Raw genomic sequence first — 144,179 nt, forward strand, 5'->3', positions numbered from 1 at the left:
TCAGTCACTTGATCTGACACTTGTTTGTTCCACTGCCTCCAGGCTATTTTCCAGTTTCTGTACTGAGGCGAATAACCATGAGTGAAATCTGAGCCAAGATGTTCAAGTTTAGCCAAAAGGATGTTATTTTTGCAATGATAGTTCATTATTAATCAATCTTGTGGAACCCTGAACCTGACATGTACAATGATTATTCATTCTATTGCTGTTATTGCTTCAATTGACAGAAGGGAACAAATAGAGATTCATATGAATATCAAGCAAAAAGGATCCATGTCTTCAAAGCTCTGAAGTTCCTTTTTCTGACCCAAGAGAAACTCCAACATGAAAATGAAATGCAGAAGAATTTGTTGAAGTATAAAATCATGAAACAGAGAAAATTACAACAATACTTGCAGAAAAAATACTGTACCAAAAATAATACATAAATATAAGTTTTAAAATGAAAATATTGATCATTAATCTATCTTACAATAGGATAACACTTTTTTTTTCTCAGTAATGGCCTTAAAATGTAAGGTTACATAAAAATTAATTGTATTTAGGTAATGAGTATTATTAGGTGGTGAAAAATATTAGAATTCAATGCAGAAGCAAGGGCTGGCTATTTCTGTACCCTGTGTAATAACAAGTATAATTTTCATGTTTCTTTTCAACAATGTTGTTCTATATTGATACAAATAGAGCTTTAAAGAGGATTCTGTAGGCAATTTATGCAGGTGTTTGTAGCTGTTTTTGCAGGTGGAGAATTTACACAGAAATAAACAGCCTTTTAACACCTATAAGTACAATTGCCCAAGAGAGAAAAATGACAGAGAGGAGGAGGATGCCGTTCACATTATGACTATTACTGTAGAACTTGTTCTTTCTGTGTGTTCCATAACAGCCATCAGTTGGTGTGAAAGTGAATCTGTTCTTTACCACAATTCTTTTCCTCCAATTTGTGTCCAAGTTGGCTTGTTGGGATAAACTGGTGGGCTTCTGGCCCACATTTTCCCTGTGGAACCTAAAGAGAAAATAAAAGAGATTAATTTGTAAAAAACACCAAGCCAACCAACCAAACAAAAACATACAAAAAACCCTAAAAAGAAAGCCCCAAACCCCCAAAAACCCAAAACAAACAAACCAAAAAACCAAAACCAAACTAACAAAAATTTATGTGAAATTGCTTTAACGTTACAAAGGAAAAATCAAAACAGAAGAAGTTATTTTCAGGCCTGCCAGTTTGAACAGTTTTTCCCTACTTTGAAATTGCGGTGGTTCTATGAGCTTGAGTCACATTTGAGTTTTTTCTTGACCTTTTATAGAAAGAAGCAGGTGTGAGGGAATAGTCAGTTCCCTGTGTACATGTTATACTAATGAACACAAGCTTAGGAAGGCAGGGCAAGGTTGGGGAGATGTTATAAACACCAAGAAGTTATTTTCCATTCCCTGCCTCCCATCCAGAGGGTGATCAGGGCTTTTCAGAAAGCGCTTAGCTGATACTATCTATCCTATTGTGATTTTCAATTTACAGTGCAAGCGATTGACTGATGTTTCTTATTAATGGAGTAAATATGTAGTGAACATGTTTATCTGTGTGGTTTAGGCTGTGTTGAAATTGCATCAATTTACAGTGTTAACTGTTATGCAGCATAAATAGAGCCTGCATGGAAATTTGAATTGGGAACTAAATGAGCAGATGCAGAGATAATTCCAGGTGTCACTATTAATATTTCCATTTTTTTTAAAGCGTACTTCTCCAGTTTTAAATGCAAGTTTGGAGCTATGTATGGATAAACCAGGAATCCATTTTTACTCAGATATTGTTCACCCAGGTACCAATAAGCTGGTGTACCCACAGAGCACAACCAGGAGTGCCACGTTCTGACTTGCACAGAAGGCACTGCTGCCTGCCCTGCAGGAAACACCTGGTGTGTGCCCAGAGTTGTGTGTTACTGACACTGCAGATGAAGACACTACCAATGCACAAACAGATTCTCCTTCAGCCCTTTGTGACCTTACAACTCATGGCTTAAGGGCCCCTTCGTGCAGTTTCCCTTTGGGGCCATACCAGCTGAGAGGACACAAAGCTGGGATGGAAATCTGCCAGATGCCAAGAAATAGCCAAGATTTGGTAGAAGAATTATATTGTGTTTGAATGTTAGATTTTGTTTATATAGACAGAAAAGGAGTTTGGTATTAATGTCATCAAATGTGTACAGATATCCTTACCTATAAACAAATCTGAGTCCTCAGCTAGATTTTCCTTCCTCCCTAGATGAGGTGGGGATACAGGGCAAAGAAAGTGGTTGGAACATGTTGTTAAGGTGAAAGTCTGCAGGAAAGACAATTCCCTCCATTATTATAATCTTATTTATCTCTTTTAATCTTGGAGACAGCACAAAATATTTCCCAGGTACCCCTAACCTACCCAGCATAGCTGCACTTGCTGCATATTTCTCCTTAGCACACTGATTTTACAGGTCTACATCCTAAAATTTGTAGGGAATAGCTCCCTCCCCTGCAAAAGATAAGGCATTGCTGCAAGTCACAGAGAAGCAATTTTGTACTGATTCCTTAAGTGTTAAAGGGAAAATCAGCCCATTCATTTGGATTGCAGCGGTAAATTGCATTTGCTGATACATTTGTACAGTATTTACTATGTTTAGTGTGTAATTTGTGAACTGTACTCAGATCTCTAGGTTGTAAATTCATTTACAAATATAATAAGACTCTTTAATAAACACAATAGAAAAAGCTCATTAGGGAAATTTTTCCCTAGAAAAAACCAAACAGACTTCTTAAAGACTTTTCTTTCTGATTGGAGGGCTTATACAGTCTTTCAATGAAAAGAAGATAAAAGAAGCATCTGTTTCATAATCATCATTTAGACAGCATAATAGCGTCAGAATGCAAACACTACAAGAACTGCAGATGCTGGGTCAGTCCTCAAAAGTATTTGATACCCAAGGCTTTGAGAACAGTGTAAGATTAGCACACACAGAGAGCAATCTTTTCACCCAAAGCCCTCAAGCCACCACTTTCCCTGCAGGTTAAAGCTTTCCAGTTAATTTTAATGAATTGTAATATGTCAGGTGTTTGCAAGAAAATGTGTGAAGTACCATAACAGAATGTGCATCCTCCAGAAGAGGTATGGCATAAGAAGAAAATTAGTGGGTTTACCAAAGATGAAAAGTGATTTAGATAATATTTTCTGCTTGCATTTTCTTAACTGGTATTTAGGAATATCCATACTAATTGAGACCCCTGGGTGCAACAGTAATAGAAATAATAAATGTATTGTGAACATAGATCAAAGTCCCCTTCTTCCCTTGTCCTAGGATTAGAAGTATGAAATTATAAGAAATATTAGAATAGATTTTTTTTAAATAGAAATCATATTTGCAATCATAAACTTCTCTGTTTTTATCCAGTAAATCTGTAAAGGTTTTTCAATGGGCAGACCCAGCTGTGGTGGCACAAAAGCCTGCTCATCTCAGAATCAAAACCATCCCCTTCTGGTGCAGTGTGTGCAGAAGGAGAAAGACACTTGGATTTTAAAACTGGATGAAGAAGTTTATGTTTTACCTTGGTTAGAAATCAATATATTATAAGTTTTTCACATCCTATGTATTTTGCAGGCACACAGTTGTCGAACAAGCTATTAACCTTGCTCTATAGAACCTACTGAAGAGTCCAGAATATTTACTTCCACTAATATGTTTCTTCTGGTTCTGAAAGTATGATTATTAAGAAGCATGTCTTTATCTTTAGCAATAATCAATCAATTGGTAAAACCTATACATGTAAGTAAAGTTGTCAGAAGGAAACTGACTATTGTAAGGACAATAAAAAGATGGTGCTGCACTAACAGGTTGTGGTGGGTTTTATCCTGCCTGGACACCAGGTGCCCACTAAACTGCTCTATCACTCTCCTCTTCAGCAGGACAGAGGGAGAAAATCAGATGGAAAAAAATTGTGGTTAGAGGAAAAGGTAATTTACTAAAGAAAAAGTGAAGATTGCACATGTGTAAGCAAAAGGGAAACCAAAAGATTTTCTTCTCTACTTTCCATCAGCAGACAATGATTGGCCTCTTCCTGGGAAGAAAAGTTTTAGCATCCATAGTACTTACTCCAGAAGGCAAACATTGTAAATAACAAATGCCCTTCTTTCCTCCTCCTTTCTCTTAGCTTTTATATTTATCATAAGGTATGAAATATCCCTTCAGTCAGTTTGGGTCAGCAGCTCTGATATTTTCCCCTCTGAGGACCCTGCCCACCCCCAGCCTCCCAGTGGAGTGGTGCAATGTTGGGGGGAGAGCACGGATGCTGTGCCAGCACTGCTCAGCAGTAGCCAGGAGCTGGGGTGTTACTGACACCTTTCTAGGTCCCAGTATAAAGCACAGCACCATGGGGGCTCTGGGAGGGAAATTCCCTCCATCCCAGCCAGAGCCATTCACAGCTTACATGTCTATTCTCATTCCCATGAGCACTGGCTACCAGGCAGGGTACAGGGTACAGAGTACTTCAGACCTCCACCTGTCACTGCTGACATCTACCATTCTGTCTTTCCTTTGAAAAGATGGAATAGGAATTCAGATCACAGTCATTACCAAACTATTCCTGGAATATGAGAAATAAACCTGGCAGAATTAGCAACATGGGATTCTGGATGCACGGTCCTGTGTTTTCCTTTGTTCATCCAGCAAATATTTTAAAACCTGCAATTACATTTTGGTTGTTGTTGGCACTTTTTTGTTGGGTTTCACTTTGTACTGTGGAGTCTAATTTTTCAGACACAATAAAGGGAATAACTTTACTGAGACAGATTATGATGCCCTAGATTCTTTCAAATTACACCCTGGCCCACAGTTGAAATCAGTGTGCAAACATATAAATACATACATAGCTTGCAGTGCTGGTCTTTAAAAAGTAACCCATTAGCAAAGACAAAATATTGAGAATAGCTATTGGTATAAGAAGCCAGACCCATATTATAATACAAAGCAAGACTTTTAAAGTCAGATTGAAGAGATGGATATCCATTTCATTTAACTATAGAATTAATACACTATAGTCTGAAGAAAAAAAAGAGAGTGAAATCTCATAAAGATTATTATCTTTTTCATTATAAGACTCAATTTTAAAATAAATTGAAATATGCTGAGACTTGCAAGGAGCAGCTGTGGTCACTTAATTGGTTCGGTTTGGAGAGGAGAAGGCTGAGGGCGCCTAATCACAGTATACAGCTCCCTCAGAGGGGCAGAGCTGCAGGTCTCCTCTCTCTGGGGACCAGCAACAGGATGCGAGGAAATAAAAGGAAGAAGTTCAGATTTAGCGTTAGGAAAACGTCTCTCATCTGACAAAAGCTGAGGAAGAGCATAAGAAACAGCACTGATGAATAATGTCCTTTGATCTGGGTTAGTGGTTTAGGGGTATGCTGTGCCAGAGAGTTCATATTTCCAATTAGTTAGGAATAGCCTGGAAGTAGGAACTGCTAAGCAATTAACTGTGGGTGTAGAACCCATCAGGAATTAAGCACAGGGAAGCTTTTGGCAAAATCCCACTCCTTCAAAAATTGGAAGCAAAATGCACCTATGGATTTCAGCAGCATTGGCAATGTAGTGACTGCATCACTTACCAGTTCACCAGCCAGTTTGTCCTTGATCTGTTTGCTTTGTTCATCCCTGATGCACCCAGTGTGACTATCACCTCCTATTTCATGCTAGAAAGGCTGTGTAACCAGCAGCTTTTTCAATCCACAAGAGCAAATGTTGAGAGTTTCAACTGATGCCCTAAAATCACGGCACGGTTGATTAGTGACTCCCCAGTGAGGTGGCAGGGTCCCAGTGGGCAGCACCAACCTTGTCAGCAAAGCAATCTTCATTGCTTGTGGTCTTTGGGACTGAAAAGAGTTAAAGCCAGAAGGAAGGAGGTGAACTTTGGAATGATATCACCCCTTGTGCATTGCCAAATAAATAATTCCCTGTGGCACTAAGGACCCAGTGTAGGGAGTAAAAGGAATGGTGGGCTTGTGCCATGACTGCATTCAGCTAAAAGTTGGTGTGTTCTAGTTGCTTTGTTGATGGCAGCATCCAGAGAATTCCTAAATGTTTAAAGGAGAAATGAAGTATGTTATGGATTTTTCACAGTCTTTACACAGGGAAGAGTTATGTGCAACATTAAGCTTAAATTGATTTTCAGTGTTTGAGCACTGGCCTGGACAATGGATCTAATTAATATCTACAGTTATTTAAATAGCAGAATTGAATGCCTGGGTTGCAACAGCTCTCTTCTTGGTTTAGAATTATATTTTGTTAAGGAAATTCTTCTTGTGGTTCTGAGGTGAATTTAATTGGGAACTGTAAACATCAAATAAAACTTGCCTTTGCTATTTAAGCTGCGATAGTTTTGCCTGGGTACTCAGCTTAGAAACAAACAATAAAAACAGAAGCCAAGCCACAGAAAAACCCAACTGCTGAAAAGCACCTCTTGGGAACCATAAATCTGTATTTATAAAGAGCTTAAATTTGCCATGATCCTTTATCAATACATTTGCTCTTTTGAGGCCTTTTCCACCAGCTTTGTGCAAAGCAGGCAGAAAACTGGCCAGAGTGGTACCTGTGGATCATCAGAAAATTCAAATCCATTACAGTCTAAATCAGAACTCCTTTCTTTAGCTTATGATAAGGATAAAGAATCTTGTGTATTCTAAATAAGATATTTTGGGACAGAACAACTGCTAAAATGGGTCCTGGGACGGCTCTGGGTATCTACTTTTATGTTCACCTAAGAAAACAGTCCCACAGTAGCAGGGACATGTTAGATTTACTCAGAGAAGAAAGATATCTACCTCACACTGTTGCGATCCTTAGCTACTTGTTACATTTAAACAAAAAATATTGTGTGGCTATTACATGCTCATTTCCTTTCAGAGTGAGAAAACAAGACAGATTTCTAACTAATTGTGTATGACAGACTCCTCACCTAATCCTTCAGCTTCTGAATACCCTCAGCTCCCATCGAGGTCATGTGGAATACAGGAGTAACAGCACCTTGCAAGTGAACGAAGGAAAGGCTATTCAGGGGCTGCAAGTTCCACAGAATCAATGACAGAGCTCTGGTGCAGGGGTCACACCAGGGATATCACACATTTTCCTTACCTTTCCTTACCTCGGATTGCATCCTGGAGGAGTCATATTTAGGGTGTGGGGTATTTTTCTCTGCACAGACCATTATGGAATTTTAACAGCAGCCAAGTGTAATGTTAACCCCTGTGATCTCAATGATGTTCCTCTAATTTGCAATCTCTTAATTAAGGTCTGACATGGCTCAGCTATTATTTACACTTATAGTGGTTGGCCATCTGGGCTTCACTAATAAATAAGCACTTTAATGGCTGAACTACTTAATAACTCTTCACTGAATGAAGATGAAAATTAAGGAAATTCTTTTATTATGAAAATATGCTGTGCCATCTAATTGTTCAAAAGCAGATGTCACTCAAATTCAATTAAGCTGTTTAATGACCTGCATGCTTATTACTAACTTGATGGAAGGTTTGACACAGTTAAAGTAAATGCAAATGGCTGGTATGACTTTATCTTGTCATGTTTCTGCATTTCGCTACTTTCCCAAAATATCCATGTCAATCTGTTTATCCTTATAATACATGATAAATTTGCATTGTGTGGTCTGAAATAAGAGCTTATGAAAATTGTTAACAGACATATTTTTCTTATTCTCACTTCCAGATGTGTATTTTTCTCACAAAAAAATATCTCAAATTATTGAAATGTGAGGCAGTTGTGATTGTTGTTGGTTAGATAGCCAGCAAAGATCCCCAAGCAAGATCTTAGTTTAGTGATTTAGCCTCTTTTGTTAGTGACAGATTGGGAGAGATATTAAGGCTGCTTTTTCTCTATAAACAATGTCTTATAATATGCCAAGATTTACAGCACATTAATGAAATCCATATATGAGTTCATCCTTGTTTATTAAGAAACAGACATGCTATATTCACTGATTATTAAAATATTATTCAGCACTTTATATTTTATAATGTGCTTCCCTCTTCCTTGTAACTTTTTAAATCAGCTAATTATTGCTTAATCCTTATTGCTTAAAAAATTAAGTATGAATGATCTTTGTTACAAACTTAAATCCCTATTACAGACTTCCTGCCACGCAGCTTTCATGGCATTATGAGGAGGTTATATCAGAAATACGAAGTTGTGTGGATGAGGTGTAGCTCATCCTGGCTCTGTAGTGGTGGGATAGATGTAAAGAAGTTCTAGAGGTGCTTCCCACAGCCATGTGTACATGCCAGCTGCTGCTGTGCTGCAAAGCTTCTCCCCACAGAAGTCACTGCCCGAGTCCTTTCCTTGGCTTTGCTGTGGGCAGCAGGGTCAACTGCACCCAAAGCAAACAGGAAATGTTCAGTGCTGCATGGGACTGGGAGAAGAGCTAGAACAGCCTTTTAAACATCTGGTTTTTAGACTAGATCTGCTGCAAGTATCTATTTATTGTAAGCAAATTGAGTTTTTCAGATGTGTTGGTAATTCTGAAACATTGACTTAAGAGGAAATCCTGAAGTGAATTTTAATGTGGATGCTCTGGATGGACTGGAGCTTCCTGCAAAAGGAGTGGAAGAGAAGCCTGTCCTTCATATATAGATCTCAGTTCCAGGATGGGAAGCAGATGACCTGGGAGCCCTGGAGGCCCCAGAGCCATCCACATGGTCACAGCCCTGGAGCAAAAGACCCTGAAAAACAAGGCTCTTCAGCATCTGCTGCTGCTAGGCAGCTGGCAAGCCTCCAGCTCAACATAGTCTATGTTCCAGCAGAAGGCTTTGAACAGAATGCATTTCTGCAAAATGCTTGCATTTAGACTTTTTTCATTTTATAAAACAATTTTAAAAGTGCTTTTGCCACACCCCAGCCTAGATTTTGCTGTTTCAACAACCTGCCATAGAACTTATGCCCATTTCCTCTCTTCTTGTAGGAATATGGGGCTGCCTGCAAAGCACTGCTCTATCCTCTAATTCTTTAAATGTGTCCCTGTGTTTCAGAAAACAGCCAAAGGTACTCTTTGAGTAAGAGTTTTGCCATGTGCATTTTGAGGTCACTGCAACCTGTTGTGTGTTTTTAACTAGCTGTTAACATTTTGGATTGGAACTCACCCCATTTGTGCTTTTCCACCTACAGAAGTCCTTGATCTGTGTTAGGAAGTAGATGTGTTTATTTACGTATCAATGTACTAATAGCAATATTGGAAAGTAAGGACTTTATAGTTCAGACATGGCTAAAACTTGTGGCAGGGAAAAAGTTTAAAGTTATTTGGAAGAAAAGACAGAGTTTTTAAATTTTAACTTGGAAACATGAAAACATCTCCAACTTGACAAACAAGTGCCAGAGATTTGCTAGAAACTCTTCTGAATAGTTAAAAAATGCAACACAATAAAGAGCAACAAAACCAGTGATTTCAAAAATGTGTGTCATTCTCCTCATTTCTGTGGCTATGGCCATCACCTACAAGTAAATGTTCTTTCGGAAGGTGAATTGCAAGCATGTAAAATGTGCTATTCTCTTTTCCTCCAACTCCTGTGCTTTCTCTGTTCTGCATAGTTTAAACTTCTAGATGTTCAGCCAGTAAAATTTACTGAATTAAGCTAGGACACATGTCTTCCTTAGGAAAGTTCCTTTCCTTTCCTTGGTTAAGTTCTTCTCATAGGTGCTTGTCTGGGCGAAGTCTCACTTACGGGGACTCATGTGGGCGAAATCTTACTCTGTCTCCTTCAGAGTTAAATGTAACATGGGCCTTTTCCTGAGACAGGGCTAGCCACAGCTTATAAAAATTACTATCTCTGCACCAAGTGCTGTCATTATTCAGCAGAGGACTGAGTCTTTCACTTGGGGTATTTCATAGGAAAATGTAAACTTGTCCTGCCAGTGCTCAGAGCTGATAGAAGTCCATGTTGGAATGGTTAGCACAGTCCTAAGCTAGGTCTGATCCTTCATTTCCTGTGGCTCAGAGTAAGGGTGGTGTAGAGCTTGTGCACTTCTGTACAATGCTCTCTTTTTTTCAATCTGAGAAGAAGGGCTGATATTATCTAAGGATGTTGTATTAAAAATGTAGTCCAAAATTAACAGAGACAATTCTGAGACTTGAACAGATCTTCAGCTGTCCTCCAACAGAACAGCTTTTAAAAAATTAAGTACAAATACTTTATGATACACTACCCAAGGATTGCCCTGTCCACTTGGTCTTTTTATCTGTGGCTACATGTCACTAAATGCTCATCAGCAAATCCAGTTCAAAAAGTTATATTCGCCATTTCTGTCACTTATTGCCACTCCTTCTTAGCTCTGATAACCCAGCTTTTCATGTGACTCTTTTCACAGCTGCACTTGTGGAATAATGCAGACTAAGTGATCACTTTCTAACATTTCTTTTTAAGGATTTCATTTATTTTAGTCCAGGACATTTATAAATCCTTTGGAGAGCTGCTGTGCTCAAATGCAGAGGAGATGATAAACTTTTGGAGAGGGGATGTAGGAGAACACAGCTGGGTACAAATGTAAATCTGGAAGTGGATTTGCTGCCAGTACAACAGCAGCTTGTGTGGAGAGAGAGCTGCTTCCCTCTAACTCACTATAATTTAAAAATTGAAAATTCTCAGTTAAGCTCTTGAAGCATTTTTTGATGGTGAAATTCTCAAAATTCAGAAAGGATTTCCAGAACAGGACAGTCAGGAACAGCTGTCAGGCCTTCAATGACTTCTGGAAGCATGAAACAAGCCAATATATTTTGGTGAGGAATGAACCCAAGTTTTATTAAAGATAAAACCTCTTTCTCTGAATGTCCTCAGGCCAACACTGCCTAAATAAGAGTAGGTAAGGGAAAAAAAGTCAGGTTTTTCCATTCAGATGCCCTCCATTCATCTGTTTCATTTATGAGCTGCATCTCATCATAAGCACACTCACAACAGAGGCTGTCTCCACGTGCCTGTCTGGGAGAGACATGGCACACATGATTCCCAAGTTTGGCAGTGGTTCCTGCCTAGACTGGCTTAAAAATTATGTATTAGTCAGATATTTTCTGTCCATGGAGATAAAAAAGGAAATACTTCAGATGTACTTCTAATAAGATAATATGTTTGCTCAGGCTGAGCTTTGGATTTTGCATAAGTGGACACATGGCTAGCCAAATGAATGAGCCTGTGGCAAACCTTATGCAAAAACATAAATGTCATCATTTTCTTGGACAGCAGTCCAGGACTCAGGGAAGACTTACTGTGCTTGCATCTCTGTTTGTCTCTTCTCTAGAGCAAATTTTGGGTCATTATCCTCAATTTGTGTATATTTAAGTAGATTCCCCTTTAAAAGCATCCTGATGCTGCCAGAACAATAAGGGTAAACATGAAAAGCTTAAACATCCTCCAGATATATGCCAAAGAGATTAGAATCACAAAATTCTAATCTCAGAGGATGAGTAAAAGGCTCGGGCTACAGGGCCTGTCATGAAGATCTTATTTACAAGGAAAGCACTTATTTTCCAGTATCTGCAGATAATAATAGTCAGAATAAGAGAAATCTGTGAAGTATCTCTCAGTTCCTTTTTTTACACATTGATAAACAAATCAACATTTTCTTTCAATGAGCACATACATCTTTGCGCTGCAGTATTTCTATTACAATTAAAAGAAGAGATGTGATACTCATTTTTTCAATTTTTTGAAGCCCTTTCCATCTACTTGCATGTGTCTTAGTACTAGATGAATTAATAGATAACAGTGCCACTGCCTGAAGCACAGCTGGGTAGAAGTTGCAACAGATTGTCTAATTTCTAAGGAGTTGATTTAACCTTAAAAATATGGCTGTGGTTCTGCACTATACAAAACAGATGGGTTGTTTGTACAATTAGGCCTTAAGTGTTGAGTTTCCTCTTGATTAAAATGCTCAAGATCTCTATTACCAACTGTCAATTAAGAGGTGTGTGTCTAGCACAGGGAAGGATACAACCCTGAGTGTTATACAGTGTGTTTGTCACACAGCTGGAGACAGAAGGGCAGCTAGCACACTGCACATTTCTGCCCCATGGTATTCCTGCTCTTAATTTGGGAAATCAAACCCTTTATGGATCATAATCAAATTTATTTGTGTCTATCAAAATCCCATATCTCATCAAGGGCCTGACTCTGCTCCATCAGTGAACATGCCAGAATTTTTTGATTAAAAACTTTCCAAGCGATTTGTTATGTTTTCAATTCTCACACTCTTGTCTTTAAGACCAGGACATCTGAGGCAGCAATGGCCAGACATCAGTGTCTTAGTGCAAGCATCTGCTCCTGAGCCTGCAAAGTTGGAGGCTGTACTGGGCACAGATGCACAACTGTCCATGTGTGTTTCGAAACCGTTCAGACACAATTATTGTAAACTTTGATTTAATCTGCTGCTTCTATTTTGAACTTGTCAGTGTTCTCTTTTAGATCTAGACCAACTGTTTCATTTTTTAGTATCTAACCTTTAAAAATTAATTTGAGGACCAACAGGAGAGTACTGATATATTATTTGAAAATTGATGGTGTTTTATACTGAGGAGGTGCCAGCTCTTTTGGGATCCCAGTAAGAAAGGCACTGACACTCAGAGCTGATTAGATGATTTATTAAGTATGGAAATTGTAGAGGGGTGACAGCAATCTGTCCCTTTTGAAGCTGAGAAGTGCAGCTGATGCAGAGTCAGAGGAGCCCCTCCTTGTGGGTCACAGCCCCCCACACGGCGTTTGCTGGGGCTGGGCTTTGCCAGCTCAGGTTCACTGGCACTCCCAGGTACAGACTCTCCTGTCTCTCACAGCTGGCAGGTTTGGAACCTGGACTCAGCTTGGAAGAGTCCCAGGGACAGTGCACTGCTGTTTGGGATACAGAATGGATGGGGTCGACTGATGAGGCGATTAAAAGATGGTTTATTGCAAAATCAGTCTCATGGAAGGGTGAGACTGTAAGGTTATTACATCCAAACCATCACATCAGAAGCTGTACATCAGAAGCCATTTTAATTCTATTTATAATGCATTTTATAAATTTCTTACCCAATCAGCTACTTCCACAAAGCTCACTAGCATCTTCATAAAACAATTGTTAATTGCTACATTTTATACTATTCTGCTGCAATGTGTCTCTTTTTATCCAATCATGTAACTCTACAGAAAGTTATTGTTGTATCTTCTACTTTTAACCAATTCTATAACAAGTGCTATTGTTAGACTTAATTATTTCTATCTTGCTTAACATATTTGTTTGCTTATATGAGGCATGTTTCTACTTGCTTAGAACATATTTCTGCTTGAACTACAAGTCTTTATTCTTTGTGTCTGTTTCACTTTTCTGTTCTAAAGCATCAAGCCTCCTCCAAGGCCTTAGGTCAAACACTGTATCCATGTCTATCTCTGAGCTTGTACATTGGAGGCCTTAGGAGCTCTCTGTGCTTGCATTTCCCACACACTCCAATACTCCTAGCTCAATAAAGATATGGTTCCAAAGAGCATTCATATAACTATGGTTGAATACATATTGAATACATGAAAATTGGTTACGTGTGAATTTGTTATGTATACCTTGATCAGTTATGATACAGTGTAAAGCAGTTGGATGGTATCTATAAGAAAATAAAATCCGTTTTCAATACAGTGCCTCCTCTGGGGCCTCTGCTCTATTTGAGCAATTTGTTATGCTTTTCATCAGATTAAGTTTTTATTTACTATTTGGTTTAAGTTTCAGATGAAAATTCTTTACCAAAGCTGAATTACCAAAAGCAGAATATATCATTGTACCATTTTTCCATGTGTCAGTTTCAATTATAATTGATTTCCAATTCTGATTTGCTTTGTTGCACGTGCTCTTGACAGGAGAATTTGGTACAGCTCCGTGCTTTCCTGACACAAATTAGCCAATGACCTCGATATTTGAGATGAGGCTTGAGTACCTTTGCCATAGGCCCTAAGAAAAGAGTTCAGGATTCCCTGCTCCATCACATCACATCAGCTGCCTCTTCACCCAGACTGAAAAGTAGGCCAGACATTCACATCTTTCTAGACCTTACAGCTGAGCTAAATGAGTTTTGAAAATTATTGCTATTTTTAAACTACCTTGAAAAGGTTGCTGTGAAAAGGTACACTTAGAAAGTATCATTGTGGAATACCATCTTTGCCAGAAAGAGTGATCTGAGTAGGTCTGGCACTTGGTGAATGACAAATACTGTCATTATGCCAATTCTTTTTCTATTCGGTTTTTAAAGGATAAAACCAATTTCCAGTAACTGGACCCAGAGGAATTAAACTAATTTAGAAATAGAACTGTGAATTAGTCTAGTTAATCACTCCCAACAGACTGGAATAATATTCAATATGTTATTTATTATCAAATCATATAGAGCACAGCAGTCAACAGATCTGCATTAGGATTTGCAAGGTACAATATCTGATCTATAGAACTGCCACATTAGATATTTAAGGCTCACTCCTCATTCTTCATTGTTCCTTCATGTGTAACTTCTGACCTTTCCCAACCTTTCAAACAAAGCTTTTGAAGTTTTCTTTTCCGCTTCTATTTCCTGCAAGAAGGACCCAAGCCACAGCACGTTGCTAACCAAATGCATTATCTGACCTGTAGGGAAAAAGCAATTCTTCACCTTTCTCCTTACTCTTAAAGCTCTTTGGTTTGCTCTCAACAAAACAGCAAGTAATGGAAGCAGCTGTTTTCCTTTAAGTCAAATGCAGTTTTCTGGGCAGTGAGACCTTACACACACGTCATGGTTTAGGAATGGCTGTTCCCAGTTCAGTGCCCCCACCAAGACTCTCCAAACCATGTTCTGCTCTCTCTCACTCCCTCATTTTCCTCTCTCCATCCCCTGTAGCAGAATGGGGAGGAGAGCTGGAGACACAAAAGGCAAAGGTCACAACTTGAGATAAGAACAATTTACTGGAAACAGCAATAGAACAAGAAAATGAACAGTAACAGCAACAATACTAATGACAGAGGGTACAAGAAAAGAAATTATGCACATGGAAAAAATCCCTGATAGTAGATCAGAGGGCCTACTCTGCCATGCTTACTCCACTTCAAGGAACCTCTTCTCCTCAGAAGATAGTCCCTTTCTCCCACCCCTGGCAGTGATGTGAAGTGATACAGAATAAACTCTGCATCCCAGCCATGCCCACTCCTGGCTACAGCCAAAAATTACCCCTGTCCTGACCAGAGCCAGGGCACCATGACACTACAGGTACCAGGGCACCTCTGTGTGACAGGAGAGCACAGGGCTGCATGCCTAGATGGCCTGTGACAGCTCTCTATCCCGGGCTTATGTCAAACACAATCACTCCCATGTTTCCATTCTTACTAATGGGATTTTACTCCTTTAGCATAGTAAGTATGTTAGGAAAAGTGCATCCTCCAAGATGGAGTAGCAAATGAATGTATGTCAGTGACAGCACGTAAGACAGCTGGGTGGTGAAAGCCCCCTACCCACCCCCTGTTAAAAACAATCAAGAGCCCCTTTGGTTAATACACACCCTGTCAGCAACTGATCATATTTGTCACTTCAAACACTGCTCAGAGGGGCTTTGAGTTGCTTAAGGCATCATTTGTAGACAGAAGAAGGAAGAAATAAAATTTGTAATTAAATCTGTTCCAGCAGCAGATTCCAGTTTCAGTTTTGCTGCTCTTTTAACCAAAAAATTCAAGCAGCATTTATAAACTGCCATTATCCAGAGAATTCCTTTCAGTGAAGTAACACCTCCATAGTTGAAAACTATCTGATAGCTGGCCTTTGAAATTACAGCTGGATGTGGACTCAATTCTAAAGGTGTAGCTTGTACAAAACTGTATTTTTTGTCAGTGTCAGCTTAGCAGTGTCAGTCCACAGGCTGTGCGCACACACAGAGTAGAAGGTACAGAACGAAGTTCTGCTTAAAGCTTTGTGCAACAGAACAGTTGATATAAAAACCCAAGACCAAAACCCAAAATCTTTTTCTTTGCTAGCACATATTTCCCCATTCAGCATATATCCTTGCAAAAATTCAAATTAAAACAAGTATCTACTACATGTAAATTTATTTCTAGACTTTCAGTCTGCTCTGCTTACGTAGACAAACGGTCCCAAACAGAAGTTTTATGGAGATACCTCTGTAGGCATGTATCAGAATTGCAGCAGAAAACAATGAAAAACACATTGTAGCACATTGTTCTGGGGTGAAGACCACCCATAGCTTTACCACAAATATGAATTCATTAATTGTAGTAAAATACTGCTCTACATTTTTAAGCACTTTGGAGCTGGTATTCCATCATCAGATGAATGTTTTTCCAAACCATAGTTCTTACTGGGAATTTCATGTGTAGGAAATGCTATGAACAGGAGCTGCAGCAAACTGTCTCATAAAGATTCTCTATCACTTCTTGTTTTAACTACTATCCTCTGGAATTTTGTCTGTTTCCTCTGAAAAAAATCAGAATCCTCTGATTTTTTTTTACTAATCCTTAACATTCACTCTATACTTTAAGTAACACTTGAAGTAAATTCTTATTTGAGCTTTTTTTTTCTCTCCTCCACTGAATAACATTTTTTGCAGTGATCCCATTACACCTGAAGAACTTGAACATATATTTACTTGTTTTTTTCACAACTCCATTTAAATATTTGGTCTTGCCCTATATGGTAGTATCCCAGTTCCTGCCAGTTTTACATCTTAATGCAATGGCTTGGCCAAAAAGTGACCTAATCTGCATAAATTCTTGTGATCTAAAGTACTGGTATTGAAAAGCTAAGCACTCATCCCTGTTAAGACAATAAACTCTCTTCCTTCTGTTGCAAACCTCAGCTTGTATCCTCTGGGCTCCACTGCCCTTCTTACAGTCCCACTTCCTGCTGCTCAGTAGGCAAAGGATTAGCATCAAGCTAAGCATTTCAAAGCCTTGTCTGTAAATCTCTGGATAACTGCAAAAGCTGATGAGAAAGTTCAATCATTGCTGAACAGCAGGTCACCTACCAGGAATGCCTCCTTGTTTCTGCAATATGTTATTTATTTACATTCTGTCTTTCCAGCTGGAGTTTCCAGAGTATGACATGTCCAAGAGCTTAAACTCAACTCAATTTGGAAAGACTTCCAAAGTCCGTAAGTTTTTAAATTCTCTTAAAACACAGATTTTAAGGAGCCAAATTACACAGGCACCCCTAAAAACACTATTCAAAGTTTATTTTGTTTTCTTTTCTTTTTTCCCTGGAAATACCTTTTTTTTTCTTTTTAATTACAATTTTATCACTTTTTTTGCACTTATCCATGTAGTTGGAGCAATTAATAGATTCATGTTCCATTATTGGTCTTTCATAGTTCTATTATTTCCCCTCACAGCTCCTCCTTTTATATTCAGATATTCTTCTCCCTTAATGTTGGCTGTGTGTGATGTACTTCACATTCTATGCATATTTTCCCTTTCCACTAGGAAGGTGATGTTTTGATTCAGTTTTCCTACATGCTGCAACGTATGTGGAGGAAGAAAGATGTGAAACCAGCAAGACATGCCTGGAGTTTTCACTGGATCTTAGTATACCAGTATTAACCCAATCTCCTGCTGGTTCAGATTTTGAGTGTATTAAAATACATATTTCAGTAATTTAAAAACTATTAGAGTAGACATCTAAACTTTTATTAACATTTTAGAAACTGAAATCACACAAGAAACTCACCAAAGGAAATAAGACTTTTACTTGTAAATAAGAAAATTGTAAATAACAGCTAAAAGTCATTATTTACAATTTTACAAGATGCTCATCTTCCAGGAACCAGAGCCCGCAGGCGCTGCACATTCAGGACACAACAATCTCAGGACTTCACCCACCAGTCACACACTCACACCTCTCAGCACTGACCAGGACAAGTAACTAAGGTCCAAATCTCCAAATCTTTTCAATGACTTCCACTGCTCCATACAAAGACTATCAAGGAGAGCCATTTTTAAATGTCTGTCCAGTAATTCCTTTCTATACAGTGATCCTTAGTATGAACAAATATGTAGTTATTATTTTATTTCTATGCATTACATTTAGAAGCAGAAACATGTACATTTTAATCCAACAAACTATACATTCATTTGGAGCATTATGTTGGATGAAGCTACCGATGACAAATTTTTCACAGTTATGAAATTGAAATAAAAGTCAAATACAAGAAAAACCTCATTATTTGGAGAAATCTTTATTAAACATTTAAATACAATATTCAATAGTAAAAAAATAATGTCATGCATATGTAGAGTTTTTAGGCAGGGATCTCAGACAAGGTGTGTGGTAAAACTGATTTATTTTACACTGAAGTTCAAAACACCTTTTTATTTATTCCTTTATGAAGACATGTTTAGAAAAAATGTACAATATCAGTATCTTTCACAGTTGTTAACAAAAATATAAAAACAGAAATTCATGTTTTCACACCCTATATAAATAAAAGCAAAGAAGATTCCCTTCAATTTAACTCCTAACTTGTGAAAACATTTGGGTATGGCCAGTGTCCAAAGTTTTATAATATTCATTTGTTGTAATTATTTTCTGTTGATGCAATTATGCAAAAATTCAAGAAAACATTCTTAAGTCAGCAGAGTGCTGAACTGCTGGATCAATTCCAAAATATTTTTATTTTTTAGAAATTTTTAAAGGAAATATGCACTCACCACTTTTAATATTGGTTTTCCCTATACACAGATCAATAAAGAACAATATCCTGGCTTATGACATATAAATCCAGTGTAATTTTTAATGTACAAGAAAATTATCAGAGGATATATGATGAAATTTTAACACAAATTGCATCATCTATTAAACGGCCCTCAAAAATAAAAAAAATAAAATCTCATCTACTATCAAAATAATGATCTACTTACAAATATTGCATCTTGCTTCTGAAATTCTTTAAAAACAGCTGCTGTAAATACTAAGTAATTTTGCTCTGATGGAAAGAATTTGATTTGACAGGGATTTCTACATTAATTATCCTTAGAGAATCATGTCCTGAACTTGTCTTAGAGACTTCTGAATGCAAAGTAAAACCACCACATAGCTTTCTAGTCCAGCAGAATTTTCAATCCATGATAGCACCAGATCAGTTCTGTATCTCTAAATTTAGGCACACAATCTGATTATTTAAGGTGGAAAGGCAGATCAAGCCTTTGAAAATACAGATCCAGCTAACAAACATGCTAACAACTTTGGTACCCAACAAGGCCACCCCAGAATCATTACCATCTACCAAGTATCAATATTCATTTTGCAATTTTACTCTACCTTACTTTTGTGGTTGACTTTAATTTTAGTGATAATCACTACGTGGTCACGTTCACAACCCCATCAGAATCTACAGTAACTGGTACATGTAGCAGTTACCTGAGTGTTACTAACAGGAGGAGTTTGTCTAAATGTACAAATCAGTACAAAAATCAAGGAAGTCTCTAAAAACCAACCTACCTGTCAAACTGAGAACAGTAATACTGGCTTGCACAAAGTAGTCTGAGTTTACTGAAGAGCTTTGTATCTCTGCCTCTGGTGACATAATTTAATACAAAAATGAACACGCAGCATCATCCTGACTACATTTTTCGGAGTAAAATTCATGAATTTCGAGTAACCTCATCACTGCCTTTTTGAAGGATAGATGGAAAGTAGATTGCTTCCATCAACCTCAGCCAAGCAGCTTCCAGTGAAAAGCTTAACACCTCCACTTGCCTTTAGATCACAAAGTCATGTGCCAGGAAAATAGCAAACATATCAAAGTATAATTCCCATTCCCATTCATACATAAACTAAAAATTCATAAAAACAAGTTGAATTCCTAAGAATGGAACAAAGATATTTTTTTTTAATACAGTCTCTGATCCCAGCCCCCCACAGAAATTGAGTCTTACTGGATTACTTGCAATTAGCAGCACATGACTGACTATACAACATCTTCAGCAACTGTGGTGTCAAAAATTTGGTAATAAACTTGATTTTTCATTGCGTCTCTGACATTATAGGATTTGATGAAGCATTCCAGCCATGGCAAGTCACCTACCAACAAAATCCAAATTACTGTTCAATATTAATTTCTAATTTTTATAGAAGGCAAGCATAACTTGAGCAAGATATTAACTAGGATATCTAAATGTATACAATAGTTAATACGAAGAAAAATTGTTAACTTTGAAATTCCAATTGTTATCTTTTAAGTTTCCCACAAGATCTGAAATGGTGTTCAGTAACAGTCTTCCAAGACTTGTCCTCTCCACCAGCACTCCACAAAACACTTGGACCCAGTAGTCATGCCACAGTATAAAATACATATATGTAAAGACTTTCCAATAATAAAATTTCATCCCCATGTGTCTCAATGAGAAAATCCTTTACAATCTTTATTACAGGACAACTTTTTAAAGTATGGCAAAGACTCCAGGGTGATTGCAGTGGCCACTGACAGCCATGTACTTGGAGCATGCTCTGGAGGTTGGAGCTGCATCACACATCCATCTACCTTGGACATGTTTAATTTAGGCAGAGAAACTTTCTGCCACAACACATGCACTGCACAAAAATCTCTGTAAATGGATTTGGATTAAGCATTGCTCAATTTTCATGGATATTTCCCATTGCAAGGGATGCTTTAAGTCAGCATCAAAAGCAGGATATCACCTGGGTGTGCTTTGGGAAAACGGAATTTCCTTTCCGTTTTCCCTAACATGCCGTGACATTCAGTATGAGGGTGTTCTGGTTAACTCCCATATGAAGGCAGATGGCATGTTAGTGGCTGCACAGGCATGGCTGTATTCACACACCACTGCATGCTACATGAGAATTTAATGAACCATTTATTTTCTTTCTCAGAGGTAGAGTTAATATGAAAGACGTGCTTCAGAACAAATTAACATGAGCCCTGCTTTTAAGCTCCAGTATTTTCCTGTATGGAGTTTTGCCTGTGCCTAAGTTGAATTCTAAGACTTTTCATATGCAATAGCAGATTGAAATACTGCTTTCCTTCCCACCCCCCTTTTAAAATAACAGCAAACTGACCTAATTTTCTTCCTGGAGGACAGAGCGCATTCATGGTCATCTGCATCTTTTGCTGAAGAAAATTACTAGTTAAGATTTCAGAGGCAGGAATTTGGAAAAACTTCTCCTGAAAGAGAACAGAAGAATATAAGGTACTGAAAGAGCTGTAAAAAATCATTAGCCAGAACCTTGATTGCATTTTCTTTAAGGAATTTAAAATCAGGTAACACAACAGAAGAACAGTATTATTTCAAAAACCTGTTTGGATACAGAAAAAACTCAAGCTGTCTGAAAAAATTAATGCTTTTTTTTTCAGTACCCCTGAGTATTTAGGGACTAGAGCCATCCGGAAAGCACATATGTCAGTCTCTATACATAACTGGCAGATATTCCTCATGAACCTCCACAACCAGACAGTATCAGACAATGTTAGGGCCAGAGAGGATGGTCAGTTCCCCTCAACAGTCCCTCACATCTTGAGAGGAACAAAATCACTTGAAAACAAGGGGCACTGCAACCTGGCTTTATATTTGTGGAATTCTCTTAGTGTGAGTTTCATTTGCTGGCAGTTTTAGAAACTATGGAAAAAAGGCTTATTCTGTGGGGTAAACATCTAAATGGAGACAGAAAACAATAAATGAAACACTAAAATGTTAAATAAACATTTTCTGTGTATTTTTAAACTACATACATTGAGCATTACTGAAAAAGCTCCAAGTTTATTCTTTCCAAGTTTGTTATCTGATTTTGGATCTCTAAAGGTTTATCATCTTATAACTTCTCATAGTGAGCTAGGGTTTTTGGTAGTAATTTCTCATCATTGTTAAAAGATACAAATAAGAATAATCTGCCTCTGTATAACTTTTGCATGACATGTTTAATGGCAATGATCAGAAGTCAGTGGATAATCCAGCAGCAAAAATGACACAGATAACTTTCTCTTCTCTCTCTTCAGTCTTCTTCTGACTATAGAACTTTTTCATTTTTTTTCCTTCACTGACTTTTCCTGTAAGGAGGGGAGGAAAGAAAAGCAGTGTGTTCTTATGGAAGCACAACTGGAAGCTAATGTAAAGCTGCACTTCAAAGCAGCCCAGTTCCTTCTCAAGTGGTGCTGAAGGACTGGAGTTTAGGCTTGGAAACTCTTGGCTTGTCTTTGAAGTACCACCAGCAGGAATGGGAGCAGCTGGCACTTCAGAAGAAACTGTAGGTATTTTCCTGCAGCTAAACTGTAGTACTGAGCAGTATCTGCTAAGAAAGTGAGCCACCCTGAAGTAAAAGTTTTTGAAATTCTGCATCAAGAGATGGTTTAAATCTTTCCCCCCAACTTCAATTTGCAGTTTTATTTTTCTTGATAGAAAAAGGGAAAAGGACAGTAGAAGGAAAAGATGACTGGCTGACATGGGGATTGTAGTCTTTGATCTCCTTTGCTGTTAAAACACCATGTATTTTAAGAAAGAACACATTTTATCCTGATATTATTTTTACTTACAGTATTAAAATTAAACAAGGAAGAGTATTCTCTTTAAAGTTCCAGTCAAAGTAATTTAATATAATGGTGGAATATGTGCAGATATATACACATTAAACAACACTACTGTGCAGAAGGAAGTCCCACTAAATTTTTTTTCTGTCCCCTTTTGTCACACCCACATTGCCATGACAGGAAAACCATCCAGTCTTCAGCGTCTCAGAGAGCAGGAATGGTCTTAAGTTGCTTTAGAGAAAACCAAAGATAGGTTAATTCTAATGTTAGTAAAGTAATTGAATAAACTACTTCTGAAATCCAAGATAAATATCTGTTCAGATATAGCTGCCTAGGGAAAGAGGGCATCCTTACCCCATGATCATGTGAAACAAAAAAATCAAGGATTACTTAATGGAGAGATTCTACTGAGAGTTAAAAAAAAGAGGTGATGAGATTTTAAACTGATGCAGAAGTTAGCTACATAAATCCTGAAACATTCCTATCATTCACACAGCATTCAGGCTGCATAATTTAACATTGCCAGTAAAACAGAAATTCAGCAACAGGAATATACAAAAGTTTATAGAAATAGAAAATAATCTATTTTCAAGCTTCAGTTTTGTCTTAATACTTTAACATTCTATACTCTGTACAGTATTAACTTATAATATTGTAATTATTGCCACAAAACACTGCAGGTAACATAGAATGAGTATTTGTGCACATACATTTGCCATTTTAAAAACAAATAAAATCCAAACTCTCATAATCTGTAGAGTCTACCTTCACCTAGATTTACTTACATCATCAAAAAGGTATGCATTTAGTGATCCTGTTTCATCAACCAGTGTAAACTTCATAATAAAAACATACTGGAGCAGTTCAATACCTAAAACTGAAAAAAAAAATTGATATTTCTCTGAGAGGATATGCAAGGCAAACCATAACAACTAGAGCTGACAATATCCCGTTTTTAATAGCAACTGACTTTAAATACTGTCATTAGAAGTATAAATTAACAGACCAAAACACAGAGGCTCTGCTGTCTGACAGCAAAATGTCATTTCTCTCTTGGAGTCACACTGCAATTTTCCTAGAAACACTTTAATAGATGAGCCTATAAAAACACAAAGATTTTTAAGTACTTATTCCCATGCTAGTGAACAAAAAAGCTAATATTTGCTTAGATCTTAGATCCAACCTTAGTAGGACCCTCCTTTCCTGCGTTCTTTTATCCATGGAAAGGAGAGGTGCTCTTAATTCAGTGGTAATAAGAATTCCACCTGAAAATTATCTTCTGAGGAAACCAGTTTATTTGATATGATGTAAAAAAAAGCTACCAGGCTTGTTCAGAAAAAAACTTTGCTGGCAGTTCTGCAAGTATTCCTGCTCTGCATCAGTGTTTTCTGGGTACACCATTAAACTGGTAGTCATTATATGTTCAATTGATCTCATAGACTTGCAGGTTTATAATTTAGCCTCAAAATACAGCTGATAGAAGAAAAATATGCATAAAATAGTGTAACTGTCAGGAAGCATTAATTAATATTGTTTTCATTTTGAGAATTAACTCTCAAGCTCTGCCAGTTAAATATTACTTTACAATTATTTAACAGGATACAATTATGAAAGTTTATTTAAGAAAATCACTGCATTGCTCAAATAGTTTTATTCTTTTAGAAAGTGTTTACTAAACTTATATATCGCTAAATATTCCAACTTAATATGTTAGAACATGAATTGATGAACATGCAAATATTCTTTTTTCTTAATGCATTGTAAAGTTTTAAACTCCATTTCCATAATTTTAACACGTTGACTGCATATAGTACACAAGGAACACATGAAGCACAGAATACACATAATTGTTGTGGAATAATTCCTTTCATTTGAGTATTATTTCTTGCAGACTCTCTGGAACATGACGTTTACAGAAGATAAAAGTCTAACTTGCATGAGTCATTACATAAGACTGTCTTTAATTCAGGTGAGAAAAACACTATCTACAAAAGCAGAAGCAAGATTAACTTCAAGGACTGCAAGTACATACAGTTTAAAGGTAAAATCTACAATGAAAAATTCCTGACATCTGCACTAAGCTAAGTGTTACTACTGATACAAATGGCAGAAGAAACTAGTCAACACATAAAATCTTTTAATTCATGCTGCAATAGCTCCAAAAGTAACTATGTTATTTCAACTGGTGTAAGGTGAATGAATTTTACAGCACCATATTCAACATGACCATAATGACATACTTTCTGTACAGAACTGCAACCCAGAACTGCAAATCAAACCATTTCCCACCAACACTTCAGAATCAAGGCACAAAAGTATTTCAGGACAATATCACATCAGCTAACCTTGTGCTATTTCAGTTGGTTCCCATGATGGTTGCTGTTCTGCTGCAATGGAACTTAGATTCTTCATAGGCTTTGGAGTTGAACACTGCTTGCACCTAGCATTTAAAACAAGATGTTGAGACTAACCAAACCATGATGTATTTGTATTAGAAGTGTTCTGCACAGAAAAAAAAACAAAACTCTGATTTTCTTACACTGTGGAAGTACAGAAGTATTTCTATTGCTGCTTGAAGTAACTATTTTACCAGACACACCAGCTTTAGAGCACAACAAACCCTTAATGCTGTTTTTGAACTATCCATGAGGAGAAATAAATCTGGAAAAGACTACTTCAGGAACTAAACAGAATTAAATTAGAATTAAATTAGACAGGAATTAAACGGTACATCAAGACTGAGAGAGCTGGGGTTGTTCAGCCTGGAAAACAGAGGGCTCTGCGCAGACCCTACTGTGGCTTCTCCATATATAAAAGGAGCTTATGAGAAAGACGGAGAGACTTTTAACCAGGGCCTGTAGTGAAGAACAAGGAGAAACATATTTAAACTGAAAGAGGATAGATGTAGATTGCGCAGAAAGAAGAAACACTTCACAAAGAAGGAGCTGAGGCACTGGAACAGGCTGCCCAGAAAATCTGTGAATTCCCTATACCTGAAAGTGTCCAAGACGAGACTGGATGGAGCTGTGCAACCTGGCGCAGCGCAAGGTGTCTGTGCCCAAGGCAGGGGGTTGGATTGATGATCATGAGAGGTCCCTTTCAACCCAAACCATTCTATGATTCTAAGATCACTACACTGCTAAACATATGTTCATATGCTTTGTAAAAGTAGTAATGAATCTGAACTTGTAGCACACTCTAAACCCATTACAGAGTTACAGGAGAAATCTGGCTTTGCCTATGTTGAGAATATTAACTAAGAGCTGCTAAAACAATCTATTTTATTCCTGGTGTATTTACATCAATTATTATAAAATTACATGTGACACAGTAAGCTAATGCTGCAAGTGGGTGGAAATATTGAAGAACTGTTTTCAAAGTTGCTCCCATTTACCTCAAGGAACGAAATTACAGAACAAAACTATTTTTCCCAAATTAAGCTTCTCTATTAGTATATTACAGTTAGAGCTTGAAATAAACATTTATTATCTTTTAGAATTATATGCAAAGCATGTTATAAGAATCAATAAAACTACTTCCGCTTAAGTGATAAAGTTAAGTCACTTTTTTCCTTTAAAAAACCCACTCAAACTCCAATAAAATAACTTAACTGTGAATTTTGCTTTTTATATTCAGTGTTTCTGTGTTTATTTTTATATATAAATGAATATACATGCAATGCACACACATATAATTCATTCCACCATAGAGAATCTTTTCTAGACTTTGCTAAGTATATGCCACTGATAAAAATGTGCATGAAACATAGCTCTGAAATGCCAGTATATTTGTGAGGTTCTTTCTTAAATATCTTTTAAACCATTTACTTTTATAGTCCAACCATTTGCAAAGAGAACAAGGTCTGAAGGTGAGTTGTGTATAGCTGGGGAAATATATGGATATGGATTATGAAAGTACAAGCAGAAATACTCTTTATTGGTGAAGATCCTGTCCCAGAAGGAGTACCCATATACTGCCTTTATTTAAAAAAAGCAATATCTGTAAAGGTCAAAACTATATATGACAGAGAGAAACAATTATCTGTATTTATTTTATGGATGGCCCCTTATGGGAAACTTCAGGGTTCACAGGAAACATGGAATATTTCTGCACAGAAATGTTTTTACTGCCTGCAGAACTAGCATAGTGCTCCACTGCAGGTTGCTTTGCCTGAACTGCTGAGAGAGAGGACTCAGGAGCTTGCACAAAGGAGATTGGTATTTCTGAGCTCAGTAGCTGCATGCTGCTGGGCACTGAGGCAACACACTGCTGACAGCTCTCACTGACAGGAACATGGCATTGCATGGCAGATCACACAGACCAGACCTAGGTGTGGGTACTGTACTCCACAGCTTTGGAACTGTGGAATTCAGAAACCTGGTGAAGTCATCTCTACAGTGAATGACAGCCACCAATAGGTAAGGCACTTTCCAGTGCTGGGGATCACAGTAAGTTACAAATGGTAACTTTGGCTGTCCAAAATCCCTTACTGCTTCCAAACCTCAAGCTTTTCCAACACTAAGAGAGAGAAGGAGTTGTAGATTGACATGCTATTTAAATATTATCTGTTATGTTGTATATACATATATATATATATATATACACACACATATACATATACATATTTATATATATAACCCTTCACCATACAGTTTTAAAACAACATATGTTTTGACTTCAGTCTAAATGAGACCAGAAAATAGACAAGAAGAGGTATTAAGGTACTTTGCACTCCACAGGCATTTCCATTTCTACAGCACACTGCCCTGCCCACACACCACAGACAAGACTGAAACTGGAGTGCTGTGTAAGATTTATAGATCAAGAGCCAAACTGCAGTCAGTCTTTTGATACCAGGTATGAGATGATATGGCATTTCATCCCTGATGTCAGTACTGGGGATCATGCTATGTATTTTACAGAGAATCTTTGGGTGAATTATCCCTTCAAGCACTGCAGTGTGGATTACTGAAGAAATGCTATCTATTACTGCAACTAGTGAAATATCAACACATACTTTTCACCTACCCATAATATTTTACATTCCCTTTCAGAAGAAAAGGAGCTGAAAGATCCAGTAATTCAAGATCATCCTCTGTGGATCTCACAGGAATAACACACTTGAATCTTTTTGTAAGCTTCCAGATTTCTTTTAGTGTTCCACCTATTAAAAACCAAAAAAAACATGGTTTCTTAAACAGTAGTCAGAAATAAATTGAACAACTTACTCAGCTGATTTCAGGGCCTTCAATAATAATTGATATCCACTACCAAAAACTCAAAAAAGAGTCCAATACCTTCTCACTTTTACTCAACAGCAGACTCAATTAAGAACCAGACATTTATCAAAGCAGATGCCTTAATATCTTCCTCATAGCTAACACTGTAACCAAGAGGTTGTACTTAGTTAACACCACTTTCATTTAATTACTCCTATGATTTTACTAGCCATTGCCTTAGAAAAAAAAAATCAAAGCAACCAAACTGACCTTTTATATGCACATATCCATACACAGACCTACTCAGTTGCTGACACTTTAATATCTGAAAATAGATTTACCGAGTTGTATTGCTCAGCTGTTCTAGGAAAATAGAGAAGAAATAGATTTTTTTTCCCCAGAAAGAAAAGGTTAGATTGAAGTTAGTTGGGAACATAGCTGGGAACAGAAATAAAGCAGATATCAGAACTAATTTATTATAGAAGAAAGCAGAAAACAGAAGGGGTTTTGTCATTGACCCTCACACAAAGGACCACCTGACTTACATTTGCTTATTCACATCACTACTTGAGCACAATTGAAGGCTTTGTTTTGAACTCTGAATGGTGCTATATGCAATTTATTTTTTTTATTATATAAAAATTCCTCAATAGCATTCTTGCTAAATTGCTTTGTTTAAAAGTCAGTGGCTATTTCTCTTTCCTGAGGAAATCTGATAAAAACCACACCAAACCAAAAAAAAATAAAACCACTCAGAGAAGCTCTATTAATCTGAAACAACACTGACATCCAGAGGCTGACAAATTTAATTAGAAGCTTGTATTACCAGAAGCCTTTCAAAACTTTCTACATCAATACTAAAAATAGGCTTGTTTAGAAGACTTGCAAGTTTTTAAATCAGAACTGAAAAACAAGTAAGCACAGATAGCTTATTCAGCTATCTGTGATAGCCCCCACCATATTCAGATGTTAATTTTAGCATAATCAATTATAAACAATATTGGCACAGTTTTAAAATAGACAGAAGCAGCTTATAAGACCTTTACCAACTACAATTTTCTGTTTGCACAACAGTAACTTATAGTTCCAGCTCAGTTTTTCTTTTCTTTGAAGATACCTTTATGATCATCACTACTTACACTGAATACAACTTCAACACATCTTTACTTCATACATACACAGAGTGGACACAGCACTGTAAGAATTGGTATATTTGCAATTTACCTTACCTTCTATCATAATCAAGGTGTCTTCAGGATGTTGAAGCATTTCATCACGCTTCACAAAATGGATGGCTACTTTCCTCTGTTTCTGCTCTTGTGCAGTCCATGTTACAGATTCATACCAGGATGTATTGTGTAATTCTGGGTTTGGGGCAGTACCAGCAGAGCCATGTAAAATGAAGTCAAAGTCATCTCTATCTGGAACTTCTTGCCTAAAATCATTTCCAAATTGTGTAAGTAACACTAACAGCTTTTCCATAGGCAATCTACTAACAAGGATGACAGTATTCCAAAAAAATATTAGAATATAGTCATGAGAATCAAAGGATATACAGGAAAAATATCCTCATTGTTTTATAGTTTAAACCATAAGAGCTGTATAGTATATTATGACTTTCCATGTTAATAAATATGTTAAGTAATATGCTAACTTACCTAGGAGCAGAGGCAGCCCAGTGGCTACATCCCACACAAATGAAAATCCATGGAAAACCAAATCTATCAGCTTTATGTGATTTCAGTTGAGCCTTAAAAGGGCCACAAACTGCATACCACATCATTAGAGTGAAAAGACTATATAAACTTATGTAATTTCAAGTTTTATGTTTTAGTTTGTTTGACTTTGCATAAACTGAGGGAGAAAAAAGAGAAAAAGGACAGGACCAGGACAGCTTCACCTAAGTACTGCCAAGGGAAAATCTGCAACTCTGCACCACACAGTTTCTATCCTGTCCTGCTGGAGTGCACCATTCGTGCATTTCCACTTGTCATACACAGAGAAGCAATAATGCAGGCCATCCACATTACACCAATATTACAGAATCAATAAGGTTGTAAAAGGTCTCTGAGAGTATCCAAAGCAGGGCAACAAAGATGGTGAAGTGCCTTGAGGGGAAGCCATGTAAGGAGCAGCTGAGGTCACTTGGTCTGTTCAGCCTGGAGGAGACTGTGGGGAGACCTCATCACAGTCTACAACCTCCTCCTGAGGGGAGAGGAGAGGCAGGCACTGATCTCTTCTCTGTGTTGACCTGTGACAGGACCCAAGAGAATGGCCTGAAGTTGTGTGATTTTCCTGATATTTTTGGATCCAGAAAAGATGCCTTATCTGGAAGACACGCCTTAGTCAAAGGTATTTCATTAATTCATTTGGAAACTATTATACCTCTTTGCATATCCTATTTTAAAACTGTAATAATGAAACACTTAAGATACTTCTATACAACTATGGTATGGAAAAAACTGTACTGCTGCATTTGCAAATAAAGAAGAATTATTTTTTGAAAGCATTCAAAGGATTCTGTAAATGGAACTCATCTGGTGATTGAAAAATTTCCTACTTATTATCAGTGAGTTTCAAATCTTTGCACAAAATTATATAAATTTACATTGAACTTATCTTACACAAAAGTTGAAAACACACTGAAAATCTAGGCATCCCAAAACATACAGAGCAATTCCTAGTTACTTATACTGTGCAAAACACTTACAAAGAGTTGCATTTGGAGCAATGAAGTTTGACAGACTGATGGAGCTTTTGGGGTTTGTAAGTTCTCAGCTTTGCTCTAATGCGATACTGTTGAGGAGCTGCGCTGTTTGTTATGGTTTTCAGTTCTGTGTTACTCAAATCCTGATGATCTGTTAATACTGCAAAGCAATACACAGAGAGATGAAAAAGCATCACACATACTATTAATCACCATAATATCTGTAATACCAGAAATGGCAATCGCAGATATGCACTTCTCCTAATTTCTAACTTTTCTTTCCTTCCCACTGCAGGCTCAGTTTTATCAATAGAATTTGTTATTACAGTCAGTAGAATAAACCACATCTGGTTCTGGGAGCATGGTGTACTTCAGGGTACAGAAACACAACAGGTACAAAAACTAAATGAAAGTAGAATATACAAATATGCTCTATTCCTTTAAAAACAAATAAATCCAGTACAACATACATGCAATTTATGCTCTTGGAATTTATACTCTTAGAATAGCTCTTCCTATAATAACCTTTAAGATAATGCTTCAAAACTACTTTTGTTCTTCAGCAAAATTCACCTTACGTTCAAAATGTTACCTACCTGTAACAGATAACTGCTGACATCTCTGTAAGTGCAATTCAAGATCTAAAATAAAGAAGAATCACCTAATTATTTTCCTTCCTTCCTTCTTTATCATACAAAAATGGACATATGGACATATAGAAACAGGTAGGCACATAGATATACAGGTAGATACACACAAAACCAAGAGCTGAACAAATGAAAATCCCAATAATGTATGAAAACAATACAATAACAAATAAACAAAAAAAAGCAGCAAAAGTAAGCAGGAGACATACATTGCATATCAAGAGTTAATATATTAGAGGGGAAGTTAGCATTTACATTAAACAGCAATGCTTATCAAAGTGAACACTTTTGTATACTGTGAATGATCTGCTGACATAAATTGTATTCATCCCCTGTGATCCTTCTGGACAAGAACATAAATACATTATTCTAAGACCAATACAGACTGCCTGGTCCCCCTCTGAACAACCTCTACTACACACAGTGAGTGCAGTAAATAGGCATACAATTTTTTCTAAATTTTCATTTATGGACTGGACATGAAGCATTTATTTATTCTTAATTTTTGCATTCTTTTAGAAATGTCTTATGGTTTTTGTTAATAATAGCTGAGAAACAGAGATTTTTAAAAGCTAGAAGCAAAGATACAGACTATGTCAAACCAGCTTTAGAGTTTAATTGCCTTTTACTTACTCTTTGTCTGGGCTAAAAACATCATTCAGAAAATAATATGGGGTCTGTAGAACTGTCTGTAAGGTATCACTGTTCCATGGAAGCGCACCTTACACCTCTGCCACTGACACAACTTTCCATCCAACAGCTTAAGAAGGGCTCCTCAACAGGCAGCTGTTTAGTAGCATTTTCAGTGCCTGTCCCTGCAGAATCTCCCATTAGAGGGAAGCACTTACATAACTCTACTTTGTGATCTAAAATAGTATGATTAAGAACACCATCTGTGTTTAAGAATTTATTCACTAACTCCTACAAAAGTATCTTTCCATGTAATATCAAATGCTTGTGCTGGAAGACAAGAAAGAGTAATATAAATTTCCAGTCTAATAAACTGAAAGAATTCTCTAGGGCTTTGAATGTGAACGTAGCATTACACACATAGAGAAGCAGTAACTGTGACCTTATCTTGACCATAGATATATATTAGAAGAAAGAGCAAATCAGCTTTCAGTTGCTCTTACCTGTAACATTGCCAAAAGTGCTGTCTATGTCCATTGAACAGCTTTCCATATTCTGACTGTCTGTCAGAGTAACAGATTCTAGAAATCTAACAATAAATGGAGAAATATTTTATAATCTATAAAAATCTTTTATATATCATCATACGCACACATATATATATGGGATTACACAGACACTTATATGAAACCTATTTATATACATAGGTATAACGTTCAGACATAAATGTTCCAGCAGAGACATAAAACTCAACTGAACCAGAATTTTCAGAAGATGATATTAATGATGCAGGCGAGACACTTTCCAAATCACTTCTGGAACACTAAACACAAAATAGCGCCAAAAGAAATATGTACTACTAGAAACAGAATTCCTGATAATGGAATATGGACTTGGTTACTTAGCCTTTCCTAAGGAAGAAAAAATGTTTATAATGTTTAGAAGCAGGGGCAGATCACTCAGTAGGACTACAAGGATTTTATGCAGGCAGAAAATCAGAAGTGCCAAAATCTGACTAGAAATTAATATGGCTACTGCTGTATGAGACAACAAAAATAGCTTGTCCAAATATATCATCAACGAAAGGAGGGCTAAAGAGAATCTCCATCCTTTATTGGATGTAGGGGCAAACAGTGACAAAAGAAAGGCCAATGCACTTCATGCCTTCCTTACCTTCACCTTAAAAATAAGACCAATTATTCTCTAAGTATCCAGACTCCTGAGCTGGGAGACAGGGATGGGGAGCAGAATGAAGTCTCCATAATCTAAGAGGAAATGGACACTGACCTGCTACCTGCTACACAACTTACACAGGTTTAAGGGGCTGGCTGGGATCCACCCATGGATACTGAGGGAGCTGGCACAAGTGCTCAAAAAGCCACTTTCTATTATTTATCAGCACTCCTGGGTAAGTGAGGAGGTCCCAGTAGGATGCAGATGGTTATCTACAAGAAGGGTCAGAGGGGCTATCCAGGGAACTACAGGCCTGTCAGCCTGAGCTCAGTGCTGGAGGTCATGGAGAAGATGACCCTGTGTGCCATCATGCAGCACATGAAGGACACCCAGGGGATCAGACACAGCCAGCAAGGGTTTATGAGACACATCCTGCTTGACCGACTTCATTTCCTCTTATGACAAACTGACCTGCTTAGTGGATGAGGACACAGCTGTGCATGTAGTTTACCTGCACCTCAGTAAAGCCTTTGACACTGTTTCCCACAGCATTCTCCTGCAGAAACTGGCTGTCATGGCTGGGACAGGTGCACATTTGCTGGGTAAAAAACTGGCTGGATGGCTAGGCCCAGAGAATGGTGGAGATTGGAGTTACCTCCAGCTGGGGACAATTCAAAATGGTGTTCCCCAGGGCTCAGTACTGGGGCCAGTTCAGTTTAGTGTCTATAACAATGATGAGGACAAGGTGACTGAGGGCACAGCACCCTCAGTAAGTTTGCAGGTGACCCCAAGCTGAGCAGGAGTGTAGATCTGTTGGAGTGTAGGTAGGCTCTGCAGAGCACTCTGGACAGGCTGGACTGATGGCCAAGGCCAAGAGTATGAGGCTGAACAAGGTGAAATGCACTTGGGTCACAACAACCCCATGCAGAGCTACAGGCTGGGACAGAGTGGCTGCAAAGTGGCTCAGCCAAAAAGGACCTGGTGAAGGGGCTGGAGCACAAGTCCTGTGAGGAGCAGCTGAGGGAGCTGAGATGGTTTAGCTTGGAGGAGAGGAAGCTCAGGGGGGACCTTAACACTTATCTCTACAACAAGGGGACAGGAAGTTGTGTTGAGGTGGGGTCAGCCTCTTCTCCCAGGCAACAAGTGACAGAAGGAGAGGAAAAGGCTTCAAGTTGTGCCTCGGGAGGCGTACATTAAATATCAAGAAAAATTTCTTCACAGAAAGTGCTGCCAAGCATTGGAAAAAGCAGCTCAGGAAAAAGTCATCATCCCTGGAGGTGTTTTAAAGTCATGCAGATGTGGCACTTAGAGACATGGTTTAGTGGGGCACTTGGACAAGCCTTATATTTGGACTTGATGATCTTAAAGGTGTTTTTCAGCCTAAATGATTCTGATTCCTTATAACACAGTTTAGTAAAGAATGTAAATTATCTGCTTCATTGTGAACATCTTTTAAGTCTCACAACTTTCAAGTAGCACATATGCACAGGTTAAAATGTGCATAATTAGAATTAAGCTAATTAAAACTGAAATCTTGATCCATACTGTATTTTAAATTTGAAAAAAATGCCTTTATTTTCTATCCCTCCAAATACTTCTCATTTTAGTGGTGCTAAAGACATATTCTGTTTTTGAGTTTCTGATTCTTAGAAACATTTACAATTCTAAACTGTACAGCTGCTACATTAGCCTAGAGTTTTCAAGAATGATCTAGAGAAAACCAAACATCTACACATACTACTTACTCTTTTAGTTCCTTAACATCTGGGTTACTTTCTGGCAAGACTCCTATTCCTCGACCATAACAGGTGCCACCATGAAGATGAAATTCCATATGTGAGACATCTTCATTGTCAGCACTTGCTTCTTTTGCATGAATACTGTAAATTCTCAGAAAACTTCCAATCTGAAAGGAAAAGAAAAACCCACTTTGATAACACGAAGTTAGTTATTTACATGGAAAATTCTAGTGCTCTTGAATCTTCTTCCCTGTTTTAACTGAACCACAGAACTGAAGCTGAAGCTGGCAGCGACCTCTGGCGATTACCTCGTTCAACTCTTGTGTCCAAAGCAGAGTAAACTAGAGCAGACTTCTTAGGGCTGTTTCCAGCTGGGTTTTAAGTATGTTCAGGTATGGACACTGCAAAACCTCTCTGTGTGATCTGTTTGTTTTGCTTTATCAGGAAACATTACTGGCAGCAAAGAGTGATTCAGAATCAGAATAAGCCTTCTTAGTAAATCTAATTCTCAAACACACTTCAGAAGACAGACCAAACCAGTCAATACATTCCTTTCCCAAGGGCACAATTTACCTTCTATATTCCCAATACAGCTTGACAGAGACTGACATCATGTGATTTGTCCTGGGAATGATCACATTTAGCAATTGATCTCCTGCTCATCATTGTGCATGGCTTACGATGTTTATATGTACATACCAACATATCTGCTTATCAGATTTCTCCATCATATCTTACACTACAGATAATATAGCACCAGGAAAAAAGACAGTATGTGTTAGAAACGGAAAGATCTTGGCATTTTTCCTATCTCTGTTAGATCTCCTCAGGTTCATGGAGAAGATGCTTCTTGTTTTGCTTAGAATGATTTTGTGTTTTCTGAAAGAGTTTTGTCAAGTTACACAAACAGACTTAGGCTAACTTATACAAGCATCTATTGAAAAGAAAGTTATGGAGTGGTGAACACTGAACACATCTTTATAAGTTTGGTGTTATCTCAAAATACCATTCCCATTATCCCCCAAAGAAAACGCACACACCCAACCAATTAACCAAAACCAAGCCCAATGTTCTAAAGGCAGATAAAATGGAGGCTCAATTACACAGTTACCAAATATTTTTTTTAATATAATCTGAGATCCAGATAATAGCTGTGAAGCTACACATACTCAACAACCTGGTTTTATATTAATTCTAAACATCTTTTAAATAGCCTGATAGAAATGACGAATTATTTTAAATTTACTTCAATTAATATTACAGCAGTCAATTTATTAAGTCATATTTCAGCTTGAGATCAAACTTTAACCAGTGGAAACTGAAAAAGTATTCCTATTTGACTGGATTGGTCATGTCATACTACAACATTTTAAATACATTTATATATGCATAAAAGCAAATGGAGCAGCAACCTGTGTCTAGAATCCTCCTCTGTATCAAGGAACAAAATATGACTACATAATGTTGGTATCAAACTGCTCTTTTGAACAATAATCACACAGAAAAAGGCAGCATATTTTCCAATTAAGGCAGTAGGGACATAAAAAGTGCACTTCAGCCTGCACCTATTTTGCTTCTGGCATGGAGCTCTTACCAGACTTTTAATTGATCTGCTCTGTTAGCAGGCTGCTCATTTTGTTCATTCAAAGCACCACCAGGATAGTTTGTGCATTTAGATGGCAGTTAAGAGGCCTATCCAAAGACATTCTTTTTTTCCTTTGCAGATGCTGATTTCACTGAATTATGAATATTGAGAAAAGCAAAGGACACTCACATCATAAGAATAATCTAATGACTATGACAAATGCTTTTGGAGAAAGTTTCTTAAAAAGTTCTTACCTAAGTTCTGCTTATGGAATAACCTTTATGTAACTAAAACAGTGTCAAACTACTTCCCTACTGCCAAGAAATTTGCTTATAATTTGCATATAAGCAGGAAAAAGTTGATTTTAATTGACAAATTTCTTTTTCTTAAAAGATAGTATATAAAAAATTAGTATTTTCTCTATGTATAAACACAAAAAATTAAATGTGGGAGAGGAGAGCTCAGAAGCCAAGAATATAAAATGCTGTGTCTGCCTTCTAAACTTTTGTGCTGAAATTCACACAAAAGTCAACTGAACTACAAGTTCTAGTACAACATTCACTTTGCAAGACTTATCATCACTAAAAAATAATCTTCTAAACATTTATTGCATCCTTTTTTGAAAATTTTATATTTTATATAACATGCTAAATTTTATACATTCTAATATCACTTTGAACTACAAAAAAGAGATGCATAATAATCAGCATTGCCAAATACTGAAAAGGTCTGTAAGGTTCTGCACGTTAGTGCAGAGATGCCTGGGTGGACAGCATGCTGTTTCCCTGGATTCCTTTGGGAGGCAGCCTTGCTTACTGTTAAAAGTACAAAGCAAATGTGACTGCTACGGATAAAAATGTTACTTTATTTCTGTTTACAGAACGCCTGCAGACCGAGCTCTTTATACACATACACAGCTCTTTGTATTCTGACTCAGAAGAAATGGTGATCTATATTAAAAACCATGATTCACAGAGCCATCACTAAAATCTACAAACCCAGCTCCTCGCTTGACTTCACAGCAGTTCTGTTTATGACCTACCTAATTTAGAGGAAGTTCATTTAAAAGTGAAATAAAAGTGAATAAAAACATTTATTGTAGTAACATAAAATATACAAATACCATATTTTCAATCTAATTCAAATATTACTATTTAAAGAATGCATATTAAGGGGGTACAGAGAATTGAAATGCAGAAGTCATATATGCAGTTCCCTATAACCAGTTAACTAGAACAACCTTTTAGCACAGGAAATTCTCATGATTATTTCAAAACATATAGTGTGCTCACAATCACTCTGGAATTCAGTGAATTCACAATAGCATGTGTCATTGCAGGTAAATATTCATGTTTGTACAAAAAGGCACACAAGAAGCTGTCTTTATCTGCAGCAATCACCTAATAAATTCACCTGTATGTATTTTTTTGCCTATACTTATGGTTGATTATATTCTGTGGTATTTCTTTGTCATCATTTTTATTGCATCAACTGTCTAATTTTACTGAGTAAATAGCGCACAACTTTCTCCGAATGACACAAAGCATATATATGGCATTTGGGCACCATCTTGGTCAGTAAGAAATACCAACTTAAATACATTTAAGAGTTTGAAAGACTCAAGAGTGGGTCTTGGGTTTTTTTTTTTTTTTTTTTCCCTTTTCAAAGAGTAAAAACACAGAAGTGGGGAGAATACAACTCACATGTCAAAGGAATGTTACCTAGGTCTGAAAAATATGAAGCTAGATATTGTGGCCATGCAGTGAACTCATTTGAGCTGTATTTTGAAAATGTGACTCTGGCACTAGGAAAGCAAACTTCTTAGTTCAAACTACTATAATGAAAGACACAGCATGACATGGTGGGAGAAACAGCTGAAAATATACAGATTCTACATCTGAAGATATGTAACACAGAGCAAATACTGTGGAACTATGGACTAGGACTCGTATGTATGCTCAAAGTTAATTGTTTTAATTGCACTATCCATAAAATGGATGGCAACACAGAACTGGTGGCATCAAGCCAGAAGAGGAATGCACTGGATCACACACTCAGTGAAAGAGAAAAATAAGGAAATCTCTGGCCAGCTGTGGGCAGCTGGATACCTGCTGATCACTCACTCACCTTGATGCTTACCACCTAAGCAAAATGCCCCAGATGGAAAAACTCATGTCACAGACCTACTCCCAAACTGCACGGCAAAGTCAGTGAGCCTGGAGAAGTTCTGGGAAATTGGTATAAGGCTAAAGAATGTGGAGCAACTGTATTCCAGTCAGTTGTAGGCTGATGTTCCTACAGTTGTGAGAAAGCTTCATCTACTCCAGGTACATTGCCAGGAGGAAGAGGGAACTTCAAGAAAAAGCAGTGAACACCATTTTCTTTGCTTAGCTGTAGGTCTTGCCATGTCCTTATGCCCCAGGCAATAATAATCTGCTTCAGAGATGAGATTTCTGAAAATTCTTTTTGTGTTGCTGAAAAGCCACAGTCTTGCCCAGCAGGAAAGGGAGGCCAGTAAATCTAGAGGGAAAGAGTCTACTTGCAGTATCAACTGCAACATACCTTCAACATTCCTTTAACTAAAGTTCCCTCCATTTAACATTTTAAGTATTGTTTGTCTTAGAAAATGAGATAAAGTGTTCATATCTTCAGTATTCTCTGGACAGATGATCTGAAGTTTTTAACAAACTCTTGCAGCAATTTCCCTGACACTGTGCTCCAGGATTTGCCAAAAATTCCCTGTAATGTATTACCCATTTTCTCTGGTGTGTAGTACTTACTCAGTTACTTGTCTGAACATGTGTCTACAGATATGATTTTAAAATAAGAACATGCATGTCAAGATTTTTATAAATCTGCTCTTCTTGTTATCAAGGTTGCATAAAACAGATTGCTCCAACATAAAACATAATTTCCAAGCTGTAACTGTCATTGCAAATGGTACACAACAACAGGCAAGACTGTAACCTAACAATTCTGTAACAATTCACATTAAAAAAGGCCACTCTAAGCTAGTGCTAAGTATAGAAACGAAGACTGAAAAATAGTGCACTTTTTATTGTGTCTGAAACCACAAACTGGCAAAATATCTAATCACACTTGGGAAGGTGCGTGGGGATACACTAAACACCTGCCAGTTCTACACTGCTACAAAAGTGAATTTAAAAAAAACTTTGCGTAACAAGAGCCTGAACTCAATAAAATATCATACATATTTGGATTATACTTGTTTTATAATATGACATAATTTCTACTAGTATTTAAAAGCCTTTAAAAAACTCCTCTATCTTAGGGAAAGTTCCTGCCAAGTTTTATAATAGATATGTGTGTATATATATAGAGATAAAAATTACTCTCTGAAACACAATTAATTCTACACGTTGTAATCTGAAATTAGTAAATATTTCTGAAATTTAGTTGCCAGCATACCAGCCCTTTTTTTTTGATAACTCCACTAAGACAAGCAACTAGAAAGTGGTGTACAAAAATCACCTAATTTGAAACTTCTACAACTTGCATGACTGAAACTACTGCGGCTTTGGATATAGGCAGAGGGAAAAAAACACCCACAAGAGGTCAAGGGGGGTTTCTTAACAATTTCCTTTGAAATTATTAAACCTTCTACTACACAGTGCAGTATCCAGAAAAGATAAAAATGCTCCAGAAATGTGAAAGAGCAAGTGGATAGGAAGTAAAAAAACTGAGAGTGAGTATGAAGACATCCCATGTATCACATACTCAATATATATTGTGATTTAATTCCTGCATATAAATGGGGGAGAATAATAAATGGAGTATTATCAGCTAATCAACAAAATATGTTTTGTTAATATTAAAATACTTTTTTCCTTCATATTTAAAACATACCATTTCACCAGAACATAGTTTTTTTACACCAGTTAACAAGAGAAAAATTCTGGAAGAGAACTTGAAAGTAATGAAATACTTCTGTCAGTTTTGTTATGAATTCTTACACAAATTCTTATACTTATTTTGCTATATGTAATTTACTTATGAATGTGTGTTAATTTATCAAAATTATTTCATGTCTGCTGATAGACCCAGCACACAAAACGGTTATCATTATCTTTATTTTCTGGTAAAATGTTTTCTTAAAAATGATCTTGAGTATAGAGGGCAAGGCATGAAATGAAAGATGCATTCTTTGCCAAGTTCCAGTATTCAGAAGCAAGATGGCAGTATTGCTGAAGATCTGATGTTTAATTATGTTGTTGTTTTCTCTATCTAAGTATAATCAACATTACTGACCTACTAAATGAAGATTGCACTGCAAACTGCAGCTTACAGAACAGAAAATCTTCTATTGATTTAAGAATTAAAGGTCTTTAACAGGACTACAGGTTTAACACTGGATTGCATAATTTAAAAATAATTCTAAAGCACAGAATACATTTTCTGAGAGCATTATTTTCACTGTATTATCTATTATGTTGCAGTGTCTGGAAAGTGCTTAATTTGAAGAATTTTTCATGGCAATTTTTGGGTAATGAGCTTGTTTAACACATGTTGAAGAAGTTTTGCATTCAAATAAAAGGTATGGGAAACACAGTGAAAGATAAAGAGGTACATGAAACCAATTACAGCAGAACTGAATTGATGCATTCTCTGAAGTGATTTCTAATCAGAAAACGGGCCACAAAAAGAGAGTGAAATTACCTTAAGTGATTCTGCCAGTTGTACATGATTATCATAGACCAGAATGTCCACTGCTAGATTTCTCAGCTGATGAAGAAGAACTTTTTCTCCTTCCAGATCTTTTGCTTCTACAGGCACCTTCCATGTGGGGTAGGGACATTCAGTGCCATCCCAAACCTGCAATGCAAATGAACTATTTCAATGTGCTCAGAATACTTTAGATTCAGACTTTAAATAACTTTTTACATTTTTTTAAATTAAAAATTATTAACAGTAAGAGATCTTAGTTGTAGTCTCAATCTAAAAGTCCTTAAAATACTTGAATTAGACCTTACAGGATTTTGTAACTTATTACTCCTTACAGAGCATAAAATAACCTCTACAGAGAGCATAATCAAGGGTTAAGACCTGGAATTTGTTAATATTTAAATAAATAAGAAAATGAACAGCTCTAGCAAAAGCTCAGCTGCTTATCCAGCACAAAATGACACAATATTCTGAGCTGGAAGGGACCCACAAAGATCATCAAGTCTAACTCTTAAGTGAATGGTCCACATGAGGATTGAACCCTCAACCTTGGTGCTCTCAGCACCATGCTCTGAGCAGCTGAGACAATCTCAGGGTCAGCTGTCACAACTATCAGAATTCATCATATGCAGAACTATCTGTACTTAATATTTTAATCCTGGTAATAAGGGTTTTTTAACCACTCCAGCTACAGTATGTGAATACTGAGTGCATATACACATATTACATATGCATATACAGCATATATTGACTTAATTACTGATGATCTCCTATAGCAGTATACACTGCTAGTTACCCAGAACATATGAGAAAAGCATCGATACTTAAACCTATATTTATTAACAAGGATTTTAAAACTTGTTTGCCTAAAGCTAAATCCTAATACACTCCAAGTACTGAAGTATCAGTAGTTATTTTTCAGCTATCAAAGTGTTGTGAAAAGGTAAGTTTACTGACAGGCTTAACACCTTGAACTCAAAATCTTACTTCTTAACCCAAACATTATTCTGTAAACTATTGTCTCCTGAGTTTCTGAAGATACACTCTTCTCAAAGACTCAAAAATAATGGTTTGATATACTGGCATAGTAAAACAAAAATCTGGAAGAATTTGGAATTCTGAAATGCGGCTTTTCATAGGATTTCATACATGTAGGTTCAGCAGAAGAACCTATTTTCCAATTTCAGACAGTGTGATTCCAAAGTGCTTTGTCCCATGAGTTAGGCACTGCAGAGGGCAAGAAAAAAAGACACTAAAGCCTAATTTTTAAAGGATTTCTACCTCTTATATTTAACTGCTTTGGATCAACAGACCCACAGGAAAAGATCTAAGAATAAGCAGAGCCATGTATAAATGCACAAGGAATATGGACTCATGGAATATGCATCCAGAACCAAGAGATAAAAGGGAAAACTGTTCACAGCGAAAATGACCCATGACATCAAATTATGTCGCCAAATAAGAGTACATTCTGAAGGACCCAGATAATGAGGTGGTATATGCTGCCACAGATTAAAAAAAGCCTGTTATCTTCTGATCCTGCACCATGAAGTACTTAAAACCACCTTTGAAAGAGAGGTTGTCTATTGCTTGAATTATCACATCTTTTCCAGAACTCAGCTTGAAAACAGATTTAGTGCATATATACTACAAATTTAGTCACTGACAGAGTAAAGAATCTTGAATTTGTCAATTTTTTCATTATTTTTCAACTGGCTTTACTTGGTACACTTTGGTAATTCTGCACTGGAGAGATGATCTGACAAATGGATTAAAATAGCCTGCATGCTCCCTTTTCAGATAAAAAGGATGGTGACTTAGTTCTAAAATGTCCTTTGCCAGAGGAACTAACAGGGCTGGCACCAGGGTACCTTTTAGAGGAATTTATAAGCTAGTGAAATTTCTTAAAAAAAAATCTTTCAAAAGTAGTTGGGATTGGGTTTTTTCTTGCACAAATACAAAAACAGATAAACCTCTCTACCTCAGGAGCTTGGAAGCTCTACTTTACACTAAACATGAAAACATCCTGGTTTCAAGCTGTCTTGGTTTTAAAAATGAATACTGGAATAAAACCCAAACTGGTTAAATTAATTCTGAGTAAGAAACAACAAATTTTTCTATTACTAGTCATGAACAGATTGGAGCTAAAGAAAAGTTAGTGATAACACTTGATCACCATGATTGGAAAACACTGAAATGGGAGAAACAAAATACCAGTTTCTATCTTCAGCAGAATATGCTCATTGTATGATTTACCTTAATGTACACAATTTAACTGACAGACAGAAAGGAAGAAAAGATTAATAATAAAACTCTTATGAAAGGCATACATGACAGAATAATTTCTAGTGTGTATTCTTTAGTCTCCTCCAATATGACTAATAAAATTCTCAGAAAATGGAAAACACTAACAGCTCAGTGATGCCATCTTTATGCCATGCCCTACTCTGCTGCTGTGCAAACAGGAATTTATTTATCAAGTGTTATTTAAAAGCTATGCTACAGGTGATGCACAAAATTGCTGAAATTCATTTTAGTTGTCTTTGAAGCAGTCCCCACTAGGTACATGAGATCAATGCTTATAATAATAATAATAATTTTTCATAGTATAATCAACCATTAATTTAACAGATATACTTGGAAAAAAAATGTAAAACATTATTGTAAAATGAAACATCAAAACAATACAATAAAATAATATTTAATGATCACTCAATTTGAGCTGGTATTGAATTGGTTGTTTTGTTTGGTTTATTTAGCAAATCAAAAAAAAATCAGAAATCTGTCGACAAGTTTCTAGAAAGGTTTCTTTTCTATCATAATCAGTATTTAATATCAGAAATGGATTTTGCCATTGTTGAAAAATGGAGGAATTTAGCAACAGAATATTAATGTAGCATTTTTAAGCTTGTCCAATGTATTGTAAAACATATTTAGATATTTAATATTTTATGCTAAATAACTGATCAACCATAATTTGACCTCAGACTTCTATCTTCCTAAGTCTACCCCAAAATTTCCCCAAGTCATCACCTTTACTATACAAAAGTGACAAAATTAACTTCAGGTCTTACAACATAGAAAGCCTGTAAAGAAATAATTATTTAAGAAAGCACTTGTGTCTGTCCTTGCAAAATGTCTTTCAATGCTGAAGATACACTTATTAATGAACAACTTAATTACAGTCCACAAAGTCATGAAAATTTACTGGGTCTCATTTGACATCTATTTCACAAGGCATAATTAAATGGAAATGTTTGTTGCAGTTGCAGAATATGTTACAGGATGCACTTAAGGTTTGTTTCTCTGTAGTAATGCGTTGTTCTGTATGAGAAAAATCTTTGCTGCTTCAATGAAGGAACAATGCCAAGTGCTAATTCTAAAAATATTGTAACAATACAGTTTAACACAGTAGAACCAATAAATAATTTTATGAAGTCACAAAATGGAAAATAAAAGCTTGATCATTACTTATGTTTTAACAATCAAGTACAAAAATAAATACAGAAGAGTCTTGTAATAACACCATACTGATACATCTGAACCAAAACTAGGAATATTGTGGAGACCTCCTTTTCATTTAGTTAATGTTAATTAACTAAATGAAAAGGACTTTGGAATCTGCTCTTTTGTTCTGTGGCACTTTGCATTTTGTATTTTCAGTAAGCACTGATGGCCAGAGTGCTTATGTGTAACTAAAAGAAGCTACCTGAAATTCGTCATGATAACATAATCCATTCATTCTTTTTAGGCAGTGCTACTTACTGCACTAATCATATCCATCAAATCTAGAAAAACAAACAGTAAATGCTGCTAACTAGAAAACAAGGATACAGTTTAAAACTAACAATATTTTTCAAGGCTAAGAAATCTTGTGATATATATGTACAAATCTTTGTGAAATGATGATCTCTATAATGCCATCTTAATAAACCCATGTAAAAAAACAATTCAGGTGATCAACTTCAAAGACAACCAGGCTTTCTATTCTGTTTTCATAAAAACAAAATAGCCAAGGATCACAGATTTGTTTACGCTAAAAACATTTATCTACACAGTATTATTTAAATTAATATGTCTGTTTTATTGAAAAATGTATCACAGTGTCTTAATAAACCTAAAATACTATTTTTCAAAAGGAAGTCTACCTTTAGAAGAAAAGAAGATCCATCCACTTTTGCTTTTCCTACCAGCTGGCAAGTGAGATCAAAGAACAGCATTGGTTGAACACCAGACAATTTTGTTGCTGGTCCAGAGATGGAAATATTACTGGCTGCCCAAATACGTAACTCTTCTATTGTTTTCTGTTCTTCATCCATGAACGTGTACACTCTGCTAGAAGTTCGAGGAACTACCGGAGCTCCTACAGTTCCATCAAATGTTAAGGATGCAAATCCCCCACTGGTAATTCCCTGCATCTGTCCATTGTATTCCCTGATCTGTAATAAAATATGAATGAGAAAAAAACCAGTTTGTACTGCATGGATAAACAAATATATTTCTGCTTTATCATGTGCATGGAAAATGGACCACTAACCATTTCTGTCCCTGTTTCTATTGGGAGAATAGAGTAAAAACAAAAACAAAACAAAAAGGTAAAATTAATAATAAGAAAACAAAATGTATAAGCAGAAATATCATCTTACACAAAAATTTTTGAAGAGGCAGACTAAGAGTTACCTGTAACATTTATACCTACAGCATCTTTACAGAGTATTTTATTTGCACACATCAAAATATTTGTTTGGGTAACATATCAGGATTGCTCTTGTAAATGGGGAAACTAAAGCACAAGAGAAGTTAATTTTTAGGGTTTACACAGCAGAGTAATGGCAAAGTTATTACGGATTCCTGGTTTTGGCACCTCACAATAGCCATTTCCCAATATTACTGAACTGAAAAAATACATCAGTTCAAGGAGATATTTGCTTTCCATAAAGCAACCAGTGATGAGCTTTCATTCCTTGAATTATGAATGCAGCTATCACAACTATACAATGTCTATTGCCCTGCCTATGCAGGTCTCCCAGATCCTGCTGATTTTGCTGTGTATCTGCTGCCATATGAAACACAGTATTTAAAGTCTAAAGCATTCCTTCAAGGGTCTAGTCTAGCCTTACTGCACCCTGCAATTACAGATTTATCTATATCAAAGCACTGCATGACTCATTATCCAGAAATCTGAAACAGTCTGTTTTGCTCCATCCCTTTCTAATTAATGTGGGGTCACCAAGTAAGTGGTAACAGTCACGAACACGGCATTTCTGAGACAGTCTAGTATGGGATTTCCAGCGCTCAACTTCCAAATGGTTGAAAGTCCCACTGATCTGAAAGTGCAGAACATGCAGTGTGTGTCAGAAGTTCTAAACAGCACAACACTGCCAATGATTTAGGCCTATATTTTATAAACATAGTGAAATTTAAAAAGCAAACAAATCAGGCATTCATTGACCTTGGAAATTCATATGCAAAGCAGTTCAATCTTGGTGACAGGAACTCCTTTAATCCCTGCTACTCTGACATAATGCATAAATGTATTAAGGGTCATCTCTAAGATAAACCTTGATTTACTTAAGCATTCTTTAAACCTGACCAATGGAACACATCAATTCAGGATGAAGTTTTTTTTCAGAGAAACACTGAAAAGCTTCAATCTTTTAACCTTACATTTAAATATTGAAAATGCAAGAAAAGCCAAAGGACAAATAAGGAAAATGCAAGGTTTCATAACCAATTTCCCCCTATTATCTACAATCTGGGAAAACATGTTCCCCTGTAAGATGTAACATAAACACACAGATTTACGTTAGTTGCTATCACTGGCATTATATTCCATAGCTTCTCTAAACAGGTAACATCCAGAGGGGATGAAAACTCTCATCACTTTTACCTATTCATCCTGTATCAAAATGTACTTCAAGAGTATTTATCATATCTTGTCTGACATGTCAAATGTTTCTTGAAGTGTTTTAATTTCTAATTTACCTGTTCATTTATTTCTTCATTAGTTCTTTAAAAACATCATAAAAATATCTTGGTATTTTTCTTAGTAAAAATTCTGCAAAGGCTCTAAGCCTTTCACAAAACCAGAAAAAAAGTACTTTGTCTCCCTGGGCTTCCACCATCAGTTATTTTCCTCTTTTCTCAAACCCTTTATGTCATGCTTTGATCATTCAGGAGGCTGACATACTGTACTTCTGACATCTCCCAATACCCTCATTTAGTGAATTTGAAATCAGCCTTAATGTTGGAAGAGGCAATTATAAAATAATAATTTAAAAAAAGAAATAAAATATGTAAGAAGGTAAATCTCAACTGTCATGAAGAGAAAATTACCAATGATCTTTAGCCAAACCAGATGTCCACAGGCACAGGCAGGTGGAGAAGCCACTGAGTCCTCTCAAATGTAAACAGAATTCAACAATATTATTTAGTGAACAACAGAAGAAACAGGAGAAGAAAATGTAGAATGGGTTACAGAACAAAGTATTTCACAGCTGGAAAATTACTTGTGTTGGACCCACAAAACAGATGATGGCCAACAGAAATTCTCTGGGCTTGTCCTTTAAGAAAAATCATTGCTAAAGTCAAGAGGGATCACTGGAGTGTAAAATGAACAAAATCTGTGGAAAAATGTTGTTTCATTATGGCACTCATGCAGATCTCAGATCAAGTTAGGCACTGATAAAGTAAATATGTTGTATTGTCCAAATGATTTTGAAATTGAATTAAATTTATAAAAGAGCCAATATGGGACTTTTGCATATGACAATGATTTCCCCCTCATTAGATTTTGTGTCATTTCTAGAGGATGTGGACCTATATTTTAAAAAAATGGTGAGGGAGGCTGAAGCAGGGGGTTAACAGGGAAACAGGGCAGACTGCTATCTCTTTAAAAATTCCCTGAGAATTTAAAATAATTTTAATAAATAATGGTTGCTAAATAAAAATATCCTCTGGGACAAAAAATGGAGCAGATAAAATGCGTTTAGCTTGTTCTAAGCAAGTAAATTCCAATACATATTGCAGGAGTCTTTGGCATAGTTTCTGTAAACTAAAGAACAATAGGTGAAATGTCACCTTAATAAACTACATGGACAATAAACTCTAGTGATTTTCTATGGGGTACAACCCTATACTGAATATCGTTATTGAAAAGAAGCTAATCTTGAAATATTTATAAATAGATTTACAGCAAAGTAAAACACATCTTTATTTTTTTTTTCTGAAGATGGTGTTATTCGTTTCACTAAATGGAAAAGTGTGATAGTAAGTAGTGTATAAAGCTGGAATAATAGCTTCTCCATGGTAGCTTTCCATCAAAACTGATTGTTAAATTATAGAAGCAAAGGACTTTTATGAAACCACTGCAGGCACAGATCATCTTAGAATATCAAAAAATGCCTAGGGAAACAACATATACCAAAGTAATGTATGTTTTTATACTAAGAAGGAAGATCTCAATTTTTTATGATTGTCACTGATGATATTTGCATGAAGGAAAGTATCCTGTCAGAAAAAAACCCACCAGAATGCATCTGGTATATTTCATTATATTTTGTAAATGTTTTCTCATCTTAAGTAAATAGTCTAAACAAATTTGGATAATAGAGGATACTGATTATATTTTCTTGTATTTTAATAATGTAATTTTGGTTTACTTATACTGCCAGCTGTATGAACAGAGAGATACTAATGAAACAGAGGAGTCATTTGAAGTAAAAATTAAACCATTTTGAATATGTTCAAATATCACAAGAAGAAAACTGAACTATACAAACTATGTGGAGGCACCTCCTAAAAGAAAACTAACAAAGATAGTCACATGGAAGTAAAATGATTTTTTTTTTGAAGACATGATAAACACATTTAGATATTAGGACCATAAGTGATAACTTATTCTCTAGCATTCCTGAATTGCTGCCTGCAAAGTAAGATTGTTTGAAACATCTGTAGCAATAGAAACACATTAAATTAAAGAAGAAAATGAGCAATATAATGTATTTTATTTACCAATTCAATTCACCTGAAGATATAAGTATTTTGTGGAAAAATTTGTATGCAAGAAGTTTATACACTTAAGTCAGTTAAAATAATTTCTGGTCTAGTAATGTAAAAAGCCAGCAGGCACTGTGATACTGCTTTAGAAATTCTAATAGAGTAAAAAATTACTATTTTGGAATATTTTCTACATATTAAAAACCTGATCCAGTAACTTGACCAAAAATACTGATAGGAAAATCATATTTGCAAATTGCTAAGACTTGAAATTACAGAGACACTATCAACTGCCTACAGTCATTATTTCCTGACATTATTTACTATAGGAAAAATACTTGTTTTTAATTTAAATTCCATTCAAAGTGAGTTGTATGCCTTACAGAAATTTTGAAGGAGAACCACAAGCAATATTAATACTGACATGTCTAAAAAAAAAAAAAGTTGTTTTTTTCTGTATTAAAAAAATCTCCTAACTGCTTACTAAAAAAAAATTTAATTCCTTCCACTCTTCAGAAAAATAATTTGAAAACTGGGTAGCAGTGCAAAAAGACACATGCTCTTCAACATCTTTTTTAGTAGAAAGTCTCAAACCTAATTTTGGCCAAGTTTATATATTTGGACCACATTTTCTCAGAAGACACTAAGAGTCCGGGAGCTCTATTCTGTCAAAGTTTAATGATCATGCAGCATGCTATACATCCAAGCTCCAGACTTTCCTCCTCATGCTTATCAACCTGACAGCTATGGCTAGAGCTGCCCAGGAATAAGAAGTGAGAAGATATTCCTGCTGTGTCTTTCTCCCAGTACCTTCCATATTGCATCAAGTAGAAAGAAGAAAAGAAATCAACTTTCATTGGACAAACTGGATTAAACTAAAGGAGAGAGCACAAAGTGACAAACTGCTAGCTAAGTGCAAAAGTAAGATTGCTCCTGGAAATAACAGCAGATTGTTTAAAGATCAAAGTAAGCAACACAGTGGAACGAATGCTATGTTAAATATTACTAGATTTAGGGGAGTGATGCACAAGAAGAGAGACAGAACAGAACTAGTAAGGATAACAAAAAAGGGAGTGTGATACTTCTATGTTGATATGAAGCTATGCTCCATATATTTGACATTCAGATTCCCCCTCCTCTGTGGATAAACACCTTAGAAATTCCCTAGCAAAGCCTACATCTTACACTTGTCAATCTACAGATCTATGAAAGGAATAACCATCTATATTGTGGCTATTAAATCCTTTTGCTCAAAGAGACTATGTGTTTACACTGTAAATCTAAAGAGTCTGAATCAGACGAATACACAATCAGTAGCATTCAAGGAATCTGATTTTCCTGGTGTTTTTCTCCACTTTTTTATTCTAGAGATCTAGGATGCTGCATTGGGCATGGTGGTATTTGGCCAAAGGTTAGATTTGATGATCATGAAGGTAACTTCCAATCTTAATGATTCTCTGATTCTGTGATCTAACCACCACACTAAAACAACAGGATTATAATCCATGATTATCCCAAGGTTAGTAGATGGCAGTTACTGATGTCTGTGCAAACTCAGTTCAGCTCATGATGCATTTATGTTATAATACCATGTTCCATAACCCCCAGGACCCTATTTTTCTACACAATATTTTCTAACATGGTTCATGACTTGAGAAGTGCAGTGGTGATGCAATAATACTGTCTAAGAAAGAGGGTGACCACTTTACAATTCCTACTTCATTTGTAACAGCAACTGGCCCCTATGTACAGAAGAAGTTAAGGTTACTGAAAGTAAGAGAAGAGAACAGCATCAGGATTACTATGACAAAAAGCTAGAGAATTAAGGCTTTGTAATTGCTACAGAGTTTGCACCATGCCAGGGAAGCCATACAAGTGAAGTTTACAATCAGAGGTCAGTGTCTTGGTCTTCATTCCCCAAGTGTTGCACATGGATCACACAGCTCTGTAATGCAATGCATTGCTCTGCAATGCTGTGCATTCAGGAAAAAGGGCCACCAAAACACATCCTGGACATCCTGACTGCAATTAAACAATTAGAGTACACTGAACAAGATGAACACCAAAATAAGAATGTGCTTCCCTTTTTCCAATCCTCAAACATTAAAATGGAAATCAAATACCAATTCTCTTCACTGGAAGTGAGGAAATAAGTTCTTGTTTGTGAATCATTCAGAGGTAATAAAGAATACTAGAGAAAAGCCAAAGAGGAAATTAACCATTCTATCACCATGGCAGGGTTTGAGGCATTTTAAGAAAGGCAGAATACCAGCCAAAACTCCTAAGTCAAGGGAGTACAAAATATTGCAGGCTAACCAGTGCCAGCAGATTGCCCCTTCCCACTCTTTCACAGTGTACCATTAGGCATTATTTCCAAGATATTAAGAGCATTCACAGCGAACAATAAAAAAGAAGGTCCAGAAAAATCCACCTAAGAAAACTCTTTCTTTGCCATGAAGGTAGTAGGAGAAGACTAGACAAATAGATCACAGGCCTTGCTTTTATACTGGGAGATGGGGGGCTCACCTTCCACAATCTCTGCAGAGCACTGATTATGGCTGAAAGACCAGGTACAGTACTGTAAATCACTAAATTCTGTAATTCATGAGAAACCATGAGATGACGTGCATAAAGATGCACTTCAAGAAATATTAACAGAAATGTAATAAAACTAGATAATTTTCCAGTTCTATTACTAACACACTTAAAATTATCCTTCTCTGAAACAAATACTAAGCAAATTAAATTACCCTCTATCCAAAATAATTCCAAAAAAATCCTCTTCATTAAATTCTTATTAGCTCTGGCCATCAGATCTTGCCCACACCTCTGTTACTATGAGGACGAGCTATCCATTAGAAGCCAAAAGTGTAAGTGGGAGCAGTGATTTTTAAAATGTGTTTGCTATTAATGTCAACTTCCTGGAAAGCATATCTGGGGCAGACAGAACATGAGGACACAGCTGTAATGGCTGTGTATACCTATCTGTCCTCACTGGTAAGCACAGCTTTCACAGACTGTGGCCTCTGCTACCATGGCTTGCTTTCCATTCAGCAAGCTAAGAAAAGGTGATTAAAGCCTGAAGACAAAAGCACAAAGAGTGAAGGAGAAACTGCAGAAAGTGTAATTAGAAGTCATACCTACTAGGCTGCTTGTGGCTGAAAGAGAAAGAGGTCCTTCCCAGTTCATTCCCAGAAGCTGACACCAGGCTTTTGTGTCAGAAAACTTCCAAAGTACCTGTTACTTAGTCTGGGGTAATCAGAACATTCCCACCCAGAAAAAGACATCTTAGTCACTCTAGATCATTTTCACTTAGAAAGTAATTAAACAAGCTGTGAGCTCATGCATCTGAAGAGACATGGACTGTGAGCAGCTGGAGGTCTGTTAGGACTGGAAACCACTTAGAACAGCTCAACTGTGATGGAAAAAAAAGTGTATATGAGAAGCGAATTGATAGACCCTCTCTTTAAATACTGGACATCATCTTGGAGAATGGTAAAGTACCTACTGACAAGGATTCTAGAATTCTAGATCTCCTCAAAAAAGTGGTGCTAAATCAGAACAGTGAGGTCCTTTACCTGTGCTATATCAGTAGGTTTCCTTAGTAAGTTTGTGATAATAATAAATAGTAGAAGTTGGACAATACAATGTTTGCATAAAAGAGGGTGCCTACATAAATTTCCTGATACTGGTCCTGTTAATTTTCTTAATGTGTACTTAGAAATCCAATACTGACCTACCACAAGCATACAACTTTTCACTTTTCAATGCTACTATTTTGACCAGTTCCTTTCTACTTTCTCCTTCTTCACATTTATAATACATGTACTCTGTTTTCAGAAGCAATAAACAAGTTATCTCCACTGAATTTCTGAAATGAATGTATCTGTACAACATTTACCCTGATGAATTCAGAGAAAATATTAAAATTTAGTGTAAGACTTTCCCATCTGAAGTCAAATTCATGAACTTCCAAGACTGATAACACATCTGAAGTACTAATCAGCACACAAGCTTCAAAATGTAAGCACAATTTAATTCCACTTTTATTACATATACAGATGACCTTAGAGAAACCTTATACTAACCCAGAATAGGTCAGCTAATTTCTCTCTCAATTGTAAATACTTATAATATAGAGGAGTAACTTAAGACTGTTTCTGAATCTTAACAAGTTCTTTCTTAACAATCTCAGTAGTATGAAACTCAAATACTGGATAGATCTTACCACTTTTTACATTTATTGTCATGGGGTTTTCTTCTTTGTTCTCCTGCTACAGCATTTCAAAATGTACATGCTTAATACTACAGATATTTATCCCTTTTATCATCCTTTGGTACAATCCTAAATTTCCTACATTTCTTAAGTTTCCCAGGACACTCTCAATAGTGTTCAGATATGCAAACTGGGTTTTTTTTCTTGTTGTTTTATTCTTGGTGTTTTGGGTTTTTTTGTTTTTTTTACTGGCCTCTTTCATTACATTCAATTTCTGCTATAATTACTTTACGTAAAAAATAAATATGCATGGTTATGTTGCAAATTAACTGCAAAATCACATCTTTGGTCCTATTATGCACCTCTTTAACCATGGTCCAGCATTACAAGATTTCTATTCATTCCATGCAGGGTGGTTCCTCTTCCCTATACAGTTGCAGCAGGCATTAGAAAAACATCCAGCAGAAGCAGTATCAAAGCTACAAACAGTTTCCTGCATGCCCTTTGATACAGATAAATAGGGAGTAATGCAGGATAACACTGGAGCAGCAGCAGGAGCACACTGCACACTAACAAGCCCAGACAGATTCCCTCTACTGGGGTGATTCTCCAGCTGACCTAAACTGCTCCACAACAGAAGAGCTAAAGAAACTCCTCAATCCTATCAGTTTGAAGAGGAATAAATTGTGCTGATTTATGTCAGTTAAATTCTATCCATATAGAAGTACCACATGATTTTTTGTCAAGTAGTTTAATAAATATTATTGTTGTTGTTGAAAAATGTAATAGTTTACTTTCAGTTTTGGTCCATACCATAACCACAGCTGTTTTAACAACCAGCTGCTTTATCCAATGTCTCGAAGAGTTAATTTCTGTACATATAGAACTAAGGAAGTTGCTCCTCTCAGTGCAGAAAAGCAAGCATATAAACCCCCCACATCCGAGTACATACCTTTATTCTATGAAATCGAACAATATCTCCAACTTTGTAAATTTTTGGTAGAAAATCTAGGTTTCCACTAAAAAGACTACATGTTAGCTTCACATTTGATTGGTCCACAAGTGTTACAATTGAGCAATAATCTGCAAAATATAAAAGTGTCTGGATGAGTTAACAGGCATTATGGAATTATTAATGCATAGATACTAAATTTGGGAGGAACACCCCTATGGCAATTTTTTTTTGCTATGATCAGTGTAAGTTTTTTTTAATTTAATTGTTTTACAGTACCATAATAACTGAAGTGTGGCTCATCTTTTTGATAATTAGCCCAAATAACTGAAAATGAAATGTGTGATTAAGCACAGCTCTGTGTGCAAGAACACACAAACCTTTTTCTTCTGTCTGCAACAGGCATGCTATTCTTTCACGTTTCAATTACTTCTTCTACAAAATGAGGCACATATCTACAATTTAATAAAATCATTTTCTAAGATTTATTTTGCACAGCTTCCTGGAAAGGTAATAAGTTCTACAAGTTCTACAAGCAAATTAAAGCATAAATTACATATCCTTGATTTCAACAAAATATGCAAGATACATATATACACCACAAGAATAGAGTCACACAGTGGTAGCCAGAAAGTAGAGTAAAAACATGAAATATGCCTTTCTGAAGTTAAACTTCACAGAATTTCACTTCTAATAATGAACTAAAAAGTAAAATCAAGACAAGATACAAAGATGACAATGCAGATCAGCTGAGAACAGAGCAATATTTGTGGATGACATAAATGAAACCTGCATTTTCCAGTTCAGCTTAGAGAACATGTGTCCTCTGATACCTTATGAACACAGCAAAAGTACATTTGCTCTTTTGCAACATTGCAGCTGGTAACCTACCCGAGAAACCAAGTAGCAGCAGAAACAAAGGCTACATCTTGGCCCTGATCTCCTGTACCTCCTACTGTCCCTCCAAGAGACACCTGTAACCATAGCCAGAAGAACAGAGACTAGAAAGGAGGAAGGAGGGGTGCCTGCAGTGAAGCTGAACCTGGGAAAGGTGGAGGAACAGTGTTCTCCCTAAGTGTTCAAATATTTCTTTGTTTCTCAATATTAGATGTTTATGTTAACTGGCAATGAATTACATTCCCCAAATCAAATCTGTTTTGCCCTGACAGATACTTTCTCATCTCTTAAAAAGAAAAGCCCAAACAGAAGAGAAAAAAAAAAATCTAAATTACCAAAACCCCCAACTTCCCTTAGCTGTAATTCTATGAGGCACCTGGTGATAATGAGATACTACACCAGTATATACAGCTAGGAACTGAACAAATGTGTTGTAGGTCTAAAACAAAGTCAACGAAGTCCCCATCATGCACATTATAAAGATGCAGACACATGAATTGTTGCTTTGAAAGAGAATGCTATCAGGCTAGTAAAAGTGACAGATTTGCCTTGTATATAAAAGCTACAGGAAGGCAGTCATAAAAAGATGATTGTTATATGCAAACTCTCTGAAGAGATTCCCTAAACATGAGGGCAGGTATGTAAGACTGGATTAAAATACATGCTTCAAAAGAAATATCCTTCCGTTTCCAGCACATATATCCTTAAATTTTGCTATCATTTAAACTTAAAAGTTGAAATTTCTTCATGATTTGAATGAATGAAGTGGTGAAAGAAATCCAGTGAAGGCTTACCAAGAAATAAAACTCTTCCTACAGATACAAAAACTTTCTGTATTTCTATAAAAATAGTATTCTTCTTTCTCCCCAAGATTTTATACAGATTCAATGATAAATCATGTTGCATTCAGAAGTTGCTGAGATCACTCTTTTCCACTCCCACCAAAGGCACAAGGTCCACATTCAGTCTATTTTAACATTTTATGCCAGGAATGTCAAGAATAAATTCCAGTCACTGGCTGACAAAACTGCAAGTATTTACTATCGTAATCCAAAGACTGATGTATTTCTTTGGGTATGAATTCTAGAGGTTAACTTAAAAGATCTGTTGCAAATATGAGCAAAATGAGCAATTAAGAAGAAAAGCCCATATGGTTCATAGATTTACAATCCTTGGGGGATGCAGAATAACATGCTACAGCGCACTGATATAGTCCAACATCACAATCAAGGGGAAATAGCAAAAACATTCCAAACCACATTAAAATTGTGGTTACTCTTTGATGCTGTGATTATGGAACTTAGTCAGCTTCATACATGTGCAGCTGCCTATTTAATGGTAGAAGTTAAACACAGTACCTCAATTTTCTGTGTAATTAGCATAATCATGTAAGACAGATAATCATCCTAGTCAAAGCAGTATAAAATAGTACACTTGCTTTACATAGCCAGGGAACACTTTCTACATAATAGAGGTTCAGTCTTCCATGAAGTCTTCTGTGACTTCAGTCTTCCATGCCTTACTATCACCTCAAAACATCCCTTCTACAAACCTAATTACAATAGAGGTCCCTGAGAACAAAGCATAAATACTCATTTTTAAATGAAATCCTCATTCAGCAAGTCCTTTTTGAAGGTTAAAAATAAAAAGCCACTTGTCTTTTCCAGCTGAAGTATGAAAATTGTTTCCTGTTTTCCACAGCAGCATTATAGATCAGTAAATGAATTTACTTTTCTGAAAAAACAGTGAGTCAAACTCTACACAGAATTGCTGAATTTACATAATGTCCTAGAGTTAAACAAAACAATATAATGTCATCGTTCACACTTTAGATTTTTCTCAATACACTACTCAAAAAAGCAAAATTCCTTCATTACCAAGCTAATAAATAAATAAATAAATAAATAAATAAATAATGCAAGTTTACATATTGGAGTCAGTTTTCCCTTACTAGAGAAACTAACTCAATTGATTAGAAAAAATCCACTGATTTTCTTTAAAAGAGAATTTTTACCACTGGTAGATTTTACTTGCAATAACCTGTCTTAAAAATATGATACAAGGGATGCACAGTTCAACAAATTTACATGCTACAGAAGAAAGCTTTCTATTTTCGTAATAGATTGTCTCAGTAAAAACACTGAATTTCAGTGCTTCACCTCAAACTGCACCTACCTTTTTTAAAAAATATATTTAATTATTAGGAAGAAGTATTCTCATTTAGGCTTAACATCATGTGAGGAACCACCTGCCATGGACAGCTACATATGCTGGTAACACCCCAGAATTACAAAAACAAGGAGACATAACTCATGTTTAATTTAAATGAAAGTGCAGAGTGATGGTCTGCATGCATCTTACACACTTTTTATACTCTTTCAGCTAAGTCCTTGCTGTTCTTTAAAAATACAATTGCTATAACTTGTTAACAAGTTCTTTATTTCATTTCATAAAAATTCCACAACTATTTGGTAATCAGTAGAAGGTTGCACTGTCTGCATGGAGAATGCTGACTGTAAAGCTATCTAGGTCCTTTAAATAATTTGAAATAGGAATCCCTTGCAGCTCTGTAAAAGTTACTAAAAATCTAAAGTTGCCTCCACTATCATGATAGTCTAGGTTTATTCTTCAGGTTACAACTTTTCTTTTGTAATGCCACAGCATTTCCACTCTTTTTACAGAAATCTCTGTTATGCTGGCTACTAGCATGAGCAGAAAGCCAGCATTTCTCCACTGTGTGTTCAGATAGATAAAAAAACCCCCATACCCCACAACTTCACGCACAAAGTAATTTTTCAGTCATCCTAAGAAAACCAAAATTGCTAAAAAAGCTTTCCAGATTAGTAGTTATTGATATTGTAGAACCAACAAATTGTTTAGTATTTACTGATTAAAAATTTATTGTAGTTCTACTGATGACTTCAGCAGTTCCTGACAAATATGCTTGTATAAATTGTTAAGGTGGAAAGCATCGATCTAATTACACATCCCCCTCTGGGCAATCACATATTTATTCTTCAATAACATTTAGTGGAAAACCCACTACCCTGAACCAATAACTTCTCCCTTCCAAGAGATAAAAAAGGTTTTGGGCAATGTTGTTAGCAGTCAGGGACTCTAATTAAAGATTGCCTTCTGTTTCTTTTATTTCAATACACACAAAAAAGACAGATTATTGTAGCAAATTATTCTCTCTTCAAAACTAAATGAAACATTTAATACTGTTTTCAAGAATTACTGAGGCCATTCAATACACAAGTGTCTGCACTAACACCAAACAACTGACCCAGCTAACTTACCATTTATATTTCAACAAGACAGGAAAAAATAATACAAATGTGCACACGCTCCTATGTGGGTATATATATATGTACATAAAAACATACGCTGCAGAAGCCCAAAACAAAACTTCTGAAGAATCAAACTGTTTTACTAGAGCTTGTTATTTCTAACATAATAGTGATACACTTTAGAGATACAATTTGGTAACTACCAGAAGCATCTGGCTAAACAGATGTTTCAATGCCATCATTTGAAATCTCTAGATCAAAGTAACTGTCTTGAGACTTATTAACTATTTATTCAACTATTTATCATTATTATTATTAAGTCCTTTAAATATGTTCTTATCTTTTATTTATCTTCTATACTTTAAGATAATAAAGAGCGATTATTTTAAAAAGAAATGCATATAAACCACTGTGAACAGAAGGGAAAACATTATTCTAATCTCTAGGGGTCCAGAAATTAAATTGCTGTCTTTACCTCTGCAACAGTTTTTATTCTGTTCTGCAAAACTTATATAAATCCTGAACATTTTGATTCAGAAAAGAACCCCAACATGGAACACAATACTTTGAAGGAAAAACTACTGCAGATATAACTGAGTCAGCTTCCTCACAAAAGGACACCACAACATTCTGTGACGGGTTTGTTTTGCATTAAAGTTGGTTTGCTATTACTTGCTAAAAATTGACTATTGCAATTCAAGTTGACCAAATGGTATCATTGAAATTAGAGCTCATTCTTCAGCTACAAAATTTTAAACAAACTCTGGGCTGTTGGATGAACTTAGCTCAGGATCAAATAAAACTGAGAACAAAAATAAAACTCAGGGCTTCAAAAATTCTTTAAGAATCTGATTTGATTCTTAATCTGAATTTTGGGCATGTAGAACTCTTGACTTGGAAGCGGTCAAGCTTTTTAGAAGTGTCTTTTCCAAAATTGCTATCCTTTATTAATTTTGATTCTAAGAAATATTTCATAACAATAAAATAGTTACAATCTAAATGAATGTCTAGGTAGGATAAAATGAGATTTTAACTGAACATGTGACATAAAAATACACTGCATGAATCTATGATAAAATGCTAGATGAAGGTTTCCCCAGAAAAACAGCACATTAATTCTATGACATTGTTAACCATCAGCAAGGATTCTTCTTCATTCTTCTCTGCTTTATGGAAAACACTGACCAGTATCTACATGAAAAAAGAAGGGTTGGGGAAGCAGTAGGTGTCACATTGTAATGTCCTAAAACTTCACGGTCAAGCACATGATCTCTGTAATTGGACACTACAAAGACAGAGGCTCTTTTTTCTTCTATTTACTTCTCTTTTCTTTTAAATCTCAAGGTTAAGTACTTGAGATATCCTTAAGATTAAGGGAGGGATAGAAGAGAATATCATCTTTGTTAAAAATTTAAAATATCTTAAACTATTGGGGAAGGAAAGTTAGAATCTAGTTTTGAACACTTCCAACAGATCTTACAGCAGACAAAATCCCATCTGTCTCTTGTATGAAGCAATACCCAAAGCACTTTCTTGGACAGTTTTCAGAACTCATGAAGTTCTTATATACAGAGGTGTTAAACTATATGCCCCGAGCAAAAGCATGCTTAGCTAAAAGCACTTTCTGTGTAATAAATGATTTATGAACATAGTGAAAACTCATTTAATTCATCAGTGTTTTAACACTCATCTAATGCAATAATAGCAACAAAAATGATGAACTTTTAATTATAGATTATATAAACCAACAGGACTAAATTAGGTACCAGTCCAGTGGTACCCACCTTCAGTAGGAACACAGTGCAAAACCTCAGCCTTAAGCCTTCATATGTGTAAGAAGGAGCAGCATCTTATACCTCAGGGCATATCTATATAGTGAATAAAGACCCATATGGATTACGAACAGTGGCCCCACTTTCCAGGCTTCCAGGGGGCACCAACCTGAAGCTACATGATTCTATTATTACAGTGTCAGACAGAGAATGTATTGGTGCAGGATTGGCTCAGATCTAAAGCAACTCTGACAAGAGCCACTTCATGCTCTGACAATGCAGAACAATCATCGACCATTTTGTACCCTCTCAAGCAAGCATCACTCTGGATTGAGGAAAAAATTAAAAACCAACATTGAAATATTTGACTGATGAGTATTTTTACTCAAAACCACAGACTAATTAGAACAGTATTAGAGATTTTCATTATAAAGCAGCAAGTGAATTACAACTATCTTCATAAATAAGAAATATCAGATTGTGTCTCTGATCTCCAGTGATACTGTTGGGTCATTTTAATAATGTCAACTGAAAATATACAGGGAAGACATACCAGGAAGTTATTAATGACATTTTGGCAAGGACTAGTTGCTAAACAAATAATCATTTTCCCTATTAAATTTCTACTAAAGAAATTAAAGTGATTAACTTGACAAATAACTCAGCTGAAAAAAAATCTCTCCTAGTTGCTTCAGAGACATGCTACTTTGAAAGTCAGTGCATTAACTTCACATTTTTATATATCTGAAAAGAATGCCTGCCCTAATGATTTCCAGCAATCAGTGCTTGTCTAATTAAGATGTTCTAAGTCCTCAGTTCCCTGAAGTCTTGTTAAAGTAGCTGGACAAATGATAAATCTCCTTTAAGGACTTTCTTCATTTGCTATCTCCACCAGTCTGCCTAAACTGACTGGTATCTCTTACCTATTTGTTTTTCTGTTTCCTTGGTATTAGCTGGTTAAAGCTATGGTCAAAGGCTGATGTGAATTTGTTGTTCTGGTTGATTTTGAACAAACATAGTAAGAAGAGTTCTGGCTGGAGGACGTTTCAAATCTCTTGAATGTAGTACATACCAGTTCCTTTGCTAATATATGGAGGCTTGAAGAATTTCACAACGCCATACAAGTTCACTACAGTTCCATCTTTAAGATGATTCAGGGGAGTATACACATATTTTGGAGCAACAGACTGAAAAGGCATGATACAATGAGGGAGCAGAAGAAAAAATTATTCAAACATTCACACAGAATTTTATCTTTTAACATCATTTATCCTCAGACATATTTATTTCATCTTATATAAAGAAGCAAAGATTAACTATTTCTTTGTATCTTATTCACTTGAGACTCAGAAAGTACACAAGACTTTTAATTTCCTTCTGTGATTCCACCTTTCTTACAATAAGCCAACCAGTTAATTGAAGTAAATTTCAACACAAGAACCAGGTGAGTAAAAGTCATTACAATAAAGAACAATGAAAGACAATTTTTTACTGCTTCATTTTTACATGTCCATCCAGAGGACTTTTTAAAGCACATATATAAATAGCTTTGTATTTCTGCTTGGCAGTGTCACTGCACAGAATCCTTGGCTTGGGCTGGTGGTGGGGGGGTTACCTCTCACAGCCACTGTGCACATCTCCTGATTAAAATACCACAGCTGCTGGAGGATTAAAGAAATTAAGGGCTAATTTCTACAGTTTAAGGACTATTCTCCTCTCATCTTAAGAATGCTGATTAGACTCTTAAAGAATAAGAGTTCTCTCAAACTGATTGAGAACTTAGGTTTTCAAGTACTATACTGAAAAAATCAAACTGTAAATAAAAACTGAAAACAAACTCTAGCACCACTGGTACTGAATCTTTAACATCATGACAAAGAACACTAAAATTTCATAAACCAATTCCTCTGCTTTTAAAATACTATTTCTTGTAGAATTTTAAGTCAGACACATAAGGGCTTGTTCCAAACAGAAATCAAAACAAATGTTAAAAGCAGTATTCGAAGTCTGATTTTAGATCAAAGGAAGTTTCATATTTCATTTTTTCTTTTTACAACACAAGCATACAATCTTGTTTTGACCAACAGTTACCATTCTAATTCAAATTTCCTAAACCTACATGCAATCCATTTGGAGACTGAGATGGGAACTATATTACAAGTACAGAAAATGCACCACTTCTTTCATATTTTATTTTGTGTTCCAGGTATATTATTTGCAAAAGTAAAAGCTAAATGACTGCTGGGATAACGATATGGAAATAAATTAAACAGAAACAATGAAAAATTAATTCCACACCTTCTTATTAACATTCAGTCAATCTCATGTGATTTAAAAATATCCCAAATACAAACTCACCACAGATGCAGTTTCTGAAGCAGCAGTTGTTCCTGGTTTAGTGTAAATCTGTGGAGAAAAAATAACAAACTTTCTGATTAAAAAATGAAGGTACTGAAAATATAACAACATTTGATAACTTTAAAGCAAATACAACACTATATAGAAATATAAACCAGCCCTACAGACATTTCTGCTGTATCTGAACCATATCTGAATCTAGTAAAATTTTAGCTACAGAAGGAAAGAAGGATGTATTTACTGCACTCACACTCATACAAAAGGTTCTTCATTTGAATGATGGAGGCCACAAATTTAAAACTACACTGGCTTAACATAGACCTTAAATGGGTTTAAGGTTTTGTACATAAAGATGTATGTACATGTCAATGCTTAGAGCATATATATTCTCAGTGACTTGTTACTTTCCTCTGGGGGAAAAAATTCACTAGAATGGGATAAATTTTATTTAAAGATAGTTCCCAAGCTTTTTGAGCTTTTTAAGCCAGACTTACCTTCAATGTAAGGTCTTTTAAAGAACTAATCATGGAGATTTGATGAAAAGCCAACACTCCCCACTCTCTGTGAGGAACACAGGGCTCAGCCACCATCCCAATGCCACAGCCCAGCCTGGCTGCTGGACAAGAGCCCCATGTCACAGCTGTGCCCTGCCTCAGCACTGCCCACTCCTGCCAGGGATCTGCTTTTGCTCTCCACCTCAGCTGCACTCCTGAAGTTGATTTTACTTTTAAACAGCTGAGTGGAAAAGTTATGACTAGGGAAGTGAAGCCCACACAAAGTCTGCTCATTTGTATTAATGTTAAGCACCCAATATGTGTGTCACCAAACAAAGTGTCAAAAGCTCCATTCAGTGGTCAGTGATGAGATAAACATTTCCTCCCAGGCATTCAGGGAGCTGCACAGTGTCTTTGGGATTAGACTGTATGTCATGAGGTCTTGCCAATACTCAGTTGAAGGCCTGGAGTAGTTTCTAAAATATAGACACTTTTAGTTTACACACACCTACTCAGACTCGGGGAAGTTTTGCTACCCATGATCTTCAATGAAAAATATTCTTGCTACCTATACATCATCATCATCAACAGATAATGAACGCCATGAAACAGTCTGCACTATCATTTTAAATAATTGTTTCTCACTGAGCTGTGAGGCAGGTTTTAGTTACCTATAGAGGTCAATTCCAGAACAAAAGTGCCTTTCTGAAATTAAAAAAAAAGTTTGTTTTTTCTTAAATTTAGGACTTAATTAGACAATAACTCCACAGATAAAACTAAACAGAACTGATGTTAGAATAGTACAAAAGAACAAATCTTTTACTCTGGACAAAAGGGTACAATTCTCTGTATAAACTTTAGATTATAGCAATCCATTTATTTGAAAGGCAACAACTAATTATTTGAGTTAAAACAGTACAAACTCATAGACCAGAGAAAACTAAAAATTTTAGACGTGAGATCCCTCTTGCACCCTCTACCTTGTCTGCATTATTGAAATGTGTTATTCACAACAGTACTTTAAACAGCTCTGGGAATCTATCTGAAGTCAACCATAGCCAAATTCTTGCACTCAACAAGTAGAAATTTACCTGGAAAATAATTTGGTTAGGGCTATTATAAAATTACATGTGCACACACACACAGGAAACATGTCTTCTTTCCTGATGAACATGGTAAATAATCTGTACCATTTAAGTTTCACATAGATTTTACTGGGTTTTTTCCTTTTATAAAGTGAAATGTAAGCATTTTTGAAATTAAAAAAAAAGAAAAAAAAAGTTGGGCAACCACATACATAAATGGTTGATCCAGCTTCTTCAGACACTTCCAGGTGACAATCATGTCTAGCATCCTCTCTCTCTGTAGGCAGTTTTATCACCTTGAATCCTGCAACTATGAAGGTTTCCTATGGGGACAGAACAGTAACAGAAAATTATAGAGACTCTAACACATGCTCTATTTTAAGACTACATAATGTGAAATTTCATCCTAAAGTCTCAAGACATTGAAGAAACAAAAATTCTGAACAAATTTTAAAAACTGTCTTTCAGTTTCCCAATTTAGTTCTTCTCCCCATGGAATTTATATTTACAACACATGCCAGGAAGCTTTTCTTTTTAATTCTGCTGAAATTTTCACACTCGTGACGCTACTGTAACGGAGTGCTATTTTTGACAAAGCCTAGGGAGGCAGATTCACACTGAATAAAGCAAAGAATCATTATTCTTTGAATACAATAAAGATTGACTGCTTTCTGTTTAGCTTAACTAAAGTTAAAAAAATCACACATCAGACCAGCAGCAATAAACCATTTTTTCTTAGAGCTTCTTTCCCATTGAATTACAGATGTACTTTTAAGAAACTCTCCTCTAAACTCCGTTTTGGCTGGACCAACAGCTTCCTTAAGGGTTAAATAGGTAGGTCAATCAACAGGTAAGTTTCTGTTAGCAAAAGAGACCTTAAAAACATCTCTGGCATCACTCTTGAGATTCTGGCACAGAAAGAAATCATAACTCTTATTTTCACTTTGGTACAAAGTTCCTCAGACACCATAAAATGAACAAGAAAAAGAGGATTTAAAGGGTACATGATTCAAGTCCCAGCAGCAGCTCATGTTTTTAGCAGCAACCTCACCAAATCAAAAAAAAAAAAAAGTAAAAATTAAAAAGGAGGAGAAGATAGAGAATACATTAAATATCTTTAGGTAATCAGAGGTGATTAAAAAAGCTATCTGATACAATGTAAAGCTCCTTTATAGTCAGCTCCCTTGCTTTCAAAACTGCTTAGCAGGGCTGTGCCATTCCAATAAACGTAAGACTTGGAACTCTATTCAAGCTTCTACCAAAAGCACTTCCATAAACTTTTACTGAATAACTTCTCTTCATGTATTTACTTGGATTACAACAAATAAAAGAGTCTTCTGATTGAAGTTGACAGTTTTAGCAAATATTGCACTATGACAGCGCCTTTTTTGCAATTTCAGCTATCTGACAATGCTACGCTAAATGATTTAAGATCCAAAACCTTAATGTTTTGTGCAAGAAAAAGAAAGGCTTCTAGATTAAGTGACAGTGATATATGTAGTTATTAAAACATCGGGGAAAAACTTTCTGCAGAAAACATAAATTTAATCAGACAGTTTAATTCACAATGAAACTACTTAGGGCATTGTGACACTACCTGAAAATCACCATGTACACTTAGACTAAAAAGTAATATATAAACCTAGAAGTAAACCATATTCAAAGCTAAATTAAAACATGTCAAAACAATTAGAACACTCAGTATTCTCTGTACCTCTATCATGCTGTCCTACTAACATACATGAAAGTTGTTTCATTCTTTCCAGATACAGAAACACACAAAGAGGAACTTCTGGAAACTCCATGAATTTTGCCAAAATCAGGTATTAGTATGTGTCTTTCCTTTCACTGTTAGGTGATGATACTCAGAATGTTCCTTCAACAGTAAAATCACCCTTTATCTAAAAAGCTATGTCTTATCCATTATTTCCATTTCAGCATTTTATCAGAATGCACACTGCACAAGATTCTGGGATATGGCTGCTGGGACAGGACTGGAGATTTGTACAGGTAACTTCTCTTGTCTTGCTCTCCTGTGTCAGAACGAACTTCAGAATTACAGAGACTCAGCCTTTTAACAAGCTGGTAAGAAGTAAAAATTTTTGGAGTAGTATTAGGTCGCTAGTGATTACTCTCACGTAATATATATGCCATCCGTAGCACCTCATTAAAAAAAAACCGAAACAAACCTCCTCTTAAACTGTGAAAGGACTGTGCATTTTCCACGAGAAAAAGACAGCATTAACCTCAAAATGTAGTTCTACAGGCAGAAAGAACAGATATATTCTCAGATTTTTTACAAATTCACAGTCAACTTTGACAGGTTGTGACTTGCAGTTTCTAAACATGCAAAAAAATTTTCCTAATATTTGTATGCTGCTTTGAAATTTAATGTTATACTAGTTTTCAAAATAGATTAGTTTCCATTTAATCTTTAGCTACGAAGATCTTGTAATTGCCTTGGGAATCAAAGCTATTTACTTAAATTGGTGGATTTTGATGTCAACAGAAGTATATTGCATAAATAAATTATGAGATTCAAACAACATTTTTAAATGGCAAAAATAAATTGTATTTCCCTCATTCAGAAAGTGTGAAATACAGGAAATACAATATTTTTCCTGATGGTTATTCTATTACAGATCAAGAAGACTCTCAGGAGACAACATGGTCGCTCACATTTTTTTAGAAATCGCCAACTCCTCCCCCTGGCTACTTTAGCTAAAGTTCTTACAGTACTGAACTTTAGGAAGATACGATATGGAAATTAAAAAATACTAAAATCTGAAATGGTATACAGCAAATAAACACTACCTTCTGGACCTTACTGAAGTAATTCTTTAATGGCTAAAAAATTGAGCTTTTTTCCAAACTCTGCTAGCTTTGGAAATCATTGTTTCCTTATAGTCATATTCTTCCAAAATTAAAATCTCATTTGAGACATGAGGGAAGCACCATGATGGTTCAGTTCACTGGGGAAGAACAAACTGAAGTTCTAGCACACCTTGGCTGTCTAAGGGTCGTTGCCTGTGGGTTGTAGCTTCCTATCCAGCTCTTTAGTAGTGATCTTTTTATCTTCTAATTGCTGCTCAGTGCCCTGTTCAACGTTTGTATTTTTATCAAGACAAAACTGATTTGTTCATTGAATTTAAAAAGATTCAGCAGCTTACATATTTAGCAAATTAGTTCAGGAACTTTCCACCCTGGCTTCCCCATTAAGATTGAAAATTACATGGAATGGAGAAATCTATATAAAGACTGTAATTTGCCCAGAGAAGTTGTGGATGCCCCATCACTGGAAGTGTTCAAAGTAAGCTTGGATAGGGCTTTGGAGCAATCTAATGAGCTGAAATATGTCCCTGCCCGTATCTCCCTCCCTATGACAGGAGGGTTGTAACTGGCTGATCTTTAAAGGGGCCTTCCAGCCCAAACTATTCTATGATTTAGTGTGAATTCATATCACAAATGAAAAAGCACTAACATGAGCTTGTAATATTACACATTCTAAATTTAATTTCATATTTGTCTAATATTGAAATGTCAGTAAACTGATAGGCAGTCTTATAAAAAGACTGAGGTAATTGTTTTTATCTTGTTTTCCTTCTTTAGTGGTAAACAAACTCACAGGCTGCCTTATCTAAGTCTTTTACCTGGAGCTAATCAAACTAAACTATTATCTCTGACAAAGCAAGACATCAGCACCAAGTCAATTAAAAAAACCCTGTATGCCCAGTTTTGAATTTTTTTTTAAATATTTTAGTGTAACTGTCTTTTAAGTGAATTTAATTATAAAATATATCTTATCGAATAGCAAAACATTCAAAATATGAATATAAAAGGGTGACTTCTCTATTATCCATATTCATGATCCTTTGCTTGCTAGGTAAACAGCACTGATAAAAATAATTTCTTTTTTTCAATATTAGTGTAAGAAAGAATTTACATACACAAACACTATAGATTTGAAGGGACTGAACAGACTATTTCCAATTTTAGGGATAGGTAGACCAAGATAAAAGAAGAAGTTGACATACATCTGTGAAAAACAATTCCTAAACCAAGAATTTATATGTATATATGTTTTGGTGGTTTTTTACCCCATGGCGTATAATTTTTGCACAATCCTCTGCCATTTTTCCATACATGAAAACATTGATGCTGTTGATCTGGGAACACAAGTTATCCGAATCTGGAGGGAAAAAAGCAAAAGTGATTCCAATCACTATACCTTCTCCAAAACACAACAGCAGTGGAAACAGATTTACAAAACAAGCTGATCTACACTCTAACATTTTTCAATTAATGTACAAACAGGAAATGTGCTAACTGCAGGTATATTGCTCAGTACATTCTTCATAAGAGGATTAAAATGAGCCTGTTGTACACCAATGTACAATCAAACAGAAATGAAAAAGATTTCCACTTGGGTAATTCAATGTATAGTGTTAGACTAACAATAGACCCTATAGTAGACTCTATTACAAACTGAAGATATTCTAGGTCATAGAAATATTAATTAATAGCATTCCAGGAAGACTGAAGCAGAAATCATGTTGTTATTTTTAGTTTTCTACTTTTTACTGTTTCAATGATTTAGATGTGCAACCTTATGTTTCTATGGAGAATGTGCATGAACTCTCCTCTCCTGAAGAGTCACTGAAATCAGCAAGAGTCAGGGAGGTTAAGCATCGCTTTGAGAAACCTGGAGCCAGCAGGGAGACTGACTGAGGCCCCAACAATTCCATTCACCTCTGCTAACACCAGGCACAGGCAGCAGCAGCAGGCAGGGGCTGCACACCCCAGGCTGGCTGCCCAGGAATCAGGAGGCTCAGAGGGGACGCACGTGATTCTCTAGCCACTGTAAGGAATAAGCTGAGAATGAAATGGAAGGAAATGGAAAGTTCCTTGAATCCAACAGACCCCTGACAAATTACCTCCTCCACCTTCCTGTCTGGAGGGGATGATAAACTTAAGACTTAAAAGGAACATATTAATTTTTCATATCATTTCATATAATGGTGAACAATTCAGGTCTTTCAAAGTGCTATTCTAGTTACTGATATTCAAATACTTGCATAGTCGGGTGAAATTTCCCTTTCTTAAATGCTTAAATTAAAACAGAATGAAACACAAATATTTTGCTGCTATTCAAAATACTGACCTACATTAAAGGTGCCTTTACAAAGTATATGCTATTTATATTACATGGTAACTATTATGTGTGCAATTCTCTTGGTCCTTCTTATGATAAGCAGTTTGAAAATACACTATTAAAGCTATACACATAGCTAATACATTCCTAGGACAGTCTTTTAAAAAGTTATGTAACAAGAAGTCTACTGAAATATAAAGACTGCATTGGTTCCATTAACTTACCTGGCATAAGTTTAAGATAAACTTTATTTTTAAGAAAATGAAGTTTTAGAGATTCTTTTAAAGCTAACATTCTACTGAACACTGTACAAAAGCAGGAACTACTGATGTAGTACCACAAATTTAAAATGTATACTTAAATGAAGTACCTTGAACAACAATCTTGAAAAAGTCTGTTCCATCTCTGAGTTTTGTTAATGGGTAGGAAAGAGTAACTATTCCCTAGAAAGCAAAAAATAAAATAAAATATTGTGAACTAAAACTGTATGCCTCTACGTTACTGCAATACTGATAACAGCTGAAACATGTGTAAGATAAAAAAGGCAGGATTTATGGAACAAGCATAAATTGCCATTTACATTCTTAACAAAAAGCCAAAAACCAACTGCCATAGACAGTGATCAAAAGCAACATTCTTGAAATACAACAAAGGAAGTATTACATGTCAATACTATTTAGATGCCACTGACAAGATGATAAACAATAAAACAGTAGCTATGGAACTATACAGGTAACTTTTATTAGCTACAAAAATAGCAAAAAAGACTAGAGTTTTAGCACAAAAGTGGAAAGGCATCTAAAGAGTTAGTGATCAAAATCTTAAGAGATATAGCAATTCCTCCAAAAATATTGGCAAAGGATTACAACATAAATATCAGAACAAAATCTCAGTCAAGATGTAATAGACACATATGGAGAAAAAAACCTTCTGTGAAAAAAAATACAAAGTTTTGAAACTGTCATGTCCTAAGTCTTTGGCAATAATACAAATGCTCTAAAAGATCCTATGATTTAACAATTAATTCAAAATACTCTTTTTTATTGTAATGCTGGAGTTACAATGAAGCAAAAATCCTCAGCTTCAGTGATATTAACATCTCTTTGGAATCCACACATCTAGTTAGAACAAGGGTATCATCAACAGTACCAAAAATGTCAGTCAAGTGTATTCTTTCACAGAATTGCAGATATAGCACTGTAACCTTCTCAACGATAAAACAAAACAAAAAATTTCAATTAAGAAAAATAAAATTATTGAAAATAGACTCTGCAAAATGCTTAAAAAACTACACAAACAGCACAAAAATAGACTAAAAGGTTTTTTGTAAAAAGAGAGTATGGTAATATGTCTATAAATGCAACATTAAGAGGACAGTCAGCTAAATCACAGTGATTTTACAGTACACATATTCAGTGGGAAGCTTGACTTAAATGCTAGCAAATGCTTCTTAAGCCAAATCAAGATAAAATGCAGCAGGGAATTGTTACTCCAGAGGCCTTCCAGAGTAAAATTTGTCCTACTACATGCTACCTGAGGAGTAATCTAAATCAAATTCAACAAGATTTTATTATCTGTTTTATAAAGAAATACAATCACTCCACAAATCCTCAACATTATTTACAAATGCTGATTTCCAAAATAATTTGATAATTTAATCTCCTTAACAAAACTCATTAGCCTTCTCTGTGAAAAGCAGGAAATTAGCTGTTAAAAACAGAAAGGTTTCTTATTTTCAAGAATCACTTATTTTCAAAATTACAGCTTTGTTTAAAATGTCACCATATATATACACACACATATACACATATATATATATATATACACATAATTGTTCTTGCTGACACTGTCTTGAATTGTAAATTCAAGGTAAATAAAAGACCACAGAATTTTTCTTGTAACAAAGTCTTTGCAATGAAACAGTCACCTCAGGAACACTCAACATTTACATATGTATTTTATTCTTAGTAAGAAATTTCAATCTGCACCAGCACTCTATTTAAAAGTGAAACTTATTAATGTGAGAGTGGCTGCTTTTTAAGCATCTTTATTTTTTCTTTTCCTTTTACATCCCAGTATCTTCCAGAGAGTTTTCAAATTCTGGGACCACATTCTTTGCTATAATGTTCTGGCCCCTCCACTTCCCTGTGTATCCCAAACACCTACACTACCCTATGAGGTGTTGGCATAGTTCTGTTCCCCAGCTACTACCCATTTCCTCATACTGCCCCCCACTCCCTTCTCCACATGCCTGAAAGTCTTCAGCTCTAAACCTCCAAAGAACCCACCTTTGTAAAACTTGCTCAAATTGGCTCTTCTCTCACAAATTCTGCACTGCTTATGGAGATCAGAAGGAAACTTTTTCCAAAACCCTCAACATTCCACATTCCATTAGACAGACTCTCAAACCCACCATGTACAATTCTTCTGCTGCATGTGTCTCCCTCCTTATAAGGACTCGCTCCTTCAGTTTGGTTCTACAGCTGATTTGGCAACTGATTTTAAGGTTTGGTTCAGATTTGCCATAGCAAAATGCAGAGAATTATGAACTAATAGGAGAAGACATCATGTTTAGTTAACAGACACGATGACTGAGGAGGTACAAACATTGCTTGTGCTGTTTTTCCACAAATTTGAAACTTGCAGTTTTCAAAGAGGTACCAGGAAGATAAGAACGCAGAAGAATGAAAGGACTGAGGCACACAAGTCAGACACAAGCATCCCAAATGTTTTTTGTGGCTTTTCCCAGAACATACTTCATAAAAATCATCTTCTGCCCTTCCCTCCTTGTCAAAGCAGGACCTGATCCCTATTTTGGCAGGTCTAGAGTGACACTGTGCCACTGCTACGATAATCTAACATCAGCGCATTCTAAGGTTCACTTCAAGCTCAGCCTGCAGAACTGGATTTTCCTTCACATTTTATGGTGCATTAGCATCAGCTTTATCAGCTCTCCAGTTGTGCTGTTTATGCCAAGCTGTTTTAGCCACCTACTAATCCATGTCAGCAGCAGCATGAAGTTCTCTTAACATAAAGCAGAAGTCTGAGAAAGACATTCTACACACTTTCCCTTTCAGAATCAGCTACAGCACTGCATATATGCTTTAAATCATAGTCTGGTAGTAATTGCTCTGCTTTCCAAATGGAAACATATATTTTGGCAGAAACATTTTCTAATTTATAATGCATTTTTGTCTCCTTCACCACTTTCTTCTGAACAAGAATCCCTGTTCTTCCATGTCAGGGCTGCTTGCCAACACAGTTCTTCAAAGCAGGAAAGTCTATGTATTGTGCAGGTGAACAGGGGCAGGAAACTACCCCCTGAGGAATAAACCCTGCTTGCTAGCAGCAGTGGCTATTGACATTTCCATTTGTTCCTTTACAGGACCTGAGGGAGGCTGAATCATTCTCAATCAAATCACCTCCTACACCACTCAACTGCTGCCTGCTTCCAAACAGGGCAGTTCTGCTCCTTCACTATACCAAAGTGCACCAGTCCCAGCATCAATCTGACACCACAATGATCCAGTGCAGAGTGACAGCAGCAGAAAATTATCCTCTCTCCAGCAATATGGATGGTCTTCTGCCAGCTTCCTTCTCATAAATGGACTCAATCACAGGGTCACATAAGCACTAGATTTGGAACTGAGAATATACAGCTGTGGTAGCAAAAATGTTTCTTTCTGATACAGAAAAACAGATCAGTTCAGCTCATATTTTTAAAATGTTTGTGCCATTTTTTGAAGGATTCAAGGCAAGTTAGGTTTTCTACAGAACAAAATTTACTTAATTTCCCCCCCTTTTTTTAATTAATAGATTGAAAGAAAACCTGGGTTAATGCTGATTTCCTGATACATAAGCATCAGAGATTACGGAAATGATTCTCAGAGACACAGACAAAAAAAAGTCAAACAGGATAGAAAAAGACCACACTGAAGAATTGATGCTGCATTTTACAGAGAATACTTGTTTTAGGCATGAAAAAGGTTATTTCTACATTTCATTAGTATAGCAGGATTGTAGTTCCAAACTGAAATACATTTGGGATTACTGTCAAATATAAGTGCACACTTGGTAATGATAAAAAAGACTAATTGCGTCTTGATGCTGGTAGTTGCTACAAACAACACTGTTCATAAAACTGGATATTGCATAATTTCATACCAAAGTAGAACTACTTTAGAAAGCTTTTTAGTTACTCTGAAATCTGATCTTTAACAGGACTGGGGTGCTTATTACTATTTCTTTTAAACAAAATACCACTTAACCTCCCGCAATCCCTCCATTTGCAGCAAAACATTCTGCATATTAATGTGTTTTTAAATTGGTCCACAGCTTATAAACTCTGAAAAGAGAAACTCCTACAAAATTTTAGTCTGACAACATGAGAGAAAGGGACAGGACTGTGAATCAATGAAGGTAATAGCAACATGCAATGAAGTTCAAGAAGGTCATAATTTTTCACTGCTTAAAGATATGCAACAGATGAACACCAGGACACACAGTTGCAGAATGTCACCAAGTGAGATGGAATACGAAAGCACCTTGCTAATGTAACAGGAGCTATTTCAAAGCAAGGCAAAATTTTTTTAGTGGTCAGTTTACCTGAATGTATTTGTTGGTATAATCACACCCTTCTTGCAAATGTTTTAAATCCTCCTTCTGCAAATGGCTTGGTAGTGGAGTCTCAGATTGTCCTTCAATGATCTTCAGCAATTGAACAGGCATAGCTGCTTTATCTAAACAAAAATAATGAAGAGAGTCCTGATGCTCCTCATTTTGTTCAAATTAAGAGTTACTAGAAGTTGCATCTTACTTGGAAGGGGAATATTTACCTATTTCATAACAAGAGAGTTTAATGATGTAAAACTAAGAATTTTCAGAGGGATCAGCCTCATCTCTTAGTACCATACACAGCAAGAAGAAAGTAACATTTCCTTGGCAATAGACAACCATCCAAACTACTCGATTTTTCAAACATTCCAAAACATCGTATATGGCAATAAAATATTACTTTACATATAAATAAATAGAAATACATATAAATGCAAAGGGTAATGTAAACAGTGTTAATATTTTATGTACAGATATAATATTTTATTTACAGAAATACAGATAAAAACCACGCAAGACTTTGAATGACTCCTTCCCTAGCACAAGGTCATGGACAAGCAGCCCATATTGTTTTTTCCCTATAAGAAAATCTGACTGCAAGAAATTAAAACATTTTTCATTTTAACTTACAATGAACAACAGGTGCTTATGTACAGATTGAAAAAAATTCATCAATGAATCAAGTAAAGAAAAAATAATAAAGATAATAAGAATGGTATCTACAGATGCTAAGCATGAAGGCACTTGGAACAAGGTAAGAAATGTATGACTGTGTCATCTATGGTCTGCCCTCACTGTAACAAAAGTCAATGAAATAAATTACTAGTGACAGTGTTATAATGATGAGAATAGGGGAGAGGAAGAGTAGTCTATTGCAGTGAAGTTACACATAAGAGAAATAGAAAAAAGTGATCTAGCAATAAGTAGCTATTGCTGTATTTTCTCATTACATTGTCATCTCATTTCTTCTGGGGGTATCTTCGTCTTTGCAGTATAATTTTTATTTCAAGTGGGTATCTAAAAAAAGCGGCAACATTATCAATCCTCTGTTTGCAGTAAGTTTCAATAAACTAAGCAAAACCCAATTTCTATTTATTCTGAAAATCCAGATGGCAGTATTATAGCCACAGCCCTAATTTCCAACAGTTTTAGCAATTTTTATACGATAGTAAAGAACAGGAAAGTATTTCCTATAGTTTTGAATGGACACAAAAACTTGGTAATCTACTCAGTAAAAGCTTAAACTACATTTAAATTACAGTTCAGAAGAGCTTTTGCAGTGCTACGCAGACTGAATTCCTACAAAATATTCAGTTATAATTAAATGGAATTGGGAAACCATTGCAAAATGGAAAGACCAGTGAATCATAAGTCAACACATACATGTGCAGAGAGCAAAATTATACACATTCTTTTAAAAAGTACCTTATTCTCCAGAAAAATCAAAAATCCACTTTATTGTTACTCCAGAATCCAAAGATATCAGACTTCACTAATAACTCATAACTATTTCTCTTGTTGTGAGCAACCCTTCTTTCTCCTTCCCTATTTATAGCAAATTCCCCAGTGCTGTTATTCTTGTCTAACAGATATAAGCAAGAAATCACAGTCACTCACGACATATCAATAAAATATTTTGCTTTGAGGATGTCTCAGCTGCAATGGCACATATAGAGTGACTAGCTTTTGTTTTTTTCCTATTTCCAATTTACATGAGGAGGAAGCATGCAGAAATGAAGCATTATGAACTGACCACAATCCCCATCCTCTGTCCCCTGCACTGCTCAGGGTAGAGAAATTGGAGTGGAGCTGCGCCCAGAAAATGGGAGAAGTGGGGAAAGATCTTAAGACTTGTTCTTATTTGTCATTATCCTACCTTGGTTTGATGACCAGTAAGTTAAATTACTTTGAGTCTCTTTTCTCCATGTGAGTGATCTCTCTGGCTCAACCTTCAGCTTTTCAGTTGTATTTTCTCTTCCCTGTCCTCCTGAGGGGAACGATAAGAGCAGCTTTGGCAGGCACCTGGCTTCCAGCCAGGGTCAACCTATGACAGCACAGAGCTGGGAAGTACAGCACCAGACAGCCTTCAATTTCTGCTTGAACTGAAGCAGAAGTAAAATCCTGTTACAAAGGTGCAGAGGCTGTTCCTGCTTTGACTAGTGAGGTATTAGAAGTTAGAACTTCTGTAAGATGTTACTAAATGAAGCTAAAAAAATGCTTTTATCTGTATGTTTTCAAACACACACCACGACAGCATTGTCATTAGCTTACCAGCATTTCAAGTCTCTAGTGAAAAGAGCAACTGGAAGATTTACACAGCTTTTCAGTTCAAAGTATCTACTTCCCACTTTATTCTAGCAGACTGAGAAGCTGATCTATTCCACCTACAAAGAGTCAACTTCAAAGTTAATCAGCAATATTGATCTTCACCCAGCAACTGTATAATGAGCCAAGGAGATATACAACATAACAGATTAACTATTTTTTAATCCTGTTTCTATCTGTTACACTACTTGAGCAATTTAGAATAGGTTTTTCTATTTGTTTTTTTTTATTTTCCCATGAAGATGTCTTAACAACACACAGCATTGTAAATAACATTCCAGTAGAAAACAAGTGGAATGTTTTTACAGATCTTAAACTCCTATATATATAAAACTAAGGTCATGTGTTTTAACTGCTAATCTCTGAAGCTTTCAGATTCTTGTTCCCAGCAATTAAAAACCAAAGATAAGAGTATCCAGTTCTAAGAGTTATGAAAGTAAATTTTCCAAAACAAACTGATAGAGCATTGGCTTTCAAAATCCATATGAAGATATTGTTAGTGTCGTCCTTGGTGTTCCCAACTCTTCTGGAGAGAAACTCAGTGCAATTAAGTCTCTCAAATACCTTGGCTGCTCTCAAAGCCTGACAGGAATAATTTCAACTTGAGCCTAAGAAGCCCGCAAGTGGTGTAAACAGAGCTATACATAGGGAAGGATATTGAAAAAAATCCCCAAACAAAACCAACAGAGACTGCAAGAAAGGCAGACAGCACCATGGGACACTCCTTGAAGAGAAGTGAGACACAACACATATGCAGAGCAGAAAGAAGACTGTGAACTACAAATACCTTTTGCCTTCCAGTAATTAAAGTCACGAAAATTTGGAGAGTGAGCAGAGAGCTTCACAACTTTAACAAAGAATTATATGAAAGGATGTAGACTGTTTAGAGTAGACTATATACTGTATATAGGATGTAACCCACAATTTAACACCCCAGAGAGAATGCAATATGCACCACTCAAGTGAAATATAACACTGAGGATGGCTACAGTATTAACTCTTATGTGCTGCTCTACCCTATCCTTGACATACTGCCTACTAGGAAATTTAGTCCTTTCTCTACTCCAAGAAACACTTCATCCATACACAAAAATTACATGAAGAGAATAGTGTCCCTTTTGGGAAACAGAAGAGAATAAAACATGGGACTATGTGGACTTCTGAAGGAAACCTCACCAAAGCCTCATGAAGAATGAAGGAATAGCCAAGAGCATCAGCATCTTATTTATGTGGTCAGTCAGTGGTAGATACCTGAAGCCCCTGTAAACACAAATACTAGTCAGCAATATATTCAGGCTAATAGTCCAAAGTTAAAATGATTATTAAGTAAGTCATGCTTCATTATAGAAGCACACACCTTTGTAGACCAGCCATACATTCTCACTATATTTTATGTAATACTTTGTCATAAAAATGAACATCTGCCACATGAACAGAATAGGCAGTGCAGAACTACCACAAACCCAACGGGGCATCACAAAACAAAGCTTCTGTCATACAGCAGCCTTAAGGAAATCAAGAAGACCATCAGTGAACAAAGTGTGTAGTCTGTCTAGAATTTTTTCAAAAGTCTGATTTTATAATATATTAGTTCCTTGAAAATTCTCAAGAGGTGAAAACATGTCAGATTAACTAAAATAGGAGAAATCAAGTCAGTATGTCAGTCACGACACATCTTAGTCCCTTAGCTGCAAGGCTTCAGCTTGCTCTTGCTGAAGTGCACTTATCTTTTATGGGAAGTATGTCCTTGCCTGTTCTTACTCTTAAGAACGAAGTGATACTTAGTTTCCTTAGAATACAACTAGGTTTCTTAAGCAAACAAAAGTTCCTTTATTTCAGATTAAAATTTACTTATCTGACATTGTGCAAAAGAGACTACAATCAAACATTACCTGAGGAAAAGGGATTCTTACACAGCCATTATTATCTCAACAGTACTTCAGCTCTAGAAAGCAGCACTGAACCCACCGCAAAGCAGCGGCCTCGGGAGGAGAGCGCTACCCTGCAGATCCCACACTTCACACGATACCAACTAATCCTTCACAAAGTCAATCCACCAGCTACAAGCAGCCGAGACCTTTAGAACCAAGCCCACCAACACAATTACCAACAATGTTTACTCAGTGCCCGGGAAGAAACTCCCAAAGCCGTGGAGCACTGTGCGGGGACTGCGTTCCCGGAGCAGAGCCGGTGTGCAGGGCAGCTGCGGGGCGGAGGGAAGCAAAGCCAGGCCCGCAGACCCGCCGGTCCCCGTGTGCCGCGGGGACACAAGCGAAATCGCAGTCCCAGTCACAGTCCCCGTCCCTGTCCCGCCTCGCCGCCGCCTGCGCCACTTCCGCCCTCCCCACGCTCCGGCCGTGCATCGCGCATGCCCGGGAGGCGCGCGCACGCGCAGCTGCGGCGCCGGGCACACCCGTCCTGAAGGGACTGGGACAGGGAGAGGGAGAGGGACCGGGCCAGGGCAGGGAATGGGAACAGGGACCGGGCCAGGGCAGGGAACAGGGACGGGCTTGAACCCAGTGATGCTCTTCTGTTTTCTTTTCTTGTTCTTTTTTTTTTTTTTCGTGTCCGTAAAAGATCTGTTTAGCAATTAAAACTACGGTGAAATGAAATCGTGGAAAGCTTATACATTATAGGTGAATTTAATTAAAATAATTTGAGAACATCAATTTGCACTGCAGATTAATTTAAATGGTTACTTGATCTCCTCTTGACTTTTTTGCTGTTTCTTTTTCCAGTTACTTAAAAAAATACTGTTAGATTCTTTCTATAAAGTAATCTTAAGCCTAGAAGAATTGGAGGTTCTTATGCCCTGTCCTGTATATAAACAAAAGAGGGGGGAAAAAAGCGCAGAATTTTGATAAAAGAATACCCCAGTTTTATGTGTCAACAAAACAATCGGGTCTGACAGAAATCTACCCTGAAGCCTGTTTTTCTTTAATTTTTCATACTGTTTTTGAATGGTAGTCCTATTCCTCTCCAGGAGGATGGCACGGGTGAGGGAACAGCGCTGACGGCAGAGCGCCGCTGTCCGGGGCCGGGCTGTCCCCGTGTCCCGGCTGTCCCCGTGTCCCGTGTCCCGGCTGTCCGCCGGGCTGTCCCCGTGTCCCGGCTGTCCCCGTGTCCCCGTGTCCCGGCTGTCCGGGGCCGGGCTGTCCCCGTGTCCCGGCTGTCCCCGTGTCCCCGTGTCCCGGCTGTCCGGGGCCGGGCTGTGCCCGTGTCCCGGCTGTCCCCGTGTCCCGGCTGTCCCCGTGTCTCCGTGTCCCGGCTGTCCGGGGCCGGGCTGTCCCCGTGTCCCGGCTGTCCCCGTGTCCCGTGTCCCCGGCTGTCCGGGTCCCGGCTGTCCGGGGCCGGGCTGTCCCCGTGTCCCGGCTGTCCCCGGTGTCCCCGGGCCGCTGCAGACCCCTCTGTCGCCGGCCAGGGGCTGTGTACAAGTCACAAACGGGACGGGACCGCTGTGGAACGTGCCTTGAGCTGTTCTGTTTTCCAGCACCAGTTTCATTACGTGGTTATGACAATGGGAAGATACCATCAGCTCACATCCCAGACAGCAGACCAAGAACTCAGCGTTACAAGTTACTTTTTTTTTGCCCAATCACACAAAGCAAAATCACATTGACAGTAGTTCTAACCACTATAAGCACACGTACCTTCGATTAAAACAATGGGTCCTTATTTCGGATACAATACCTGCTTGTAAGCCTTAAAACACAATGCGCAGAGCTCCATTATTAAGCTTGAAACCTCCTAATATCTCGCTATATATGATATACATATATATATATATATATATATGATATGATATATATATGATATACTTTTCCGCAGCTTAGGGAGTTATTCTAGACGAACGTTAGTATACAGACCATTGTTCTATTTGTCCTTACTTTTCTACATTTTACATAATTTTTCTGCTGACCTATCTCATGGCTACTGCGTAGCTCCAATCACAGTTCTGCTGTCTCTGAGGCCTGCCTTTTGCAGCTTTCCCAAAACCATCCGATTTTAAGGATTCCCACACCACTCCTGCAGGAGCCGTGCCGGCCCCCCCGGCCCCTCCCCATTCTCTGCCTTGGAGAAGTGCCTGTTCCCAGCCCCCGGGAACGGGAGGTTCGGGATAGCCGATAAAACCTGGATGCCACGGCCGTGCTCAGGCAAACTTAAAGCTGCCACCTGCAGAAAGCTGAAAACAACGGGGGAAAGGAACACCCTGCTGCTTGCTGGCGTCTGTTGTTTAAATGGCTTTGGAAACCAGCATCCATCACTGACAGCGACACGGCTCCCTGAGGCTTGCGGGTGTTTGGATGCTGCAAGTTGACACATGCCAAGATCCCAGTGACACATGCCAAGATCCCATTTGCAGTGCTTGCCAATTCAAAATTACAGCAGTTGTGGCTCAGCATTGCAACAGTGATGATTCTCCTTTAGAGACTTCAGCTTTCTGTCTCCCGTACCTCAGAGATATGTCTGCTGCCAGTCTATGCTCTCGCTCTTTCCTTTCCCATCTCTGCAGTCCTGAATATCTGGGACAGCTTTCTTTTTCTTGTTTCTCATCACTTAGTGATTTTAAAAAAGTCCCACTGGAAACAATTTTCTCCTTTCTCTACCTTCAAATCATTTCCTTCACAACCCTCCTCCTATTTTGGAACTCTTAGTTATGTCTCTGGAGTGTTTTATAGTTACACTTAGAATTCAAATCCAATTCAAAAAATGGAACTTGGATCAATCCATGTTCAGGAAGCCTCTGGAGGGACATCTATGCTTTGTACTTGTATTCATCATTGACAACCTTTTCTGGAACAGGCTTCTTTTCTTTGATCATCACAGTTCTCAATAAATTTTAATCCTGTACCTTCCATTGGGTATTGATGTACCACGCTTGATTATGAACAAAAATATTATTAAGACCTTGTTATACAGGCATGATAAAAGCAGCCCACAGTGAGAGCTAAGTCAGAGCTGGGAATTTAAGCACAGCTGGCTACATGGAGGACTAATGATCTCCTATTTGAAGAGCCAGATATGGCAGATAGGCTGAGAAGATTAGTGTGACTTGCCCACATCCTTTGTTTCCATCAAAAGATTTTGAGAGATCAAACTTATCTTTAGGCTATTAAGTTCTGTCAAGTGAGCATTTCTGGTGGAATATTGTCTGTCTTCTTTTATGACATCTATTTTTAAATCTACATTTTGAAAATAATAGTTTTCGATATAGAAAGCAATAAGAAAAATTCAATAGCCAAAACCAAGTTGATCAAGTGGTAAAGGATGAATTCTGGAATTAAACATTTTTAGAGCCTTGTGTCATTCAGTAAAAAAATTGATAATTTGAAAGAATATGGTGAGGAAGTTGTGCTTTAATCCACTGATGCATTTTGCTTTTTCTTTTAGATTTAGTTTTCTCGTCTGTAAAAGATCTTTTTAGCAATTAAAATGATGGTGAAGTGAAATCATGGAAAGCTTATACTTTATAGGTGAATTAAATTAAAATAATTTGGAAACATCAAGTTGCACTCCAGAGTAATTTAAATGGTTACTTGATCATCTGGTCTTGCTTCTCTCCTCTTTTGCTACTTCTATTTCCAGTTACTTTTTCTAAATTTACTACTGAATTAATTCTATAAGTAATCTTAAACCTATTTTATATCCTGTATATAATCAAAAGAGAAAAACTGAGAAAAAGCTGTATATAAGCAGAAATTTTAGTTTGATAAAGGAATACCCTAGTTTTATGAGTCAACAAAACAACTGGGTCTGCCAAAAATTTAGCCAGAAGTCTGTTTTTCTTTAATTTTAACCTCACTTTTTGTGGTAGTTACCTTCCTCTTCTTCAGTTACTAGTTTTAATTCAAGAAATTTTATAAGAAGTTAGATTAATTACATCAGAAAGTGGTTTTTAATGTTCCAGTAAGTGTGTGTATTCTCATACTACTTGCAGTAATCTTGAAATATGCTGCAATTTATATGTATCATAATAAAATAGTACCTCAGCAGAGGAAGAAAACCAGAATAATAATTCTGATCTTAATGTTGGTTTGCTTTGTGGCTTTTAATAAACCCCTTACTCTACAAAATGTAAGTCCATAAATAAATGAGAGGGTAATGTTATTTCTTGAAGCCATGTTTTGGCATGGGATCCACATGGAAGTTACACATGCTCTTAACCACTTTAGGAATCCTTGGAAATCCCCAAATGCAACTGAAGTTCTGATCTCACTGAAAATAATAAAAGTTTTTCATTCAATTGAGGAAAACCAAGAGGTCCCCCTGTCCATCAAAATTGTATGTAACATAAGACATTGAATCAAAGCTTTCAGGAACAGGAGTCTTACACATTAAATCAATACCTAGTAACAGGTGCTTCTGAAGACTGTTCTCTTAATAAGGCAAGAACTGGATAAGGGTTTTGGAAACTAGACTTGAGTTCAAGGGTTAAAAAATAAAAGAAGAACAAAAAAACAACCCCAAAACCCCTAAAAAAAAACCAAACCCAAAAAACGGGGCAAGTTTTCCAATAATGCCTTTCCAAACACACGTTGCAGTGTCAGTCAGGTCCTTAGGCAATATTGAAAATTCTGTCTCTTCAATCTCTTCAATCTTCTTTTCCTCTGATATCTTAGTAAACAGTAGCAAAAGAATTGTCCTATAGGAATACAGGCTATTTTCACTAGCAGCTGCCTTGGTATGTTTTTCCAAGTTCAGCACTAGACATTTCACAGCCTAAATATAGCCCTTTCTACTCCTTTAACTTTGCTTTGCTTTGATGATAGCACTTGGTTTTTACTTTAACTTTAATGGATACCAGCCAAATTCAGCCAGAGGTCATTTGCAAAACATCTGAAATTATGTGTTTCTTGCTAGAACTGATAGGCTAAAAGAAGTAAAAAATCCAGATTTATTAAAATCACAGAAATTATTATTACAGTATGAATGTTTAAGAATTTCTAGATGATTTTCAGGAATTCATTTTGATTAATTGCATCTGTATAGAAATAGTTAATGTGTAGTCACTCAATAAGAAATCATATTACTATAGCGTGCTTGTCATTACAAAGTACTGCACTTAAAGGATTTTCCTTCTGTAAAGAACAATCAGATTCTTGACTTTTTGTAACTGCTGGGAAATCTGAAATGCAGAGACCAGAATTAGAGTAGTTTGAAATAAGTATATATGAAGTACTAAAATAAGTAATTCTTTGCTGTTTGTCTTATATTAGCATTCTGTGTGATTGAAGCTCACTTACATGGGTTTATCTTACATGGGTGTAAAAATAAATAGAGCATATGCTTATAAGTATTTAATGGGTATGTTATGATAATTTAAGAAGCAAGAATTGCAGAGGAGGATAAATCTTTTATTAGACCAAATTGTATAGGTTATCATTTGTATAAGTTATATGATAGCACAGAACACTTTCAGAGACTATTACTGATATTTCAGTAGCCCAATCACTGAGCAGATTCAAGGCTGGCTCCTTGATCAGAAGAAGCCAGCTTTAAATAACTCACTAATGGACTATTGGGTGAAGAAAGACTCATTTTGAGCAGGAGACATTTTTCTTCTGTATCTAGGAGATAAGGAAAAGTAAATGGGAAAGGATAAATGTAGGCAAGGAAATGAAGAAAGTCTCCACTAATGTGATCCTGGAGACACATCTGCTTGCAGCAATTCTGTAGTTCAGCAGCTCTAAAGTGTATCTGAGAATCTCCAAGTTTGCTAGTAAAAGAAGGTGATACATGGAGCCTCTTGCAAAGGATTCTTGTGCCAGCTGGAGACTTCAAAACTTACTGGGGTTTTGAGCATTATTAAGATAAATGCTAAGAGAATATATTCTGTTATTACAGTTAGTGTGAATTTTGGAAGCTGACACAAAGCTGTTTGAATTCAATGTTAGTCTTTTCATTGACTCCAAAGGTTTCCTATTCATTGAATCATCACAGATACTGCAGATTAGATTTCTGTTTGCAGGTGTTAAGTATGCTTCTTTGTTTAAAATTAGATATTTTTCTTTTCTAAATCTAATACACACATTAAATATGTTTGCTCAGTGGTTGTGTTCTTAGCTAATTTTCTTAGCAATAGGATTTTATTTTCTACTAAGGCATCTACCCAAAAGCCTTCTGTAGAAATCAACAATGAAAATTCATTATCTCTTTGCATATAAGTTTTTCTGTATTTCGGTTGAAATACTATCTCTAAGAATGATGAAATACTGTTCTTTATTCTAAAGCCTCAGCTGTCTGACTAGCTATAGAGGTTTGTGCTTCTTTCCTTGATGGTTATAAGCTTGCACTGACTAAGAAGGTTTCTGCAAAAAAAAAAAAAAATCTAATTTATATAATTGCCCAAAGAGTTGATGTGTCAGTGTGATGCATATCCCAGGAGTAAGATAGCAAAAAGAAACCCCTACACTCCAGAAGCACTGGATCTTTTCATTTGTTGGAAACACAGAAATAAAACCAGGGAGGTATTCAGATATTTTGTGAGAAAAGCAGAACATTTATAACTACAAGGTAATTAAAAACAAAGTGGCATCACTGGAGTGTTTAATCTTTTAATGTTGGAGCATTTGTTTATATATCCATTTATTGCATGTGAATTTTGGTTATATGTGCATCAGCTGCAGACAACAGTGGACAGGAATTCAGGAATACATTTTCAAAAAACTCATTGAAAGAGCTTATTAAAGGGCACAATTGTGTGAGGGCAGATAAACAGAAGTATTTCTATAAAAGTTATTTATGTATTATTTGAAAAATATTAAAGTGTTTCTTCTTCTGTTACAATAACTGAAGCAATTTATTTTCTATGACATGTACTAAAACCTGAGGTTTTTTTCTTTAGAAAATATTCTTTAAATGGAATTCTTTATGAACCAATTTACCTGGAAGATTCAAGTTCTTCCATTTCAAGAATGAAAGTCTAACTATGGTTATTATCACAGGCATCACTTTCTTCACTGTGAAAATCTATAGATGCCATCATGAACTGAAATAATTGTGTTTAACAATGTAGTGGTGAACAAAAGAGCCTGTCTTCACCTCACCAGGTTTGTAGTCAAAATACACTGAGAAAATGAGAATTGGAGTTAATTTAATATGTAGTGAACTTCTTACTTTGAAACTTAGAATTGGAGTTAATTTAATACGTAGTGAGCTACTTAGAAACAAAAAAAATATGTCAAGAAGCTGAAGGAGACTTGGAAAGAAATGTTACTGGGAAGCTTATTCCTATTAAGTTATGTAGCTTTCATGTGTGTGATGATGGTGCCAGTTTTCCAGACATCAAGTTCTCCAGCCTGGAGAAAACTTCTATACATAAAAGGAATTATAATTTATTAAAATATGGACCTTTTGGGATATATAAAATACCCCAAAAGCACAAACCCCATTTATTCACTTATTGAAAATCCTTTAGCTATTAGGGCTCAATTCTGATAATTCTGTCTTCATTGACTATGGCAGGATTTTTCCAAATACTTTTTCCCCTGTTTTTTGTCCTGTTCACATTTAATTCTGAATTCATTTTTGCATCAAAGTAGTTTTTTAATGATGCACTTCTTTTGGCTTTCAGTAAAATAAAGGTAAAGCAAAATTAAATTGAAATTAAAATTAAAACAAAAATGGAAAAAGCCTGTGGCTTAAACAGAATGGCTTTATCTAGTCACACTAGTTCACCTAGTCACATGTTCACCTCCTATCCTGAGATATTCTGAATATTTTTTAAGAGATCCTTAATTCAGGTTTTAACTCAAAACGTCTTAAGTGCTTTTCAGTACCCTGAAGCTAAAGCATTGGGTGTCCAATCCTCTTAACCTTTTCAGCTTCAACGTTCTATGAACAGAAGTTGCTCTACCAGGAATAACAGACCACCTTATTTAAAAACGTTTATAACTTGGAAGATGTTTGTCTTCAGTCTTCCAAACATTTTTCTCTGAGCTAGATGATTACTTTTTAAAGCTTCTTTGTCAGGGAAAAACAGAAACAGCATTTTCCAAAACATAGTAAACATAAACCTGTTTTTACACCTGGAAACAGCCAAACTATTCAAAATCAGGCAAAATATAGCATTTGTTTTTTCATTTCATGACAGAAAGTCTCCTTCAGCAGCTGAATAAGAGGGAAGCACAAGAAGGACTGACCTCTGTGTTAGTATCTAACAGTTTAGTGATGAGTTTGCACTCATCTTTACTTCTAGAATTTGTTTATGTCATGGCTTAGGAATGATGCTCCCCAGTTCAGTGCCCCCAGCAAGACTCTCAAACCATGCTCCACTCTCTTTCACTCCCCATTTTCCCCTTTTCCTCCTCTGCAGGGGGATGGACAGCAGAATTGGAGACAAGAAAGGCAAAGGTCACAAGTTTAGATTAGAACAATTTACTGGAAACAGCAATGGAACAAGAAAATGCACAGTAACAGCAACAATACGAATGACAGAGAGTACAACAAAAGGAACTATTCACATGAAAAAAAGCCTCAATAACAGACAATACCATAATTTTTGACTAGCAGTAACCTCTTCTCCCCAGAAGAGTGTCCCTTGCCCTTGCCCCCAGCAATGACATGAGGTGGTGTAGCATGTACACCACCATATGTCCCAGCCATGCCCCCTCCGAGCTGCTGCAAAAAATTAACTCCGTCCTGGCCAGAACCAGAACAGCATAACTCAAGAGTGCTTGTGATTTCATCCGCTACTGAACACATTTCTTAGAGTGCAGCTGTGTTGTACTTGATGTTTCATATTCTTCTGGACTTGAATGGCACTTAGAGCCACATGGAATCTTGCGGAAATCAGGATATTTCAGCTATGTCAAGACCTTATGTAACAGACTGCTGAGCTCTTGAGAGGTACTACATGAGCTCAATTTCCACAGAAATCTCAGGGCAGATCTCAGGCCCTGCAGAGTTATGAGAATGTGCTGGTATGTTCTTACAATCTTGGCAGTGGTCTTGTTGCTATTGGTCTTGTTGCTCTGTAAAATATAGCACACCTACGAAGTATGGTAAATTGAAGACTCTGGTAAATTGAAGACTCTTAATAATAGCAGATACTGATAATGTTGATTCGTCATTGTCCTACAAAAGTATTTTGTTGAATTGAAGAAAATTATTAGAAAATAAGATGCAGTCAAAAGAGACAAGCAAAAGATACTAAACCCAAAATATCACAGTGTAAATACACAAGGATAAAGAATGGGCTAGGTGGCAGTTCTTTAGAGAAGAAAGGAATGAATCACATGTGAATCAGATGTTATTCTGTTCTAAAAAAAAATAAATTAACAAATTGCACAAATAACCTGTAAGGTGCATAAAATAACCTTCCTGTTCAGGAGTTCTGATAAGCTGAAGTAATGCATCACATTTCTGTCATAAAGCTTGAAGAAAATAAAGCCATCAATCCATTGGAGGCATTCTGAAGGACATCAGTGTGAATGAGGAAAGGCTTAGGAAACATGACAACCAGAGATGCATGGAAAGAGTTGGGGTTATTTAACCTAAAATTTTTTTAATATGGAGTCATATGTATGTAAAAAGAGATGTATTTTTTTTGAAAAAAAGAGTATTTTTGTGTGTGTGTGTGTCCATGGTACAGAGAAGAAGAAGTAATAACCTTAAATTCTGTAGTGAATTATTTCTATTTGACAATAGGACAGACTTTCTGGCCAAAAAAAATTAATGCTGAGGCATGGAATAATTTTTCTGAGATCTGCATTACTGAATAGATTTTTTTTGGGCCAGGTTAATAAAATATTTAGTTTAGCTAGATGATTTGTCTCAGAGTAGATGGATAGATAGGTAAGATACCTTCTGAAGGTCATTTTAACTCTATTCTTCTATGATTTTTTCAGATTTGGCTTGAAACCTTTGGTTATTTTAAATTTATTAATTTCTTAAAGCTGTATTATTCTCAGTTAGCATTAGTCTCAGCTCTTCATGTGAACTCAAAGTAATCACCAGACAAGGATGGAAGTTTGTTCATATGCAGATTGTAAAATATTTACAATTTGTTGCTTTTTTGTGACTTAGCATATATTCATTGTATTCAATTGGATGTGATTAATTTGAGCTTAAGAGCTGCCATTTATGTTCATTGCCCCATTTTCATGCTACATTTGTTCTTTGTTCTTTTTTGTATATTGACAATGTCATTCAGTTTTGTGGTTTGTGTGTTTTAATGTTGTTTGTTTAATTGTTTTTTAGATAACATAAAAATCTACGAAGTGGTAAGAAGTTTCAAAAATAGATTTTAAAATTTCTTTGATTATTTGATTAGTAGCAAAAATTTATAAGCATTGCAAACAGCATTTTCTGATATATCATAGTTACAAAAGCATTCAACTGAATTGACTATGACTAGGTACTCAACCAAGCATCTAATTATGTTAAAAAATTGCGGTTGAATGCTGCATTGTGACATTGAATATAGACAAAGCTTCCTGATACTGACTTTTGCATCTTTAAGAAAGCAGTCAAGCCTGAAGGAACTCAATAGCACACCAAATTTGGAGCTTGCAGCTTCTGTTAATAGAAAGAGTGGTTTTTTTTAATTAGGTGGTCAAATTATTTGCATATATTAATTAATGTTATTATTTATAACTGATGTCCAAGATAGTGTTTTCTAGGAAAACAGGACACTTTTCCAGGAAGAAATTAGGAAGAGTCAGGTAGATTACATTTGTCTCAACCTTGGTGAATATGAGTATTTCTTTGCTATTTTCATACAAGTCTTTTGTGTTATTCAGTTTGCAGAACATTGCAATTGATCAAACACTGCACATCTGAATATATTATCTCAAATGTGAAGCTGTCTCTGAAGCATCCACAGCAGTGAGGGTGGCAGTTTTAGCTTCTCTGTGACTTAGGTAGAATACTGTAAACGAGTTCATGTCTGTGTAAGAAGGGGGACTACTGAGGAGGCCAGCACCATAATGAAAAAGATAATTACCAAGAAGGTCTGTGGTGGACTGGTCCTGACTGGTAGGTAAGCACACAGCTCCTTCTCACTCTTCTCATTTTCAGCATGGCTGAAGAGCAAACAGAACAGAAGATAGCTTGTGTTTCAGAATAAAGACGAGGAGGTCACAATTGCTGTTACAGGCAGAGTAGACTCAAACTGGACAAATTATTTATTGCAAAATTAATATAAATAGTTACTCTTTCAGGTTTTGAGAAACAAAAGCAAAACAAGAAATAACCATTAAAACATTTAAGAAAATACACCACTCCTTTTTCCAAGCTTCACATCGGGCCCCTCTCACCTCCCAGCTTGTTACAGGCCCAGGTTGTACTTTCAATGAGGCAAGGGATCCAGTGGTGGAGGGGTGGCATTGTTTGCAAATCAGGGCTCCTTTTGGTGCTCCTTCTTTGCTTTTTTCCTCTGCTTTGGCATGGGGCCTCCACAGGCTCTGTGCTTTTGGGAATTGTGCTCTGCTGTGGAACAGTTCCTGCCTCTCTGACCTCGGTATTCTCTTGCTGTCTCCCTCAGGTTCCCTCCACCAATTTCTGTTCCCTCATTGTCTTCATGTTCTCTCCTCCTCTTTCAAGAGTTTCTATTCTTTCATATAATGATTTTTGTGGAGGCAACATCAAATTCAGTGATGGGATCATCTTTGGCTTGTGATGGGTGGGGAGCTATCTGGAAATAACTGTGTCCAGTGCAGGACAATCTCTGACGTTCTTCCACAGAGGCCACCCCTGCAGCTACTCACCCCCAAAACCTTGCCACACCAACACAAAAGGTTTTATCCACATTGCATTTTCAAATAGAAAATCCATATCCCCTTGTCACTCTTTAAGAACTGAATAAATTCATCAGAATTCTGAAGTTCTACTGGCTCTCATCAGCTTTAATAACTCCTTTCCTTTTAGCCTGCCTCACAGATTTTAATTTAAACAAATAATATATAAAGGGTGTATTTTTTAGCTATTACTCTGACTTATGGAGTATTCAACAGATATTGCTATGCATTGACAATGACAACTTCATTTGTATTGACATCCAATTCTAAATTTCTTTCAGGATAGGCAAATTTTATTCTTATTTATTAGTTTTATTACTCTAGTAAGCAGGAGATTTATCAGGAACTTACACTGCATTGTCCTGAGGAGAACACCAGCCACTGACAGTAAGTGCTTTCAACTGGCACAAGAGAAGGCCAGCAATGTAATAAGGTCAGTTTGATGAGAAGTAGTTTTAAGACAGCAGCAAATTAAGCTTTGCCACAGTTGCAGTCCAATTTCTTAGTGAGTCATCTGTCCATTTTCTTGTTGATCTGACAGAAGCCAGTGTCCACTTGTGAGAAGAAGCCAAGAGGGAGAAAAAGACCAAAGGTATGAGTTGTCATGAACGAGGTGTAAAAAAAGGGTTATAATACTGTACAATATTACCTTCATTGGAAAAATAGCCAACTGCAATTTCAGAGGATTCAAATATCTCACAACTAGTATATTTTATTAAATGATGTTAGAAATCACAAACAGAAATAAAAAAGGCAAAAATTATTGCAGTAGTGATTGAGGCTGATTATTTTGTACATCTCTTAAACTCTTGAAAATGCCATCACTACCTAATTCTGCCTTTTTTCTCATCCGTCATTCTTCATAGCAGTTTCATTAAATTCTTGGGATCAGAAGAAAAGATTAGCCAGGGTCTCTGGCCTCCATGAAAGGACTTTCTACAGAGTTTTCTTAGGGCAGTGAAGTTTGGCACATCTCACAGGTAAAAAGATTCAGAGATGGCAATCACAAAGTTCTTAGGCAAGATAATAGCAAGACATTGATTGATAGGTAGTCTATTTGTTACCATAATCTTACTCTAAACTTAATAACCACTGAAATATAGAGTGATTTCCCACATGACGTGCTTGCAAAAGAAAGTAATACACTACTCAGAATATTAAAATTATTCCTTTCTTATATTCATTTCAGGAATCAGATTGTTCTGGAAATGTTTTTTGGGTGGTACTGATAAAATGGAAATTGTACCAGTACCACCTCAAATGATGATGTATAACAGAGCACAGCTCTCTCTGGTATCAACAGGTGTTGCATGTACTGATCTGAGAATTGATGTGGACTCTCTATATAGAGTGACATTTCAGAGATTAATGGATATTTACGGAAACTCATGAACAATCCTTATAGGAATTATTTACCTGTCATAGGCATTTCTACATAGAAAATCAGAGAAAGTTGTTATGAAGAACTGAAATTGAAAACAAGGTAGCAAAGAAACAGGGCAAGAAAAAAAGGCTATAAAGCCAATAAAAGATGCAATTAACATTTTACTATCTGACCAGACATCTGTAACTTGTTGTAAAGCTATACAATGCCACCTAGGAATAAACTAAGATGATTAAAGAGCTCTGAAACAAGATAGAGGCTAACAATTAGCCATTTAAGTTTATTGATAACTAAAGATGAATATTCCTACAGTAGATTTTAAAATTTTATAAGGCTCTTATGAAAGCCAAAGAATGTCAGTAGGTGTTGTGAAACATCAGAGCTTATCAGGTGGGACCATAAGTCTCACATAATGCTTTTCCTTTAAATCAGTACAGTATTAATTGCACTTCGTAAAAATACTACTGAAAATTGTTCACAATTTTTCACAAAGAAGAGAAACATCCTCAGAACATAAGAGTAAGTAACTGCCATTGTCTTTTTAACTGTAAGAACAGGAAAACAGTCCAGAAAACCAAAAATTGGTCTGAGAGAGTAGAAAACACATTCATCTGTTGGCTGTTCCAGCTGTGGTCATCAGGGCAAAGTTCTGCAGGAGGACACTTGTTAGTGGAACGAACCATCAGCTGATTTATTTTTGCCCAAAACATTTTTGTTAATGGCCTGGACATGGGGATAGAGTGCACCCTCAGCAAGTCTGAATATGATGCAAAACTGGGAGAAACAGCTGATGGCTGTGCTGCCTGCTCTTCAGGAAGACCTCAACTGGCTAGAGAAGTGGGCTGAGAAGAACCCAGGAGATGAGCCGTTTTAGAGGGAACTTATGGAAGGAACCTCACTGTGATCTCTGGAGGAGTCTCTGGAAAAGCCTGTCTCTCCCCACTGCTGAGAAAAGGGGACCTGCCTAGTTTAGGTTTTTGTGCCTGAAGTTACACTTAGGGAATGTGCACCTTTTAAAGCAGCCAGTTTGTAGAGCCCTAGCATATAAAATCAATCTGACAGAAAGGATATTTTCTATCATATGACAGCCAGTTCTCAAGAAGTGGAATATAGAGCTGAAATGACATGTTTCCTCACTGTGGTTGCTGTTCCAGTCCTGAGTAATGCTACCTGGTGCTTGTCCAACCAATGTCCTGACAGCTTGTCAAGAGGCTCCTTGGAAATAGTTTTCACATGATTTACTGCATCAAACAAGCTGTCTTTACGTTCCAATTCAGGCTTGACAAATTTGTCAGTTTCTCCAATCCATTCACAGTTCATAAAGTCAAAATTTCTGTGATGCAACCTGAGAGACTGGCAAGGAAACCCCTGGAGATTGCTTCAAGTGTGACTAATTTAGAAATAGTGCAATATACTTTTAAATCTCAACAAAAGAATGAGGCTTGGAAGGTAGCAGGAGGTCTTCATTAAAAGCTATTTAACAACATCTGAGAGTTTCCTGTGCAGCCAAGATTTATGTTTGAAATTCTCACTGGTCTGGAGAAACTCAAGGCTCCCCTTGAGAAGGTATTTGGTTCAGATTCATAAGCTATTAGAGTGTGAGTTATAAAAATGATGAGAGTAGAACCTTTAGGCACTTGGCTGAGCAAAAAAACCCACTTGTTTTGCTGTCTGGGTAAACAACTTGAATACTGCATTCCTGAAATATTGTCATGCTTTTAAAGTTGTGTTAGTAAAGAAGTTTTCCACTTCAGTTTCTTGCTATTTTTTCCGTACTGCAGAGAAGAGCAGGGCTGTTACAATACGTATGTCAGTTAAAGGAAAAGATGGATATTAACAGTTGTCTCTCATTCCCTTTCACACATGATTCTTGTTATTTTAGTGAAATTGATTTTTACCATGTTTTAACAGATGACACAAGTTCAAAGAAGCAAAACTGTGTAAATTACTAGAATGTCCTGGTTTCAGCTAGGGTAGAGTTAATTTCTCCTCAGTAGCTGATACAGTGCTGTAGTTTGAACTTGGAATGAGAATGGTGTGGATAACACTGGCTGAAGGGATATTCCACACCATAGAATGTCATGCTCAATATATAAACTGGGGGAGTTACCTGGAAGTGGGGTTGATCTAGGTTCAGGAATGGGGTCTGGCATTAGTCAGTGCGTAGAGCAATTGTACTGTGCATAAATAATTTATTATTTTCTTTCCCTTTTTATTGTCATCATTATCATTATTATTGTATTTTGTTCCTAAAATGAAAAGAGAGAATTGGGTTTTGGGACATGTTCCCATCCCAATCCTTCAGTCCTCATGATGTGGCTGAATTGTGCACTTGGATGGTCTAAGGGTATGAGCAGATCTTCAGGGTGCTCTAGGCCACACAACCTTAGCAAAACTGGAACAGCCACTGAACTGACAAAGGCCCCCAAAGCTAAGCCTCATCCCTTGACAAAGCTGTTGCTGAGCAGCAAGTCAGGCTGTTGCACAGGGAGGGCAAAGCTCAGCTGAGGCCATGCCCAGCACAGGCATTGCTGCATCCCCAGTTGAGATTGAAACCATGACATAAGGGAAAAGAGTGTGAATAAGAATACAAATATATAAACTAATTGGGACTATGTGGAATTCTAAACTGGAATTAAGTTTTGTTCACATCACCATACTTTATGAAATGGTGTAGCAGGTTCACCATAGCACGTCATGACATGACGTAGAAATATTGTGGGATGGGATTATTTTACTGTTTTCTGTACTGATTGAATCTCCTGCGTGCAGTGGAGTGATCAGTTCAGCTTTTTGAAAACTGCATTAGGTTTTTCTGAAAAATGATAGCAAGCTCTGAATGAAGACAGAGCAGATTTGTTTCTTAGCAGAATAACATATATATGGCAATGCTTCAGAGGACAAGAAATGATCCTTTAGTGCTGGCCAAAGCAGTGACAGGAGTATGAGCTTGAGATTACTTGAGTGTGTAGGCAGAGATGTGTAATTGATATTCACAAAATCATAAAAGTCTTTGGACAATTTATGGCACAAACAGGACAAGAAATTGCTTACAATCTTTTATACAATTGCTTCTGACTCACATTCTCAGCAGAAACCTGCACGCTTGGCCACACTTGGCCCTGCTGTGCAGTTATATGTCAGAGAGGCCAGGGTAACAACAAAATTCTTTTGTTCTTGAGACAGGCATGCAAACATTACTTGAGGAACTTTGATTTGTGCTAGTACACCTGACATTTTCTCTGTCAGCAGAGAGAAATACCAAATTTGACAAATCAAACTGCTCTTGCTCAAAACACTTTTCTGGAAATCAATTTTTCTGTTTCACTTGGCAGTTTTAAATTCCTCAGACCTGATGTTCTGTCCTCAAGATGAAAAATGCTTCAAGATATGAGGATGGTTTTTCACTCTTTGGGGTCCATGACATTTATCTCAGCCTATAACTTGTGCAGCAGTTTGTTCACAAAGTCTTCAACAATCCCTTGTCCCTTGAGAAAGTGTTCAGTCTGTTAATAACTGGAAGCAGCTACAGGAGATGATCATGGTGGGTTTGGCCAACAAGAGCCATAGTGTTCTTTCTATTTTCTATTACCAAGAAGTGTTTGGTAGTTTCCTGCAATAAGTTTCCTCTGCTTTAAGTCATGATCTGTGCACTAAAAATATCTTCCAAAGGCAGACATAATAGAATAGGTGAGCTGCAAGTAGCCAGATGGTTTGGATTTGTCTGGAGCTGCATGGAAACAGTTTTATTTGTCTAGTTCAGCTGGGCTCCATGCATGCAAGTATTTGCTGACATTACACCAACAAAGTTTATCTAGACAGGAGAAGTTCCCCTTTGTTTTGTGTTATCACAGATTCAACTTGGAACCTCATAATAGCTACTGGTCTTCAGCTCCCCATTCTCCAGCCTTGTCCAGGTAAGGTGCTGTTCTGCTGAGTGATGAACTAGCTTGAGAGTACTCTGTGATCCAATATGGTTAGTTAGAGGATTTTCTTGAAGAATGGCCATAAACAACATCAGAGTATATGTGACAAAAAGAATGTGTGAACATTGTTGTGCTTTGCCTCTGTTTTGTGTGTGCTCTGTACGTTTGCTCCAGTGAAAATGCAGCAGGTTCCCTTGCCAGGGGGCTCCTCAGCTGTAATTTGGAGCAGAAGAGTGGCGTGAGACCAATAGCAAATACATAAACAGCATTAGATCAACCCAATATAATGTGATGATGTAAAATTGAATCAGGATTAATAAACATAGTGTTTGAGACTGCAATGTGCATAGGAAGCCACAGGAGCCGTTGCCACATTATATGGCTGTTACAGCATTTATTTTATATGCTTATTTTATGTACATCTAAAATTTTATATGTGCATATTTCATACAATCAATACTTGACAAAAATTTCTAGCTCTTTATGCAGTAGGTAATGATGTTTCTGAGTGTTGGAACACAGCTGCTAATGCTAGTAAGCTTTTATCTTTTCAGCTAGTGTGTTTAGCAGGATTTTTTTAATGTGCCATGAGTCACTTACTCAAAGAATTCCTGGGCATGATCCAGGAATTCAAAGGTTCCAATGACGACTGCCAATAGATTGCATGCAACCATCTAATTTACCAGGATAACAGTGGTTACTAGTTTAGAAACAAGATTCTCTGTACAACCTTTTAAATTGATCTCAATAAAATTCTGTCTAATCTCTTGCAATCTAGAATTTCTGAACCTGCATTGCAAAAAATGAGTTGGGTATTTCCTTCATAAGAAACCGGTTGAAGGGTTAATTCAGGAAATAAATTAAAAGTTGCTCTTATTGCTTCAAGTTACCATAAGTGTTATATCTCAGAGGTCCCAACTTTTCTCTGTAATCACCTAGGTGTAGTAATTTAGTGGTTTTGCCCCTCATGAATCAGCCAAATCCGTACACTGATGCTTTGAAAAAATATTGTCAATAGACTTTGCTGTAAATGAAATATAGAACAAAATATCATAAAATGCAAAAAGCACATAAAGTTAACTGCAGAAGTGCTTAAAAGCATACAGTAATCAATGTATCACATCCTTTCAGATTCTCTATAGTCACAGAGGTAGTCATCTAATATTACTGGCATACCTAATCCTTGTGAAATCAGTAGGAAATCTCACAATGGATGATATAAAGGATAAGCATTGGTAATTGCAGCAGCATCTCATATAGAGAAAGAAAGATTAGTTTTTCAAAATTCTATAGTCAGATGGAGCAGACTTAGTAAAAAAATCAGAAATTTTCATGACCACAAAATAAAAACAAAACCCAACAAGTCAGATCTCTTAAAAGAAGATACTGATTTTGGCATCACTCTTTTAGTGAAAGTTCATCTAAGAAAAGAAAAACTATCTCCTCAGAATTTCACCTCAGGTTTTTAAAATGTAATTTACAGCTTCTCATGATGTAAAATTGTGATTTCACTCAGAAGAAACAACAGGAATTTATTGAGGACCAGAGGTAAGTTATTGCAAGGTCTTCTGAGTAGCCTACTGATTTCTTCTTGGGTTTTTTTACTATATGAGATTTCCTGACAGAAAAGTAATTGCAGGTGTTCAGAGAGATAGGGATCCAGCTCACAACATCCAAAGTTAAAGCTGTCAGTTGAAGTACAGGAATCTATCCTTTCTCTGTGGGATTTTTACTTTTCAAAAATGCAGTGTAGTTGTATTAACTAATACTTGGACAATAAAAGACGAATGAGCAACTAACTAAACAGCTTCCCTTGAATTCTGGTGAACAATGGTCCAAGGTAGATTTCTGTTTCTGTAATACTGGCTAAGAGCCAGTTTTTTTACCTTTCTTATGACTAAGAGTAGCTTGAGGTTATCCAAATTTACACAGCAATTCCATCACTAGAGCACTCGCATACTGAGAGTACTCCTGGGTCTTACAACCAGCTGTCACAGAAGAGCCCTAGTGCCAGTACTAAGCTGTCCTAAGTGACCTTCTTTTACTGTTGGGAGTACTGTTGTAGCCACAATAACATAAAGATAAATGAAATATAAAATAAACAGAGAGTGGCAATGACCCAGATACTTGAAAAATGAGAACAGAACTTGAGAGTTGGAGGAAACAGGATTCTTTTAAATATTTTTCCATTATTGGACAAGTATTAGCATATTTCTGCCACAGACTAGATAAAAATTGGGCATAGGAATGGGGAATGATGCAAAACTTATAGGCAGAAAACTCTCACTATTCTTGAATTTCTTTCAGGTGGAGATTCCCTTTACCATAATTACTTACAGCACTTCAATGCTATGTGGATGTAAAGTGAAGGTGTTAATTTGATCAGATCATTACTTCACCTTGCTTAATAAACACTTTTGAAAGAGGCTCAGTTGGGCTTCTGAGGATGTGCTGATGATTTGATCATCCATCCCTGTTTGACAGGATGGGACCTTGTTATCACTTGTTTAATGGTCTTTCCTTGTCACAGATTCAGATATTGATCACATTTTGTTTATAAAATAAATAACATTGTATTACCAGTCATAAAATTAGCCTTTTATTTTAAAAATATATCGGGAACATTTGATTGTAGGAGTAATAGTATTGACAGTTTCACATCCTGACTACAGGCTATGCAAAAAAATACCTTGGAATAACCTTTGAAAAAACAGTGATGGCAAAAACACCAATTACTTCAAACACTAAACTAAGCAATTTATTAATTACATTATGGAACAGAAAACAAGGGGTCTAGAATCAGAGAGCAGAATGGTCTCTTTTAATCTTTACTTCCAGGGTTTTAATAGTTTTAAATTTAGCTAACACTAATAGTGAGTAAAATAGGCAAGATGGGCAATGCTGTTGCATCGGGAAGGAAATGTGAAATTTATGGTTTGTGTACTGTCTACTTTCCCGGGAACCAGTTGGCATCATAATCCAAGCACTATTTTTTACAGCGCCAGGATCAATACTGAAAATGGGAGAGGTAATAAGCAGCTTTAATTCTTCCCGTAAAGTCAGAGCACCATCTACCAAATGATAAATAGCCTCAACCATTGCTCTGTTTTCTGAAAAGCTCCTCGTCCACAAGGACCTATTTAATTATTTCTTTGTTTTTATGGGTCTGTCTACAGTCATTTACTTTTCCTTCACAGTCGGTTACCCAAGGTAATTCTAACTCTAATGACACTGGGATGTTTTGCTACAGACTTCGGAGGACAGCTTAGAGACCCTGCTGAAAGCATTTTCCTCTTGCTAATAGTAAAACCCCCTTTCTCTGGGCCTCCTGAGTCCCATTATGAAATATTTCTAGTGCCCTGTCAAGCCTGGCATTGGACCCCTACCCTTCTACACTCATGCCATGGCCAGAAGTCCCATTCCAGCTCAAGCCTGGGTCCCTAGTCTCATCTCATCTGCCTGTCTCCAGCCCTGTCCTCATCATTCCCCAGCTGTTGATTTGATTTCCTGGACTGATATCAGACCGAGTCATTACCTCAGCTTTCTCTGGATGGTGGGTGGCACCCACTGTTGTGGGCATCCCTGCTGTGCTCACCCTGCTGTGAGATACGGTGGGTCTGGGGTCTGCTGGTGGGGATGCAGCGATGCCTGTGCTGGGCATGGCCTCAGCTGAGCTTTGCCCTCCCTGTGCAACAGCCTGACTTGCTGCTCAGCAACAGCTTTGTCAGGGGATGGGGCTTAGCTTTGGAGACCTTTGTCAGTTCAGTGGCTATTTCCAGTTTTGCTAAGCTAAATTCAACATGTTGTGTGGCCTAGATTACCCTGAAGATCTGCTCATACCCTTAGAGCATCTGGACTCCCAGAGAACTGTTCAGCTGAGTGATCGGGATGAGAACATGTCCCAAATCCCAATTCTCTAATTTAATTTTAAGATGAAAACCCATCTGAATTCTGTTTCAATGGTCTATTATTCCTGTGATTTATTAAAAAATTATTTATCTGTGGTTGTTTTGACAGGGGTAGAGTTAATTTTCTTCACAGCAGCTGGTATGGGGCTGTGGTTTGTATTTGTGCTGAAAACAGTGTTGACAATACAGAGATGTTTTTGCTCTTGCTGGGCAGTGCTTGCACAGTGTCAAGGGCCTTTCTGCTACGTGTACCACCCCACCAGTGAGGAGCCTGGGGGTGCACAAGATGGTGGGAGAAGATACAGCCAGGACCTCCGACCCAAACCAACCCAAGCAGCATTCCAGATCACGTGGCAACATACTCAGCATGTAAAGAGAGAGAAAGGAAGGGTGGAAATTTTGGAGTGGTGACATCTGTCTTCCCCAGTGGTGTGATGGAGCCCTGCTTTCCTGGATCTGGCTGAACATTCCTTGTTGTGCTTTGCTTGTGCCTGTGACATTTGCTTTCCCTGTTAAAATGCCATTATTTCAACCCATGAGTTCTCATTTTTCCAATTCTCTTCCCTATCCTACCTGAAGAACCTCAGTTTGTATGAGACGAGTACAAGGGGGAATGTGAATATGTATCCTTTAACCAGATTATTTGCAATCAGTTCTGTAGCATGACTAATGAAAAAATTTCCTCAGAATAAAATCTAAGCGTAGAATCAATAGATTGTTGTGTTTGTGAGGTCCCCAGGACAAGGTGAGAGATGAAGGATCTGACTCTGTGTTCTCAGAAGGCTGATTTATTATTTTATGGTGCTGTAATATATTAAAAGAATGCTATACTAAAACTATATTAAAGAAAGAGAAGGATACAGACAGAAGGTTCAACAAGAATGAATAATAAAAACTTGTGACTGCTTCCAGAGTCTCAACACAGCTGGACTATGATTGGTCATTAAGTCAAAACAATTCACATGTTGGAAAAACAATCTCCAAATCACATTTCAAAACAGCAAAAGAGGAGAAGCTGAGGCCTCTCAGCTTCCCAGGAGAAAACCCTGGGCAATGGGATTTTTTTCAGAAAATATGACAGTGACAATAGACCTGTTTTTAATAGATAAAACCAAACAGGCAAATCTAATGGAAAGAAAAAGCAGCCTTTAAGACTGGTGTTATACTACACTTTTTTGTTGGAAGGTGAGAAGAAATAGGTAAATTCTGCACACTCTCCTTTTTCCTTTGATTATATTTTTTTGTTTTGTTTTTGCTCTGGTTTAAATTCTTCTACATCATTTCAATCTCAGCATCATTACTACTTGCTTTTGGCTTAAATGTCTTCCTTTGAGATGTTAACTGATAAGTTCTAAAGTGAATCAATGATCCTTGCCATGCTCTATGGGAAAAAGATTATAAATAAGTAATAATAAATAATAATTATATTTTGGAAGAAGTAGCTCTCCTCAGACCAGGGCCTGGAAATGTTGCATAGTACTAATATTTGATTTATTGCTCTGTTTCTTAATTACCTCTGAAAAACACAGGCAAATATTTCTTGCTGTCAGGAAGCTCTCATCAAAAGCATACCATACATAGGTCCCCACTTCACACAAAGCATGCAAATATGAAATTAGCATTTTAAACTCTGTTCTTTAACCTTGTTATTATAATCTCTGCCTATTATACTGTAAAATATTGCAGCTCCTGTTTAAGAAATACAGTAGTAACATGTAGAAGAAAATATGTTAATGATTGCATCATCTGGCTTACAAGGTCTAGCTAAAGCTTTAAATTATATTTAAACATATATTTTTATGAATTAATTTCATTTTTTGCTATATTTTAGAGCATTACTAATAATGCTATTAGTCCTTTTTTTGTAAGCAAATCACATATGTTTGTGTTTTTTTCCTTTATTTTGTTCCTGATTCTTTCCCGTGAGTTTCAGCAATCAGCCTGAAATTCTAAGTCCAAACTTTCCAAGGAATCATGTTAAAAGAAAGCTTTGTTAAATTATTGGATTTTTTTTTCTTCTGAAATAAAAACTCTGACTCTGAAACCTACAGCGTTGGCTGGCAGTATCTAAAATGATCAAATCCCTGCAGTCAATTCCCTTTTTCTTGGCTGTTGGAAAGAATAAGCAAAACAGACGTACAAGAATTTCACCGTCTGAGGCGGCAGAAAAGGTGTTGAACAAGAAGGTTTCACCCTTACCCTAATTCAATTAACAAGTTTCAGTTTCCTGAAACTGCTGCTTCAGTTACCAGATTAAATTGTTTCTCAAATATCACAAACTATGTCATCTCAGATGAAGATGGCTGGCTAGAAAGATTGAATGATTTTTTAACTCTTTTATGTCAGCAGAGTTTTCCCTTTAGTAATGTAAGAAGTTATTTTCTTTAATTAAAGGAATTACTCAGAAGAGATGAACATTTTGAAGGTGACCATAATTTAAAATTATGATCATCCCTTGGCAAATCTTTTGTTATTAACCTGTTACAATTGTCCAGTTTGGGTACTTGAGTAGAAGAGAAATATCAGGAAACTGGAAACAAGATAGAGGATGTCCATTAAGGTGTTGGGAGCCTGAGAAATATAGAGTGGGAAGAGGGGCTCTGAAGCTGAATTTGCTTAGGCTTAAGGAGGTCTTTCCCCCCTGAAATGGAGTTAGAGACAATGGAGCTAGACTCTCTTTGGAGGTGATGAAATGTCTTCACGGTGAGAGCAGTTCAGTTCAGGAGCTGGTAGCACAGACAGGCTGCAGAATCCAAGCCCCACAAATCCTTGAGCAGTCTGCTCCAACCTTGGAAGTCAGCACTGTGCCAGGGAGCAGCATGGAGGGGCTGCTCTGCAAAGGTTGTCTGATCATGCAGGGATGGGGTTAGGAAAGCCAAGGCTGACCTGGAATTGAATCTGGCAAAGGGATAAGAAGGATAAAAAGAAAGGATAATGTGAGTACATAAACAGCAAAAGGAACACTAAGGAAAACCTGGCCCCAGAGCTGCATAGGGAAAAAGAGCTGCAGACAAAGGGCATGAAAATAAAAACAAGATGCTTGGTGCCTGTGGAGGAATAGAATGTAAGAGAATAGTGCAGAAGGTAGTCTCACCCCTGAGGAGTTGCAGCTGTACCAATCACCAAAGATTAGGAACAGGCCTGCCCTTAATAGGCCACAGCTGCGTCCAATAAGAAGATGAGTGCTACAAAAGGGTGGGTTAGCTGGGTGAGGAGAGAGCTGGAGTTTGTTGGCTGTGCTGTGAAGAGCGATGGATTTGTTGTTTTTAGTGTGAAGAAGATGTTAGTGCTGTGAGGAGGTGCCCATGAGAAATCATGAGAAGGTATGAGACTTTTGCAATAAGATGACAACAGATGCCTTCTTTTCTTCACTCTTAACTGGCAAGACCAGCCTTTGGGAATCAGAACCCCCTGAGACCAGAGAAAAGTCTGGAGCAAGGAAGAATAATCCTTGATAGAGGAGGACTACATTACGGAGAACTCAGCTGAACATACAGAAGTCCATGCAGCCTGAGTGGTTGCAGCCACAAGTGCTGAGTCACCAGTAGCACAAGACAGTAAAGCATAAGAAGATGATCAGGAGTAGTCAGCATGTTTATGAAAGGAAAATCCTGCTTAACCAACCTGATAGCCTTGTACAGTGAGGTGACCAAGTTGGTAGGTGGAGGGAGAAAAGTGGGGGTTTACCTTGACTTTAGGAGGGTTTTTGATGGTGTCTTCCATGACATCATCACAGATTAGATGACAAAATCTGGGTTACATAAACAGAGCGAGAAAGGATTAAAAGCTTGCTGAGCCACCAGGATCAGAAGGCTGTGATCAGTGCCATAAAGGTCCATTCAGATAAAAGTCACTAGTGGTGTACCCTCAGTGGCTCCCCAATCCACCAAAATAAACAATTTACTGAAGTCACAAATAACAACAACATGCATGGCAAAAGTACACACAAAAAGGTGCCCTACCCACAGTAAGGCATTTACCAGTGGGACAAAGCTAAGACAGCTGGTCTTCCCACACCACACAGCCCCAAGGAGATAGACAATATGGTGGGGGGCAGGGATGCTCCTGCATTAGTCTACATGGGCCAAGAGAACAAAGAAGACAGCGTGGTAAATGAATTTCTGTGAGCCAATGTACTCCCCCCACCAGACAGATGATGGGGAGACAGAGACAAAGCAAAAAAAACCTGGGAAAATTGCACCCTCTGAAACAGGAGCCTGTGCTGCTGTTGTGCCAGCCCGGTGAGGACTGCAGGGAGCAGAGTCTTCCTTGGTGGCTCCTGGGCTGGGACTGTGACTGTGACTGCACTGGCTGTAGGGGCTACCCCCATGGCAATGTCCCGCACAGCAGCTGCCTTCTCCAGGCCTGAACTCCACCCAACTGAAAAAGTGATAACCAGCAAACCTGCAGTGATGGCGGGGCAGTCCTGCATGAAGGCTACCTCTCCCCAAGCTCCAGGCAAGTGAAGAGCAGCCACACTTCTGCTTCCGCCTGTGCTTAGGGAGACAGCCCATCAAAGGTGACATAGGTGATGTGGAATAGTGCTAAACTCTGCCTCCTACCTCTATAACTGGGACAGTTATTTATTTCATTTTTTTTATTAGACAGAAGGGTATATTTCAAAATTACAGAGTTTTCTGTTCAGATTTCTGTCCCTGTTGTTGCAACTCCAGCATGATGAGGTTTTGATTGATAGGGTGCGTCCTCTCACCCTTGGCAGAGTGTTGCTGGTTTGCCAGGTAGGAAACTGGCAAAAAAACCCTACTCTCTCAGTAGGTTTCCTACCAAGTCTCTTAACTGATTGTAAACAGCACGTCAGATGGGGTCATTTTCTATCTCACATTCTGCAATAACACATACCTAGCACAACTGAAAGGCACAGAAATGGAACTAAAACATATGGGCTGTCAATAAAATACTGTCACCTTAGAGTCATTATATTCTCCTTGAAAGAATTCAAGTCTCTAAAAAAATGTGGAGGTTTCCTTTCCCAACATAATTTCTATCTTTTTAATTTAGTCCTCTTCAGAAACTACTATATTTCATCATTTAACTCAGAAATTGGATGCCTTAGGGCTTGACTTTATTATGAACTAATAAAATGAAGAGAAACAGACCTTTAAAAATAATTGTGAAAATACAGTCTGTCAGCAAGGATTAGATTCAGCTGTGGCACTGGCTTGAAAAAGTTATTTTGCTCTAAAATACATTAAATATTTATTAGCTTCACCTGAGGTAAACATGTAGTTGTTTACATATCTTCAAATTTGTATATACACACTTGTAAATGAATTTAGAAAGGAGAACCACATTCATGAATATATACCATTCCTAGCTCTATTTTAAAAAATAAATCGTCAAGGTGTTCCATTAGCAATAGGCCAGGAGTAGAAAGGTAGGGTATTTGAGGAGCAGGACCCATTTCCTTAACCTCTCTAATAAAATGTGCTGTTAATAATTTGATTTGTTTTGTCTCCTTTCTATCTCAAGCTCTTCCTCTCCACAAGCTATGTTAATTGACTCAGGGCAGAAGTCATACACAGAGGTGTAATGTATTCTGGCTTTCCTCTACTTACCAATAAGAGAAAATGGCCTAAACCCATAAGAAACCTAAAAGCCCATAAGAAATGTCTCTGCTGTGATCAAGAGATTTGTGAAACTGCAGGTCTCACAAACTGTTTTCAAAATCTTGCTGAGCCCAGATAACATTCAGAGAGTTTTCTCTGTCACCTAGGATAGATTTTTGGTAAAATGGGGACATGTTGTGGACCATGCAATACAGCAATTAAAAAAGCTTATGCCCCAAAACTTGCACTTTTGGCATCAACATTTTGAACTTCAGAATTCCTCAGGATTTCTGTGACTGAACTTCTGTGACTCCTTCTTATGCACAGAAGCAGTTCAGTGTCTGAGAAAACTGTGCCTATTCTATAACCAGAGTTCCTGGATTAACCAATGGTCAGAGATCCTCAGAGCACACCAAATGCACAAAAAAGTGAACAAGAAAGTATTGAATGGTCTAGTTCAGTACAGGAAATCTGTGTTCCACCCTGTGTTCTCAGGACTATTTTAATCTTCCACATAATGTAAATGAATTGTCATAGGAATTGAGACAGCAGCAGCAGTATTTAAAGTTAATTTTAGACCTTGGATCAAATTTTTTTATGAGTTTTTCCAATTCTTGTCATAGTTTCATCTGCTCAATCCCTTTTCTCTGGAACATTATTTACTTAATGTTTTTTCAGCACTTTTATTTCTACCTCTTTAATAATAGATATCTTTCAGAAGCTATGATTTATTATTCTTATCTCTCTGCTGCTTGTAAAATATTTTTATATGTTCTATGGCAGTAATTCAGATTTTTCTGTTTCGTTCCTTGCAAGAGTGCACAAGTTGTCTTAGCTTTTTACTGCCCTCACCAAATTTTTCAAGTATATTAGATTTCAGTCTATCAAAGATTGTATTCCTAGCACCTTTTAGCCTATAAATCTTACCATTTTTTTCCTCTTGCAGTCCATCTATTGCCTGTGTCTTTGATTGCCTGATTTTCTTTTCCTTTTGTTGTGAAATAATGCATGGACACCACATGACTTTTTTACAATGTTCTTTAGCACTTTAGTAATTGAAGTTTGAATTTGTCTTTTCTATGTATTTTCTCAGCTACTTACATAGACTTTGACAGTTGAGAGAATTAATCCTTAAATAAATTCTCCTAGTGGTAAGATGTCTCCAGCTTTTCCCATGGTTGAAACACCCTTTCATTTGCATTATCCTGTCCTTACTCCTCTAGAAAAAGCTTTGGCCTTCACTTCTGCAAGCATCTCGTGCAGGTCTGTGTGAACTTCCATGCACCCTCTCTGGGGGATACAGGCAGTCCTTCACTGTGGTGTAAAGGACAGTCAGGACACCTCTTGCAGCTACTTTCTCTTCAGCCCTTCCAGCTAAAATGCATATTCCTAGTCATGGTGAGCAATAAGTAACTTTAGAAACATTAAAATGATGTACTGAAAGAATGCTCGATATGAAGTTTCACTCACATAGATATGCTTTTGCCAAGTGTCAGCATTCTTGCTGATCTCTTCAGATTTCTTTCCATCTACAGATCTCAGACACTAAATCCTTTTAGTTCTTCCCCTATTGAGTGTTTTTTTTAACCTTTTTATTTTTTTCTCTAGATTATTGTAACTCTCATTTAGGATTTTTGAATTGACCATCAGCTGTGGTGAAATGCAAGAAGTTTCTTACATGTTCTCAGCTTTCAAGTCATGGTCTTCACCTGCAATCTCTAATCTTCAAACTGAAACAAGTCATTGATACTGTCAGCTGTGACCAAAAAATCACCTGGAAATTGAGAAGATTTTATTTTTGGCCCCAGGAAAAAAAGACCAGGTTCTTTTACTCACTGTCAGTCATTTGATTTAAGACTTAATATCTTAAAGGAATGTCCAAATTAACATGAATAATGAAATAATTAGAAATATTAGTAATATTTTACATCCATATCTAACTTTGTATCTTTTAAAATATTATAAGATATTCAAATAAAGAAAAAAAATCTGAAAGGTAGGTGAAACTTACTGGAATTCATTGAATTCAAATAGAAAATATATTTTTTCATATATTTCTATGATTTAACATTAAGGCACTCAATGAAAATGTTTCTGTTTCCCAAAGATCATAGTTTAACTTTCCCTTAGACTTAGAATGATCAGTTTCTCTATTTGGTGCAAAAGACTGGAGCGCACATTGCAAATGTTCTTGATCTGACACAGTGACAAAACTCTTTCACATTCAGATGCTTCTCATGTCTGTGAACTAAAACTCATACAGCATGTAAACACCAAAGTAGTAATTAAATTCTAATCTGTATTAAACTCAGTGATGCCTGCATCACATGGCTACAAATAAACAATGAACTTTGTGGAAAACACTAGTGACACAACATTATACTTGGTATAGTCTCCTCTGCTTAAGCAGTTACAAATGGTGGCATTGTTCTAACTGCAGGGTCCTTTAGCCTTTAAAAAGACTTTGCAAGTGTGCTCAGCCTCCTCTGACTGCTGAGGGATTTCTACTGAAGTGTCTTTCTGTTCATATTTGATAACACAAAGTTATGCCTTATCCCTTGAGATCATATTATTGCTCAGCAGGTATAAGTTGGTATTGCTTTGCTCATGTCAGTTGTGTGCCTTTTAAAACTTGTGAATATGACCTATGATAGGATTTTGAGTCAAACTCTGTAGGATTTTAGTTTGTTAAAGTGATTTACCCTATTCACTATATAATTTGAGCAAATTAATATTTTTGGAAACATACTTTGAGGAAAATCTATTAATACAAGCATTCATACTGTGCTCATCTGTGTGGTATGTCTGCTTCTTACATAATGAGCAGGAAATAAAGGAAAAAGGAAAGAATTGATTGAATCAGTTTCTTCAAGCTTCAGCAGTGTGCATCCACACTGTTATCTCTTTTTATGCCATCTAGTTTGCTCTCACTATCCTGAGTCAACAGAAAACATTTACTGTGCACCACTTTTCTATGAAAAGGCAAGAATATATGAAATACAGTGCATGCCTATTCTGCACTGTAGAGTATTATACCCCTTTGACTCACCTCAGACAAAGTAAATGGAAATTGCGCTTTTGTAGCTCAGGGCACATAATTTTAGAAGATAGGATGCACCTCTTGACAGAAGAAGGCTTGAAATATGCATGAGCATTCTTCTGAGAGTTTTCAGTCTTCTGCAATTAACATAGTAAGTATTTTAGCAGATACATCAGGTTAAAAGAGTAAGAGAAGATATTCAACCTTTGGTGTAGTCTCTCACTGCAGTAAGTCTTTTACACATAGTGTGCAAGTAGGCACAGAAGGGAACAATAACAATCTAATCATGTTTGGGGTCTTTTTTGCAGTTTTAAACATTAAAGAGCACCCTTTCTCTGCCATACTTAATTTCAGGAATCTCAAAGCCTCAATTATTGGTCCTCTCATTCTCTTTGTTGCCATATCCATGGCTCTCTCATGCGCTAAAAATCAAACTGGATATTTCCAGCCATGTGAACACAAATCATTACGATTTGATCTTAAATGTCTGCTGCAGCAACTCTAAATACCATTTAGATCAGACGCAGGAAGCATTGCCTCTCATACATTACCTGGGGGTAACACAAAAACAGAAAAAGGAACTGTTCATATCTTGGGTTATTATCTTTGCAGAGCTGTGGTGACTGGTGCATTCATACCAATAACATGATGAACATTTCACATTTTTTAGCAAAAAGAGTGGGTTTTTGGTGTGGCTGTCACACACAAAAAAGGACTGCTGCCTTCCTTTTCAGCACAAAATCTTATAGTGACTGTGTAAATGATTTGACAGAAGACCTGGCATAAAAATAGAATCATGATCTCTCTGAGATGGCTTTGGAAAACACTGTCTGAGATAATTTCAAAAAAATCTTTTGACTCACAAATCACATTTTTAATCTTCTGGTAAAAATGTAAATATATCTCAGATAGTGTTAGTCCCATTTATGAGGATATTCTATATAAGACTGGATTAGAGAAAATGAAAGAAGCTTGTTTTGTGTTTGGCAATAAGAAAAAAAGCACCTTGAACTACCATCATACACTGCTTGCATACAGAAGTGCATAACACTTGAAAAATGTATCTCTGGATTTTCTTAACAGCAAGAAATTACTCTATGTTATTTAGAGGATTTAGTGGCAGAATACTTTTTTAAAAAATAAACAATCAATAGATTTGTATTCTACTTTGTACTTCTACAGATGCTGAAATGAACTAAAGGGGAAATTAAGAGTTTAATTTTGCCTGGCTTATATTTCTGGAAGCAAGAGTTATAGACTTTTTTCATAACAACTATACAAAAGGAGCTACAGGAAGGTAATTAAGGTCCACCTTTAACAAAAAAATTGTTACCTGCCATCCTTCAAGAGTCCAGATCTTGTTTATTATGATTCCTCAGTGTATAGGTTACATTTTGAGAATCCACAGCAGTAATCTTTATGAATTTACTATAGTCACAGAACAATGGCTATTATTGGTGGAGGGCTACACACATCCAGAGTGGAGGAAAGCATGAAAATAGGTGGCTTGATATTTCCTTGACAGCTAGTGAAACCTTTAATTAAAAACAAGTTATTTGTTGATAACACAGAAATCTACATATGAATTTTGTGGATAACCATTTTGTTTTGGCCCAGAAAATGGTATGAACATAACTTCATTGACACTTTAATAGGATATGTCTCACCTTACTTTAGTTGTGTGAAAATTACACGTTCAGCCTAAGGTGATTATATAGAGAGCTCTTTAGGCAGTGAAGATATTTTTGGTGTGGGCCATTATAGCCAGAAATAGATTTCTAATACAGAATGGGATTAATTCCCTCTGGGTGTGCTCGTTTCTCTCCACAGGTTAAAGCACAATGACAAGTCCAAACTAGGCACACAGTTAAGTGACATAAATCCTACTTCTAGGTGGACAAAACACACATAAAGGAGAGGATGAAATTTTAATTTTATTAATTCTCCTTCCAGAATTAGTTCGAATGTATTTTTCTGAGATATTTGTTCACCAGATGTTTATTCACTAACAACCCCTAATTTAATTTATTTCATGAATATATGTGTATTGACCACTGAAAATGAAATTTTGTCCTGTGTTAAACAGAAAGTAGGGTCTGCAGCTGCTGTAAACTGAAACTGCTGAATGATGAAGAGATGCAGATCTTGTGCACTATAACATGCTGAGTAGCATGTTCCCATTTCTCTGGTCAGGTGAAGAAATCCATACCCATGAACTTCAAAGCAGGCAATATTTTAGCCACAAAACCCATTTGATTATCCAAATTTGCCACCACAGAAAAAAAAAAAAACCCTTTAAAATATACCCTAAATGATGCCAAATTATACTCAGTCCTTTCCCGGTGAGCTGCAGAAGCTGGAAGAGTGGCAGTACTTTGCAACAGATGAAATTGGCTAATGACACACTATTTTGTATCAGGTCACTTGGTCCTTTCTCCCCTTTGTACCCAGATGGAGATAAAAAAGGAAGACTAAAAGATCCCATGTTTTCTCCCTGCTCTGTAGCAGACTTTGCATAGCATACTTTAACCTTGGACCTGAAATGGTCTGGGCTAGCTGACAATAGAGCTTAAAAGTTTGTTAACCAGCAAGAATTTGTATCAGCATTGCAGCCTTCCAACAGCTGTCCATACAAAGAGGGTAACATGCAGAAAGGTTAAGTAAGAAATGGATGTATAGCCATATTTCTGCCTGATGCTGAAAAAATGGATGGAATAGAACAGACCATATGGTCTTTTATACTCACATCTCTTTCAATTTCCCTTATGCTGAAACACTTTAAAGTGCATTAGTAATACAGACTCGCTTTTGTACAGGTTCTTTTATTCAGAAGAACAACACAGAGTAGGAATGACTGATGACATTCATGATATACCATAGAACATTAGAAATTCTTACCTCATTCAGATAATAAGGGATATTTTTCTTAACCTATAACAGATTTCATATTTAGTAATGGAGTTTCCTTTTCCCTTAAAAAAATTGACCTTGTCAGGTGAAATGAAGAGTAAAACAAAGAAAGAGTAATACAACACTTACTCCCTGTTACCAGCTCAAGTGTGAAGGAAAAGTTCTCAGTGGCCCCTGGCTCTAATTCTGTTCTCCCACAAGAAACACTGCAAGCAATTTTCAAGTTGTCATCCAAGCATGTATTTTGATTTGATGATGAAAATTAACTCAGTATTTAAACAACTCTTTCTGAAAAAATTTACTGTGGCTAGGTTTGGCAGCCAGGGTTTTCTGATTACACTACAGGTCATGAAGCTGAGCCACTTAGAGGAACCAATCCCTCTGCATATGTACAGTAGGCTCTACAGGATTGCTCTGATTCTGTTTGAGTTTTCTTCTGTTTTGAGTGTGGTTTTGTGTGTGGATTTTTTGGTTTTACTTTTTGTTTTTCCCCATCTCAGTAGATCATACTTAAGAGACTCTTCTGTCTCTGCCTGAACTGTCAAAATCCAGACACTATGTACTAATTGCTGTGATTATGACATTAAGAATAGAATTTCTGACTCTTCTGTGGCAGTGGGGCCAGCTTAGCAATCTCTAGTGTAGGAAGGATGCATTAAAGGTTTGAATATAGTGACATATTTATTCCATAAGTGTCACAGCCTTCTCTCATAATTAAATCTGTTGGGTATTCCTTTGTAAAAAAAGAGCTTTACTAACAGTTAATTTTTATGCATTTTTGGAAACAAAAAATAACATTGGTTGATTTCCTTTGACTGGCAGAGGAGTATCTTTAAAAGTAAAATGTGGTGCTAATACCTCCCATTTCCTCCCCTTCCAGTTTTTTTAAGTGGAATTTCCTGATCCTCATTACAACAGTGCCCCACAGGGATGTTGATGCTTGCACATAATAATGATTGCAAGCAGCACTGTAGATAAATCTTGGCATGGAAAGAAAACAGGCTATAAATGAAAAAGAAAAAACTCTACTAGAAATGCAAGATAATGTAGTGGGCTGGTTTCAGCTGCTGTTTGAAACAAATGTATTTAAACAGAGAGTGTTAGGCTGAATAATTAAGAATTATAGAAGAGAAAACGTAGAGAAACAAACATGTACATGGTTACGCCATAGATGAGATTTTTACTAGAGAGAGAACTTTCACATTTATTTCCTTATGTTTGAAATGGTGCCAAAACTGAGTGTACAGAAGAACTTCAAGACAGATCAGACCTAAGAGCAGTGTTGCTTTTTCTTTCAATTTCTTTTATTCAACAACTATACAATAATTTTGTTCCTATTTCAGCTTTCGTAGTAAAACTGGGAATGGAAAATCAGACCAACATCTGTGAAACAAGGAAAGAAACATTTGAAAGCCTTCAACATAAGAACTGATACCAGGGAGAGTTCAGGCTGGCTTCTTTTAGGACTCTAGTGGGTTTAGCAGTCACTGTAGCTGGCCTAACATGGTTGAAAATGAGAGTGTTTTCTAAAATATTCTCAGAAAACATTAATTTGATATCTACTGAAGGGAGATGCTCTGCTCAGTGATTACATTGTGTCCTGATGCACGCTGGGGTTTTGTGGCAAGACACATACTCTTTTCTCTCAAAGTCACTAGACTTACTTGGAAGGTTCCTCCTGGGTAGCAGAGCAGAATTTGACCCCAAGCCATCATTCCTCCTCTGGCTGTCAGCTCTCCCAGCAGCACGCCACACAGGCTGCAAATGGAATCTGGCTAATAACAGTCCTAGTGAGTTTATCAGGGAATGGCAGCGTGGAAATGTGTTTCCTCTGTCTCGTTTCATATTCCAAAAAAAAAAAAAAAAAGAAAGGAAAAAAAGGAAAAAATAAAAAAAAGACACATAATGTTTGTATTTCTGAAATGATAGGCATGGAATGGAATTGTGTAAGTGGCTATGATTCTGTTCTCCTAGTTATTAGAACTGAAATATTTATCTGTCTGTGTATATATATACACACACACACACATATATTACATACTGAGGAGAGTCAGAAAGGACTTAGAGAAAGGTCACTGTAATTCAATTCCAATAAGTTAAATTTAAGAAAAAAATAGAGCAGCGAGCAAACATATACATACCCACACACTGCTGAATGTCACCCTCTTCTGCATAGCACTATGAGGTTGTTCTATATGACCTCCACATTTCTCCTTCCCCCAGAAAATCCATCTTTGACAGGGCACACACAGAGAAATATATGGAAAGGTGATCAGCTTAATCTTTTATTCTGTTTGCACAAATCCACATGATTTCATTGTTAGCTATGTTAACCCCTTACCAACTGAATATACAAAAAGAAAAAGAAAGCAATAAGGAAAGGTGATTAGAAGGTGGGAAAAATTCTGTGAATATGCCACTGGAACTATATGGATAGATATAGACATAGATATAGATAGATATAGATATAGATATAGATATAGATATAGATATAGATATAGATATAGATATAGATATAGATATAGATATAGATATAGATATAGATATAGATATAGATATAGATATAGATAGCCACTGATTTATAGGCACTAGGCTCTTCATCATGGGATTGAGGCCACTTATCTAAACCTTTTTTTTGGGAAGAGACCATATTTGGTGTCTAATGAGCTATATGTATTTACTAAAGTGATTTTGTCAAATGATAGCATTCCCTTGTGCTCAATATGAGCTGACTTATCTTGTAAAATGAATTCAGTAAAGGAATCTGTACATCAGTTGTAAAATAGCATATTATATGATGTATACTAGCCCGACCAAAATGCTTGGGCATGGATTTGATGTCTATAGAAAATCAAAGAACTTAACAGGGTTAGGAGGGGAAATAGGATTACTGAAGTAAAAGGGATTGAACTTTTACAGAGTAAAGTGTAACTTGAATCACAATTATGTTGGCAGATAGCATCTATTGTGGTACAAAGATAACAGAATGCTCTGAAACATGCCCAGTTCTTGCTTACTGCCACTGTTCATTTCCCATTTCTGGCTTGCTTCTTTGTATGGATTTTTTTTCCTCAAATTAGTTTAGATGACTATACAATGCTGTACTCCTAACAATGATGACATCAGAGATACTTAGTCAACCATAAATGTTAAGGGTTTATTTTATAGTTTTCCAAACACTTGCTGCATCTTTTTTCTACCAGTTTGGTACTCCTCAGCAGAAAAAAACACTTCTTAGTGAAGCTCTTTTCCCTTGGTAGAAGATAATTTGATAGAGCTGGAGCTTTTGTAAAAAGTTATGCTTTTGATATACCTGTATGATGATATGCATGATTTTGATCTATCACTCTTTAAAAATTCATATTAAGATTTTTAGAAACACTTATTTTGATTTTAGAGACTGAAGTTTCCAGCTCAGCACAATTCAGTACATCATTTCTGAGTCTTGTGTGTCTCATCCAGTACCCTGTCTTGTTTGCAGCAAAAGAGAATGTTTCTCTGAAAATCAGTACCAACTGGTAAGGAAAACACTGAGCCACAAAAACAATTGCAAAATAACCTTCAATATCGAAAAACCAACAAGTTCTATGAAACAAACTGCAAAAGGTAGAAATAAAGTGATTTTAGGGCAATAAAGTAACAATCATACACCTTGTCAGGGCACCTGGAGCTGGGGCTGAGGCTGCTGCCCCCCTGGTGTGCCCTGTTCCTGGCTGGCAAACAAGGCAGGACATCCCAGGCAGAGCCTGCCCTGCTGCCAAATGGACCTTGGCTGGACCTGGGGACAGCAAGTGAGAATACAGCCAGACATTATAAACTTCTGTAGAGTCAATATTGAATCTATTGAATTCAGTATTCAGTAAGGGCTTTTTTTATTACCAAAATGAAAAGCTCATGTACCTTTCTGATGCACCAGAAGAGTGTGGAGAAACTTGGTGCATCACTGGCCATTATTCTTGACAAACTACAGGCATGAGCAGGGGGAGTCAGAAAATACAATGAGATCCAGCAAGAATAATCCAGTCCAATGATAAATATAGGGGATATAACAACATTTTATAGTTTAGGAAGGAGAAGACTCAAGAGAAATATGATCACAAGTTAATAAACACCATCAAAGTTACAATAAATGTGAATTAAAGGAATTACATTGTCCGATAAGATGGCATGGCAAGGAATGATGGTCTAAAGGTAGGAAAGGTAGCTCTTAAGTTAGAAATTAAGGCAAAGTCTTTAACAACTAGAACAAATGGCCAGCGTGGGAAATCTCCAGGGATGGCAGTCAAGTTACAGACATCATGGGGTTTATTCAAGAAACAAAGTTTCTTTTAATGTGTCTGATAAAGAAGCGCAACAGAAAGTAGAGTGACAGCCCAGAAAATGAACTGACTATTTTGTAACTGAATTTGTAAGATTGTGATTTTTTATAGATATCACTGTATATTTAGAAGAAATAGACATGGAAAATGATTTTGAAAAAGAAATATTTTCTTTTATGTTCATTCAAATCAACATTCAATTAAGACAAAAAATCTCATTTAATTTTTCCAAAATGCTTTTTGGGGAAAATATCTTTTTATTATAATTTCTGACTCTAAATTTTTGGCAACAAGTAGCCAGTTTTTTAATGAGACATGGACTATATTCCTAAGTAGGAACAAATTATAGATGTGCTAATAAAAACCTTCTTTCTGTTTCTACTGATTTAAGACATTAAAATATAGATCACAATAATCTTGAGTAAACCACAGGACTACAAGTTATGGGAAAAAACTGATTTTTTTAATAAAGAAAAGCAACTGTTTGTGATTCTGGAGATAAAAAAAATAAGCCTCCTGTTGGTGAATTTGGAAAGACATAAAGTGAAACTGCATATGTTTCTAAGAAGTAGCAGCTGAGGACTTGATGAATTAGTGAAAAAAAAAAAGGACTGGAAAAAGCTCTTACAGAGCAGCTTAAGGTTCCTCCAATGTGGTGTTGTCTAGTTTCTTTTCATGAACAGAATTCTTGGGATACACACAAGTATTTTCTATTGCTGATAAGGCTCCTCATTCTGGTAAAGCCCAGAAAAGTATGGGGGCTTTTTTTTCTTTCCTTCCAGTCTTTCCCCAGCAGCCCAGCAGAAATCTCAGAAGTTAATTCTTAGCACTTCCAGCAGCCTATGAGATCTAGCATTAGAGGTACTTCAGAGCCAAAATCTAGTTTTGGATTTCTTTGTATTCTACTTGAAGTACTTTAGGGTTTTCTTTTTGGAGCCCAGCTGCAGAGATGTTTCAGCATCCAAAATAGAAAATAAATAATACAAATGCCTATCTCCAGTTTGTCAAGAGCCAGATTACAGTGACTTCAAGTGCTTCTGTGGTCCATATACAGACTTCCTACAGAATACATTTTTTCTGTCAGAGACCTATTTTGGTATCAGACTGGTACCAGGAGGAACTGAGTTCATGCCTGATATATTTTACAGTGATGGCTAAATTGGCTGATCTACATGCTTAAAAAGCCCCCAACAAACAAACAAACAAACAAAACAAAACAAAAAAAAAAAAGCAAGTGTAATGATAATGTCTTTCTTGTTCAGCTCTAGCTCTACCCAGAGGAAATGTAGGGCTTTCAAATTGAAAATGTTATTAGGAGCACTGTATTATGATTCTTAGGAGGGCTGAATTGGTGTAGGAAAGCTTTTAATCAGTCATGTAGGAAAGCTTTTAAAGAAGTAATTAGATATCACAGATCCATGGAGATATAGGTAAACAGGACTTACCTGCCACAGAAATACAACCAAATTCAGACTGGCATGCAGCAGCAAAGAACAGACAGTAGAGTGACATGCAATTTCGCTCTGAATTAATACCAAGTAGCAGTCACCAGATAGACTAGACATTGTGTAAACTGAAATCAAACTGTTCTGAAATGAGTAGTGACGTCTGTGTTTGAAACATTTAGGCAAACAGACTAGCAGACTAGCAGATTTCAGCTACCTGCAAACCAGCAAAATCTTTCTTATTCTGATTGAAGTACATTGTCCTTTCCGAATCCAGTTCCCCTTTTTATCTTATGGTTTTGGATTTTAATTTTGGGAATAAATAACCAGCATTGAATACAAGCAATATTTCTGCAATATTCAGTCCTCTTGGATTCTGTCATTCAGTGTTGACCCTGATTAACTTGTGACATTTTAAAGAATCACTGTATAATCTGGTGTATTTGCAATATCAACCAATAAAACTAGCAGAAGGGTTCAGGGCAGAGGATGCTTAAAAACTACTCCTGAAACCAATAAACATAATTTGTGGCCTGAAAGGGAATTTTAAATGAATGAAAGAAGATCAGTGACAGGTTTGGTGCATGCATGAATAGAAGCATCTTACATGAAGAGACGTTTGGCAGTGACTGGATGAAAATGTTAAATGTGAGCAGGCTGGGATACTGATAAATCTTTGAAAGAAGAGACAACAGCAGAGGCACTCAGAAAGGAAAGCTGTATGCTATCTATCAATGAACCTGAAGCTGAGAAGTCTATTTATTGAAAATATTTTAGGGGCAGAATTTACTTCTACTTTTTTACGTATTGCAATCACAGAATATGGCAAGATTCAGACACAGGGCAGATTGGTGACAGTAGAAGCCTGCCCATGGGTCCCAGAATGGAAGAGCACTGCCTATACTAACAGGAAAAACCTGGCCTAAGGCTTGTGAGGACGTTTCATACTGCTTGGGATGGCAGCCTAGGCAAGGAACATAATGACCTTGTTTAATACATCTATCTCTCAAGCAGAATTTGGTTCTCAGGGCTAGATGTGGCCAGAATTGTTGTACAAAGGGCACTGGAGCTTCCTTCTCCCAGAATGTGAACCCTGTATTTGTAGTTTGCATGGTGGGTAGGTTTTTGCAATGTCTTCACTGGGGCAAACTGCCTCATCTTGTTCTTATAGAGACACAATTTGATCTCTCTCTTTGTGTCTCAAGACTTGCTTGATGCTTGTAGACTCTGGAGAGCAGGCTCTGCGTTTAGAAGGATTTGAAATAAAGATATTAATACTTGCAAAAACTCCAGTGTAAATACAGTTTGCATGATTATTTCCAAGAGCATAATTTTACTCAATATAAAAATTAATCCACAGATAATAAAGGGGTCTTGGAGGAAGATAAGGTCATCAAACTTACTAGATATTACTTTCAATTAAGAAAATGGCAATTGCTTTTGCTATGTCTGCTCCTTTTGCTTTATCATCTTTGTACTGAAAGGGTTTTATCTGAGAACAGTTGCTTGGTTTGGATTCATTTATTAGGGGGATGTTAGTGTAAAATAGCCTTCTCAAAAGTGCATCATAATCTAAAGAAGAAAAAAAGAAAGAAGTGAACCAAGGTTAAATCTAGCAGGCTGGAAGATCTAAGCCTCAAAAATTTAATATGAATTTTAAATAAAGTTAGAATAAGCTAAAGTTGAGAAGACAATAGTGGCCTTTTCTTCAATTAGTAATACTCACTATTAGTAATGCATTTTTGTTGTTTTTGTCTCATCAGACACTGTGCCACTTTTAATGGATTATTATAGTTGAAAGTTTGGTGGTGAAGAGAAAAAGAAATTTTGCACAGTTAAGAATGATGCAACATGAAAGTATAACAGAACTTTGTCCTCAATTCTACAATGAAATATGTAAGCTTCAATATTTTCACTGCAGGAGTTGCAACAACAGTCATGAGATTTTTTTCTTTAAGGAAATCTTTTCCCAATAAATTCAGTCACTAACCTGTCTTAGCTCAAATATTTGTCATGTAGCATGTTATACTGACTGTAAATTTGCTTTTCCTTCTATCTGAGGGAGATGCAAAATGTGTTAGAAATTTAGATAAGTTCATTTTAATTTCACCTGCAGAGAAATCATCTGGGTATTCTCTGCTGACACAGACTAGTGATAATTGGGCTTCTGATGTCTCCTCTAGGCCTGCTGTCCTGCTCAGCTGTGTTCAGCATATATTAAAGTGCACAGAAGCTTGTGCAGTCTGATAGCAGCCAGTAGACTCCTGCAGTTCGATATGGCTTTCTCTGTTTTCTGCTGTGGACATCACAGTCATGAAGCAGAAATAATGGATGTCCAGAGAAAAATAAACTAATACACCAAACATGTAATTTTTCCTTTTCTGACCTGCATTTTGATGGAATTTTTGGTGAAAATATAAGCTATGAATGAAATCCTTGCCAGGGGTTTTGCAAACACAGCAACAATATATAAGATAAAATAGTACCATGGAGATCAGTCTATTCTCCTTATCTGACTCAAACATTGTTGTTCCTTACTGATGAAAACATAGAGTGGATTTCTGCACAGAGTGAGCAGGTGGAACTCAGTCCTCTACACTGCATGGCTTTGTTAGTACAACAGTAGCAAAAGTCAACCCTACCTTGCAAGTTAACACAGCATCTTTGTCTAAATTAACTCATATTCTAGTAATGTATATTACTCATCACACTTAAGGAGAGGACTCTTTACTGGTCTTTCAGCAGAATGATCTGTAAAAAATATATCTGGAGGCTTCCTTTGGGTGGTTACAGTGCATGGCAGCAAGGTCAATCCTAACTTCCTCAACTGTTAGAGAAAACATAATTCAGCATCTCACAGTGTTCCTGAGTCTAGTATTACATGGGAGCATAGAAAGTAGTAAAGGGCTCCACATCACATTTTATTTCCCTTGGAAAGCCACATAATGCTCCCATATAGCTGGGGCTCAGTAGTTTATTGTGGGTAATTGCAATTATTTTCCTCTTTTGATCTTTTTTATTTTTTAATCTGTTAAACTTCTGCACTTTTGAATGTTAAGTAGGGATATGCATGGCCCAAAACTGGTCTTAGCTCCTTAAAGAAAGAGATCAGTAGATATCTATGAGTAAAAACAGATTACATTACCAAAAAGGAGAAAATGCCTGTGTGGTTTCAGAGTTAACCTTGTTGCCAGTAGTAAGAAGTAAGGTAAATTGAAGACATCCTGACTTAAGAGAAGCTTGGGATCCCTACAACTATATTTTACTTTTTCTGCAAAATTCTGGTGTTAACACCAAGAGCTGCTGGTGTACTTGCTTCTTGGGCCATGTCTCCTCAACTCTGAGAGGAGATTAACAGCGCAGGGTCCTGCTGGGTGATGTCTGAGCTTTGAAAGCAGCCCCTCCCATTCCAAAGGCCTTGGAACATTACAGCTGAGCAGAAACCAGCAGGCACCACCCTTTTCTGTGCCTCCTGTGTACAGACATCAGTAGGAAAGCTGTGCCGTTATAAATAAGTAATATCTTTTCTCCTTGAAATTGGTGTTCAAAGCACTATAAAGATCTGTCAAGGCTGTGTAAGACAGCAGCAAGTCTGTCTTCTGCTGAGCATTAAAATGTCCTTTTAATAAAATGCCAGGGCTTAGTCTTCTGACAGTAACTTTAACATTTATTTGTTTGGGTTTTTCTGTTTTTTTAAAAATTTTTTTATTGCATTCTGATTTATTTGAGGGTTGTGCCATTGCCAGAAGTACAAGAAATCAGTGGGCTGGTCCTGAGTTCCTGCTGGCCAGAAAGCTACACCTGGCCAGCTTGCTGATGGGGTGCAATTTACCTTTTTCAGTTTAGCTTCTTTATTTTCTGGTTTGAAATTCCTCTGTGTGGATGTTTTCTTTGTCTGCTTGCCAAATCTGTGGCTAGTTACAATTACACATTTACTGACAAATTAATATTTTCTCTTGCTGTCAACCTTACACACATTTTCTCCATATATGCAAGACTTTATTTGCAGTACCTGTGTATTTCTAATCTGTTTATCTTCAGCATACAGCCCCTCTCCCACAGAGATATGTAGAGAATGGAAAGCTAAAATAAATTAAATTATATTATACATTTTAATATGCATAACGAACAGTACAGTTAATCCTTCATAAGTCTTTTCTATTTAATAAAATCGACAACCCTTTCTCTCTCATCCCCCCCTTTCTGTCTGATCTTGATTATTCTTTTTTCAAAGAGTTCAAATATCTTACGAATGCAAAGAAAAGAACATTAGAGCAAGGTAGTCTTCGATAGTTCTTTATAACTTTTTTCTTCCTAATTTTCTTATTTTTATTATTTTCTGACTTCCAGCAGTTTCTTTTGCAGGCCCTGGGTGGGAAGTTACATTAAGGATACTATTTTTTCATCTTCTTCAATATATAATTGCTTTATACACTGTGAAATAAGTCCCTGAAGCTTCTACATTTAACTCTTTTTTATTATGCTGCTTCAGTAATAAAAATTAAATAAATAATATGGAAAAGAGACCCTGGATTTCAATAGGTGGATCTGTCATATTGTTTCTGAAGTTTGCTGCAGGAGAGTCCAGAGATGCACAGAGGTGTTGCTCTTTAATTACTATTCAGGACAGCTGTTTACTTGTTTTTTTGGCTGGGGTGATATTTCTTGTCCTCTTCCATCTTTGCTCCTGAATGTTGAGAGCTCCAAGCATCCACTTCCCAGCACCTTGAAAAGGAAGGTGGGATATGGTGATACAAAACTTCACAGTACTGTAACACATGACCACATCAGTCTCTCTCTAGGATTTCCTGTTGACTTAATCAAAGATGTAGGAATTAGAAGTTGTCTATTACTGAAGAAAGCCTTAGTGTGGGAGTTCTATAAAAATGGTACTCAAACTTCCATTTTTTATTCTTTCATGCAATATTTTTTTTCTGTCACATATCCACTTTTAAGACCCTAAGTAGCCAGAGTGACACTTAAGTGCCACAGAAGAATCTGGGAAAGCCTGTGGTGTGCGAGACTTTAAAAGCCAATCCTGTTTGATGATTTAGCCTGTTTATTCTGTAGGGGAACTCATTCTGCATTGTCTGCAGCAGGCTTGTGTAAGTACCTGTAAAGTTAAAGAGGGATTGTGTGTCACTCCCTGTATATTGTTTGAATTTATAACTGCTTGTTGATTTTACCTGCGAGATATATAAATCCATGATGGGCTGATGTTTCCCAGGTTCTGGATGGAGCACAGCATGGGGACAGAGCTTCTCCTTCAGAAGCTAGCCTTGGAAGAGGTCTCCTCTGTCTAGATCCAGCACTGGCTCTCCCCTACCACCTTAACAGCTCCATAAAGAGGAATCAGCATCAGGAGTGGATTAAACAACTATGTTATGGGAAAGTGAGGGGAAATGACATTACCACAGTCATTTCCAAATTTAGAAGCAATCATTTAGAACTGATATGAGATATTAAGAAAAGAACAACACTTTATGAAGACAATTTGCATGAAAAAATGATGTATTTAGTAAGCTTGCTGTTCCCTCTAACTCTGAAAAGATTTTTATAAATAGCTGAAGACACATCTAATGAAATGGGATTTATGAAAAAAAGTCAGTATCATTAATATTATTTTTTTTATATTGTAGTAGCATGATTTTCCCTGAAATTTGGTTTCTCTTGAATTTGGCGTTTTTTAGGTATGCCATAAAATGTCCTCTTTCCTGATTTTTAGCCGTGTGATCACCTAAACTCCACCACTCTTCTGGCTGTATTCACTGATAAATGATTGGAATTTCACTGTGATTTATTTATTTTTGTCAAACATTTGAATTACAATTGATATAAAACCCATCCCCCCAGACCCAAGCAATAGATATCATTCAAGCCATATTGCAGGGGACAATGCCTCAGTCCAGGACAGTGTGAGCAGGCTGCAGAGCAGCAGATAGAAGCCCTACAGCAGGACAGCTTCAAGTAAGGAATGATGGCCAGATGTCATAGGTCTGCCAGATATTCTAGTTACTAAGTCTGACTGAACTCTCTGATGTGTTTTTTTAAGCAGAATTCTCTTGAGAGGGGAAAATGACGTTATCGCATTTTTCAAGGGGAAGAACCTGGAACAGGGAAAATGAAATACATGCCTGTGATTACCCAACAGAGAAAAGACTGGAATCTAGTTTTCCTGACCATGATCTTTCTTACATGCTGCACATACCCTGGGCCTTAGTTTTTATTAGAACAATATGTCTTTTCTTCATTACACCAGTATTTTCCAGATGATTACATACTTCACTGATACTCAGTTTTCAGACCTTCATAGCCTCCTGAAACGAAAACAAATTTCTTCTGGAAGAGAAAATGACCAATATCTGACAGAAATGCCCTTGCATAATACCCCTTTTCTTTAAACACACTCGTTTCAACTGAAAGATTTTAAGTACATAGAAGAGTGTGTATATTTTTCTCTCCATCTTTGATGTACGCAGGAATAACCAAATCACTTTTACTCAGATTCATTTTTATGAAGCTTACTGGTGGGTGACAACTGAATGAAAGACTTTACTGCTTGGATTTTTAAAAACCTCCATCTGAATTTGTTTTTCCTTATTGCCAGTTCATCTGCAATAAATTAATAGGTCTGAGTATGATTTTAGAGGTGCCACTGGGAAGGAGCTGATTTTCTAAAGTAAGTGTATAATAAATACAGCTTCCAAGATGAATTAATAGAAAGGTAAGAAAAATACAGGGAGGAAAATCTGATTAATTATATACATCATATTTTCCCCCTGTTTTTCTAATATTGTTTCAGAGTCAATATTCAATAATTACTTCACTGAAAAAACACTTTTTATGCTATTTAATTAATGTGCAGTTAATTACTAATTAACTAATTAACAATGAAATGGCTATAAAATAAGAGTATTTCTATTTCATTGCTTGTTTTTGCATTTCCTGCAAGAGGAAATATCACAGATATCCCACTGCAAACTTTAAAATATTTAAAATTTCTTCTGGAAGTTATTACATAGAATCAGTGTTGCAGAGATATCTAAACAACTGATTCCACACTTAGATCTCTCTCCATTTTCATGTTATTTCTTTTCACACAGAGATGAGTAAAAATATGGAAGTTGTTTCTTAAGTCACCATTTCTTATTCTTTATGTAAAGACTTTTTACTACAGAAAACCTACAACCTGTTAATGCAACTATTCTATTCATAAACACTCTTAAGAGGGGTAATTAATCTCCTAAATTGAGTTGTCTTCAGATTTCTGGTGCTGTAACATCAAGCAGATGTGCCATTGATGGTAGAAGGTGGGAAAAGAGCCTTGGGATTCAGCTTACATTTCCTCCAACACACCCTCTTAGAAAAAAAGCAAAATGAGTGAGATCAAGCCCCTTAGTAATAAAATCAACGATGAGATGAGTGTTAAAAATGATGAAGTGAAGGATGGCATCTTCTTCCTTTGGCAGCGACTAACTTTTCTAAATATTGAGCTATTGCTAAGACAGGCAAAATTCTTTCACATTACATGAAAGAATATGCTTATCATGTTTATTCAGCTCTTTCTGAAAAGCTGAAATAAATTTTCAGTACTTTTTTTGCTTATACATTTACTTCCCTACTTCAGGATTGTTCTAATATGTCACCCCTTTATTTTAATTTGATAATGAGTAAGTTTCCTGACAAAAGGCTAGAAATCAAGGTTAACAAGTAACAAATTAGTATAAAATCAAAATGTCACAATGTCTCTGTGGAATGCAGCTGCAGACATTGGTTATTCAGGATCAATTTTTCATTATATTCTGCAAATGATTTTAAGCCTTTCTTCATCTATGATGAATTTTTCTTTATCAACTGCCAGAAGATGGAGCTCTTTTAATAAACCATGATGCTGCTATTTGGAAAAAATGCAAAAAAGGATTGCATAGAATAGCTTTAGAAAAACATTAAGAATTATTTCCAGTTTTTACTAACTACAGCTTATTTAAATACATTTTAAAGCAGGTAAAATTGTATTCTGCTGCAAATCTGAAAAGCAGCTTGATATATTAATTGCATTTTCAGATTTTCTTAATTTTTAACCTTACACTTTAAACTTTCATTTTCTTCCATCTTCTGAATTTTCCAAACATTTCCAAATATATCAGAAGTTGCTCTTCAGTTAAGGCATATGGACTTGCAAGTGTGTAAAGTAAGTGAAAAATTGACTCCAAGTTCTTTATCTGTGTTCCTGGTTTCAGTGATGTAAGGCTGGAGGGGAAGCTGTGTAGCTGGGCTCTGCAGAGCTTCATGGCTGTCAGACCAAACATCTTTCACTGACACCTCTGACAACTGCTAAGCAGGTGGGCTTCACTTCTGCTGACAATGAGCCACCTCACACAGGTGACAGTGGAAAGCCACATAAAGGTGCCTGTGAAGGTATCTGTGCATCTCTCCTGCTGCATTGACCATGGAGGAAAGACAGATAATGAGGTTAGACTAGACTGCTAACTTTGGGACAGGCAATGTCAGCCAGAATGAATCCAGAAATCTTATTAACAGAATTTGTGAAGAAAAGATCAAATCTCTATTCACAGCATTGATTCAGACTTGTTTAATATAAGCTGTGATTCAGACTTCTTTAGTATAAGATACAACCACAACAGAGTACAAACATAAAGTTCAAATTGAAGGGAGGCAGCAATGCAGCTTGGAAAGAATAGTGGAAAAAAATTGTTATTTTATATCCAAGGCCATATCTTAGCTTTCCACTTAAAACTGAAATAACTTTTTCATAAGTGTCAAGCCTCTGTCAATCGCAAAATACAGATTTTGTTACTTTAGATAATTCTTCCTACTGTTTTTGAGAGTTAATGGATAATATAATGAAGAATTTTCACATTGACAGCACTTGAAATGTAGACCTCCAAATGTTGCTTGGTATGACAGGATGGCCTTTTTCATCCATTTTAAGAAAACTTCTTTTGCCTATACAAAAATTAATCAGTTTGTGTGATCTGTCACTAGCTCTCACTGACTTTGTCAATCAGCCTGAATTACACTGAAAGTCACTTTAGGTCTGAATTGCAAAGATGATAACTGTGTGTTTGAATGAGTGTAAGTATTTTCATCACTCTTCTGATGCAGTGAAATATTTGCTTCCAATGGAGATTAATGCTATAATAAATGCTTTTGCATTCTAGCCTGGTGTCAGTTAAAATGCAGCAAGTCTACTCTGTGGGTTATTCACTTAGCAAAGCCTTTGCAGTAGTACAAAATAGCAGTTTTGTCCTACAACATCTTTGCTTTGTATTACACTTCTTTGGATGCTCCTAAAACCTTGCACAGCTGTACTGTACATTGGAGCTAAAGGCTGGAGAGTCACTTGACACCTTTGCTTTCTCTCAAGCCATTGAACAGAGAAAAGTATCTGCCAACATTAAGAGCTGGGAACATTCAGAGAAGTTACAGCACTGAATGCAGAGCTTAACTACTGTCACTCTGTATTGATTTTTTAGGAGTTTATGCTCTGCAATTCAAGCCAAAAGTTCTGATAACCCTCCTGAAATCCACTTTTCAAGTGCATTCCCTCTCATACACCCTGAGCCTGTAGGGTGGGAGGGTGGATATGGGTTTCAGCTTTAGTCTGATTAATACTGTTTTCTGGGATTGTGAATGTCCACACTTGCATTCCAAGTTCTGAAATTAATTTAGAAAAATGTCCAAAAGGACAGAATTTGTATTTCCTTTTTTTTTTTTTCTTAGGAATATTTTTTATAGTCAGCTTCCAAGATATCCATTATCTTTGGATCTTTCTGTAGGTTTCTCTGACGAGCAAAGGAGGGATCACCAGTACCACAAAGGAGAATGCTTACTTAACAGTTAATGTCCCTAATGGACACATGCCAGAGGAGTCAGCAAGAATGCATGGTGACATCCATAAATGATGGTGCATAATGATGACAGAGAGAGTGCATATATTATTATTTGAGTCTTTTATTACTTATGGCTTTCATATTTGTGCTGACACATCTTCTTGAGGTGTCTGAAACAATGTTATATGAAACTCACACTGTGTAGCACCTTACTTTCTTTTGCCCAAACTAGAAATATCTTGCTGAATGATTAACAGGTGGAGGGTTTTTTGGCAGGGTTTGCAGTATTGAGCTTTGCTGTAGCACTCTTCTCACACATCTCTCCCATTTCATGAACATTGTAATTACCTCTCATAAAAATAAAATCCACCCTTGCATTCAATGTAAGTACTAGATTTCGCTATTCTTTTCCTTAATTTCCTTTACTCATTTGAAGAAGTGAAAATGCAATTGAAGGCTACTCAAATCCCAAGGGAAATTAAAAGCAGCTTTTGGTACTGAACTTATAAATGGTACTTTTGGATAGAAACTGATGCTTTTCCATCAATTAAATCTGATTTTAGAACTAGCTTGTCTTTCTTAGTGATTATGTAAAAGACCATATGTAAGATAGATAAGCAAATTAAGAAGCAAGGCCAGAAGGAGAATAGAGAAGCAATACATTGCATTTCTAAGGTTGTCTTTAGATATGCCACTTGTGACCATAGTGGTAAAAGTGTGTCATCAGTCAAATGTGCACAGAACTCTGAAAAGAAGTAATTATTTTACAGGAATACTTCTGATATAGATGTTTACAAAGCAGGAATTGTGTCCCTTTTGATCATGTAATTATTTCCATTCTCAAGCAAAGTTCTATGCTCAACTAAAGTAGTTAAAACAGTAGCAAATCTGTAGGTTAATCAGGACTTCTGGTTTTCTTACAGTGTTGTCCAATGTGACTTAAAATTTTCAGTGACATTTTTCAGGAGGAAAGTGTTTCTGTTGATGGCAATCTGTAAGGCTTTGTTGAAACTACAACCAAAATCAAAGTGCATGTATTTTTTCAGAGTGTGGGGGATTCCCTGACAGAGGTAGTTACAGAAAAAATATTTATTCTTGTATTAAGCAAGGATGTTGGCTAGAATGTGGAATATTAATTTCTCTCAAATATTTAAATCTGATGCTCTGGAAGACAATTCTGTTTTGGCAGACCTCCTTTTACTCTTTTTGAGGGAAGCTTCTAAGTAAGGACACTAGTGGAATAGTTATCTCCATGAAACCTAGGGGCAAAGGAAGTCCCTAACTATCTACCTATATAGCTATCCCTACCTGATAGGTATATAAGTGATATACTAATATTTCTGTTAATAAGATAACTAATATTTCTGTTTATTACATCTTGGACAATAATAGAATGAATGTGGGAGGATAGCAACCCTTTGGAGAAGACATTGTACCTCAAGTCATTCCCTGCAGATCCTTTTACTATAGCTCAAGACTTTTATAATGTATTTTCTTCTGACTTGTAGAAGAGATATCCTCTGTGTTGCTTTATCATTTGTAGTAGCCTGTGAAAGGCAAGAACTAGGCTGCCATAAGCCTAGAGGAGTAACCTAAAAAAGGCTCTGAAGGTCTGGGTATTAGCTTGCATTTTTATTACAAGATGCTAACACCATTACATGTTCACTCCAGGCTGTTTCACATTTCATTTAATTACATTCACAATTTGATATCCTCTAATGTTGTACCTTAAACATGCAATAAATTTCTTTAATAATTTAAAAAAATAAAAATCCCCAGAGATATGAGGAGTCAGAAGCAGATTGATTTTTGAAGCTTATTTGTCACTATGAGCAGAGATTAGAGCTCAAAGAAGAGTGACTCATGATGTCTGTGCTCTTTGCAGCATGACTGACAGTTTGCAAGTAAAGAAAGATGCCTATTTGTCTGGGAAGTTAGCAGGGAAAGGCTATTTTATTCAGCCAGACCAGGGCTGTATTTTGGAAAATGTTGTGTCCATTTTTCCAGTCTTGGTGGGCACTAATACAGTCTGTACACCCAAACCAACACTTTCCCAATATGAGCAGTTTGCCTTTATGTCTGTCCTGACTGCACCCTTTTCCTTTACTTTGGCCTTGGTATAGAGCCTACTTGGAACTATGTAAAAACCTTTGACTTTGGTGGAATTTGGATCTGATAAAAAGGTACATTGCTAGGTTTTTTTGCAACAAAGTGGCTTTTTGACTCCTTAGTAGCAGATCTACATATGGATATTGACACTTCTCATTCAATCTTCTATTTTCGAAGAACTTCTCTCTGCGTTGCCAAATTTCCAGTAAATCACCTCTAAAAGACTTCAGATTCCTCCTCTATTGTGAAGTGCCTTTAGATTTAGTTGCTTAGATTTGAAGTGGAAAAGTGCAGCAATCTAGAATAGAGGTCTTAAAAAATATTGTGGTTGGTTTCAGTTCTAGTCCATTATCTTGTGCAGAAGACAAGAATATATTTCCTTTATCTTGTTTTTCACTCTGTTGTTACATGATTATAGACAAACAGACATAGTATTTATTTGATTGTGTTACATTGTGAACTACTACAGAAAGAACAGACAAAAATAGGAAAAAAACCAAACCAAGACAACGCTTTTCTATTTCTAAGATTACAGGTCTGCTACATTTAGTCAAAGTTAGACTGTTTACCGTGGGCTTTAGCTGGTTACCTTGAGATCATATTTAGGCAAACGTAATATGACTCTTCCTTTCCAGTTCAGCACAGTTCCATTTTTTGCTTTTTCTTTTTTTCGGTATTTTATATTATTGACTCCTCTGCTAATGAAGATACTGATATTTTCTGAAGAGAAGCTGGATATTCCAGCAGATTTAAGCATTTCAGGAGATAGTCCTAACTTTACAGTTTTGATTAATTGGTTTGATTTTCCTAAATTTGATTCTGAATCATGGACAATCTTTCTGTTGAGGAAAACATGCAAGGGGCTAGTACTGCAGAATTGGAACAAGTCTACTTTGTTCCAACACACTGAGTGGAGGATAGTCCTTCTTTTTGGAGGATATGTAATAAAAAGGTGAGACATTCAAGGAGGCAGGATTATCTGAAAACTCAGGAAAACCTGAATTTCATACAGCTGTAAGCTACAGAAGAAAATGGTGCTTGACTACCGTGCCTGATGCAGAGTTTTTAGAACACGAGGGCATGTATAATTTAGCAGTGACAGCAGTAACGGCAGGAGAAAGAAATTTACTTCAAAGGAGGAAGGAACAGAGGGAGGGAGATGTTTTAACAAACCTGGGAGCTCTCTCTGTGAACAGTGCCTTACAGGATTCAAATGCAGAAGTCCAGACTCTTCTATCGATTGCTGACTGATCTGTATTTTTTCTTCTCTCAAACTTAGTGTATACTCAGTTTTTAGATTTAAGATCTGCTTTTAACTTTAAAGGAAAAAAATCTTGGATGAATTTTCTCTAACAATGCTTTTCAAGAAAAAAAAAAAGTGACACACACAGAGAACAAAACCTTAATGCAATAATACCTTTTTTTTTCCTCTGGTGGTGTAGAACAGAAAATTTAACTACCTAGAATCTCCTTTTATCCACATGGCAGTCATCTCCCTATAAACATTGGATTCCTCCATAGATAGAGATCTGAACATGCTCTTGGATAGCTTTTCCTTAGCTGCTTTGGTCTGCAAGTCAGGTGGTGCAGAAGATTATCTAGAGCAAAGAATCAACACCGTGTGTTTTAATGATCAGGCAGCAGTCATGATTTAAGAAGTTTGTATGTTGAACAAAAGCAGAAAACATCACTATTCTGTCTTTCTGAGGTGAGGTTTGTCTCCTTGTGTCCCACAGGAACCACAGCGCTTGCCAGGAATCCGAGAGTCATCTTTTCTTACTCGTTTTAAACTCCACTGGTCCTTTGGTGTCCCACATCACCTGGGAGAACCTACAGGAGAAGTTGCCTGAATTTTTATTATATTCCATAGATTATTAATGAGAGAAGGAAGGAAGGAAGGAAGGAAGGAAGGAAGGAAGGAAGGAAGGAAGGAAGGAAGGAAGGAAGGAAGGAAGGAAGGAAGGAAGGAAGGAAGGAAGGAAGGAAGGAAGGAAGGAAGGAAGGAAGGAAGGAAGGAAGGAAGGAAGGAAGGAAGGAAGGAAGGAAGGGAAAAAAGTTGCTCTCATTCTCTTGTAGGATTTAATTGCTCTCTTTGCTGAAATGGGAATAATATTATCAAAAACATTTAAATCACTGTAAGATATGCTGAATATGTGGCATATTCATCCTTGAACTCATCCATGAGGTAGCAATAAAAGCTGAGATTCTAGCCTGTGTTCTCTTTCAGTCTTTCTTCATAAGGATAAGTTTGCTGGATGAGAATCAGCAGGTATCTAGATTTTTCACTGCATATACTTTGAACAGTCCTATTCATTTGAGGATTGTGATTCCAGAAATAAAGAAATATCCCTCTAAATGTGATTTCCCAAACAATGTTTAGCTTCAATGGAATTTCCCATCCATTTTAGCACATCCCTGTTATGTGACACTTGGAATCCTGACAATGATGCACTGCCTAACTAAAATACTAACTTTTATGAAAGGTATCAAAATGAGGGGAGGTAATATTGGGAAACAACATTTCAGCAAAGTGTCCAAATTTATATTTGTTTCCAGCTCTTAATTAAATGAAAGAACTTTCTTTGAAAGACTCCTGCCAGCCTTACTGAATGTAGTAATAATGAAGTAATTTTTGTCTTGAGAAGGCTGTTTTCAACAGCCGTGTATTCTTGTTAGCATTGGTGATCTCTGTTGCAAAACAAAATCACATGCAGCTGTATTTCTGACACTCTTTGTGGTTAAGATACACTATTTTGTGGTAAGGACTTATGATGTAAAACAATGTTATTATGTAGTAACTATCAGAAGTCAGTTGGTACTAGGTTGTAAGTTATAAAGTATGGGACAATAATTATATTGTCTTTTTAAGTACAAGGAATTATTGCCATACCTCAGATGTCTACTAATAAAACTTGTACTATAAAACTTATATTATAATTGTGGAAATACAAGTTTTGAAAATTAATATTGGTGATGGAAAGGACAGTTCCAGAAAAAATATCTTTAGCTCTTTTGGGTTATTCTATGCAATTTTGAAGTGGTTATACTAGCTGTGTGAGTTGACACAGGCAGGCACCCACTACTACCACAAAAATATGGCTGAAATGCAAAGAGTAAATTTATTTCATTACCTCACTAGCTGGAGGATCCCAAAGCAATACTCAGGTGGAGACACACAGGTGGAAATGATGGCACCATCGTGCTGAACCCACCCTAGAAGTGGCACAGCTGCTGTTTGCACCCATTTATTAAGGGCCAGTGTAGCCCACGCTGTGATTTCCCTTGCGCTCTTTTATGATCTCTGAGCTTTGATATTTTCTCTCCCAACACTGGGAACTCAAGCAGGTCAGTGACAGTGCCTCCAAGGATCTGCAAAGACCTATGTTACCTCTACACAGAGATCCTACTCCTCAGAACAGTCAGAGGATCCACAGCAGAAGGCACAATACATGTGGTTTTCCACACTGTTATCTCCAGGCCTTGGTGTTCCCAGCTGCAAGGTCCCCAGCTGCAAGGTCCCCCAAGCCAATTAACCATCCTCCTCACCATTCTTCTGCTTCTAACCCTTTCCTTCCAACATAGTTTATTGCAAACAAACTTATCATAGAATGCTGACGGGTTAGGATCCAAGTCTCTCCAATTTGGAGACAAGGATGTCATGTGGGATGGTGTCAATTGCTTTGCAGAGGTCCAAGTAGGCAATGTCAGTTGCTCTGCCAGATCCACCAGTGCTGAGCCCCATCATAGAGTGTCACTAAATTTGTCAGGCATGATTTGCCCTTTGAAATGCCATGTTGGCTGTTACCAATCCGCTTGATCATTGAAATATGATATTCTGTAAAAAGCAGCATCAAAATTTAAAATTTTCCAGATTTTAAAAGACATTTTCTGTAACATTCAGAGCAGGAAGTAACAGAGGTAAACATAACTTGTATTCAGTTTGGGATTGGTTGTTTGTGCTTTTTTCCCCTTTTGCCTATAAGACTATATTCAGCCTACAAGTTAGATTAAGAGACTTTTTTTTTTAAATAAGGATGCTGTAAAAATGCATTAACAAGGCATTTTTTCTCACAGAAGTCCTCAGATTTTGATCAGTGCTAGTACAGAAAAATAATCTAGAAACTGGTAATTACTCGTTGTTCTAACCTTTAATTCTTAAAGTTACTGCATGCTTTGTCATGGGAGCAGTTGGCCAATGAAGAGCTCTAAACTTGTAGCCTCATGGAGCAGTATTGGCCAGGAGACCTCCATCACCCTGAAAATGGGTTTGGTTTATCTGTGTCTGACTTCTGATTTGCTGACCATATTTCCTTACCCTTTGGTGCTTAGACATAACTCCTTTGTTTGACCCCAAAAAGCTGCGGGATTGCAAAGACCCATCAAAATTGAGTCTAGTTTACAGTACTTTGTTTTGATGCAGCTAAGAAATGAGCAAAAGGGAAACTTTCAGAACATGTATGAAAGACACAGTGGGATTTCTCAGGACATTTATTCCTTAAGAAACCAGGAAAAGGGATGCTTAAATGTTGAGATATTCAAATTATGAAATTTATTGCATACATTGAGTTTCTTTTTAGCTGTTAAATAGAAAATTCATGCAAGAGACTCTTTACTTTCAAAGTCATCACAGGAGTTGTAGGGTTGATGAAAATGATATCCTGTTATCAGAAGACCTTATTTTAAATTTGCAATTTTCATTACAATATATTCATAAAATAGCAAGCTAAAATTAATTTTAGGATGAAAGCAGTAACAGAGTGATAAAAACCAGGTAAGATATCCAACCCCCCTAAATCATTCATAGAGAATAATCGCATTAGCTTTGTTTGTATAAAAGTTTCAATGACCTGTATAAAAGCAGAAGCTACAACAACACATCAACTCTTCCTGGAACCTGAGAACTAAAAAGATATGAGGGCTTGTTTATCTATGTAAATTTTTTTTCTTGTTTTATAATGATACTATTGGGCCCAGTTTATAATGAGAGCAGTGGCTGTGAAATAATGTAATGCATGTGTTTCCAGAGGAGAGAAATTATTAACAAACTTCCTGGGTTTCCTCCTTATGTGGCATGTGTTGCTCCAGTAGCTTCAGCTGCACAGTAAAAGAAATTCTAGCTCTTTATTTCTTGCTCTGTCATTTTTCTCCTTCTACCTCTGCTCTCATAGTCTCAAAAGAATAGACTTTTCTTTTGTTCTGTTAAGCATGAAGTCACAGAAGCAACTCTTCAGTAGGAAGAGACTTATACTGATAGGAAGAAAATTTCAAAAGGTCTGAGAACTTGTCTTTTTGTCACCAAAATCCGTAAGAGTTTTATCATTAACTTCAAGAGGAGTGGATTCAGAAATGAATGCTTTCAAAAATCCTTCAGCAAAAAGTAGCTTTTTCTTCCTCTTTTGCCTGCTATATTTCTCTCCATCCTTTCTTCCAGCTCCTTCAATAAATTTCTTTTGAGTGTTATTCAGCACATACATATCTTTAACTGGAATTTTCAAAATACAAGAAGTACGTGCTGACTTAGAGTATATATTTATATACAAAGTAGTCAGTATGGCTATAGTATACCAAAAGTATATTTTATTAGTTCCTCTCAGAACCTAAGTGAGCATGACATGATTTAAGAGACTTTAGATGCTCGTCTCTATTTCTGCAATACAGAAAAAATTTTAGTATTTATATTTAGGTGGCCACTTTTAAAATGTGAGATTTATTTTTTTAATCAAATTGTTTATATTTTTTTTCTGAAATATCATGTTGATTTAAAATTTTCACAGTGATGTTACACTTATTCTGTTAGATTGTATTCTAAAGAAACCCCCAAACTATTTCACTTTTGTATTTATTTTCATACATTGAACATAGAGGAATAATTCTTTGGAATTAAATGTTTACTGAATGTATCAAGTCAGATGGGATTAATGTACTCAGTGGTAGTGACACAAAGATTTCATTTAATTTTATTTATTTATTTATTTACTTAATTTTTATTTAAACATGTGCCTGTTTTCTCTTCATCAGCATTTATTCTCAGTGTCACATCTCCCGCTCCCCGAGGTTTCATGTAAGGAAGTTTCTTTTGGACACTTTCCCATCTGTTCAGGAAAGTGCTGTAAAAGTTTTGCATTACATCCTTCCTATGTCATGATCATAACATCTAATGCTGTCAAAGTCTACATCTGCTATATCATATTTGCCAATTCTGCTTAGATTCTCTAGACATCAATGTTTAGACAGGAGAATCCTACCCAGTTAGTCCACAATGTTCTGTAATGTTTTGAAGGGAATAGAGAGGGCAAGGGTACAGACACACAACAGGATGTAATAACTCCAGGGGTTTCTTATGGTCATATTGAAGAAAAAAATTACTCAAAGCACTGTTTTCCAGAGTATTTTATTCCTTATTTCTTTTTCTGCAAAACTAGTTGGATGAACTTTTCAAGGTGACTTTGCAATCTAAGTTAATTCACAACCTGTCAGAAATTGTGGCTTAAAATAAATGACCCCAGAGTTTTTCCATTCTGTTCTAGAAATAAGTAAATAAGAAAATGCATAATCTAAAAAATAGCTCTAGTTGCATTTTTAAGCTCACAGTTCAGAAGAATTTTGCCAATTAAAAAGTATAGGTGTAGATTTACTATGGCCTATTTCTTTTGATATTCTGTATGCAAATAATGTTACAATTATTATGAATTAAAACATGGTAACAAAAATGACTAATTTAGGCTCCTGATCATTTAAAGTATTTGAGCTTTGATGCTTAAAGCACCAGTGGACTTATACTCCATGCCTCCAGTGTACCCAGAAGGCTCATCAAGAAATCTCATTCTATTGTTTATATTTTAAAATTTGCTTCCGTGCAGTGCCAGCTCCCAAGACATTATCCAAACATCTCAGAGGTCATTGTATCACCCTTGTTGATTGCTATTCCACGTACAGTCTTACTGCTTTTTCAAGGTGACAGTCTTTATTCCTCCTTTCCAGCCTCACAATGTACTTGTTGGCTTTGTGCTACTCCAGCCCAAACAGTAACAGAAATTTGGCATGGTAAGAGAAGACAGCTGGAGAGCAGTGCTTTTTAAAAGTAGCTGTTCTACTGCTGCAGGATAGAGATGTTCTGGCCCTTGATATTCCTGGGCAGTGAACAGGTGTATCAGGCTTCCTGGGTGATGGATACCTCCTTTCAGCTCAGCTGGGCAAAAGGGTATTATTTGTTAAGGAGCTCTGTCTGTATTTGTGCACTGAACTTTCTGAGGACTGCTGTGACCTGAGCTTTTCTGTTCATCTGGAAGTACAGGAACCTGCAGCTTTGGTTAAAATTTGATTCCAGTCCTCAAACTGAAATCTGTCAGAAAGTAAAGTATTTTAAGCAAAATTCAAATTCTGCAGTTTGGTTTTGCTATAACAATGAGTAGCATAAATTCTTTTTATTTCAGATGAAAGCAAACCCATCACTACATTGAAGTTTCCTGTGCATTTTGAAATTAAGCCAAATAAATACATCTTTAGAAGAAAATCCTGCTTGAAGTAACACATCAGTTCCATTGCTTTGCTATACTTCCAGCCTGCAGGGCTGCCAGTAAATTTGCAGGAAATTGCATATTTCATGTGGTAGGGTCAACAGAGTTGGAGAAGTCAGGTGGTGTTATTAGAAAAGAGGCTTCAGATATCACTCTGAATATCTTGCTACATTTTTTTCCTGTGAACTGTAGATACTGTTGTTATTGTAGTCCCTGCTTAGAGAATCCTTTAGAAAATGATAGAAAGCTGCTTTAGGGAAAAACACTTTTCATATTCCCTCCCTTTCACATCTTCTTATGAGCCAATTGGTCAGGCAATGAACCAATAAATTGAATCTTTAAAACTTTAGGAAGCATTGGGTGTTCAATGCTGAGCTGACGAAGAATTTCTTGGTGGGTTTTTTATCATATTTTAGGAAAGTTTCTTAAAATCCAGAGTGGAATCTGGGGGAAAAGGGAGTAGGGAATCAGAAAAAACTCTAGTTCAGAGACACAACATATTATTAGGGAGACCCTTTTCTATCTTCTTGCATTGGGATCTAGTATTTGAACACGTTTCCAATATGCAAAGCTGTAATATCCTAGCGCTAATATGCTAAGCTCTATCATCCTGGTCATTGTAACCATCCAAAAGGCCACCCTCCCCAGCTTTTGAACAGCTATTCACTGGGCAATAGACTGCCTCTACAGCAGTAGAGGTTGGGTACCCAGCTTGGAAATGGAGGATTTTGTTTAAGTTACAAAGAACTCACATGTTCACACATGAACAGAATATAATCTTACTAATTAGTCTTTTCCAAGTCAGAGGAGGAACTGGATTATGAAACAGGCATGGGAGGCAGTATCTAAGGAAAGCACTGAAATAGGCAAGTAGGAAAATGTCCAGTAGAAGGCTTCCATCAAAAAATCTTGTCTCTATTGATTCAGAGACAACCATAATAAAGGAAAAAAAAGAGTTTGAAAAGAAGACGATGGATTATCAGATAAATGTACATATCTCTGGGAGCTGTCACCTTCCCTGAGGTGTCAGGCCTCTCTCCCTGTGGTACGTGTATCTGGACTGCACAGATTAAGATTTCTTATATGTCAAATAACCCCCCCAAATCCCATTGGGAACAAGAAGAGCTTTATGTGCTAAATACTTACACTATGAAAAATTAACTGGAATTACAGAGAAGAAACCACAGATTGTTTAATCTTTTTAATGTTATAATCTGTCTTAAATTTGCAAGGATCAAGAATGTAGCTTGCAGAAACTCTTCCAGTCTTCTCTATTGCAAAGTGTTTTACTTCACTAAGTATATGAATGAGAACTGCATATGCATAAAAAGTCATAAAGGAGCTCAGAAATTTCCATCCCATTAAATTTAGTTTGCATGAAGACAAACTGTAACTCAATATATATGCATTTATATACACATATGGAAATATATACACATTCATATATTTATGTGTAAATATATATATATATATATACACATATGTATACATATCTCTGAGCATGTATTTGTTGCATTCTGTATGAGTACCCAGAGTATGTACTTTCCAAAACAGAAAACCCAAAAGAAACCTGCTTCTGCTGTGTACTGTCTTGGAAGTTCTTGTCTCTGAGGAATCTTGATGTAAACTGCCAAGAGAATGTGACAAGACATCTTTTCTATGTCACCCTATAGAAGATTATTTTCACATTGCACACTGCTATATTAGAAACCCTGGATGCCTGGAAAAACAAGAGAAATGGCAGTCATCAGTGGTCAATAGATCTGTTTCCTTTATTAGAGGACTAGAGAGAAAATGGACAGCTTCTGGATAGATGTGGCAATTAGAATTTCTACTTCAGTCTATTAGTAAGCCACTAAAAGTAGTCTTTAAGTGAAAATTATTCTTTATTTTGTTATGAAAATCCTCTCAAAAGTTGGAAGACATGATTTTGTCATTTAATAAATTGCTATGCAACTAATCAAACCAGCCTCCCAACCCACAAACCAATAAAAGCAAACTGCTCTGGTTGTACTTTCTGCACAGCAGAAGTCTGACAGTACCATTTCTTGTGCAAACAAAAATAGAGGGCTGTTGTTCTTAGCTATGAGAAGGAGCTTTCTGATGGAAAGTAAGAGTGAGTAATGACATTTTTCCATCCAGCCATAGCATTTATGAGATTAGACTGTGAGAAGTATCTTTGTGTGATTCCTCTTCCTCTCTCCAGAAGTGCTATACTCATAAAATCCTTCACTTGCATTTTTGTGCAAGTTTTCTCCAGGGAGCATGAAATTTTCTTTGTTTTGCTCTTGGAGTATATTTGCTGCTGTTCTTTACAAACAATTCTTGATGTGCAATTTTAAAATATTTTCAAATATTTAATATGGTGGAATAAGAATGACAAAATTTATATCCCTAACTGTAAACCTGCATTGTATCATTGCTCTTTGCTCTCCCTGGCTAAATTTGCTCAATGCTTTGATTCAAAATATTTTCTGGTTATTCTGGATTTGTTTTGAGCACAATAAATATTTGACTATGAGACTTAATGCTCCAGTAATATAAAGACTGTTAATATTCATTCTTTTTTTCCCTGATAATCTTTTTTTTTTTTTTTTTGAGCAGCAGCCATGATAGCTGAGCATGCATTGAGAGCAAAGTCCTTTTGACGCAAATCTCTTGCTGAAACAGGAAGCAAAGGCTATATTACTACTGGTATGAAGGAGGAAAATAACCTGTTAGGTCATTTTCTTCCTTTATTTGGAAGGATTCACATACTCAAATCCTTGAATGTGGACCTGAAATGTGTTAGATGAATGGGAAGAATTGACTAATATTACAAAAACTACATATGATAAGGGAATCAAATCCTAGTGTTAGGAATGTGGCCCAACTTATTTCTCCATAAATCAGTGAGCTGGGCAGCCTGTCATAACATGTTCCAGTTCCCTGATTTTAAAAACTGTAAATTGGGTAGCATTGTATATGGCTCTTCTCCACTTATCCACTTCAGGCAGCAAATATCTTTATCATCAGATCAGAATCTGGAGTAGAGCTCACAGGCAATGCTCCATTACCTGTAGTCATATGCCATTCTACCATCTGTTTCAATGATCTTTTAAATGGGCAAAATTAAGCCCATTCTCCACTGATCTACCCAGACTCTAAAGGCTAATCCAGCACAGGTGTTTTTATGATCAGCAGAGCCTCATCCACAAAGTTCTTCAGAAGACATTAAAGCCTTCTAACCTTTAGCATGAAGAATCCAAGGCAAAGCCACAGGCAGCTATTTTCTCTTTCAGAAGAATCTTTTGTCTCTGTGTTCTCCTTTCGCCAAATTTACTACCATTCTAATATCACAACTGACTATCTAGATAACCAGGATAACCATGCTCATCTTTCTTTATTTTTTGAATACTTTATAATCTTAAAGACAGACAAATTCCAAGTGAAGGAACACACATGCTGCGCAATATTAATAAACATTAAAGTTCATGCAAAGAATGCCTCTATGGTAGGAACAGGAGGCTCCAGAAATAAGGTTCCTGAATTCTGATTATTTTGTTTTTATTACTGCCAGATGGTTTCCTTCCCTCACCGATTACTTATTTTTAGTTGTCTTTTAAACTCACTTGTAGTGAGTGATTAATTTGAATACCTTCAGAAAGGAAACACAAAAGTGTGTTTTGACAGAAGTTGAATTTTTATGAGAGGGTGTATTTTTAAAATTCCACAAGTTTCTTAGCAAGTTCCAGTGAAGGGATATTTTGAAATATGATGTTTCCATCAATACACCAAATGTAGAATGACAGTTCTGACCACTAAAGTCATTCAGCAGATTCTGGAAACCTTTTTGGCAGAGATCTGCCACTCACATGTTTTAAAGCAGGCAGAAGTCTGATTTAGCTGGGCACCTGATGATGCTCTACGAGAGTAAGGAAGCCCATGGGGATGGCACAGCTGCAATCCCTATTCCGAATGTAGCGTTCAGAATATGTTCAAGGAAAAGATAAAATGTCTGGGTTGCTCAGCCAGTTCCTGTTACCATGACAACTCTGGAGAGCAGTAATTTAGATCAGCCTTAGGGTTACTCTTTCAGCTCTTGCAGAGGAAGGGACGTAAGTCCACTTACAGGTGTTGGAGAAAACAGTGCTAATGATATGACTACCTATGTATGTGTGAATCCATTGTGTTAGCTAAATCAAATATTGAGGTTGCTGTTATATTCCTTTAGACAGGTGGCAGCAATTGTCAGTGTATCAGTGGAAAAGAAGAATGAATCTATAAGAAAGGAGCAGGCTCAAGTTATTTCATTGAACCAGACATGTAACAAACACTGTGTGTGCACTCTGTCCAGTGCCTCCCTGCTCCTCCTTCCAGGCCTTGCCAGGTGCTCCTGTGCACCTGGCTAACTTTCCTCATAAGTGCTGCCAGCAGCAACTGCAGGCTGCTAGAACTGAACCTACTCCATCTCATGCCGTTCCCTTGGCTACCTCTGGAGGTATCCATCAGGTTGTTGTTCCCTTGCCCCAGCTTTGCTGTCTGTAGCAACTCTTAGGGAATGCTCCAGGCTTTGCAAACAAACTTCCACAGATCAAAACTTGTACAAACTCATAACATTGTAGAAGTCACAATTTCCTTTTTCAGTGCTACTCAAGTGCTCCCCTTTTGATGTGGAGAAGCTTGTCCTGCAGAATCATGTATTTTTTTGTCTCGTTCACCATCTGTCTCCATGTCACTTCTGTTTCCTGGCCTCTTCATACATGCCATGTGAAACCTGCAACAAGGCATAGCTGCTTTCCATTAAATGAACCGAGACACTTTTGTTCCAGTCGTGGTATAAATCACAGATAATGATCACTCATGCTCTTTGAACTAACATGTTCTTTTCCATGACATGTAATATACAAGAAATAAGACTTTAATAATTTCACAGGCTTGAGTCACTTGTATTCATAAATGAACCTTTGACACCTCAGTGAAGAAAATGCAATTGACTGAGTCATATGAACACGAAGCATACCTAGAGTGTTAATGCAGGCCAATCTTTTCTTCTCCTTTTGAAAGAAAAGACTTTGGGGACCTGAATGCACAGCATTTGTCTCATTATGTCTAGCATGCTGTTGCTTTGCTTTTTCACAATGGCAAGGTAACCTGCTGACACAGCTTGCCAGACTCCTGCCTCTCAGTGGATGTTTAAGCTGGGCTGATGCAAATGGGCTGTTGAATTGCACTCATTTGGCAGTCCTCCCACTCAAAAGATGAAGAGCAGCAACTCTGATTTACAGGGCCTCTTCTCATTTACTTCTTTTGTTAGGCAATATTTTTTGTTTAAGAAACAGATACACTGAGCAGAGAATTTAAGCTCTGGTGAATGATTCTGCAGTTGAAAAATCTTTTGCCTGTGTTAAAGCTAACATTCCTCTGGCCAAACAAGGTACACAAAGACACTCCTGAATTCAGCAGGTCTGCCTAAATATGTAACAAAATTGGGTGGTTGAGTATTTTCAAGTGTATGGCTAAAGCCTACAGAACAAAATTTTAGTTTGGAAAAAAACAAGGGATGTTCTTAAAATGTACATATTTCCATTGAGTATTAATTGCAATATTTTCAAGTTGTTAATATAAATATTCACAAAAGTATTGAATTTCATTAGGAATCTTTGATGTATTTTATTTTCCTTTTCAATTTATTCTTTAGATCTGTTAAGGTTGATCAATTAGAGAAAAATGCCAACAATGTATTTTTTAAAATTCCTACAATTTGTTTTTAAACGGAGCTCAACCTTTAATTTGAATAATATTGAACTTTTTTTAATTTAAATAATCCAACTCCTGGTTAAACATTGCATTCATAATTTATCACATTTTCCCAGTATTAGTGGCAAGAAAAGAGATGTAAAATTCAAAACTTTGGACTGTTTTGGATTTTCAGACATCAGTTTTTCTTGGAAGGGGGAGTGTGAAAAGTCTAGAGAATGTGACTGTATTTGATGGAAAAGAATTGTGTGTGAGTTGTTTTCTTTTATTCCTCTCATAGTTTAATGCTTCTCATGTAAAGTTATAAAATTGGTATAATGTATTTCCACATAATATAAAATGGAAGATAATAATAGTTCTGCAATATAATCATAAGTTTTGCATCACTGTGGCACCTGATTCATGTCCAAATCTTGCCCAGCAACAGTAGTACCTGAGATCAGGCTGAGATCAAAGAGCAAAGGCACACAGGCATATTTCAAGAAATCTAAGCACAGACCTAGCTATAAAGTTTAGGCAATTTCAATGAGCTCAGTAGTGTATTCGAAGTATTTTTAGATTATGTTTGCTGTACTTAATTCCTTCATCCAAATAGGTGCTGCTCCTCACTAGGGTAATTGCTTGTCCTAATCGGTGCTGATCAGTTTTTCTGCCTGCAGTGCTGGAATTAGAGTAACATCATCTTAGTCCTGATTCTAAATGCAGCCTTACTAGAGATGATAACCTTAACATTTTCCTTACCAGTCTCAAACAGGAGGTAAGAAAGTGTCTATACCAAAGAGCCAAGAGCTTTATCTGTGTTATCTTTCTGTGTATTTCTGCATACTATCAAATACTGCAGAGAAACTTTTCCTTACCCAAAATGCTCCCACTTCTCTTAAAGCATAAATACTAGTAAGTACTAGCCAACTTGCCTAGGAAACTTGTCCTTCTGCCTTTCTGTCCCAGACTCCCTTCCTCTCCTCCCTTTCCAGTCTAATTGGACAGTTTAGAGACTGAGCTCAAGACAGCAGCTGGAATCCCAGCCTCTCACAGGCACTACATCTACAGGTTGATTTTTAATGATAGGGGGAGAGAAGAACTCCCATCATCCCCCTTCTCTGACACTGATTTTGGTTGGTGTACTTGTCCTCACTAAGTCATCTCAGCCACCATTTTTCTCCCTCGTACCCTGTCAGGGCTGTACATTTTTAGGCATTTGATTGTCTATGCAATTCACACAGTTTGGCACAACTCAATTAGGCTCAATCCCACCTCCAGTCCTTCAGCTGACTGGCATGTGTCATCCCCTGACTCACCAGTGCAGACACCTGATCTTCTGAGCCAAAAGGCTGATAGTTTTAATAGCACTCAGAAGCAAAAAAGTTCAAATAAGTCCCATATTACCCAGTAACTACTGACCATGTACTTATAAGATATCAGGGGAAAGGGAACATTAAAACACCTACACAATGCTCAGAGATTTCTGAATGTCCACTGCATTCCTTTAGAGACTTTTTTTTACATTGCTGCATGTAGAACCAATAACTTACAGTTCTTTGGAATTGAAAAAATTTAAGAATTTATGTAGGTGCTGTTTCTGACCTAAAAAAGTAATCTACTGGGAGATGCTCGAAGTAGAGGTCACTTTGCCTAATACAGATTTTATCCTAAAGTTCCAGAATCATACTTGGCAGATTTGGCCAGGCTGATTTTCGGTAAGGGCATACTGGAAAGTCTCATGTAATAATAATTAAGTGCTGATTTTATGACATACAGAATTTGAGCTGCACAGAGATAGGATTTCCAAACCCGGTCACTTGATTATGCTGCTATTACATAATTATATTTTCAGATCTCTGAGACTCCTCTCCCAAGCTGTCAGGACAAATGGGCAGAGGGCAGAGAGGGGGTGACAGGTCAGATGAGCAGGTAAGGCCATAACTCTCTGCTGTCCAGATAGGATGCAGTGACAGCTGAGCCCCTGTGGAATGACTCTTTCCCCTGCTGAGTGTGAGGAGCAGTAACTGCTGGACTGACCAGCTGGTTCCAGCACACTTGGTCACAGGGCAGGCAAGGGTCACACTGTAGCACTGCACTGCCCTGGAGCTGCTTGGGCAACTCTCCCTCTGTGACCTGACAGACCTGGATTCTGCTGCTGTCCCTCTGCAGCTCCAAGTGAAGCCACTGCTTGCTAATTTATTTATACCAGGTTGTTTGGAAGAGAAGTTGACTGGACCATTAGTGTCAGCTATGTTAGAAGACAACAGCAGTGGAAGAGTTTTGCTGACAGATTTGGAACACATGAGAGAGCACTTTGAGGCTAAGAAACTGCAGATATTTCAGATAACTCAATTCTCTTCTTACAGTAATTATATGCATGAGTTGTATAAAGCAAATTAAAAAAAAGAAACTTAATATTAAGAACTGATTATAAGTTCTATTAGTAGATAAAACTTATTAGTATTAGTAGACAAGCAAGACATCTTTCAATATTTCATCTGCCTTAAGACACTATGTTTATTGTTCTGTTCTTCTTTTTAAAAGAAATTATTAGTCTTCATCCTTTCCCTTCCTCCTCCCCACCTCCTCCCCCTACTCTGTCCAGAATTAGTATTGGAAACAAGATGCTTCTAGAGCTGTGCTATGATATAACATCTTTCCCTCCAGATA

The 144,179-nt window shown here is 36.7% G+C and overlaps 1 protein-coding gene across 13 annotated transcripts; it reads right to left on the bottom strand.

Annotated features, from left to right (window-relative positions):
• Positions 1–18,216: 18,216 nt before the first annotated feature.
• Positions 18,217–80,086, bottom strand: POT1 (protection of telomeres 1). 13 transcript variants are annotated; one of them, XM_030960302.1, is made up of 22 exons: positions 77,963–78,398; positions 77,247–77,330; positions 75,622–75,732; positions 73,737–73,870; positions 69,502–69,574; positions 68,077–68,168; positions 64,192–64,302; positions 62,401–62,448; positions 61,115–61,229; positions 54,084–54,214; positions 45,066–45,356; positions 40,912–41,067; positions 34,656–34,816; positions 32,241–32,326; positions 31,057–31,101; positions 30,464–30,620; positions 28,983–29,188; positions 27,563–27,698; positions 24,880–24,974; positions 23,320–23,411; positions 21,073–21,178; positions 18,217–20,076 (listed from the first exon to the last, which is right to left on the bottom strand). In XM_030960302.1, the coding sequence occupies exons 4-22, from the start codon at positions 73,857–73,859 to the stop codon at positions 19,964–19,966; spliced, it is 2,337 nt and encodes a 778-aa protein (XP_030816162.1). In that variant the 5' UTR covers positions 73,860–73,870; positions 75,622–75,732; positions 77,247–77,330; positions 77,963–78,398; the 3' UTR covers positions 18,217–19,963. The 13 variants fall into 13 exon arrangements, with proteins under 13 accessions (XP_030816162.1, XP_030816176.1, XP_030816172.1 ...); XM_030960312.1 differs by having other exon boundaries at positions 19,964–20,076; positions 78,191–78,398; XM_030960311.1 differs by having other exon boundaries at positions 19,964–20,076; positions 78,182–78,398.
• Positions 80,087–144,179: the final 64,093 nt, after the last annotated feature.

This window comes from Camarhynchus parvulus, chromosome 1A (genome assembly GCF_901933205.1).
Source record: "Camarhynchus parvulus chromosome 1A, STF_HiC, whole genome shotgun sequence".
Taxonomy (NCBI): domain Eukaryota; kingdom Metazoa; phylum Chordata; class Aves; order Passeriformes; family Thraupidae; genus Camarhynchus; species Camarhynchus parvulus.

Bases quoted from the DNA above. Each gene is read 5' to 3' on its own strand.
- POT1 (XM_030960302.1), bottom strand. From the start codon at position 73,859: ATGCCTGTTCAATTGCTGAAGATCATTGAAGGACAATCTGAGACTCCA. The intron at 54,215-61,114 runs GTATGTACTACA...TATATTTTGCAG, and splicing joins ATATATTAGCAAAGGAACTG to ATTATTGCTCAATTGTAACA. The intron at 21,179-23,319 runs GTAAGTAAATCT...GTTCTCTTTCAG, and splicing joins ATGCATACCTTTTTGATGAT to GAGAAGTTTTTCCAAATTCC.